The sequence below is a fragment of the Myzus persicae genome, unplaced genomic scaffold, assembly GCF_001856785.1.
Source record: "Myzus persicae strain clone G006 unplaced genomic scaffold, MPER_G0061.0, whole genome shotgun sequence".
In the NCBI taxonomy this organism is placed as follows: Eukaryota; Metazoa; Arthropoda; class Insecta; order Hemiptera; family Aphididae; genus Myzus; species Myzus persicae.
The window spans coordinates 1-114,406 of NW_019102023.1; the positions used below are offsets into that span (position 1 = coordinate 1).

General features: G+C 27.8%; 2 protein-coding genes across 4 annotated transcripts; one reads left to right on the forward strand and one right to left on the reverse strand.

Annotated features, from left to right (window-relative positions):
• Positions 1-2,200: 2,200 nt before the first annotated feature.
• LOC111031020 lies at positions 2,201-75,993 on the reverse strand. Of its 2 annotated transcripts, XM_022310798.1 has the most exons (4): positions 75,871-75,993; positions 72,035-72,080; positions 6,994-7,161; positions 2,201-4,166 (listed from the first exon to the last, which is right to left on the reverse strand). In XM_022310798.1, exons 2-4 carry the CDS (start codon positions 72,054-72,056, stop codon positions 4,021-4,023), a joined length of 336 nt encoding a protein of 111 aa, XP_022166490.1. In that variant the 5' UTR covers positions 72,057-72,080; positions 75,871-75,993; the 3' UTR covers positions 2,201-4,020. The 2 variants fall into 2 exon arrangements, 1 of the variants encoding a protein (XP_022166490.1); XR_002604158.1 differs by lacking the exon at positions 72,035-72,080.
• Positions 75,994-85,954: 9,961 nt separating this feature from the next.
• LOC111031021 lies at positions 85,955-111,333 on the forward strand. Of its 2 annotated transcripts, none has more exons than XM_022310800.1 (5): positions 85,955-86,389; positions 92,991-93,301; positions 96,887-97,024; positions 101,781-102,282; positions 110,671-111,333. In XM_022310800.1, the coding sequence occupies exons 2-5, from the start codon at positions 93,001-93,003 to the stop codon at positions 110,900-110,902; spliced, it is 1,173 nt and encodes a 390-aa protein (XP_022166492.1). In that variant the 5' UTR covers positions 85,955-86,389; positions 92,991-93,000; the 3' UTR covers positions 110,903-111,333. The 2 variants fall into 2 exon arrangements, with proteins under 2 accessions (XP_022166492.1, XP_022166491.1); XM_022310799.1 differs by having other exon boundaries at positions 85,956-86,377.
• The last annotated feature ends 3,073 nt before the right edge of the window (positions 111,334-114,406 follow it).

The window sequence follows — 114,406 nt, forward strand, 5'->3', positions numbered from 1 at the left end:
AAAACTCTACACAGAATACAAAATATATCAAAATAGAATATTATTTTTAACACATGCCCGGTCGTTGGAAGTATTTCCATTGATTATGAAAGCTTGTATATTTATAACCAATGGTACCTACCTTATGTATTGTATGGGTAATTATAAAACCGTGGAATAATATAATATACATTAATTATTGTTATGCATGCATTTAATAATATAATAAATATACATATGATAAAAATGTTGCATTTTTTGAATAGTTAAAAGACTCAAAAGAAATTGTAAGTTTTAATTTACCTTATTGAACGAACAACTACCTATAATATAATAGTATTACTTTTTTTAGAGTTTCTAGATAAATATGTTGTTTAGTTTACGTTTTAAATATCATTTCCAGAGTGATTGCCAAGAATTTCCAATACTAATTTTTAATATTTAATATAACCTATGGCCGTATTCTGAGCGTTGCACTCGTCTGGTGCATTTTGAAAATCAAAATTTTTTTTCACAGTTAGTGAATTTGCACTTTCAAAGTCATAACTATAAATTGTTCTATAGCCTGGCACTATAATATTGAAAAAGCAGATAAGTGGATGTCTCTCTGCTGTGCACATTAATTGTCTAGGATTTCGCTGTAATAGATAGTATTACATTTTATTTCAATGATATTATATCATTGCATATGAAAAAGGATTCTGAGAGGAGACGTAATGTCAGTCTCGGATATTTTATTTTGATATTACTTTTTATTTATACTGTAGTTGGTATGTTGAATTAATATTTTTCATATTATTATTCTAAAATTATCCGTGATGCTGGAAAAATATTATATTCACTTACTTGAAACTGGTTTATCTTTTAACCGAATTACAACAAAGTTATTAGAATCTTTATTCTTTGTGTTAATTTGTAATTCCGTCTAAATTTGAACTTAAAATAACTATAAAATAAACATGTCTATGTATTTTTTTATATTTTCGAACCGATATTGTAACAATGTACCAGGAGCCTTGTATTTTTTATATTTTTTTTTTGCGATAGAGGTAGTTTCTTTAATCGAGGCCACGTAACACGACGTTTCGGAGTATGATTTTACCTCATCCGCCCGAGTAACCAATAGCAACCATTTATATATAACAAAATCGGATGGGTGGTCGGGTATTTTGTGACAAACCTTTTTCTTATAATATAAAGACACTTGTTTCTCAACCAACAGTAAGGTACGTAATGCACAAAAAGGTAGATTTTCAATGCCTTGTGCACTCTTAGAGAAGAAGTGTAGTTTAAATAGTATTGTAGTATAATAAAAATCTTAAATTTTGATCAATATGTATGTGCTTACCAGACAGATGTCACAATATTATTATATTGTGATAACCTTATAAAAGTCTGAGCATATGATTTTAACTAAAAATAATAATTAAAGCCTCTCTGAGTTCTGACCGTCTGAAATAGTCTACATTTAGAAATTCTGCTGTGAGAATAAATATATTAGTATAATATCGATATACAGCAGTAGCAGTATACGTAAATAGATTATATTTTTCATCGTTGTCGCTATTTGAATAATAAACATTGTTACCGATGAAAATGTCTCATGGTTTTGTCGTTGTTTGTCATTAATATTGTTTTTCCAGGCGCAATATTATTTGCGTCTTTCGAGTTTATACTGTGACAATATTATGTTAAACCAACCGTTTTGCTCCAAGTCAACTAGCGTTCAAAAATATTACATACCATCTCCTTGGTTGTCGTTGTGTGTAATAATACAATGAATCGTATACTTCACGCAGAACTCATTAAACAGTCACATTGACTGTAGCATTTTTTTGATTTAATATTTCTGATATAATTGGTACAGTAATTTTTTTTCGTATAGAATGGCGTCAGGGAAAACCTATTAGTTATCTAAGCTCCGTTGTTTGCTCACTTTGTGTTGAATAAATAAAAAACAGACTGCTACAGCTAGGTTCATTATAATATAATTTATTACAACAAAATATTATTATAGAAGACAATATTTTAATTTCCACTGTAAACTACTACAATATTTTGATATACTATAATAGTATATGTTTATGTCTATTACATACACTAATATAATATAGAATATATCGTTTCGCAGATTACACAATTAAATAATTTAAAAAATATGACTTTAATATTAATTGGTCTTAGTATATATATATGTCATAGTTACATAAACACATAATACATATTACATTCACATGTTGCTGTATAAAGTATATAAACTATTGCGTACCTACGATACATTTTATGCTTGGATGCGTTTTTCACTCTTATCATAATATACTAGTAAGTACATTGTATTTTATAAATTAAACTAATTTTTTTAAAGCATTTTTTTTATTTTTCAATTTTTTTAAAGAGATTTTGGAATTACCTATTGAAAGAAACTTCGAAGAAACTTTTAAAATATGCTTTGATTTTGCGATTTACAACTTACATTAAGATCTGGATAAACATAAAGTATTATCGGTGGATTGGTACATGTATATTGTACACATTTAATATAATTCACTTGCGTGGATATAAAATATGTAGCAAACAGGCAATAATTATAATATATAATAATTTAATTTAATATTATTATGATTTAGAATTTGATTACATGGAGATAATAGTATAACATTGATTCGCTTACATTTCTACGTCGATTGAATGACATGAATTTTTTTTGTTACCTAATGCTATTAATATACTATTGTAATACATTTATAAATCGTTTTTGGCGATGCGAAAACATATTATTATTATTGTTACATAAATATATTAAATACAATCACGTGGAGTAACGCCACAGGAGTTTCAGGATTTCAATAAGTAAAATATAATAATCGTTAATTGAATAATGTGAATTATTAGGCATAAATAAAAATGAAATCAATCATCACAGCAGTAATGGTGACAATTTTTTACAGTAAAATATTTTATTATTAATTGGTCTATTGTAATCGTCAAAACTTTCACGCAACGACGACGACGACCGTATCGTGGTAGTCTGAAATTATAATGATTTTTCGGCGACTCGATTTTCGTTTTCTGCATACATATTATTATAACATAATCCAAAAAGAAACTCATGACATACAATATTATTATAATAATCCCAGCCAGCGTCTTCACTCGTCGCAGTATGCAATTTACAACTATATGCCAATATTACATAGTAGGTACAATAGATATATTTCATTAATTAGGTTCTATGGAAAGAACGAAGATACATATAAAATCACTTTAACTGTCATTATATTAAATTTGTGTCTTATGATTCGTGTGACGTTTTCGGGTGAATATATAATAATATAATATGTAAAATAAATATCAGGTACTATATCGACGTGACAACGAGTACCAAATATATTATTATATTTCAGTGTTTTGTAAAATGTATACCTGTACATTATTATACGCACCAAATGACGAACGCATAATGGCGTGTCTGCCGTAGAACGTCTGAGGATCTCCGTGTGAACGAGGGGAGTAGGTGACGAGTTGAGACTTGTACTTGCATTTAAGACAGTTCTCTTGGGGTTAATCAGTCACCACGTATAACTATACGCATGACGTGATTTAATCTGACGTTATGACTGTGAGACGGAGTTGTTTTGGAATGGGGGGGGGGGGGAGAGAAATCGACGGTATAAGTTGAGTATGCCAATTTATGACATGAGGGCACTGGAGGGGGGACGTTCAGACACGTATCGGGTGATCGCCAGAAGTAAGGGACGACAAAAAATACAGTTGTTCCTACACGGACACACATTCAATACATGACTACGATATTAAAAATAAAATTAATAATAACAATATAGAAATAATTATAATATTGACAATAATAACATATACTACAACTTCTACTACTAATAATAATAAAGTTATGACAACGAGAGTGGGGTAGTTTAAATTACATAAACGTTGTGAACGCAGTCCGAGCAACGAACTCGTATTTAGGTGGTCGTTGTAGGTATGATTAGGTATGTGTATGATGAATGTGTTTTCACATTTTCCGTGTTAAGTGCGTACGCTTATCTCCTGTCTCTTCTTGCACCGTTGCCGAGCCAAATAGCACAGAGCTATCGTTATAAGTATGACGATGGCTATGCTCATGCCAATGCTGATCCATATGACTTCCTCGTTGAAACCACCGGACGCGTGCCCTGCAAAAAACACCGTCAAACATAATACCTCAATAATTATGTGGGTAAATTACATACGATACGGCGTACAGACTTCGAAAGGATCTGTCCCCCACCTCTGTTTTGGAACAGAAAATTAGGCTTTTATCTAATTCGCATCTGATAATACCAGCTATCCACGAATATACCCACCTAAAAGCTAAAACCGCATATTCTAAGACACCATAATTGGGATTTATAATTGTTTTTTTCGAGAACGAGTGTACTAAAGATTGGTTAAACTATATAACAGAAAGTAATAAAAAGTAAAGTTAACTCGTCAAAAATAATTATGTGAAAATAAAGATTTAACGACAAAAACGAACGATAAGATTTTTATGTAATTTAACATTATTATTCATTTATGTGGCGATACAGACTTCTTTTTTTCAATCGAAAATAACCCTGTTTTATCATAAATTGTTAAGGAGGTGATTTTTTATTGTTGAGAATTTTGGATTATATACGTAGGTATATTTAGTTTCTAAGTTATTAACGCCTTGATGGCAGTATATGCTATACCATTCATGACTTTTAAAGTTTTAAGTTCTGCCCGACTTCTATACCAATGGAATCCTAATCATTTCAACATTGGAACTTTCAAACTGTCCTAAAAGGGGCTGTTTAGTTGGCGATGCTATAGCCATGCCCATCAAATACATACAAGTTACAACTTACTTTAACTAGAGTTATTAATATACATTTCTTAAAATTGTCCTAGTATACAGAGTAGAGTTTTAATATTAAATGAAACATTTAATTTATGTAAAAAATAAATCTTAAATCAAAAAGAAAAATTAATATCTGGTTAAATTGGTGAGGACTTGGAGTGAGATATTTTTAAAAGTGTGTTTATTCGTTTATTGTATGAAACAAAGATAATCATCCACCATAGAATTTAAGCATATATTAAAAATCTGATTCAAAATTGGTAGTTAAAAGGATTGTTCTCATTTGAAAAATAAAGCATGTATCACCACGGTGTACTTAAATGGTAAAAGCAAATCTAAGTACAAGGTTATTGGAAAATAAAGTATTTAACTTTTAAAGTTTACATACAAATTTTAAAAATCAGAGTTCAAATAGATGCATTATTAAAGAATAAAGGGAGCTAGTGTGCTTGGTGTATCGCCTTGTGGCCTGCGTATACGTGATATTTGATTTTAATTCTTTATGATGGTGTTTGAACGAATAATAAAACATCTGTAACGAAGGATAGTTGAGAAAATTGCCTCGGGATTGTTAGCGTTTTTCATACACTCTTATTATATAATTCATAATGTTATACGTTGTGCGTAGGAGATAGATTTAACGAGTAGATTCAATCAAAAACTCCAAACGGAAGGCCAATACAGCAACTATAACCAACTGTTCATTTTCTTTTGTTTTAACAAAAATACATTTCTTAGTAGGTATCTCTTTTTCGGAAATTAAAACTTTTATTAACAATCAAGGCTATTGAAATAAAATTATATACAGAGTTTCATTCCACGTATAATTGTCCATCAATCATAATACATTTTTCCAATTGAGATGGTATAGTACAATTAATAAAAAATATATCAACTATCTACCCAAAACATATTTTTCAAGTGTACATCTACCTATTTCGACTATTCAAGCAAAATATGACAAAATATGTTTTAAATACGTCCTTGCAGCTCTCTCAGTTCAATATGTTTTTCAGAATATTCTATCAGTAGGCTAATATAAATAAATCATAAAAAAAAATTCCCATACAAATATAGTAATCACTTTATTACAAATTACAATATAATATAAAAAACAATCAATAAAATATAAAAAACATACGAACTAAACAGTCGTAAGTTGCATTGATGCCTATTGTTTTTATTGACTTCAGAATGTTGGTAACCTAGCCACTGCAATTGTATGAATATATTATTGTATTCAAATACCCATGACTCGATTTATATCCATAACCCAGTTTTTTGACATCGTCTTTAAATCCAAAAAATAATGCATACAAGATTATGAAGTATTTTAAATCTATTAACGAAATCAATTATTATTAGTTAGAGTTAAATCAAAATAATCAAATAATGACAAAAACAAAAAAACATTTAAAAAAAATCATTTATTCAACAATTCACAGTAAAATAGGTTGATTCCCTACATTTGAAAAAATAAATGTATATCGCCAGTCTACGGAATGAAAAGTAAAATAAGTATTCTAAACAATTTAATTAATTGAAAATAATATGTATCTTAAGTGTAATTAAAAGTTACAAAAATCTGAACTTGAATAGTAAATTTCATTATTTAAAAACTGGTACCATGCTTGGGGCTTGTTGCTTAATTTAATTAAATCCAAAATTATAGTTAAACATATTATAATACAATATAAATATAAATAGTTATAAATTTGTTAATAAAATAATTTTCGTAATATTTCATTCATACTCAAACATAATCCTAAAATGGTAATAAAATATTTCATAAAATCGAGAAAAATATTTGATATAATATATATGTGCCCCGTAATGTTGGTAATAAAATAATAACATTATAGTAACTAACGAACATGGGTTTCTACAACAATTTATTAAATAATTAAGGAACACGGTGTATGGATTTTGCTGCCTCGTAACTCATGAGGATATCACCAACAGCATAATATCACTGTACAATTAAAAAACAACAACCTGTGGCTCTATTTACTGCGAAAATTCCATAAACCAATACTTAAAGCTAATATTATTTTATAGTTGCCCAATAGTAATTAAATAATGTAACACAACGGCGAGCGGTATATTCACAGGGCATAATATATCAGTATAATATTTACCGTCGCTAGATCCACCCGAATTGTGTACGCCGACACCTTTGCCGGCCACTCTTCCTCCGACCGGCATTATCGATTGCCCGAGGACGACCGCTGGAGCGTAACTTTTGAAAATCCCTACTGCGACCTTCCCCAGCCGCCGCCGCCACCGCCGAATGATTAATCCGTTATCTGAGGAAGAAATTATAACGATAATGAATAATTATAATAATAATAATAATAACAATTATGATCGTGAATGTTAATAACATTAAAAAAATATGTATAATATAATATGAAAACGGTTTATAATTAATTATTTTGTATTTTAGTATAATATTATGTATATTCCAAGCACCGTCGATTCATTTTCCATAACCGGAAATGAATCTGTGCTAATATAATATACCGTATTCGACGTATTAATAATAATATAGTAATGATATAATGTGTACTATATTATTTTATGTTAGTATGTGCACGTCCCGGGTCACATCTTTTTCAAACTTTACTATAAGTAGTTATATTATATTCAATACGCTTTTGCTCACACGAGGTCATGGGGATTTTGTACTGTAATATCCAATCGACTTTTGACTTATATACTATAAGAAAATATTGAATCTTGGCTTTGAAAATGTGTCAGTATTATAATAATATCATGTATTCGTTTAATAATAAATTGTATTATATTTTTCAGATTATAATACTCCCCTTTAGCTACTACTCTACTTTTAGGATGTGACCTCTTTCAGTGATGTGCTCTAATACAGTTTAAGACATTAATACCACTGTGATATATTATAAGCACCGAAGTTAGGTCAATTTGTACTTAGTAGTGATTGGATCCGAGGAGTAAGAACTAGAAAACACCTTAAAAATCGAAGAGTAGTGATATTATATTATGATACAAATAGGCTGAAAAAAAAGTGAAAGTAGCAAACGTATTGCTTGAAGACCGGTGATGTAAAATAATCGATGATAAATTATATGATTTGTCTAAAGAATAGAGAATACAAAAATTAGAAGTAAAAATATAAAACAAAACCTATAAACTATTTTAAAAATGTTAAAAATTAATTTTTTGGTTATATTTTTACTATAACTGGTTGAGTTAGTTATAATAAATAATAAAACAATCATATTATAGTGTTTTTTTAATAGATTCAAAATAATAATTTTGTTTATCAAAGTAAATGGTAAATAGAAAAAAAAAATAAGTCATTATAATATGAAATTTTATATATCATTTTTAAGCCATCATAGCTAACACTAGAAAATAATAATAAAAAAAAATAAAAATGAAAATATAAATAATAGAACCCATGAATAAAAGAACATATTACCTATATTACCTTATAATTTAAACATTTGCCTAACTTAAGAAATAGTGATGCCAAACATTTACTAATAAACCATGTAAAAATATTGCTTTAATAATTTGCTCGTTGGAGTATGTTATACTTTAGTTTCAGAAAAAAAAATCCATAAAAATCTAATAATAGTTAAACAATAGTGAACATAAAAACGATGAATTTCAAACCCAATTAAAATTTAATTGTATTTCTATTTTAAGACTTCAAAACGTAATATGTGTTTTAAAAAGAAATTTAATAAACTATAAAACGAAAAAAAACTAAAGATTAATTCAATGAGAATACCTAAAATACTTATTAAAAGAAAATTATTAGTACATCGATTATTTTCTGGCATAATGAGATCAGTTTGGGTTTCGAAAAACATTTAATTTTATTTAAGCTATTTGAATTTATTATTATTTAGTCAATACATTTCGATATTTTCTGTGCATTTTATTTTGTAATTTACAATTTTTTTTTTCTAAATCTTGAAATATATTAATTGTTCTCATAGCTTGGAAAAAAATAATCAACTATAGTTGGTCATCATTAAATATTATTTTAGACAAATGTTTAAATAAATATAGGTAATACATGCCTTTTTTAATGCATTCAATTTTCAAATTAAAATTTCTTATTTTTTTGCACAACAATAATTTATGTTATTAACAAATTGTTGTTTATCCATTTCTTCTTAAACTGTTAATAAAATCAGTAATTGTATACTATTGTCTAATATACTATGCTTGTCGTGTACTTACTATACATTTATTTTAATATAATAAAGTAAACGCACTTCAATAATTGGTTCATGATAGTAACGAGTAGAAACGTACTAGTATAATAAATATAATTATTAATCTATGTAAGGACAATAACATTATTCGCATGCACCATAATGGCATGGCAATGGTAGTTATAATTGGGTTCACGATTATGAAAATATATTTTTTATTATTGCTTAATGCTTATGCACATTAGATAGACAGAAAGAGGACGTGTCGGTGGACTCTCATGGTATGATTATGGGCTGTTCTTGAAAAAATCTTTTAAATTTATTCTCTTGTCGTGTGTGGTAGTGCACTATCTGTAGGATGTTGCGTGAAGTATGTCCATCACTGGCAATTCGTGTATACCAACGACCAGAGAGCGCTTTTTACACTGTCATTTAGTGTTTTATTTTTATACCACATTTTTATTCCCCATTATTATTCTATACGAGGATAAAAATCTTAAAAATATTATACCGTATTATTAATATACTACTATTAAGTATTGGTATATTAATAATACATTTTCATCATTTCATCATGGGCACTTTTACTAGTTATACTCAATCACTACAATTTTGCAATAGCGTTCCCAGTGGACATCCCTTGGGGGTTTGAATACTAAATTTATTAAAGGAGGCAAAGTTGTATGCGTGTAATTTTTATAATTTGCTCATCGAGGTAAAAATTGTCTTGAGCCTTTGGAAAATCTATTATTGATACCCATCATCGCCAGTATTTAAATAAAAATGTTGCAATTTAGTTCGTTTTTTACAGAGAGCTTAAGTGCATATCGCACGTGGTAAGTTTCCGATTAATCACAATGAATGAGTTATCACACTGCAGCAACTATTTTTGTTTTAGTGTATACAAAGTGTGTAGTCCTAAATAATTAAAGGATTTGAGAAATCTCTATTTGGTTAATATTTATCATTATAATGATATGAACTAGTTTACCTGTAAATCACTCCACCTATCTGTATAGTACGATCTCGATGTACAAACTGTGTAGGTAGTTTTAGTTTTTATTAAAAAAATAAAATAAATAAACTGGGGCACTGCGCGGGTAATTAAATATTTGGATATTATAGATATCAGTAAAATATATTAAACAATAACCAAACACTCCCTACACCGATTACAAAATATATTCTAAGATTATTTTTAATACAAAACAGGTAGAAAATTACCTTTCTATGCGTTGTGTTGATAGTAAAATTGTAGACATTTCGTGTTTGAACGAAAACCGAAACTATATCTCAGTATCTCATATATACATATAGAAACACGTCTATAAGTCTATATTATATAATAATACATCAGTAATACTGATTCAGTATGGCTTATAATATATTCTCTACGTCACTAATTGTCTAACAGGGACTCTATTATACATATATATGCACAGTGCACACGTATAATATAATACCTATACAAACTACTGTTCACGATGTATAATTAATTCCTCGAGGCTTAAACTGAGCTAATGGATTTTCCGTTGGCTTTTTGTCATGTATACGTGAAATTGCATAAAACACCTTTGGCGCGTGGAGAATTTCAATTAACACTATTATTATATTATTATACCAAAATCATCACAGAAAGAAAAAATATCGGACAATCAATACATATTAGATGAAATAATATTGTTATTAGTTAACTTTAAAAACAATTTTTGAATACATAGAAACAAAATTATTATTCAGATCCAATACATAAATTGAAAACCATTTTGCTAAGACTGCATTTATTCAGATTTGATAGATCTATATTTGATATCTGATTTTTCTATATACCCTTCCAGAAACTAAAATAGCCTGTATGTGTCGGGTGCATGTATTTAAATTTTATTATTGATGAATCAAAATTATTGTGCTCGTAATATTTTTAAACTCTTATTTGTTAAACCTTTTTTCAAATCCCTATGTACACGCTAGACGGTTAAATGTATACATTAATACAATTATTTTTTAATTAATAGTTTATTTTAATAACACGTGATTTAGTTTGTTCGTATAAGTTTACCGTTGAGTTTTTGTAATTGTCCAACAAGTTATGAAAACATGCATTAAAATAGTAAATAGTTGTAGGAATGAACACTATTCCAATAACATTAATTAAAAACAATCAATGTATATTATAGTTGTATTCTGAAGACATTTTTTTTATTTTTCATTATTTTTGAAATGTATAAGTATATATTGCACTTTGTATTTTTCTCAGAAGCTTAATGCGCATTTCGTATTTTCAGTAGGTACCTACCCAAGTTTGACTTATTTTGTATTATGTATTTTGCCCATCCCCGAATAGTTGAATTATTTTGTCCTCGAGACGAAATTTTTACGTATGTATTATACGCACATAATACCCGACTATTGAATAGGTCCATCTCGTTAGGTTAGGTTAACCTAACCTAACCATCCCTGCAAAGGAGTTCGATATTATAAATATTATGTACCCTACGTCGTTTCACTTCAAGGCAATCCCGAGAAACATTATATACTTACTAGAAACTAAATAAATCTTGTAAATCTATACACACCCCACGTGACCGAGTTTCAAGTAGCATATAATGGAAGATATATGGGAATATCAGAATATGATCAATTCGCGGGCTGCGATATTATATTTAACCGACCGGAAGGCGACGGCCCAGAGAAAATGCCAAAAACACAAAATCACTTATATTCTCAAATGATCTATTTAGATTGAACGACCACTATTAAATTCACCCAGATGGTCAGTATATAGTATAATGTACATATTGGGTAAACAGTATCACGTTCCGACAACGTTCTCTCGTATCGAGTGGCTACATAAATATTGAATGTTCTGTAAGTCTTAAACGTCTCAATATAGCCTGCAAAGCTGGGTTCCGGTTACGTGTAGATTATCCACGGTACCAATAAAATATATACAGAGGACCACGACAACAATTATTTATAATCCTGTATTAGCATGATCACGGTATAATTTTATGTACCCAAGTTTGAGACACTCACAATATACAGTGGACTATAAATAGTGTCGAGCTCGGCTTTTATGAAATGATGCGTGGATAGGCATTTTTTTTTTTACTATTCTCAGACCGCGTTTATGCGTTACCTATGCAGAAGTAAAATTGCAATAACCTTACATTGCTTTATCGTAATATATTTTATATGACAAAAATAAGCCAAAGAGGGATATCGTTTCCTCGCGCAGAGCAAGCCCCTGAAACTAACCGTTGATCTGCAAGGTATAATAACATAGCAAGCAGGTCCTACCTATATGAAATAGTAGAGTGTTAAAAAAATATTCTATTTTGCGAAGCACACATTCCCAAGGGTTATAATATTGTAGTGGGTTTAAATACGTTGGCCCGATGAAACGAACCGTATAATATATTTTGTCGGTTGGACGGGTAGAGGACAGAGGAACCTGTGTGTACTTCGTCGAATACACATAATATGGCATGTACGATATGCACCTATATACAACCTAACCTAACCTATATACAATTATAACTGACGTATTTCACATTTTTCGTTTCAAGGGGAGCCCACGAGCAAACTGATGCTGCTGCAGGTGACTGCTGTATATAGTTGTTACACAAGCGTGGAACCGCCTGATCCTTTTATCCGTTTGTTTGTTTGTTTGGACGGTGTTTTTTTCGTAAGTTCAGCAGCTCATCCATCGTAAAAATCACGCTTAACACAGTGAGCGTTGTTCACAACACTTTTGAATATTATACGATATGAATATATAAACCCACGCATGTATACATAAATAATGTGTCGGGGTTCATAAAAACGACGGGATCGAGAAAATTGCAGAGCACCCATAGAAAATACTGTCTCTCAGTAAATAATATAATGATATATAAAGTAGAGGGACGTCCGGATAAACAACGAATTGCTGAAGGATTTATACCCTCACAACAAGTAGATGTGAAGTAGTACCTATCCAATTGAATTCGTTTCCCGGGGTAACTAAGAAAAAAATATATAAATACTAAATAGTCGAGTAGGTACCTATATATTTATACGTTATATATTATAATTTATTGCACAATTTTTCAACAAACCGACGGGGAGAATTATTTTCATCGCCTCGAATTTTGAGTAATAGCCGACAGGTATTGGGATTCCACTGTGGGTTGAGTAGTTATATACGTATATAATAAATATTTAAAAAAAAATACGTTCTATGGTCAATGGTGGAGTAGAAGATCCTGTATCGCGTCGGTGGTTTGAACTCCCTTTTAATATTATGCTGTTTCCGTGGAATGCAATATTTGTGAAAAATATGTTGTATCCGCACGTGATGCCATTTTTTTTTTATTATTCTCTCAATATAATACCAAATCTCCGGTCAGAACTGCTCTACCACTATAATGTTTGACTACACAATATTTTTTATAATTTAATCCCTTCGGCTAAGCTTCAGTGGTAATCCAGTAGTGTAATGCACCGTTTGTAGCCAGTTTATAGGTACCACAATAATTGGGAGGGTTGTAAGATGTCTTGCAATTTAAATTAAAAAGAACTGATGGGCTATGGCCGTACGCTGGATTAACTACGTTTTTGTTAAAGTGTCAATGACATATTATTATGCTTGGTACTGTGGATAAGATATAGTCTAATATCTTTGATGAAAAAATCGATGGCGACGGTTGAGATATGAGTGTAATATTCTTGTGTCTTGTGAGATATTTTGGAATTATTGTCCATGCAAACAGTCAACCATATTTAAAAAAGAAAAAACACACAATACTCAATACTTGTGAATGGTGTAAAAATAATGTATTCTTACTATGTGACCACTTTGGCTATACATACGGCGATAATGTTTTATGTACCTACATTATTTATATATATAAAAACACATGTAGTACACAGAAGGGTTCGTTTATATAATACAGAGAACCGATAAATTAACAATGTAACTTATTGTCAACGACGGGGTTCTAATATATATATATATATATATATTAGTATTATAGGTAGGTATAGCCGGTATAGGTATACATAACGAATTATTGATTTCTCGGTCTCGTTATTTATCGCTTTCCGCAGTTTTTGTCACTATTTAAGTTTTTGTCCGTCACCCACACACCCCTGTGAGCTGTGACCCTGTCCATCGCCCACTTTTACGGTTAAATAATCGCACCGGAAAAAAGGTTCTCCGCCTTAAATTCGTCGTGGTACGCCGGATATCGATGTCTGACAGAATTTCTATTGTATTTTCATTCAGACGACTTGCTTTTTTTCCATCTCGGTAGTCGTTATATCATAAAAAAGGCATCGGATCTTATTACCACACAATATTTATTCGTCCAGCAACCATGAAACCATCCTAACTATAATATATATTCTGACCACGTCGAGGTAAATGTGTGGCAATTCAAGCGCAGTTATTTTATACGTGTAAAATACAACCTTACATAATATTAATTAACTAGAATTTTACCGAGACATCAAAAAACAATTTTTGAAAATCGTTTTTCAACACATAATGATATTTTGTATTGGTAATGCAATTTTTTCAAACGAAGGATTTTTCTACATTTAAAAGTTATTAAATAAAAAAAAAAATAATAATAAAAGTAATAAGTAATAATAATAATAAATTTATTTTGAATTCGTTAAAAATGGTGTAGGTACGATATTAACTGTGTTTACATGTACATAAAACACAATTATTTTATTCAATTTTTAAATTTGCGTCAATACATTTCAAAAAACATATTATACCATATCTAGTAGGTATATTTTCCAAAAGTGAGGGATGATAGGTACTTACAATTTAATTATACGGAGAACATTCAAATATTTGTAAAATCAACAAATGGTGATAAATAAGCTCATGATATGGTTTTATTTTTTAATCGTTAACGGGTAGTACAATATTGTTCTATTATTGCAATACGGTTAACCATTTTTGAAATGATCGTTGTCTCTTTTCTCATTTTTTATGACGTAGTTTTATCTCAAGTTTAAGTATTCAGCTGCGGTATGGCCGTATGTATCAGTTTAGTGTGTGTGTGTGTGTGTGTGTGTGTGTGTGTGTGTGTGTGTGTATGTGTTGTAAATTAGGATGTCTGGTTATGACCGTAGCGATCTAGAAGCTATTATGATACAACATCTCTAACTTTGTAAAACTTATAATTTAATTATTGTTGGTCGAAAATATAGTGTGACGTGTATATAAACGCTGTAACTTACCACTTGAACAAATGAATTATTAAGTTTATAGGTGCATCAAATACGTACATTTTCCATTTTATGTTTATGACGATCGTCATAATAATAATATACTATAATTTGTTCTATGACATTTTAAATTAAATTTACTAGGACGCTATATTAAATTCTTAGAATGCCAAAATCACATACAATACAATTCAATGCTATAATAAATTTATAATGATGAACGATGAACATATGTATATATATTCTCAAAATATACACTAATGTCTAATAGTGAAGAACTGAAATGTGCACAGTACCTATATAAAATATCATCTTGATAAATATTAGACATGTAAGTATTAATAACCCAGTATGGAGACATATAAGTACCTATAATAATAGTGTGGTTTATATAAGGTGGTAACCATATTTTCTTCATGGATTACCAATGTCGTGGTATTTACGGCACTGATATCAAATACAATGAATGTAAATTAATTAGAGTATTTTTATGCAATTTAATATTAAAAGTTATAATATGTCAAATGCTGTGGTTCTGATGGTTGCTAAAAAAAACCTGTTACGTTTAATTTATTTTACAAAACACTATAATTTATGACTGTTATATATATACGACATACGTATAATAATACATGAATAAATACAAAAAAGTGTTACATTTTTATGATTAGCTAAAAGACCCAAAAGCAATTAAATGTTTTAATTTTTCGTATTTGATTATAACACAAGTAGGGCTTGATGGAAAATTCTAATTTTGTTCAGTACACATTTTAAAAACCATATGCAAGTTGATATCTAAGAATTCCCAATAAGAATATTTAATGCATAATAATATAGCCTATGGCATTATTATGCATCATTTCTAGGTAAATTAATGAAAATCACAATAGACTCGTAGTTTGTCACTGATTGATTATTGAGTTCATTGGTATACGTGAAAACACGAAAGGCTTTTAAAGTTTTAAAGTATTTTGTTGGAACAATGACAATAATAGCACCTATAATAAATTATATAGTCAATCTGATGTTTACAATCATTATATCCTAATCAATGTACTGGTATAATAGTACAATACTGATATGTTTGTAGTAAAATAAATTCAATATCTTTCTATTATGTTAAGTTAAAAGAGTCTACCAAAGAAAAATACTCGAATAGCACCTAAGAGGCCTTATCTGATTGTATCTATAAAATAATAAAACATAAATTGAAAAATTGAAAAATTAGGGTAACATATTTGAAATAATTGAATAAAAAATATCACACATAGAATTGAATTTCTATCAATAGTTTGTAACTTATAAAGTACTTCTTAGTTCTTCTATAAGTTGTTGCGAAGAAAATTTTCATAGAATAAGATAAAAATACAAAACAAATAATTGTATACTTTACTTTGAGTTAAAGTATAAAATGTATAAAGTTTGTAACAATTTTCTATTTGAAAACAATTGTTGGTGTAGATAATAACAAAATGCCAATAAACCTATAAATGAGTCATCAATCAACTCAATAAATTATTTAGGTTATAATATTGTTGTTATCAAAGGGCAAGAAATATTAAATTGAATTACAATAATTCATTAGTATTAAGTATTTTGTTCATACTAATAATTTTTTGTCGATTTATGTTTCAATATGAAATATACAAATAGTATAAACTTTGTTGTTTATTTTACCAAAATTCTTCTTATTGTGTGACTTGAACAATAATTCTTTAATATTTATTTATTTATTTCAGCCAAATCGATTACAATTAAATAATTACAATAAATTACAATATTCATAAAGCTGACACATATGCCAACTGAGCAATAAGCTCGTGTATGGTGATATGGAGTTCATGAAAATTATAATTCGTTTTATAGTATAACACTTATACTTATTTAATTAAAACTACGGTTTAATTAATTAAATATAAAATAGTTAATACATATTTTAGGAACAAAATTTATATCAGCGTCACATTATGGATACGATACAATGCTAAGACATATTGACTATCTATAATTTTATTAATATACACACTCTTCAAGTTCACCAACTATTTTATTGATTGCCTTTTTTATTTGATTTTTATTAATTAAATCATTGGCATTATTGGATTGACTTTCACATAAACTGTTTATAGGTCACTTTACTTCGTTATTTAAATTGTTGAATATAGTTTTCCTTATGTAATTGGGAGAGTTTCTTGAACTTGTTAATAATGTATATGAAGATCTAATGTATTTTCAATTTATAAACAGATAATGTATGTAAATATAATATACTTATACAATAATAAATACAATAATGTTACAATAACGTTCGATTAAATAAACAAATTTATCAATACCTAGCCGTATGATGTTACGACACATTTAAATCACAGCTCAGCCATTAGACGACAGTGATATCGTATTTTGTTTGTAATTGTTTGCTCTTTGAATCATTGCAGCGTTACATTAGAGAGAAGCAAATATTGAAATATGTCGAACGACGCTCACAAACCGTTGGATTTATTTCATAATTCATAGTAATTCTCCAGAGACAGAAGGGACAAAAAAAGTTTTTTTTATAAAGTTCTAACATTTTGCTTGAAGATGCCCATGATACCAACATTCATAACAGTAATAAACGATATTTGCATTCGTGTTTTTGTTTTTAAAATCCCAACTGCCATATATTCCAAAGAACACCATTTGTCACTTTGTAGTTTATGCGTAACGTGTAGACAATACTTTGCATTTTTATATTTACTTTGCATGATTTGTGTAGTTGAACTTACACAACCAATACATCTTTCCAAATCTACTCTAACAAACAATAGTGATTGTCAGCGTATCGAGATGTTTATGTCTATATGCAATTTATTGAAATATTTCTACGATTTCCGAAGTACCTTCACAGGTTGATTCTTCCCTCAAGTCACCCAAGCCACTGCATTTCATTTAAAAAAAACATACATTATGCTGATTGTACTATTTTTTTAGTATAGATTATATAACTTATAGATTCAAAATAATATATTTTTACGATTCAAGTGTTGTAATCTAAGATATTTTATTTTGAAAAGTATTATGTATAGCTAATCTCGACTGATCATTACTCCTCTGTGTTTCAGATTCTCGTGCGAATAAAGGAATGCTTAATTATTTAAATATTTGGTGTTTGAGGGTAATTTGATCTCCCGAATATATTTAATTTTTCATGATTGTAACATCATCAAAATATCAATAGTTCATACAGGTGTAGTATGAATTATGAAATTATAATATTATGCTCAAGAGCAGTAAAATGCGAGTATAAATACATAATATTATTTAGACTTGGTATAAACATACTATATGTTAATGTTTGTAATAACTACACGCAGGTGCAGCCTTCTCGAAATCGGGTGAATAATATTACTGACCTACTTTGATATTTATAAGTCTCATCATTATCACATAAATGACATAATTATTAATTGTTAAATTATTGACATTCTTTATTCGCCCAACTACATTACGTTGTTGATTTGTTGTTAATTAATATTCTCATGTTACTTTTTTTTCTTTTGAAATTCGACAACCTACATCGAACCGTTTCACTAATTAATATCCTCCGTATTGTGATATTTAATACCTATAGCATTTTATTTTAACAATATGCTCATGTTTCTTTTGTCTTTCAATCTTTTTGTTAATTATTTAAATATTTTAAAAATAAATTTACATTTTATACATACCTGATTTGCATATTAAAAAAATGAAAATAAATTATATCTTGAACTTTAAAATAACAATTATATGTTTGTTTATAGTGTAATAATATGGTTGACAGACGCATTAGGTCAAATTGCATAATTATAATATATTATAAATTGGAAACCGTCTCAGCCTACCAAGACAGCCGTTTATATGACAAATAGTGAAAATATAAAATTATAAAAAAATATTACTAAAAAATATTTGAGTACAAATTAGATGTAGGTACTTTAAAATACTTATTCTTTCTAACATCAAATTTATTTTTAAACTTTAAACCATCTGAACGGAGTTTTTTGAAATGTTCTTGTTGTGCATTAGGTGATTGCATATATCGTTTTACACTGAGTAATATGGTTCATCTACAAAACTTACAAAGAAGTTCAGTTGAGTATAAGTCACATGAAATAGATATTATTTTGATTCTGAGAAAGGACATTAGAAATGTTTATTACCTATAAAGGTATTTTCAATTTTTCTATAGATGAAATAGTTATTTTAAAATAAGTATTTTATTTTAATAAATAGATCTACTATTTACTATTTACTTCGAAAAAGTATTTTAAATATTACGTCCAAGTATATTGTTCAATTATATTTTGAATACTTTTATTCATATATCCACTTTAGAAGCTGGATATGGTACAATATCAACATTACATATTATTGGTACCTGGTGAAATATTTAGGTTGGGGAGTCCCCAAAACTAAAAAAAAAAAAATAGGTAGCAACATAATTTTTTCAACATCATTTAATATCATATTTTTATAAATTAATTATTGTAATTTATATAAAGGGAAGTTACTCATTGAAAATTAAAATCTATTACCTTATATTAGTTTATAAAAAATATATACATATAAATTATAATTATGCAGCACTATTTGTATAGTGTATTTATGTTTTCAATATTGTTTGGACAAACCCTCAATAAAATCTCAAATACGCTTCTGTTTATAGGCACAACAAAATAAGAGTATAAAACGTTATTGCATGTTGGTTTTTATTGTTGGAGTAGTTGCTGTAGACGTTTTACTGTTTGAAACTGAAATAAAAAAAGATTTGAACATTTAATCTAATAATAAACATTTTGTCTATATTTGTGCAACCATTTGATTTTTTTCTCGATCAATAATATTATGACGTTTTGGCAACTGCATTGAATAATACAAACTTAGTCAATTTAAATTTCATATTTAATGTTTTTATAAATAATTTAAAATAATTGTTTTAAATTTATTTTTGGAAATAGCGAGTATTATTGCTGGCTTCTTTTAAGAAGTAATTCTACCGTCTAATTGATACATATTATTCTAAAATTGTATCTCTGTGGAATAGATTCTATACTTCTATAAAAAAAAAACTATTTTAAGAAAGATTTTTGATTAGTATAAACTCGATGCACTTATACGTATTATATACTATACATGAATATGAAAATATTAAAATAACTTCAAATAATATTTATTGATTATTCCAAATGTATTACTTTAATAATATTATAATTAAGAACAATAATAACCATCTTAAAACTCTTATATGAAACTAGTAACTACCATCAGTCCTAGCTGTTAATAATAATATAATAGAGTACTGAGTAGGGCATATTTAGTGAAGGGAAGAACTGTATTGAAAATATACATATATTCCACAACTGTATATGATTTACTTAGTATTATTGTATTTGTTTATACATATTGTGCTCTATTATATTACAATCTTATTTTTCATAAAAAAACCGATTTTACACAATGAGTTCATTAAATCCAATACCCCATGCAACCTAACCTAACCCCATGCTTTGATACTACGGTAACATAATCAGATTGAAAAAATGATATTTATTGAGGTATTTAAAAAATTAAAATACTAAACAAATTAATTCAACTAAAAATAAAAATTAACTTATAGAAGAAGGTGTTTGAAAAATATATAGTTGACTCAAAAGGTATAGAATCTAAAACGTAGTACTATACGATGACAACACCCGAGCACATAATAGCTAACTAAATTTTATTTTATTTTTCATAAATAAATAATTTTCAACAAATTATAACAATACAATTTTGTTATATCATACTTACGATTAGCTGAATAGGTGCCTACCTAATTTTTGAAGTTTAAAATAATATGCATAAAGAAATTATAACAAAAATGAATTAGAAATAATTATTTTTCTCATTTTGTTTCCGACCACTCAAATCTCGACTTATATGATTTTATAATATTGTGTTATATTATTTTCTATCGACCTCTATACTGCTCATTTTTATATAGCGCCGTATATTTTGTATACTTTAATTTAATATGTAAATGTGCGATCCAGACAATAAATCGTAGTCCTTTAACTATTTTAACTTTAAGTAACACAAGCTATGTACCAATGGACCGTTACTCGTTACACATACAGTGTTTACTAATACTATTATGATTGTTTTTGATAAGATATGACATTTATTTTGTCATCAGATATTTATCAATTTAAATAATTGCATCAAAAAATGCTAATGTTTAAATTTTTGGGGTGGTTTAATTTAACTTGTTCGATTTATTCAAATGTTCAAAAAATGATATAACATATTTTACTATCGTTTAAATTTTTATAGTGCACACATAATATAGTCAATTGTCATTACATTTTACATCTGTCATATTTTACACGAATGCTATTCACACTCAATATTCAGTATTTTTTCTTTTTTCTTCAGCACTCACGTTATATATAGATATCATCGTGTTATATTACACAACCTACCCATGATTGATTATTATTTTTTACTGCGATACGTAACGCGTTTGGGGACTCGTCATTTCCTACCTATACCTATACGTAAACAGGACACGTTTGTTTTCTTTAATAAATTCAGTTTGAAGAGAAAAAAACCTTTTGTAAAATATATAAAATTTTCACACCTAGGGATTTAACAGTATCCAATCTGCCGATCCTATATCACATCCAGAGCGATTCGTTGCTGTACACGTCTTCAACATTATATTATAATAACATTATGACAGTCCTCGACGTATCGGCTCAACAATATGTATGATAGGAACAATCTCTGATAGGTAACGAACATATTTTATTTTATTATATATTCAATTTTGAATAATTTCTCAAACATAGATTTCTAACTAATTAGAATAAAAAAAAATATTAAAGGGGAGGAGGGGAAGAGAAAAACAAAAGAAAAAAGAAAAAAAGGAGAAAAAAAGAAAAGAAAGAAAAAAGAAAGAAAATTCTCAATTAATAAAAAAAATAATACTTATAAAAAGCTTAAATTAGTAATAAATCTAAAATTAATTAAGGATATTCTTAATTAAATAAAATGCCTAAAATATTAAAAAATATAATACTAATAAAAAACTAGTTTATATAAAAATCTAAATTGAATAAAAAATATTCATAATTGGATTAAATGTCTAAATTAATAAAAAACGTGTATTAATAAATTAACTGAAATTAATAAAATATGTAATAATAAAAATTCATAATTCATAAAAATATAAATTAATAAAAAAAATCTAAAATGAATAATAAATATTCTTAATTTAAAATTTTAGTTGAATATAAATGTTTGATACCTGGTTTGAATGCGTAGGTGAATAAAGATGGACCATGAAAATTCTTAGTTCCTGAGTTTAAGTGGGGGGCTGAGGTGGAGTTGGCCCCCCAGGGAAAAAATTTGTTTTCTGGGGAAACCAAAACCATGCAAATTCTAAAAACTCCATATCAAATTCTAGCAAATAAATAGCAATTTTTCTAAAGTGGTTTGAAGTTCCTGGGGTTCCTGGGTTAAAGTGGGGGAGGGGGGGCAACTTCACGCACATAAATAATTATGGAAAAATGTTTCTATATTTTGAGATAACAATCCAATTTTGTGATGATGTAATCATATGCTTATAAACTTAAATATTATAAACAAGAAAATTCATGATTTTTGAGAATATGGTTTTGTTGTAATTTAAATTTTTTTATACATACTGACACTTGTGTATAATCAAACATTGTACTGTACTTATATAAATATAAAATATTGTATTTTTATTAAAGTAATAAAAAGTAGTACAAATTTTGAAGGATACCAAACTTTAAATAATTTTTATAAAAAGTAATAACTTAGTGTTAACAATAAGATCTCTTTGGAATGAGCAAGCTTTTAAATAACATAATGTTTAATATAATATTGTGCAGAAAATAAGGATTGCCATCAAAAAAATAATAGTTGAAAACTAAAATTTGATATCTAGGATTATTGGCGTCGAACGTTTTTCAAAACATATTAGGAAATAAAAACAATAGGGAAAAATTCAAAAATTGAGCAAAAAAAGCCAATCATAATATCATACAAAATTATGGTAATACAACGGTATCATAAAGCTGAAAATCAGGCATGGGGGTTTTAGTTTTCTTTGCGAGGATAATAACAGTTCCTGGACACGTATAGTAAAGGCACCGAACCGGGAAATGGAACATTCGTATGCGATAATAATATTGTCTCCGTCACAAACTGCACTTTGACAGGTCTGCCATATAACATACAAATATAATATGCAACTACTACATTATACATATATAGGTAAGTGCATATCATTATTGTGGTAAATTTATTGTTACAGTCTTCTATATATAGTTTTGATATCGTGCGAACTGCATCCGTTATTTGCTTTTCTCGAACGAATAGCATAATATAGATATTATCGGGGTTGGTGTTGCCCTGTTTGGAGACAGTTATTTTCTGACATTTTTCACCGATTTCGATTTTTTGCGACATGTTTGTTTCTATAGACCCAAATAGAAAACGATAAAAGAATACATTATCACGAGATGTGCATGATTTCGGTTTAATCGAACGCGACGACGACGCATCGTCTTCATAACAACACAGAGATTATTTTGTAAATGAAGTTTTTTCCGTCATTAAATAAATAATAAAAAAAAACACACACAACGCGATGTTTGATGAAAATGTCAACGACAATTTAATAAATTTCATACTACATGTACATGTATATACATAATATTTATGAAGTATTACATAAAAATGTGTATGTGCAATATCCGACAATTTTGTTTTTGTGTCTTTAAATTTGAAAGGCAAATAAAATAAAATTGCATTCTTGATTCTTACACTATACATAGTCGTGGTTGAACTCAAAAAAGTTTTGATTTTGCCGAAAAATAATTGGTACACATGTTTTATTTTTCTGTAAATTTTTTTTTGTAAACTATTAGGACAGTTGAGAAATTGATTTGATTTAACATGTACATGCAACCATAAAAATAAAGATAAAGGTTTGATTTGCTGAAACGTTTTATTATACACTAAAAAGTACATTTTATCAATATGCAATAAACATAAAAACGATCTTCTAAAAAATTGGTATTTGTTGTCTTATCGAAAGATAAAAATCCATTTCATACTTTTATAGAGTGGAATTTAATTTCATCTATATTATTTTCACTATAAAACATTATTTACCATACTTCCATCTTAACGCGGATTCACTCGATTTCATTTTAAATAATTTGATTTCAGAATCGATTGGATAATTGATTATAAGCAGAAATGTCGTCTGAGGGTCATTTCTAAGAATACTTTATATTATTTATTTATATTAGCTACTATAAGTAATTTATTTTTCTATTATAATATTACATTTTGTTGAAATATTTTATAAATGTTCAAGTCCCTAAGGTCAACTTTTTTTAAATTTAAACTTATACATTTTATAAAAATAATTGAGATTACCACTGTATTTTTGATATATTTTAATTGCAATACAAATAAAGTAAGAGGAACCTTGTGTTCATTTTTCAAGATTGTTTGCAAAGAAAAAAATTATTAACATAAACCGAAATAAAATAGTCAATCAAAAATAAAGCCAAAAATGTAAAAAAAAAATATTTAATATTTTTAAAGAAGAAAAAATAATGTCACGTTTAGAAAATGCTAACATAAATATTTTGTAAAAATTTCAAGTACTTATTTTTAAGCTACAAAATCGATTTTGGCTCAAACACGCATTGCTTAAATTTTCCTGTTATCAGTATTTTATATTTATTATTTTAAAAACCACTGCGCCAAAAGGTTATAATCGACACAAGAAAACACAGCACTGTTATATTAATACATTCATCGTAAAGTTATCTAAAATAGGTGCTTTACTGTTTTTATTTTAGTCGATGGTGTTCTTTTTATAAGAATATGTCCTTTGAGTTAAAAATGTATCATGGATTAGAATAACTCACGCATATCTACAAATGCGCTGCCAAAGCGACCTTTATTGTTTAATTAATACGTTTTATGATTTGTATTATAGGTTCTTACAAATTAAAGGGTTCATCGGGGGAGGACTGACACCGATATAATTTTGAAAATCGATTAGTTCAAATGAATTTTCATAATTAGCTGCAAATGTGGTTCTATTTTAACATATTTTGAAGTGTACACCATTAAAATGTTTATTATTGCTAGCTATACAAAAAACTTCAATCGTCACTAGCCTCAACATCGCGTATTGTTATTTCGAGGCGATACAATCTCTCTAGGGAAATACTCGACGTGTTGACTTTTGCTTTTGAAAATGGATCGTTTGTCACAGCCCACAGGGCTTTTTCCGCCGGGACACTCGAAACGAATAATTACATTTTTATCGACTCGTCCAAAACAGGAACGGTTACGGATGTTTTTACGAGGAAGCACAATAGCAGTTCTTCTTACTTTAATTGTCCAACGGCTTTTGCACATCTGACCTAGATGTGAAACATACATAAGACCGGCGGCGCGTTTGGGGGTGATTAATGGCTATGTACATAAGAGAGAAAAAACAACATTTGACATGTTTATATCGTCAAGTGCTTTTATAGAAATTGTGAGAAAAAAAATAAATGTTGAATAAAATGTTGATATATACATTGGTTACACTCATAAATACCGTCAATCAAAGAAATTATATTTAATGCTTGAAAACACATAATACCAGCGTTTTATAAAATACAGGTTCTCTAATACATTTATATTCTGAGTGGATTTTAATTATTTTTTTCTGACACTTTTTCTAGTAGAAAAATTGAATAGGTTTTCAATTTTGAGTGTGGTTTTTGATAAAATATTTCATACAATTGGTATTTTTTTCTGGGGGTGGTCAGAATTGAGGTCGAAAGTTAAAAAGTATTTTTTTTTTAATTATTGGGCAAAACAAAAAGAAATTAGTAAAAAATGGTAATTTTTTACTCGATCGATTTCGTTTTTTTTTTTTGGTGCTACTAAAAATCAAATAACCTTAAGGTATAGATAGGTATTAGATATTTTTGATTTTTTGACATTTGACATTTTGATTGTTTTTTACTTTTCTATACGTAAATGTTGATAAAAAGGTTTCCTAGATACTTAAAAAACTGTAACACTAGAGTCTATCATAAGTTCTATAATAATATTTAAAAAATATTAAGTTTACTTCACTAATTTGTCATCATTAAAATTATCAAATAAATTTGCAGTTAAAAATTCACGAAATACTTCATTATTTAAGTGAGGCTTAGCAATGTAATACAAAGTAGTAATTAATAGGTACTGAATCCAAAACGGTTTCAGCTATTTTATTGTAATTTAAAAGTATTATTCGTAGGTAGGTACTTGAAACTTTTAGCGTATTTAATCATGGTTTATACACACAATGGAATTTTCAAATGGAATGTCTTAGGCAAAAATTAATTCAACCTACAGTATTGCAAGAGAAATAAATTACTATAGTAGAAATTTAAATCAAAAACTAGTACTGCTATCACTGGGTGGCTTATTTTCTCACGTTTTTCATGTAAATAACTCATATCGCATGTTCTTATTTTGCCCCAGGGGCCAGTGAACAGACTGAATATTTATTTTAAAAAAAACCTATGACAGGTAGTAATATAAATATATAATAAAATATACTTAGTAATATAAGCTGACAGACTGCTATAAATCTGAAGCTTTTATTTTTGTACGAATTAATTTATTACTGGATTCGAATTTTACAAAATCATTACTGCGTGATTTACTCAATGACGAGGCACACTCGATACCTCATTTACACCAGAGCTGTTATCTAACCTACACTAACTCTTTTTTATTTTACGTTTAGGATATTATATATGTAATTGCTAATGCGTACAAATCAATATTAGCTGAAATAATTGTTACTGTATAATGTATATTGTATATAAAAGGCACGACTGCACGAGCATATATTTTTAAGTAGCTAATAGCATTTAATAACTGCATTTCCAAATATTTTAATTCTTATTTTTACAACGATATCTATTTCTTGTACACAACTTATAAAATACATTCAGTGTTAAATGTTAATGCCCTATGAAATAGTATTACAGTTTATTTGTGTGTACAATTAAATTTTATAAAACCTATGTACATTGTACACTTTATTAAGTGTACTTGAGATTGGTTAAACAAAATCTAATAATTGTAATTACGGAATACCGGTTATTTGTTCATTATTGTTTTATTCGGGCTTTTGCTTATAAATAATACATGTATATTATATATATATATAGGTTCGTATTGCGTAATATGAGAAATGCAAACTACCTAATGGCAATTACACCAAAGAAACTTTGAAGGAATAAATTCATAATCAACGAAGTGTAAAAAAAAACAACTGCAAACAAAATGAATTCTCGTATGTGGGATAAACGCTGTAGGTAGGTAGGCATACAGTGCATTTGTAGAGACTTGACGAACTGAAAAAACAAAATGAGTAAACATAAACGAATTTAAAAGTAAAATTTGTTGTAATAGCCGTTATAGAGAAGCAAACCATAAATCGTGAACTCAACTAACCGAAAAAAAAAATATTGTGTATTCTATAATAATTTGAATTTTAAACTACATAGGTACCTACGTCACAGCTAAATGGAGGTTAAAATATTATACCGTATAATAAAACACAACAAATATGACTTAATATAATATTATTATAATATCTATGTTAAAAATGTACGAATTCAAAGACTATTATGTTACTTCTAATATATTATTATAGTATATTATTTTACATTTTTGCTCATTATTAATGATTAGGGTTCAGATTTGAAAGAAATATAACCAATAAAAAAGCATTTAAAATGTGAAAAATGGCAAATAAAGGTATTTTCAATTTTTGCAAGTGCATTTTTGTGTTTATCTCTTCCCATATGTTGCTGTATATGGAATTTGTTTTCACTTGACAGTTTGACGTCACAAATTGTACAGTATAAAATTAATCCATCGGTTAAAAAAATATTTTCACCTAATTCTGTGACATACTTTTTCAACTCTGGATTGCCATTTTGTTTAACTTTTGGTATATTAAAAAAAAACTGAATAAAATAAACATAAAATTATTAAACGGCAATTGCGGTTGATGAATACGGACTGACGAACAAGCTTGAATATACGCATTATGAACGTATTTCAATCTCTACATAGATTTATATGGGCACTTTTATAAATGTCAAATTAAATATCCATACCGTATACTCAATAGGGCGATAGCGGATAGAGCATTTAACGATATCGATAAATATTGAGAAGAATAAATACCCTTTCAAAATAATTTTAATCATAACATCGACAATGCACCGTCTTCTCAAGCTCCCATCGATTTGTTATGATAATACGTAAGCTGTAGATACAACTATTAGATGAATTGAAAATTAAACACAAACAGGCATTTATAAGTAAAAAGAGCAAAAAAAGAAAAATACATCCATGGTCTTAGATTTTAAATGAAACACATTTTTATATAAAAATTATTTTTCTATTATTGTTATTAAAAAAAAAGCTTTTGCTTTCACATCCGAACCCTATTAACAATAAACACAATCAGTAGCTAATTCAGTTAAATTTTGAAATAATTATCTGAATTGTATCATATAAAATGTATAGTTTAAAAATAATCGAAAAAAAAATTATGTTTTATCAGATACTGGGATATTTAACAAAACCACAAACATTCGAATAAGACGACCATCGACCAGTCTCAAAATTGGCACTAAAAATCTGTATATTTCTGATTTCATAATATTTGTGATAGTAGAATTAAAATAATGTTTTCAACTATAATTGTATAAAGTAAAATAAATGTAGTTATATGTATAAACATATATATATATATTAATATTGTACAGCTATAATTTTGTAATGTTTTCAATGTTCTTTAATAGTAATATTGACAAATTTTTTGGGGTTTTTGATGTTGAAGGTAGAGTCGTTTCATCATGAAAAAGAAGATATTGATTTTATCACCAATTATAATCGTTACTGACAAGTGTTATTACAAACATTTTTGGTATTTTATACATTTTTGTGGAAGGTAAATACTAAAGTCATGTATAAGACGAAAAAGATCAGTCATTTTTATTTTTAGTTGTTAATTATGTGAAATATATAATTTTAAGAGGCCTTTACGCGGGGTTTAAAGTGGGAAAAAATTCCAGAGGGGACTAATGTCTACATAAAGTTCTAAGGGTTCCATATATAATTTTGTGTATAATGTCTAATGTATAAAATCCTAATTTGTTAAAGGGGACGCTTTTTAACCGCCATCAGAGGTAGCGGGACTGAGTTCTCCTGCGTCCCCCCACTTTAACCCCTGCCTTTACGTGACCTGTTGTTTTGCTCACAAACATGGATTTCAGGAAAAACTCGCACGCTTTGTAGAGTGATTCGATTTCGATAACTTTTTGTTTTTGGAAAAAGAAAATATAGAATACGATATTTCACTCAAACTAATCGTCATTGACAACCAACACAAAATATACCACGAGCGGTAGCCATGAAGTGCCATATGCATATTTCCTAAATATTGCCCCTTAATACCAGCAGGCCCCTTAAGGTTGTTACAAAAAAGGGAATTAATAATAACACATATTATAAGATATTGTTATTAGTGCATATTTTTGAAGAAAGAAACGTACATAATGTTATTTATTTATTGCTAACTGTTAAGATGTTGTTTTACAAAACAATTATGATTGTAAGGTCAATAATAAATTAAGGCCTTAAGTTATAAATTACAATAGTAAAATATATTTTAATTCGAAATTCATTAAAACATGTATAACTATTTTAGGATACGCGTCTGTTCATAATTCTGTAAATTTGCCAAATATATATCCTCCTATAATACGATGATTGTATAATGTTTTCATAATAACGTGAGTTAGATTGATCTATCAGATTCCATTGATCGGTAGGTACCATATATTTTATGAATCCTACTGCCATATGAGAATATTGAATCTCTAAAAATGTTGTTAACGCCATTGATATAAATTATTCTCATCGTTGATAACCTACATAAAGCTTTTTATTGTAGCATTGGCATTTGGCTGTACCTATACGGTATATATATATATATGAAACGACAATAATATTTACACGATCTGTACTCTATCATATCACGCATTGGCACCTATTATAATACCTCAGCATCGTCGTCGAGATCGAAACACGAAAATGTCGTATTCAAAAGCACGGCAATTTACATAGCTTGTCAAATCAGGTTGACATTATATTATTATTATTATTATTATTATTATTATTATTATTATTACGTTGCTGCACAGGTACACTCGACGCTCCGCCGTTAGTTTCTGACGGTCGTGATTACAACTGCCTCACACCCTCGTACTTAACGTCTTACAGCATACAATATAGCTGGAGGGTAATAGTTTGAATTTCAAATGTCACCATGGTTATTATAATTAAATGGAAATACGAGTGATATTGTATATGAATATAGGCATTCATTATTCGTATTTCGTATAAGAACGGCGGCTGCGGTAATAATAATATTATTATTCCTCAGACTGCGGTTAATGTAATACAGTTTATTATCAATTACTTTCTTTATGGTCTCTACGTCGTCCTACCCGGAATCATTGTCTTCATCTTCGTATTTTACTTATAATGTCGTTTTTACTTGCACTTAATGGTTCAGTTAATAAATTATTCGATTTTCATTACGACTAAAACCGTAAAACAATTGGATTATGTGCAACAGAGAATGTCATAGGGCGACAACGATGATAAAAATAATATATAATGTGAATTTAATATTTTATTATGTATTTGAAAAAGATGAGGATAAGATATTAAGCGTAGTATTTACAACTTAGGCATTTTGAAATGTATGTCTAGGAATAGGCTATTTGTATAAAATCCACATTATCTAGACCACTAGACTGTGGACATACCAAATAAATATTGTTTATTATAGAAGGCACGGATCCAGGGAGGGGGGTGGCGGAGCGCATGCCCCTCTAATCCCTGAAAAAAGGTTTGTATACAATACGCTATCTATATTGGATCCAATTTTTTCTTTTATATATTCCTGGAGGCCAAGTTGCCAATACACTTTTTGTTGCTTTTACGTTTTATGCTACAATTTACCTAGGCAGCTTAGTCGTAAGACCACCCCCCCCCCCCCGTGAAAAATTTCTGGATATTCCCCAGTATTATAGTAGTATGAAAGTAATATTTGCTATATAGTGATCACAATGACAGTACACCTTATCAATATAATATGAATAAATATTTTTATATTTAAAAATTAAAATTGTTGGCTACAATTCAAATTTTTTATCAGGCCCTAGATTTAAATGAAATGGCCTTTCTGACTTGTATTACAATATTTAAAACCATAATTCATTATAATATATGGTCGTTTGATTTGTTTTAGACCAAAAATATTGTATATTATTTATACTCACCTTGATTTTCCTACAGTCATAAGTCATAACTTTAATAATATGGTTTATGCTCACTGTAATGACAACTAACAACGTTAGACGCATAACTACCCTCTATGGTTTTATGGTGTCATTAATGTATTGTTAAGCTCAAATAGTATGGACTTTAATTTTAAAGCAATTGTTTTAGGCACATTAATTCAAATACAATTTGTACAAAATTGTTAATTATAACTAAAAATATTTTCAGATCTTATACACTGAACAATATAATAATGTTGTCGTTCAAAATATAATTAGGTACCATGCAATCGAAAACGATCCATTTTGTATAAAAATCATATATTTTCAGTTGCACGTGGAGTAGGACGATGTCGTTTTTTAATAAAATAACTATAAGTGAATAATAAAATAATATATGAAACTACACCTTCCTACGTTTTATTTGAATTGGCTTGGAAAAACGTTTGCTGTCTAAATGTGTTTAATATAATTCGGTGAAGTTGAATTAATCGACCTTTATGGTATCCTGCGAAGTACCAATATTGGAGGCAATTTACGAGAATATGGTGCAACTGAGAAAAACATCTATAAAAAAATGTTTTTCGTGTAAGCTTATCTTATAACTTTAATGGAAAATGGTTTACAACTCCTTTATACAATCAGGTTTTCCGGAAACGGGTAAATCGAAATACTGCGATCGTCGGAGTTGGCACGCGAGACGGTCGAGATCGCAAAAGAATTCATTCGAAAACTACTTATTTATACGTCTTTACGTATTCCCATAGAAAACACTCACTTCGGGTGGATATTACGTCTTATAGGTACAAAATATAATGTGTAATATGTATTTTGCCGAGGCGAGAACAGATTTTCGTCGATCTGTTAAAATAACGACATCGACAGAATAACAGTCTTCCGCCTCGAGTGTGGAAGCGTGTTCGGCGGCGATCATCACAATGTACAATAATGTTATGTAATATATTATATATACACCGAAATCCCGAGTAAATGAACCGTGTCCCGCTGCGCACATACGTGAGTATATACAAGTATATGATTTATAATATATATATATATATATAGTCACGTGGTAGGTATTGGTATACCATAAAATATGGCCGACGGTTATTTATTTTTCCTTTCAGATTTCAGCGCTGCAGAACGGCGTGCCGCGGGCGTTCAGACGTTTCACGAGATTATATCCGCCAACAGCGGGGAGGACTATATATACAGCCACACGAAAACCCCAAAGGCCGGCCACCGCCTTTATTGCTGCGGTCTATATATTGTACTTTATCGGTACCGCTTTGTTTTGGCCAAGGCAGAGTTAGTACTATAGTATTATTGTGTAACGGTCGTACAAATCCGTTTCAATCAATTTGGGCGGTCACGTCACAGCGTACTTGCGGCCGGAGACTTCATAAAATAAAATGGCATTTCAAAATGTAGAGCCGAAAAGTTCACGAGCCATACTTAAAAAGGATGTACTGTTCTGCGGCCGTCGGCTGAATGGATTACTCTCGGGTGTGCGTTAATGTCAGCTGTGATAATGAGAATATTACGGACATCATTATTACTATGATACTATACAGCTATAGAGTAAGCAAAATTAAAAAAAATAAAACTTTTGTCCAAGTATAGCCAGTCAAAATACTCATTTGTGAATAATGTGCCTATTAGAAGCTTGTGGTTAGTGACTTGGTGTGATGCACGTTCATTCACTTGAGTACTTGACTAAAATATCAACGAATAATAGTGTTTTGATAGTGACGGTGTAATAGTAATAATTTGCATAATGTTTACTATACATATTTGTAGGTATTGACAATTTGAGTAAGTGTTTAAAAAATAAGTGCAAATGTTAGCTATCATTTTTATTTGTAGAAAATAAAAAAATCACTTATACAGTTTCAGTTGATAAGTCACTGGAAAAAATTTAAAATGTTGAATCTGCGGGATTAGGTATACTGCTATAACGATATGAGGTTCAATTTGAATAAGCAAATCACAAGTGGATAGTGTCCCAAAAACGACACACGTGTATAAATGAAATAAAAAAAGAACAAACAGGAATTGATTATAAATTTTTACAAAAAAACACCTGTTACACTTGTTGGTTCAAAACATAGAGAAGAATATATTGTGTGTATATTCTTATTCTATGGGTTTGACATTTCCTTTAAAATATAGTCTGGCACTCTAGTGCGAGTATCAATAAAGGCTATAAATATTATGTTGTAGCTTACTTTAAAACTTTAAAAATAACTATTGCAAGTTAAACTGAGCTGCAGTCCTTTTTTGTATAGGTAGAGGTATTGAATACTAATATACAGTACTTTACGGCATATATATACCGTGTAAGCTGAGTATAAAATGTAAGCAACCATCAAAAATATGTGTCGACATTTCGCAAAAAGTGATTATAATTTTACCACCTCCCTTCACACAAGTCACAATAGTTTGACAAGTATATACAAAAAATAATATGCGGATTAAATTGCATTTTCAAATAGGTTGCTATTGCGTGAAGTAATTAAATTGATGTTGTATCAGGTCCGAAACTTCTTTTTCGACAATCTATTGACATATTAATATCAATAGATTATTTTTATAATGTTTTGTTGGTACAAAAGTAACGAATATTGAAGTTAAATACTTTGGTTCTCTTGATGGTGATTGTGTTGAATCAGAATATATTTTGTTGTGAAATAACAATAGATTTCATACAAAAAAAATGCAAATGGGAACTATTATAATACAGTGGGATTCACCAAGCATGCTCGCTTCCATGTTATACTTTAATAATGAATTTATTAAAACTCTGATTATCGGTATACTCAAATAAGACCATATTTTTAAATTTTTGAATTATTTTATACTACTTTTGGAATGTCATGCACTCCTGTGGTGATACTACCTTCTGTTTTTCAAGTAGGAACCCCACTTTTTTACTGTAAATCATTTAATGATAGCTTTTTTTTAAATGTTTCAAAATTCAAATGACTCGTTTCTTAGATATTAAAATGATTGTACTAAGGATAATAATAATTGAAAATGGTTGTACAAAAAAATAAGACGGACGTAAAATTGGATCTAGTATTAATTATACTTTTGCAATTTTTACTAATAATTATAATATTGATGGACTAAATAAAATAAATAAAATGATTAAATCACCATGAATCTCATATCTTATAAACCAATTACTAGGTATAGACTTTGTATCATTAGAACAAAAAGTTAAATAACTCAAAAACACTAAACTCGTACGAATTTTGATTCTGATACTTCAAAATGTTCAGACAAATTATCCACTGTAGAATTTACAGTTTAAAAAATAAGGCTGGTGTTCTCATTTGGAAAAGAACAGTTTGTAAGTCTACAGGACACTCTTTAAGTAGTACAAGGAATCTCTAGAACATGAAAATAATATAGTCTTTTAATTATTTCAAAATTTCAAAAATCCGATTTTGAATGACTGCATTATTGAAGAAAGACGAAGTGAGCGTGCTAGATGAGTCACTGTGTATTATAGCCACGGCAGGGTAAATAAAATCCGTAGAAACTAATTTTATTTTATTTACGATTTTTCTTGAAATATGTCGAAGTCAGGTTCTAGAAAACTTTGTATAATATGTTACAGTAGCGCGTAAAGCGAAACATAATATATATCTCATATATTATAACATTGGCGGAGACAATATTATTTCTTATGTGAAACTTTTGACTTGGGTCGTACAAGAGACGTTATTCATCATTAAATATTGTTGACGTCAATGGCAAGATATGAACGTAAGACATTCTAAAAAAATCAATAACAATTATTGTGGTAATTTTTTTCAATAATGTTAATATATTTTTCAGCATAAAATATTGGCTATATAGTAAACTGATGGGGGATGAGGTGACCGAGTGGTCTGACGCGTCCGCTGCGACGCAGCCAGTCGCGGTTCGATCCTCGGCTACCGGGCGGCATTTTTCTCCAGACAAGTCGCGGTGACCGGAGAACAAGTGCTGCCATCCCCCACCCCCGGGGCATGGCAGAAACCTACGGGTGCCCCATTCGAAATTCTGCCAAAAACAAACACACACGTGTTCCCCCCTATCGTCCCAAAATATACAATACAAACCTACAATACAAATCCTACTACAGCTAATGGCCTCAGTTGCCGAAGCTTAAGATCAATAAAAAAAAAAAAAAAAAGTAAACTGATTTAAATTATCATGATTCAATTCAACTTATTAAAATAAGAATATTATTTAGAGCTGTAATTTATATTGTATATACTTAATAGAAATTTTTTTTTTAATAGATACCTATAAAATAAAAATACCTCTTTTTTGACAGCTTCAATCGTTTTTTTGTGACATTAAAACAAGGAAAAAATCTTTTGAATTAACAATATTTAATAGGATTTTAAATTGAATTTTTAAAAGAAAATTTCAACGTCAGCTTTGAGGATAACGAACTTTTTGAGAGATGAAATATTATGATTTTTGAAATGAATAATACGTATAATAGTACTATAATTGAATATTTCACTGTTGTGCTGTACAAAGAGCTTTTAATTAAGTATATAATTCGCAAACAGAGTGAAGACAAATTCGTTAGAGTAAAATTTCATTACAATAAAATGATTAATTGTGTTTACGAATACTTTGTTCTTGGAAATGCAAATGTTTAGTATTCGTTTTATATTATGATCAAACTGTATTCGTAAGCATTGTGTTTTCATGAGTTTACAAAAATAAGTTAATTAACGAAAAACAATGTCTCATTTTTTAACCATTTACCACACACACTCGTGGGTACTAAATACTAATATAGGTATATAGGTACTAAGGTTTGTTGATTTTATCCCTCCTTTGAAAAAATAATTAATTCGACTGTGTAGTGGTTGAGCACACTGCAAAACAAACTATTCATATAATTGTGTAGTGTTTACTGGGAGAAATCCTGATACGTGCGTACTAAAGCAGTTGATGCCTATAACTTTTAACCATCGAGTAAAAATAAGAACACTATCAAATCTTTCAGTGTTGTTAGATCCTTTGTTGAGGTCACGAACAGACAAAATGAATCTGATTCACATTTTCCACAAATTTATAAATAACGTTATTTTAGATTCCGAGCTGATGGAACAACGATGTGTGTGTGTGTGTGTGTGTGTGTGTTTTAAGTACCTGACACCACCTTTTGAAGCGATAAAAATGCTCTAAACATCAAATCTGATAGTGATTTCTAGTAGTAAATCGGATAGGGTTAGTACATTTTTGGGAGAAAAAACGTGAATGTTAAGCAAAATCAGACAAAATTGAATTTGAATTTTTTTTTGTATTTAAAAATGAACAGGGATTTTTACTAAATATTTATATTAGCGTTATACATGATATCAATGTTATAATAGGTATATTTTCGATCTTTAAACTAATTGTTCTATTTATAAACATTTTAAATGTTTAAATATTTATGAATGATACAATTTTGTTAGTAAAAAGTGTTAACATTTAATATGAGGTACATCATAAATTATTCTTAAAGCAATTAAAAAATATCGAAAAACAAGCACTTATAGTTAACATTTTTTTGTTTTTGTATATTGTTCATTTTTGTACATTTTTCAAAATCAAGAAAATATATTATGTAAATTATTTTGGGATTAAATATTCATAAAATGTTTAATTTTTTTATTTATGGTTTGAACATTTAATACAAGACTCTTAGTAAGTTTTTTAACTGGAATTCAAAATAAAAATTTAGAGTATAGCCACATATTATATATTTTATGAGTGATAAAAGTTATAAGTATAATTAATAGTTAACACATTTTTATACTATTGCAATTACGTAAATTTTTGAATACATTTCTATATAGTGAAACGTCTGTAATTTAATTATTACCTAAATGTAAAACATTAAACTGTCTAGTAGTTTTATCATGACATTTATTGGTCTAACCATTCAAAAAAATTACCTCGATACGTTCTTCCATCAAATGCATTGTATTATTCATTTAAAAAAACAATTCATACAAACAATTTTCTATTGAAATAAATTCTGAACACTTATGAGGAGCACAATTTAATTAAAACTTTAAACCTATTTATACAATTTTTAGAAGTAAAAAAGAGTTGGATAACAAGAGTTTTTTAATAATCATGATTTAAGATAAGCCATTTGTATGATATTTACAGGAATAGTCAATATCAAAATAACTGGCTACTTACCTCAGTTAGGTATCTCTAATCTGAGTTAATTACAGATGTTCAATGTTATTAATTATTATAATAACAATCGATGACAATAACCAACTTACCCAACTATACCTATAAGTATAAATAGTATTAATATTAAAGTTATTATAAGTGAAGTAACACAAAAAAACAATGTAATGTAAATAATTAATCCAATTTAAGTGTATAAAAATATATAAAATCGCATTAATAGATAGTTATTAAAAGAATATTGTAACTCGTAAATTTAATTTAAACTAATTATTTTAATTAAAACTATTAATTAATTAAATAAACTTTAAAAAACCATAGTGTTTAAATTAGTGAATCAAAATTATTGATAATTTGTCCATTTAAATGTTCAACAAAATTAGCTCGATACAACGATATGTCATGCAACCGCATAGGATACACCCTAAAATTGATATAATCTAATCAAATATCCTTTGGGATATGTGCTGTCAGACTGTTACCACTCAAAATTGTTTTTCACGTATACAATGATTTATCATTGAATTCAAATTTTACAAATCCATTACTGCGACCTACTTTATGACTAAATACACTTTATATAGGTTCCTATTAAACAGCATAGTAACTTCCCTGGTTTTTACTATTAAATTAATGTGAGGACACATTCGAATGATTTAGTTTTTTTTACGAGTCTCTGTTAAATATCGGGTTGACAAAATAATTGAAAAATAAAATGTACGTTTTAACTTCCGTATTGAATGGATATACGCATTTACTTTAATTAAAGGAAATTCGCTGTAGCTGCTATGAGAAAGGGACCATTTTTATTTTTCAAAAAAAGAGCAATTGTTTGGATCTAATAAGTTCTTTTCACGCAATTATGGTAAATTATATTTTCTAGAACCATTTCAATAAACAAACAGTATTATTTATTCATTTTGTTTGGGGGTTATTAAGTTTAACGGATAACGTAATGTAGTATAGTTATTCAAACGAGGCATATTTGTTGTCGCACGTTGTCCCGGGAAATTTTTACGACGACAGATTTGAATTAAACTTTTAAACCCAAAACTGTTCAGTGTTTATTTTAAGGCGTTTAAGAATAATGTTGCTTCGCCACATGAATATTTATAAATTACTGGAAATTGATGTAGTCTCCGTTATCCTTATCGTCGTCGAATAGGTATTACGATATTTAGCTATGCATTTATTAACCTATAATATAATATACGCTATACTTCGACGGTTGATGACCGTCGCTGCCTGTCATGACCGTCTTAAGGTCAAGTCTTGTGTTTAATATATACATGGTCACAGTCATTATTAGAGTATAGAACTTAAAGTGCCATTACGTTTTATGTGAGTTCGATACTCCCTTATCATTTGAACTTAGATTTGAATACATATTATTTTTAATGATACTTGATAAATCATAAAATATACTTCTGTCTTCTATAGGCTATAGTATATATTATACGTATCCCGGTATACCTCATTTTACATATTTCGTAGGTAGTATATTTTTACATATTTTGTTATATTTATTTAAATATTTGATATATTTCACAATGTTTCCACCAAATATTTAGATACTCATGTACCTATGTGAGTATGTGTTTGTAAATGTATTATTAGATAACAATTATAATTAGCTGCACTTTTGGAAGTATTATTTATATTTACTGGTAAGTCATATTTCTAATGATGATATCCGTAAAGCTAACATAATATTATGACGAGTCGCATAAAGCAAGTGGTATGTGATTAGATATGCCTAAACAGTATTATATTTTAATTTTATAATAATATTGTCCCAACTTCTTATCTCTATTAAGTCTTCGTCATCTCGAAAGTTTGAATTTTTATCTAATATAAGTAATATATTTTATAGTAACAATATATAAAATAACATATTATTTTGACATTTTTATCACATAATATTTTATATTTATGTACATAGTTTGAAGTAATAAGTGCATATTTGGTTTAAATAAATAGGTACATTAAATTCCAAGCCCCGTGGCATGGTACTACAAATAGTGTTGTACAAGTTACACAGTGTATGGCTGACTGTAGGTAACACACACACACACACGCACAAAGCGGAAAGTAAATATAATAAAAGGATGAAACGAGTACTAGCCGGTTAAGCGTTTCGTTTCGTCAAACCTTTTGTCATTAAAATATATCGCTCACGCGCGCGCGCGCGCGTGTGTGTGTGTGTGTGTGTGTGTGTGTGTGTATCGTACGACTTACGCATAAAATATAGGTATACTTAAACAATAATAACAATAAAGTAGAAAAAAAACTTTTTTCAGAAGACTGTCTGGTATGTGTAAACATACCTAAGACGGTCGACTGAACATTATGGTGTACTAGCTAGTACGTATATTTTCGGAGAAGTGATTTTGGAGGAATAAAACGATCCTGGTGTCTCGAGTGGGTAACTTAAAAACAAAAGACTCGTAAACATGTTTTAAGTTCGGAATATTACTCTCTCTAATGACGTGATTTATATTTTAAACTAAACCTGTTAAAAGTATACCACACGGGACACGCCTGTGCCCTTTGTTATTCGCGTGATAGGTATAATGATATCCAAACGACGGTGTATAATAATATTGAAAAGTACACGTGCCACTTGCTATCGCTGCGAGTCAAAGTGGAAAAAAAATAATTAATGAATTCGGTGCACCCATAGGCTCAATATTATAATAATTATGTGTATAAATTACAATAGTTTTCCGATAAGCTTTATTTCCGAATTTAATATTGTAGGTCGTACGTGAAGTGCATAATCGTTGTAAATGGAATATCCTTCCACGAGTGTCACACATATTCCAGTCTACTTAGCAATTACTGCGGTGATAAATCTATCAGAATCCAAATATACATATTACAGATACATATATTATATAGAGCGATTCGCCGACCATGCTCATCTCCCTTTTTTTTGTCAATAATGTAGTTATTCAAAATCTGATTTTTGAAATATTGAAATACACTTTAAGCAATATTTTCAATTTCTTGAGATTTTCTGGTCTCAGTACTTAAGGAGTGCCTTGTGCAGATACAAACTCCTCTTTTCCAAATGAGAATACCGTTTTTCAACTACAAATTGTATAGTTTATATTTTTTTCTGAAAATGTTGACTATCAAAATCAAAATTCGTACGAGTAGTTTTTGAGTTGTTTAACTTTGTGTTAATCATAAAACGTTCACGATAATGGGTTTATAAAATACAGGGGCTATGCTGGTTTGACCGTTTTAATCATTAATACTAATCTATCAATATTGATGAATCGTAAAAATTACCCTAGTATAGTATAATTAATGCTAGATTCAATTTTACATCTATATTTTATATTTTTGTAAAACCATTTTTAAGAACTACCAATTATTCTTAGTACTAACATTTAAATACCTAAAGAACTTCTCATTCGAATTTTGAAACATTTAAGCAAATTTATTCACTAAATGATTGACAATAAAATAGGGGCGTCGTCATTTGAAAAACTGAAGATTGCATTTTCAAATGACAATTCTTCAGTAGTAAAAAAAATTCAAAAACTTGAAAATAATATGGTCTTTGAGAATGTTTAAAAATTTCAACAATTATAATTTTAAGTAATTCATTAGTTAAGGAAAACGTGGGAGTGAGCATGCTTGGTGAATCATCCTGTGTGTATAAATATTATACGTAATTATGAGTATACAATATTCCATAGGTACTTCAAGTTTATTGGTAAATAATATTATAATGTTTCTGTACATTGCGAGCTGAATTAAAACTGGTTAATGCATTCGAAGTAAGAGCTTTCGTTAAAATGAATTCCAACAGCTCATTTTACTATTGAAAACAATTTTTAAAGTTACCTAAAAACATCGTTGTTCCATACGAGTTAGTATTGTTGAATATGTCAGTCTATTCTCTATAATTGTATAGATAGGTCGTGATAATATTATGGTCTAACAAATGTATAGGTACGCGAGAATACGGTCGACGAGTCTAAAATAACTATAATTTAGTGTGATTATTATATTATACGTCCTATATCCGTTAAATTGTTTTGTTTCATTTTTCCGGATGGCAAATTATGATCACGTATATGTGTACCCATGTAATTTTCGAAGGCTGAGTATGAATATGAAAACGGACCTCGCCTGTGCAAAATTTGTGTGACCGAAGATGATCTATATAATATTGTAGATAGGTACCTATACTTTTATAAAAATGATAATATCCCATTAATCTATACATGGGTACGACGTCGGTACATCACTTCGTATAATATAATAATTTGCCTCGTTCGTCAAACGAGTGAAAATGAATAATTTCGGAGCATTTTTTTTTTAAGTCTCTGTAGGCATGCCATTAATAACATCATTATCACCGCTAACGCATCTATAAATCTAAAGGCGAAAAAATAATAAATCAATATCACTTCGAAAGTTTTTGATCAAATTATGACAGTGATATAATAATGTAGTAAATACGAATTAATAATAAAATTAATAATTAATAAAAAAAGATTAAATAAGTTATACGAACAGCAATGATAGAGGATGAGAGAGTTTGATCGTTTTAGATAAATCGAGGTGATTTACAAAATATATATTAGCATTGTTGTTTGCCCGTCGTTTTACGCATTACATCGTATAAATTATACTGCAAATTACGACTGCTGCCGTTATGCACAAAAAAAAGACGAATTTATATTCCACGTAAACGAGTGCTTGCCATTGTTACTGCCATTTTGAAGATGTGCCCACCCATCTTGGTACCTACGCGTGAAAACGATAACGGACCCATCTTTTGAAGAACGCCAGCGACAAAACAATAACGTCCACGAGTTTTACATTAATTATAAAAGGAACAATCGTTGAAAACAACGTCTAATAGTTTCCAAAATTCAGAGACCACATAACTTTATGCTTAACTACCTACGTCTTGTTCCTGTGGTCGGTTATTGAAATAGTATGGGAAAACATAATATGTATTATAATGAAACATAATAATTTTATAATGTATAATATATTATATCGTACATGTTAAGTCGGATTAAAGTGCATAGTTGGATAAGTTTTCATAAGATGATAATAATAATAATAATAATAATATGATACACCCACGAGGTTGTTATAATGTAGACAAATTGATAATCAATTATTGATTAATCTCAGTGATTTCTGTAAAAGCCTTTCATTCGAAATAAAACATGATTCACACTAACTAAATTTAGTATAAATTGTATTAGTATTTAAATTTAATGTAGCTCTAGGTTAGATATTCTAAGAAAATTGTTTAAAAAAATATAATTCAGTGTTTTATAATATTACAGTAATCGCACTCAAAATGTATTTAAATAATTATTTGTAAATGTTCTATTGTACTTATTTGGTACATTTGACAATTTTGTTCTTACTGACTGAATTTCAGTATCCTAGATATATTATAACCTGAAAAATTGGGAAAATCTAGGAGTATTGCCAAGAGTATATTGAGCAAGGTCCGATACCCCCTGTCTGTATAATTTATGGGTGTCAGTTAAAACTCCAAAATATAAACAGCGAAAATAAATATCTCAAATATTATCGCGAAAAGTAAAAAATACTATTTGATGTACTTTTTCTAAATCGTATAAAGGTAAATTATCATCACAGTATCATAAAATTAAATTCAAATTTGACATGAAAAATTTAATATAAAAACATTATCATGAGAATATTTACATTTAAATTAGGCATGTACCTATAATTTTAGTATACAATTTACATATTTTAGTCGAATGACATGTTTTGGATTTTTATTTGGATGATTTACTTTTATATTATTGTGTTTATTAGTTTTACACTAAACTAAGTATTTCTATACTAATATTAATGGAACATGCAAATTAATCAAAGTTAAGAATTTAAAAAACTCTCCAAATAAAAGTTCATTAATTGTTTATTTTTCAATAAAAATAAAAATAAATATCAAACTCTGCATTGTTCTCAACTTATTTTGACCCCAGTAAAAAGTATAATAAGTATACCTTAGCTAACACTCATATAGAATTGGCAAAGATATTTTTACAAAAAAACAGAAGTATAAAATCTATAGTATGGATATTTTGTATTTATACAATTGTATCAATATTATCATGTAAAATGTTAAGAACCCTGTGAATCTGTGTGAGTTCAGAGGCTTATAAATTTCAATTTGAACAAAGGCTGTTCTCGTTAATATAACCGTATCACGTTTCGATAATATTAATTGCATACAAACCGAGTCTGAACAAAGACACAAAACAAAAACATAACTTGTACCACAGAAACACACTCAAACAAAGAATTGAAACTTTCATCGTCCACGCATTCGTATACTTAATAATTAATTTTCTCGAGGTAGGTATTAAAAAATAACTATCTTTTTATTAACACTTTTAGATTCTTTCCAAGTATGTATTAAACACATTCTTACATCAGTTGTGTCTTCATTAATGATACTAAAAACCTGTACCTGTATAACAATTTCCACTATCATATACCTTACATCTATTATATATATAATATATTTAGCAAACATTGTTCACAATTAAAATATGTTGTCTAAAATTTATAGTTGTTTCAATATAAGTGTAGATTTTCTGAAACTGCTTAAATTATTTGATATTTATTGTATAGCTTGTATTGGACCAGAGCGACAACTAGCCATTTTATTCAATTTATTCTTATTATAATATGCACGCGGTATCGTGAAAATTCGACGCAATTAATCTATCGCGTCCATTGGTTTGACAACCACTGTTATAAGCCTTTGTTTTTTTCTTCTCGTAATAGATACAAGCAAGATATATAAAACTCATCAATACCATTATTTAACAATCATTAATTTATTGACGTTTATCAATACTGCCATTATTATAATATTATTAAATTTATCATTATTATACGTCAATATTGGCAGCAATCTAAAATACCTATGGCGTCTAACTTATCCGGGATTATAATTGAGATTTTTGGAATTTATGCTGAAATGCCACTTGAGATTCTCGGATAAAGTTCTTAGCGTATAACATTCGCATTATTTACATCGAATGAAGTGTTCAAATTAATCGACCTCTTAATATTCTAAAATTGAAAGGTTTTCTTTTTAAATTGATTTAATAGCTAATTTAATTTTCATTACTTTATTTAGATCGTTTTATAATATACACTTAATTGATAATTAAATACTGACATAATAACATTTGATTTAAACGTGTATATTTCATATTTGGTTATATGCCTATAATATTCTAATACTTGGAAATCCATGTAAAATGCAATTTTATATCACATTATAAACTATAATTTATAAATAGTTTTTACATTTTATTTTTTGGTTTTTAAAGTGCTTTTCATTCAGTTATTTTTCATTCATGGTTTCTTCAGGTATAATATTATATTTTTTAGTTGGTAGGTATTGAAGTTTTTTACTTACTATAAATTGTATTAATTTCTCGAAAATATAGTGGGTACCTTTCAATTATTTTAATCTTCAACCCAATATTCTTGGTAATTGAGTCCGATTCGATAGTTCAAAGTTATTGTTCGATAACAACGATTTCTCACTTATATAATAATAACAATGAACTGGGATAAAAAAAAATATGCATTATAACACAATATATTATATGGTAACCCATACATTTTTTTAAGCCGTTCATCATCTAATCAAATCACAAGTAGAAATGGATCATCAGATAAAAGAACATACTTTGTATCTTTATTTTGTTCTCCTAGAAAAATAAAAAATACTATGTAGGTATGTATCTATTTCATTTTTAAGATTTATAAATAGGATGTGACCGGGTGCGTTTTTTATGAATTTAAATTACCTAATTATTTTTACACATTTAAAACAGTATGGTTTTTTTCATATTTTTTGTAAACAATTAGTTACTTTCACTAAACTACACGTGTTTTAGAAATTATTGTAATTAACACGTATTTAGAAAGTAAGTTTAAGTGTTTTAGTCTCATTACAATATAAATAACATGGGTAATGAATATGTGTGAAGCTGTGGTCATATAGGACACAGGCACGTCATGTTTTACTATTTCTTGGTTATTATATAAATATAATATCGCACTGTCGTATATTATTGTTATTAGTATCTCTATTTTTTTTTTATGTACTCAAAAAACCATAAATAAACGAGATTACTTACTGTAAAAATTATGTTCTTGACTATTATATACAGTATACACTTGTGTAATATATTACTAATTTTGAATACCTACTAATGTAAAATATGATATATTAAATATAGTAAGATTGCATGTAAAATTATTTTATGTTATAATTATTTTATCATTGAGCAAAATAGTTTTTTGTGTTCTGAGTTAGCAGTACTTACTGTATTATACTATATTGTAAAATATTGACACGTGTGATTTATGACATATTTTATACTGATATTCCTAAGCTTAGTATAATTTCACTATTTTAACAGACAATCTCAAATACTTCAATATAAAACGTTATTAAGGGTAATGGATATTTAAAACAGTTTTGTCATTTGCAGGATATAGTGAAGTCGATAGGTAGGTGTGGGAAAAATAAATGTTTGGGTGATTTAACTGCCAGGATTATATTCAAGCTTGTGATGAATTGTCTTTGTCATTCGTCACAATATTATATTATGTATGTAAATTTTCTCACGATTACTAGTTGCAGCACATTTGATTATTATCCGCATTTAATTTATGTATTATAATAATAGCATAATCTATAACGAATAACAACAAGTCGTGTATATTCGTGCTTCTATAATGCTTCTATTTAACATGTGATTGTATGTACAGTATTATACAATATGCATAAATGTAAGATTAAACTACAAAATAACAAACGTAGATTTAATTATATCTAGATCGTAACTAACTAGCCTTCATATATTGGCACTGTACCGAGATTGACAGTCAAGACATAATTTATTATTTTCGACGACAAAAATTGAATCTATGAAGATATCTAGAAAATAATAAGATGTAATAATAATGTCTATTCAGGGGATTTAGTATTTACTGACGACTTACTGTGGGTCACGAAAATGAATTATTTACAACGACAGCGACAGACCATAATCCATATTACTTATGACAAGTGAAGTACAATAATCATTTAACTTAGTTATAGAGGACAGTACTAAATGTGTTTTGTTCAGTAGGGATAAAGTTTTTGTATTATTGTGTCTATCAGGGGGTTTTTGAGATCATTAGATTTACGGAAAGAGTAACAAGGACATAAAATTATATTTTTTTTTATTATTAAATTTATCACAATAATTCAATTTTATAAAGAATAAAGTTTTATTATAAAAAGGGCTTTATTCAAAGAATATTTTATTTAGTTAAGAATACATTGTAAATAATTATTGCTCCCCGTCTCTTTGTATTTTAATCAGAAATTTTGATTTACAATTGGATAGAATAAATAAAATCAGGAATTTCCGATACAGCTTACGATATGATATTAAAATTAAATATACAATTTATATTATAATAAAAACACGAATAAATTAAACAACATCTCTTTTTTAAATATTTGTGCAGCATATTATTGTGGACATTGTGATATAACTAATTAGGATTTATTCTAATTAAATTAATCGAATTTATGGTTTATTAGGTGATTATTATAATCTCGTCTTGACTAATATATTATATTTAGATATTTTTGGAATTTATAATAAATTTAACATGTTAATAATTAGATAGTAAAGAGTATAGTAAGAATAGATATTCTAATAAACCATCCTTTTACGTATCAATGATAGTTTTAACTTATCTTCAGATGTATCGATTAATTAACAGGTTGTCTCATGAAAATTACTAATTTAAAGTAGTCGGATAATGAAGGTTTCAGTACTTCATCATGCATTATAAATTACCTATACAGTGTAAATATACACTAGACTTGCAGCTGAAAGGGTAATATGATTAATTTATCGAAGGCTGAGAGTTAGTTAATATAATATTATATAAGATCGTCAGCCATACATCCGTTTTAGATATAATAAACCTTCTATCTGTCTTAAGGTTCAACAGTTTTCGATTTTATACCGAATTTTATCTTATAGACTATTATAGTATGCACATGTTCACAATGTATCTTAATTCTTAATTCTAGATATTAAAACAGTAATATCATCGTTCACTCCCTCAAAGTATAATAATTAATAACATGCTAAAATATATTTTAAGATGATTAACTATAATATTAATATTATATTGAAGTTTCCTACACATATACATGCTTTCTTGCAAGATACCTATTATAGCGTTTTATTGGTTTATTTTCTTCTCTATGTAATTCGATGGACAACAAAATAATACTTTAGGGATATTAAGGGAATGGTTTAGGTGTTCTATTGATTTTCCGCTATAATAAAGGTGTACAATATAAAATGTATATCTTCTTATGAACCTAATGCTATATTCGCCATACCGCGTGTTTTATTGCTCGCGCTTCTACCACGATATAAAATATTTATTAATTCTATTTATGTACACTTATTGTGCTTACTATCACAATGGTTATAGTACTAAAAATCAAGCGATTAATTTTTCTCGTATTTTATTTGATATGTATAGGCAATAACATTTTTAATGTGTAAAATCACTAAAATGTTTACTTTTGTTTATAACGTAAAAACAGGTCAGTGTAATGGAACATATTGTTACGATAATGAATACCTAGCTAGTATCTATATATTCTTAAGATTTTATATCTTGATGATATTAAGAGCAAATATATAAGACGTATCTATTAAACTGAAATTGTGAGTAAATATATTTTAACATATTTTATTTATATTAGTTTTGGTAGTAATATGGACAAACTATGTGAAAATGAATGAATTCATTTTTAACTCAACTTTAAAAAAAATCGTAATTTATTTGTTTACTGTTGCTTTTTTATTTTCTCGGTTGACTGCTAATATTTTTTAAGTTGCAATGTACACGATTTTTAATCCATATATTGCAGTTCGTTTATTAAAAAAAATCTTTATCTGAAGATGTTTAACTTACCAAAAGTATACATATACCTACCTACGTCGTATAAAAATAACAATTATGTAAACCCCAATAAATGACTTACTAACTGTTCTCGAATTATTATTACCATTATTGCCAAAGCTCAAAATTAAACCCGGTCTCGAACATTGAAATAAATCAGGTAGATATATTATTATGTTGTAAAAAAGTTTTTAATTATAATTTAAATTTGACAATCTGTACTGTGGACATTCTTGTTGGTGATTAATATTTTATACGTTTTATTTATTTTCCATGATTAATACTTATCATTAATTACATTTTGTTGATTTTGTATAAAAGTATGAACATTGAAGTCCACTGAAATATAGAAGGATCCACGAATTACGGAGATAGATACAAAACAAAAAAATAACAAATTAAATAAAAACCCTTTTAACGTACAATACGCGCATGAAACAATATTATAATTAATGGAACATTTTCATTTGAAATTTAATCAAAGTATTGATCAATTTTAGTTTTTTACTACAAGCATAATATTATTATTTATTCCAGTTTCAATTTCGATGATTTAATTAATACAAATCGGTATACATAATGGTATTTTATTTATATAACTATATTTAGAGATCGTCCAGTAGACGATGGACCTGGACACCTATGATTTTAATTCCTACGTGACTATGCAAAAAGATAATATTATTATTGTGGTAGTCTATAATTTTAAGGTATAGTTCTTTGATTTATCACTACAGTAAAACTGTAAAAGTAATAATTGAAAGTTTATTTTTTTAGATTCCCAGTGGAGTAGAAGTAAAATGGGAAACAAAAAAAAAAATTTTCACCAATTATTTATTTTAGTATTTTGAATCCAAGATTATATATAATTCTAAAAATATTTTGGCTTTTTTGTTCTATTTATATAACATATTTAAAATGTTTTTTCATGATAAAATATTTGTTTGATAATTTAAAACAAGGATATAAAGTGTTATTACTGGAATTGAAAATGTCGAAATATAGTCACCATTTTTTATAGGTTTTTAAACTCAACATAATTACGAAATTTGTCAAATCAAACGAAAATCTGTAAATACAGTATTTGTAAAAATCAAGAAAATACAAAAATTATTTTGTTAAATATCCATACTATTTAATGCAAAGTTTTTCCTAAGATGTGCTTACATGAACCTCCAAATCATGTATGTAAACATTTTTTTAAAGATGTTATAAACTATTTAGCTTAATTCAATAAATATTATTCTTACTTACTTGTTTTTTTTTGTTTCAATTCCATTTTTAGAATATTTAGATACAAATTTATACCATGAACCTGTATTTATACCGTCCTACAGTACCTACGCTAGATTTAACTTTTATGTTACGTGATAACAAATTGCAATATTATAAAAAATAATATTTTTGTCACGCATGGACGAAAGTTTAGTTTTTGATGCCAGTTGAAGCGTTGGAAAATGACATTTTTCCGTCCAGTGGACAGTAATAAGAGCTTTTTTCGCCCAGCGGGTGGAAAATAGCAACCCCCGCTACGGATTGGTCAAAAAAGTCACCGTCCAAAACGGATTCATATGATATTATAATATGAACGTTTTGTTGAATATATTATCAAATATTTGCTAGTAGATGGGTTACTTCCGAAGTGCTGTGCTGTTCTATTAAACTAGTCATCTAGATATTGAGAACGAAAAAAACAGTTAGTTATGGATAACCGTAACATCGATAGAGATGAGACAAAAAATAGTATATGCGACTCGTGTGGAAAGGTAATTTCGCAGTCTTGGACGAATTCTTGACCTCGCCTGTGGCTCGTACTATATAAAATCACCCACGACTGAAATGGCACACAATATACTAGCTTTATATTATAAAAATATAAATATAGTAATTACTGTATAATAATATACGCCATTGTTGTTGGTGAAAATCTGTTCAACAAACTGTTTTTAAAGAATGATAAATCACTAATAAAAATATAAATAATACACAATGAAATATATAATATATGTTGACATACGGCTTAGTCTCTTATCAGAATTGATTTTTTGTTATCCAATAGTGATTTATTATTGAATTCAGATGGCACTCATCAATAACAGAGATTTACTCAATAACGAATTAACAACACTCACACCTACCAACAATCACTTTCCTGGTTCTTAATTTTATTAATAAGCCTTAATGGCATAAAGTAGGATATAACTTTGAATTTGAAATAAAACATTCAGATTGAATATTTTAACTTCAATTGTGATAGGTTTAGGCTATTTTATTATTTATTATTTTTTTTTTTGTACAAAATCAAGTTTCATTATAAAAATTTAAATATTTAAATTCAATAAGGTTTGCAAGTATTTTTATCCTACGAATTATAAGCCGAGGATGCCGCTTACAGATTACCCAAGCACCTGATGAACGTGAGTAATGCTGTGTCCATACTTGGACTTAGTGTAAGAGGGCCCAAAAGAAAACCAATATTTAAAGAAGGGCTGAAGATAAAGCCGGTGTACTAGTGGAATGACGACATCGTAGAGAAACGTATGGACAGAATGGTGACGCTCCGGATGTATAGCCGGACGTTCTGTTAGAGTGACCGAGTGAAACGAGACCTGTGTGGCATATGCCCACATGGAGTTGAAGTTAGTAATAAGAACAAAAAAGGTATACTGAAAGGACACATCTGAGATGGTTGATAGCGACCTGCAGTGAGGCTAATCATACTGCGTGGTCATAAAAAGGCTGCTGCGGCAATTAGGTGGACTTGTGGCTCGTCGCAGAGCAGTGATTTTTACTCACCATCTGTTGCCGGTAAATCAAACGATGATATGATCCCACCCTTCGAGAGCCAAAGTAGAGTTCTGATCCAATGGCTAACACTTGACGAGCTGGATGACTTGAGCTTCAGATTGGCAAGGGACAAAACTCCCTGGTTGGATGGCGCGTGGACTGCCAAATTAGGTATTCGTAAGGTCCGATATCTTGACATCAGGCGGCGCATTTATCAATTTAAGACCGGCACTATGAAGCAGTTAAGTTGCAAATACAGACCTGGGAAAGCCTAGAAAATCCACTGAGGGTACCTGGTCTAGACCTGGCTGACGACCTGACTCTGGTAAGGCGTTATCTAGAAGAAGAACTGCAAGTAAGGACGGAGTTCTACACGATTATGTTGTTCATCCGGTTGGCAAAGGGTGTTGGAGAAAGTGTAAGGAAGTGAAAAGTAGAACCACTTCACAAATGCAATGCCCATTAAGGAATATACCTATGCATTATAACTTATATTATTGTAAGCATTAATAATGCATAGATAATAATGTAAGTGTGGAACACTAAGTCAGAGGATTTTACTGTCTTACCAAAACTTGTGTTGTATTTCTAAATAAATGACGATGAAGTTTGCGGAAACTCTTCCTACGATGTCGTCAATTTGAAAGAAAAAAAAATAGTATTTTTCATCTTACACGAGTATTTCCTCATTAATAAACTAGAAATTAAAGACTCGATAATTATAGGGGGTTATGAAGAAGTTCGATCATGAACAATTTCATTTTTACGCAAAAGAGAAATTTATAAAATGTACTGGTAATGAAGTAAGTACAGTAGTTTATTACTATTTGCTATTATATATTAAAACATGAAACACTAAAAATAACTTTTAAACTATTGTCATAATGTGACTATGTGAGTTCAATAACAGTTCATAGTCGCGTTGTAGTTATTGTATTTTAACGTAATAGTAGGTCTTAAATTGTTTTGGTCATTAATTTTTTTTTTTTTTTTGAGTGAATAAGGGAGATCAATAAAGAAAGAAAAATGACGAGGAATTGTAAGAATAATTTAAAGGATAGTTGACATTATTACACCTACCATAGCTACCATACTAAAGATAAACAATCGTGGGCCATTGGGTTTTATTGTCAGTCAGTTACAATGGGCATTGGGCGTAACACGTTTGGAACAAACCACTATATTACTACAATATTGCAGCGCGTCCAGAACAGTTATTTTACATAGCCACAATAATTTCCAATTATTTACCCCATGTGGTGGGTAAATCTGGTTTAAAACTTAAGCTATCCGAGCGAGTAACCGTTATCAGACCTTGTATAATCGAAAAATGGTCTTCATCTTATTTTCAGTCTTATGTTTTCTAAACACCCTACCAGACGCAGTCTTAAAGCTACAAAAATGGGAGATACAATAACATTATTGCCAGTCCAAATTGGTTGCATTTAAGATAAAATGGAACAAAACATAAAATGGGTCTGTTTCAATGCTAACGAGCATTTTGCATGCCACTGTCATTCCTTTATTTTGTCCAGTGATCTAATGACATCATAAAATAGAAAAAGTATTAAAGCGATAAAAGAAAAAATTCTACCACGAATTAATACAATAATTTATGGCTGTGCTTTATTGTCTTTCCGTTTTGATGCAAACGAATCAATATAGGGCCTTACAGGTTTATTCAATTTGGAATTATACTATCTCTTAGGATCTTAAATTTGAAAATGATTTATAGTACGTACAGGAAGTTTCTGACATCTTAGTATCAAGTCATAATTGTACATAATATTATGTAGGAAGTATAATATACATCTATATATTATCATTACATTGTTCCGGGAAAAGTATATTAATTGTCGACTATGTGTCCATGTCATTAAATAAAATGCTTAGAAATTGATAATACTAACTAGCTATATAATAGTACAAATTGTATTACCCTATTCTATAATATAGCGAAATATGATTAGGTGTAGTAAGTACATGATACAATTATGTAAAATATCGAATTCTGTTAATAGTTTACTAATAACCAATAAGTTTTACAAATACCTAACCTATTTGCATTATTCTATGACATACCTACACTATTAAATTTTGGTTTTTTTAATGGAACATAGTATTTTTTTTCACTAGATTTGTCTTATTAAAAGTGTTCAGACTAAAAGTTATCGTTTCATAGAAGATGTTAAATTTTGATCTTGGACAAAAAAAAAAATGCTTTTAAAAACGTTTAAGAGCAGCATGGATTTAATGTAAATGTAGCTATTATGATATAATAGTGAGATACAACAAGTTATAATAATATTTTGCAAACTGTCATTATGAGTTGATTATATTTTTAGTTTTTTAAAGTATTAATAAATTTGTTTGAAGTATTTGATAAATTTGAAAATATTAACGAATATAACCATTTATAATGGGGTTTCAAGCGTCCCGCCAGGTTAAAAATCAACTTCATATTATTGGAAATGGCTGTTGTGAGGTTAAGTTAGGTGAAAAATATGAAACATGAAGTATACAAGTAAACCAACATAATGTTATAGCATATAAATGAAAAATATAAACTATAGTTATTCGAAAATTTCTTACTGTGTGGTTCTTAAATTTTTATATTAGAAAATGTGAATATACATTGTTGCATTTGTTGTATGTAAGCATTGTTAACGTTGTTTGAGCTTTATTGCATCACTTTGAAATTTGAATAGATTTATCACTATAAGAGATTCTATACGAGAAACGTCATAGTGATTGAGAGATAAACGCTAGAAAATGTTGTCTGCATCTTTTAAAAAGTGATTGTGTATTTAATACTGTGCGTCTGTGCTATTTATCTTAAAATATTCAAAGGTTTATAGACTGAAGAATTAATAACGGATATGCATAAACACGTATATTATATGAGTACTTCCAAAATGTGTAAGTATACATAGGTACGATTATGACTCGAATGAATTGAAAACGATGGATGTTAACAATTACACATAATTTTGTATTCGTAACACAGGGGAAACTAGATAGTATTACTAAAAGCGGATATTACTCATTAAAATAGTTTCCTAGGAAGCTATTGTGTTATAATCGTAGATATTCTGTCATCCATTGTGGCAGCAACGATCTCGGTGTTAACGCCTTGCGTTACTCTCAGATTTCAGTTTCTTTGACCCAGAAATAGTAGAGGCACTGGTATTAAGCTGCATCCAAATCCATTGTTTCGTTTCATTGTTGTCAAGTCAATTATGACAATTTCAAATCGTTGAACTCGTTTTACGAATGTCATGGACGTCTTGACGACTGTATCAGCGGCGAGCCTCGATCTCATTGCTGAATATAATTACAATAATATGTGCCACGGTATCAACAATAATCGTATCCAAATACGTAGGTATAAAAAGTAATGTGAATATGTCTGAGCGCATAGAGGTGATTCAATACGAGTCTCGCCCAAACATTTAATTCACTTATTTCTGGTCGGTTTACTATAGGTATATTGAATCTCGGTCATTGTTCCGTCTACATTAATATTCTAGAGATCGCGGTTTTGTTTGTGGGTACTCCCTATTTACAAATTAAACGTACTATAAAATATACATTTATATATTTAATATTATATTTTCGCTAAAGTCGTAGTCCACGGACATGGCTCTATATAGCTATAGCAAGGTACGCGATTAAACTTTATCAGGCACTCAATTAACGTCCCGCTGTTAAAGTGAAATACCAAAATAGCGTTTAATAAAAGTAAAGTAGGTACAGACACGGTTTTATAGTTCAAATAATAAGTTTTTTTATTGCTTTGAAAAACATGGTTTTAGATTTTTAATAACAATTTAAAACGGCCTAGTGCTTTTACCGAGTTGTAATACACTTTAAGAATTTGAGATTTCACCCTTTATACAGTTTTATATCCCCAATAACACCAAATATATGTACAGTACTACAAAATATCCCAAATAAACACTATGAACACATGATATTTTCGTACTATTTGTTGACAATGTCTCAATAAACCCGCTTGAAGAAACTACACTCGTCAGTCACAATTTATTTAAAATGTTCGATTAGAATAATTTCCAACGATGTATTATTAAAGTATATGCCATTACGACGTTTTGTGGGTGTACTAAATAGGCACACTATTCAAGCACACAAAAAGGTCTCACTGAGGGGTCGTAGAAATATCCCTCCCCGCTCTGCTTCTTTTTCGTTAATCGCTTTAAAACACTATGTAATTTGTTTAAAACGACCTCATCCTCATTCCAAACACGTTTCAGATACTACCCTAAAATATCGCTAGGTATCGAGTTCCAAAATGTTGATGTTCAAAACTTCAAGACATGAAATTGTTTGTGTGCGTGTTTTAACTACGTCCGACAAATAACTCGATTGACCGACAACTAAAATAAACGCGAAACCGTTGGCCGTAATTATATAGGGTACCTACTATTATTTACAGTTTTCATTAAATTAAATTAAAATTCGGGATCCTTAATTATTTAAGTATAAGAGCTTCAGAATAATACTATTTTTGATTAAATAGTTAGGTCAGATTCAATTGTTCCAACATCGGTGGGTCGGCGTATCATCTGTGTGTAAAACATGTGTCTAAAATATTATAGTCTGTGTGTTTGTTTAGTATCATATTATATTCCTACACGAAGTTAAATATTGCTTATTCATTCTATAATTATTATTCGCTACCTATAACTGTCGTTATACTTCGAACAATAGTTTAGTATACCAGTATGCACTCATTGACGGTCATAATATGTATTAATTATCAGAATAATGGGTTTAAATAATTATATCAAGTTTTTATGACATTCTATAGTCGACGTTGCAGTTTTCACATCTTCAAGTTCAAACACGTTAATGTTAACAGTGCAGAAGATGAATAAATTTATCATAAGAGTGTATTTTTGTTAATACGCATATTTAATGATTTAAATTATATTAATTCATACGGTTACATTGGTGGTATTTGGTACTTGGTGTATTATATTTTATTTTGTAAATAATCACATTTTTATTGGTTTATAAATACAAAAGAATTGGGACTCTACAATCGTAATCGTCCACATACACATGTCAGGTGCTAACCAGGCCTTTTGCGTTTAATTTAAAACGACGTCATAAGCCATGACATGTTAATATTTTATGGCTCAATCTCCGTGTTTATATTTTATTAGTAAGTACATAGTATATACGAGCTACCTTTATTTTTGAGGTACAAGAATTAATAAATAATATATTTATTTGTGTATTGTTATTTGCATTGTATTTATATAATATTTTACGTTAAACATGTTTATTCACATTAACTAACTAAAACACTCATTTTTTTTTACGTATTTGAAGTTGTGGGATTTGGATTGTAAAATGTGCAGGAGCGCTGCAAAAATAAAAAACTCAATAAAAAATAAATACACAATATTTTGTTCGAAAAAGTACTTATTATGTAAAACAGTTTTATATTTTGTTGTGAATGAAGAACATACATTTTAAATTTATAACTGTACATATTTTCTGTATCTTTTTTTCCGGGAGAATATTATGCAGCATTAAAAATTGAGTATAACTACATATAATGGTAGGTATAAACAATATTCGTATTTGGTTATTCAGTAAATTGATATTATGCAATAAAATACATATACACGTATACCTTTTCTTAATTAATAATATATTTGTTATTTTGTATTGGTTTTACATACAAGATTTATTTAATTAGTGAATACGCTTATTTTATGAATAATTGAAAACAATTAGTCTGCATATTTAGCACCGACTCAATATCTAATGCATAAGCAAGTTTTAAACCAACAATGTAATTTTATATTATTTCAAAGTTTAGTCTTTTAATAATAACAGAAAACAAAATAAAACAATAAACGTTATTGTTAATCGTGTTTATTGGAAATAAGAGTTAATATTATATTTCGGGAAGGAGTCCAAAACGTTGAAAAAAATTGAAGCTCTAGCTGAGCCAAAACATTAAAAGTTAACTAGATATGTGAATATGAAACTTTTTATCATACCTAACTAAAAAAAAAACTAATTAAATTAATTAACAATTTACTATTAAACATTAATAATTCAATTAGTTCTCGTTAAGATAATTATACATTATACGTCAATTGAAAACGAATGTTAATTTATATTTTTGAAATAACATGAAGACAATTAGTATATTTATTTTGTACATACGTTTATGCAATGTTTTTTTTTTTTACAACCATAATATATTAATTGTTTCATGTGTGTTATCAAAATAAAATTCTAATTTTGTCAATGATTGGTATTAGCAATAAATGGTTTTAATAAAAACTAGTACTATATACGTAAGTAAAACTTAATTTAAAACTAATTGTTTAAATAAATCTTAAGTTTAAAGTACTAAAAATATATTAGAAATACAAAAAGTGCCACATTTTTAGATAATTATCTAAAATTTGAGTACCTATATCATGGCTATCTATAAAAATACATATTTTCATGAATATTAATATGATAAGTATTCAAATAGATGGTTGTTATTATTTTAATTCCTCTCTTGTTTTTTGTTTGCACTTCAAAAAGATGAACAATTTTTATTTGTAAAAACAAAATACTATTTTAATGTAATATTTTTAGTACATTTCCATTGCAATTCGTTGAAATATTTTCCATCTTGACGATATTTCACTATTTTTATTTTTTTTTAATAAAATGGTAAGCTTTTTTTATTTTTCCATGTCGATACCTACTCAAATTCTACAAAAGACGAATTATTTAAGTTTTAGTAAAGTAAAAAATGTAGTTCAACCACAATGTCGTAAAACCGTTTTATCAATAATTATAATGTGCAAATCCAATGGCTTTCCGTGGGATAAGTGGCACGAAAATTCATCAGAACATTTTAATCTAGGTTATATTATATTTGTATATATTATTTAGCATCATTACTAAATACCAGAAATAATTTCACTCTTAAAATTAGATGGAAAATACAGTCAAAACTCTTTATAACGAAACTCTTTACAACGAAAAACTCTATATAACGTAAACATTACATAATAATGGTTGGTTTGCTATATAACCCATTAGACAATTCATTCTCTATAACGTATTAGTCACTCTCAATAACGAAACAATATTTTATGTTTCATAATACAATTTACGTGTTATCGTATCTATTACATATATAAACTATAAAAATAATCGGCAATAATGCCGAATAAAAAAGTCCAAACTAAGATGACAGACAATTTTAAATAAGGTATAAATATGTATAGTATAAAAATTAAATTATATTTAATAAGTATGTATAATAATAATAATAATTAAATATAATACGTAAATATATATAAAATAATGTAAAAATAATGATGTGTTTGATATATAATATTACATAGGTACATACCTTTATACATAAATAATTAAAATTTTGTTTTTTTTTTAACCCTCTCTATTACGAAAACTCTCTATAACGAAATAAATCTCTTGGTCACTTCAGATTCGTTATAAAGAGTTTTGACTGTACTCCAAAATGTTCGACTCAATATATATTATTGTAGTACCGGTAATGTTATTTTAATACCAGCCATACTAAACATTTTTTTCGCTTGGGCTACATACATAATATTTTTGTTACATTACCTAACCCAATATATAAATTGCGTACCATATTTTTAATTTTTTGTGTACATTTCGGCCCGTGTATATTTTATGCATAATAAAATATTAAAATGTAAATTTCGGCTGGCCACCTATATTTTATGTACTAGTAAATTGCGTCTAGGAATATAATTTTCGAAAAATCAACATTTTCATTCCCATTCTTCAGAGATAGACCCGCAAACTAACTGTATTAATATTGGTAGGTATGGTTAAAAATGAGTAATTAAATAACTGATAACACTGTATATGATAATTTATTCCCGCAAAAAATATTCTAAACGAGTCATTCTTTTTAGTTCGCAATTTAGACATTTTTACTTGTAACTATACATGTTTTTATTTCCATTTCCATCATAGATTTTTACTGATATTTCAATTGTTTTATGGCTAGAATTAATAGAATAACTCAGAGCGTTTCAAGCTTCAAACATACCCTGAACGCAATATTTACGTAGTATATGACTGTGACCTTTTTTGGGAGAGGCAATTTACCTAATTTAACATGGTAATTAGGGTACTAAGTAAGGGCTATGTGAATTTAAAAAGATTAAAAATAAATGTATGATTTATTGTATAGTTAAAAATTATAAATACATAATTTTTTTCGAGCTGCATTAAGCGTCTGGCTAGCCACAATGCCACATGTGGCTAGGTCTCAGGTCGAGTATGACTAGTCTTTACAATAATGGTTTTATAATATTAAAAACATTAGTGCACATAAACAAGTTCAGTAGAACATAACAACGTACTTTGTTTAGTGGATTACTTAAAACTAATAACGTGTATTATTATATTTTAAACGTACCTACAATGACATATTCAAATGCTATATTTTTGGCAAAAAATAAGTCAATCTACTAGTAGTAAAATAAGTTGCTTTAAAAACACTAACATTATAAATATGCCACCTTCGTTTAGAAACGTTTTTCGATTTATCATTGAGTTTAAATGAATGACAAAAGTACATATATTAAAGTTACTGATTTCTCAACGGTGAGGTCATTCGAACCAACTATACAGCAGAGTGGTTACCTGCTAGGTACTTTTTTTGTTATCTGAGTTTAAGTATTTTTATTTTTCAACATATTATTATATAAATAATAAAAAAATCATTTGTATGAAAATATGCAGTTTACGTACTGACTGAAATTACTTTGGAAACACCTATAATTTATACATTCGTGGAAACAAAATAAAATTATATAGTTTGATCAATTTTTTTGTGAATCGGATACCAGAACTTTTAATGAATAAAATTATACATTATACGACGTAATATTATAATACCAAGCTTTTCGTTATAACTGCTATAAGAAACAGCTCGTATTTTAATGATCTCATTTTTTTTTAATATGTATTTTATTATTGTATTTGACTGAATATATTAATTTGAATAAAACCGTTGGTTTATTTGTCACAATATGAAGATTTTGTTTAAAAGCGCTTATTTAAAAAGAAAAACTTAATTCTAATGCATACAACTAATAAATAATGGCCCTTGTCACCGAAGCTTAATAATAGCATAATTAAAAATTATAATTATAAATCATTTTAATAATAATATAAATTCAATAATAATTTAAAAAACACAATTCAATTATTCGTCAAAGACGATGATTGGTTTATTTTTTAAATATTTCATTTATCAATTTAAATTTTACTCGTTTAATTTTATGCGATTATTTTGATTATTTTTATTTCATGAACATTTTTTGTTCGCACATTACAGTTCAAAAGCCATAAATTAATATATAAACAAAGTTATTTCATGTGAGCGTGTTAATCAATTTACGGTAAGAACTTTTGAAGCTTTTAGAACTATCCATAAAATTATCTTTTAACATATGATTTTATTTTTAATTCAAAGTAAAAGTTATTTAGTGGCAACGTTATTTCTAATCATAAATCTTCATTAGTAAATTGTAACTGTAAACCGAATTATTTTCTTTGCCAAATGGCTGCTCAGGTTTTTGAAGATTTAATAATTTTTATTACTTAAGGCTTTTATCAAGTATTAGTTTTAACGATAATAATGGAAAGACACATGAAATAAACTATATATGTGTTATTTATATTATATACCTACATATTATATTGTATATTGAAGTTATTATTAAAATCAAATAATCTACTAGTTAAGTATAACTAATATTTGTACTTCTATATTTATTGGTTAAGCTATCTTCGATACGTCTTGTTAGTATAACCAAAGTAAATATAGAATTTCTAATACTCTATCGAACCTTGAAACAACAATGATGTTAGTCAATTTAAAGAAAATAATCATTAAATTAAATTATACTTCTTAAAAATAGTTTAAGAAAATCATAATAATAACACTATATCTTTAAAAAGTATTATCTAAACATGCGAAATAATCTTCTTTTTTTATGTTTGATATTTAAAATGTATTAAATAAAATGATTTAATTTTAGTTTCTGGATGTAGACGAAAGTTAAAGTGTTGTGACTGTGAGTAATGCGTATAGTAATGTGATCTCATGTATAAATATTTTATTTTGAAAACTAATCTACTGGGCCTTTAACATGTATATTATTATGTAGATAATACTCAAAAATAATTTTCTTTAATATTATTATTATTTGTTTTTTCAATTTTAGTCAATATGTAATACATTCATATCTACTAATATTCATTAAAATTCAAGAAAAATATGATAGCATATTTTTTTCTTAGTGGGTTTAAGATTTAACATCTGAAATCATTAGCCTGAACTCTGAAGTAGAATAATTAGTCAGTTTTTAGCGTAAGGGAGGGCACGGTTGGTTTGAAACACGTGTATATGTGGCGAAGATTCGTCACTTGAAATCCGGGTGATCACACATCCGTTTGCTTTTGCTAATGCTTGACCTCAGAACAGTGACTGCGGCCAACCACCGTAACACACCAGTCTCTTGTATGTTTTAATTATGTTGTAACAAACTAGAAACAGTGTTATTAACTTAATTACAAATTCAGAAATATTATTGTTATAATTTGTTTTTCTTATTGGCGCATTCAAGAAATTACCAATATTTATATATTAGTATACTTTTTTGTGTGATAATATACAAATCTGAAACATTTTAAAAATAATTTTTTTTTAAATATTTTAAGAACAATAGTTCTAATTTTTTGTTTTAAAAATAGTATTATTTTAAGAATTGTATATACGACAACGTCAATGTACTCAAATTAAACTATTCCATAACTTAAGCCAAAACGTTCTCTTTTTAAGATAATCTTGAAAATTGATGAAATGTAGTAATAACAATTACGTCATTAAGTAAAATGTTGCTTTAAACTGGTCGTTTTTCAAATCAATAAACTTACTTTAAAATTTAACTTCGTTGAAATCATCAATAATTCCTAATGCAATATATTTAGACACTCTTATCTTGAAAAAAAGTCACTTTTTATTTATTTTTGTCATTAAGTGACCTTATGCGATTTCCTAAATTGTATTATTTGTTTATTCTAATAAAATCACTACTTTGTAATCTTTGATTTAGTTAGAAAATATGATACTGAAGAAACGCAGTTTATAATACAAGCAAAAATAATATAGTAGTGACTTGAAGTGGCGTAGCGTGGTTGCTGCAATCGGTCACGCAACGTTATTGAGAGTACACACCATCCACTGCCACTAGCTCCCGGATGGGTGACCACAACAGTGGTAAAAACATTGACACACATGCACGAGTTGCCTTACCAACAGTACCAACCACACAAAAATCCATAATCCCAGCAATAGCTTATGTCCATAATTGTCGGTTTCAGACCAATAAAAGAGGTATTTATCTACTACTAATAGTTATTATAATAGGTACTCGTTTATAAAGGTAATGCTATTTTATAATGAGAAATAAGCCTAACTATAAATTAAACTTAAAAAAAAGTTTTGAAATTTAAATAAGTACACCTGATTTTATTTATTTTTTTATTTTAACTAAAAATTTTTCTTTTTGTTATGTTTTTCAATATTTAAGTACCTACCGCCAAATTAATTTTGTTAACTGTTAAAAATTTAATTTTTATTTTATTCACCCCGAGTTACGGATTGTTGAAGATAAAACGCTTGTTAACAATAATTTTTTTTTTAGAACTAATTAAATATTTTTTTGAGCTCGTGTTTTATTTTACAATAAAATAAAATAGTTTTCGAGATAAAAGCAGATATTCTGAACAATGGCAATATTATTAATGCCTTCCTCGAAACAGTAGATGTTTCTTTTTAGATGAATTTTATTTAAGTTTTAATAGCTTTTGAAGTATGATAACAACTTTATGATATTTATATAATATACATACATATATATGTATATATAATATATATATATAATATATATATATAATATATATATATAATATATATATATATAAAATCATAATATTTTATTTGTTTCACACTCCAAAACATTTTTTGTGTTGAATTTTCGTGATACATTTTCACTCCATTTTACTATTTAGTGGTTGCAGTTACATAGTTACAAACACCAACCAATTCATCGTGTAATAAATAAGTCTCTTAACCTTTTATATATTTTTAAATCATAGAAAAAAATTACAAAGTGATTTTCTCAATGAAAAATTATTCATAATTACATAAATATGTGTTTATTGCTAACAAAATGTATGTTATGAATTCTCAATTTTCCGTACAAAAGTTTTGTGTATTTTTTGCTCAGTTGATATTGCAGAACTTTTTCTCTCTTCTCCCTTACACAATATTTATGATGTGGTGTGTATTACAAATCATGCCAAAATACAAAGAAAAAATATATTTTTAAAATGCAAAGCTCAAGTCAAAATTTAGTTTTCAAAGATTAATTTTAAAATCAAAATTGTAAAATTTTAAATCTTAAAATTGATAAGTATGAAGTTGAGAGACATCACAATTTAATGAGAACTTCATATAAATAGTACCTAGGTATATTATAATACACCAATTTCATATTTCATTAATATTGAAACCATCAATATTTGCATATTTTTCATTAAAAATGAATTTGATTAAATTTATTTTGTTTTTAAAAAAGAAATAATAATATAATAATTTCACTCAAAATTCAAAACTACATATTGACCAAATAACCAGTTTTTGACTATTTTTTTTTTTTTAATGTACCTATATTTATTATTTTTCACTCATAAAATTATAACTATTATACACTGTTCTTCTTTGTTACTTGAATTAGTTTAGTTTAAAATGTTTAAATATAATTGTAAATTTTGAATAAAAAAAGTTGTTTGATTATTCAAAAACAATTGACATGGTAATTTAAAACCAATTGACATTTTAATGTTATTTTTATGGTAAAATGTTGTAACTAGCATTATCGACACATCTGCATATTATCTAGACTAAAACAAAAAATATGGTAAATATTCAGGTAATATTTATAATCATTAATCTATGTTTAGTATAAAACATTAAAAAGACAAGAAAGAAGTATATTTTACCCAGACATATTTATATGACTTTGTACATATCAAATTTGTACCAAAGTTGAATGAAATTAAATATTTTAAAGTATAATATATATGTATGCATTAATAATATATAAAATAGCACAAAAATATATTGTTTAAAACATCCTTGCATAATAATAATCACATATTTGATACTGTAATATAAACAGTAAAATAAAAAGTAAACTGCTAAAATATTTTCAAATAATTAAACTTTTGTAAAAAAAAAAAAAATTACCATACTGATTATGCTAACATATTAATAAAGAATTAATTAAATTTTTTTTGTGAATTATTAAAAGTTGAAAACAATTTTGAATCTATTTTAAATAGACAAAAATGAACAACGGTTAATTCCATATTTTTAGTAGTATGGGAGTATGTTAAAAGTTAAAAGTTAAAACCCTGTAATGTATAGAACCCATTACCTACTTACGTATTGAAATTCGAATACCCACGTATAAAATTGTTATACACGTATATAAATATTGAATGAATATTGTTTGAATTGCAGTAAATCCACCTGTTGTGTTACAATTTAAATTAAATTAAACAACAGTTAATAACTATTACTTTATTCATTGTGATTTAAAATTGATTTAAAATTGTCCTAGGTATATTTTAAGATCATATCAAAATATAATGTAGGTATATACACAACACACTCTCGACGACCAACAGAGCATAATACAATTAAATGTCTGCTATAAATCTGCAGGTATTATTATAACTTATACATAATTTTATTAACTATATATGATATGCCGAGAGAGTGATGGGTTTGTTTGCATAAAGAATAAAATTAATTTAATTTAAATAGTTTTATTTACCATTTTTAATTTTTATTTAACAATCATTTAAGTTAAGTGTTTCTACAGAGTTTTTGTCTTCATACTAAAACTTATCAACTAGCTCCTTGCCATCACAATATAATACCTATATACTTATTTGTACCTTAAGCAGAGTAACCAATCATCACACTTTTAACAAGTTGGACGTGTCATAAATTAGATTAATTCTATAACTACCTTTTTTTTATCAGTTGTATTGACTTAAAAAGTGTTGTATTGATTACCAACAAATTAAAAAATTTAGATAAATATATTTTTACATTCCTAAAATCAAATCATATAGGTTTTAATGATATTGTTAAAGTTAATTAATTAATTTAGATGCATAATATATCAGGGCTTGTATACAATATAAGACCTGTAATCTCTAATATAGTTTTCTTACTGTAAACGCATACAATATTGCAGGGAATCTTCAGGGTATGTGATAGCTTAATTTATAATATAACTTCTATATTCGTCATGTACATGGTGTCTTGGTTAGTTCATTCAAAGTGAAATCAGTTCGGTCACCTATTGAATAGAGATAACCAGGATGATCGGCTAGACATGTTGAGACTGTTCATGAAATGTATTAAATAACATAATATTGTTTTACATAATATTAGATTCCAGTCGTTGTTCACATTTTGTTGTATAAATGTCATATATTCTGAATCATAAACTCTATAAACGTAAATTATTTGACTGAAAGAATATTGATAATAGTTCTATACGAATATACCAATTGTGATTTTTAGGTTTTATGGTTAAACTGTGTTATTGTACCAATGGGCAAAATTGTATAATTATTATTTATTATCGTGAAAAAAAACGTTATTTAATCGAGTAAAATTAATAAATATAGATAAATAATAACCAGTGATATAAATTAATCATCTAACGTGAAGCAAAATAAACAAGATATTATGAAGTAATTAACTGGGGGCTCTTATTCGTATGTGGCTTATATTGTGGCAGAAAATCGCAAGTAAAACGTATACCTATTATTCTATATTATTTTAGGAATTGTAGAGATATTATGTAAGTTAATAGGATTAAGTTATTGTACTCCGAAAATTAAGATAATTTTGCATTTTAGCTAAATTAAACTATATTAGAAATTATTTAAACTCTAAATCCAACCTTAAGGCTTAACTCAGGAGTAATATCATTGAAAAATCGTTAATGGCACATCTATAATAGTAACGGTCTAAAATATTTCTCTTTCCTTCTCACAGTACAAATAATATCTAAAAACCTTTTCGACCTATTTAAACGCATTGAATGAACATCGACTTATCGGAATCAGTGGACCCAATCAATACAATTTTACACTCGGTATCCCTTAAATTGTATTAAAAGGATGAGTTTCGTAATATATCACGATGAATACATTACGTATGTCTGATGACTGATAGTGCGTTACACGAACACATTTTACCAATGTCATTTTAGGGTTAGGTAAATTACGATGAATGGCTTTAGAATCTCTAAGTCTGCCAGGTTTATCTGACTTATTTTACAACTCTGTGGTCATTTATCATCAGTATGACCTTTTGTAAATTTAATGTATGACCAACCCCGATCGAAATAAATTAGTAGAATCATAACGGGACCATCGATACTATATATACTAACTAAGAATAAACTATAATAGTAATAATGCTAATATAATATGTATGATTAAGCGTTTATCTTTAATATAAATATTATACACACAATATTATTATTAGTTACATACATACTTCTTTAATATTATTTTTATTTCAAACATTTTTTAATGTGCTTTTATACGTAAATGTATACTACATTAGATATGCTAAATCGTTAGTTTCTATATTATAGTATATATAGTAATATAGAATTCCTGAAAAAATGTCTTAGTAAGTTGTAAAAACATCAAAGTTGTTTACAAAGATCTATAGCCACATGTATTCACATAAAATATGACTTTTAAATTGTAACCATAATATCTTAAAAGTATAGTAGCACAAATATAGGAAACATATTAATATATTCCACATATAAATATTATGATAATAATTTAGCAATGTAATCTATAGTTATTTGTAAGATTAAAATTTAGGATAGTTTTTACAACGAATATTTATTCAAATTTGAAGTATTTATTTAAGAAAAATAAAAAAACAGTAATAATATATTAGGAGAATTTATAAAAATCATACCTAGAATTATTCAATTATTAAACATCATAATATTATGATCTGATATATTCGTACTTACGGAAAAAACCTCATAATATTATATTATTTTTGTTATGTTCGACATCGACTTGAATAATGCATAATTAATGTATTTGTTTTGTTTTGTTTACATTAAATAGTATGTTTTGAGAAATGAAAATATATTAATAAAAGCTATAAAACCGATAAAAAGTATGTCGTTTATGAGAGTTTTAGAATTGTTTTTCAGTAGTTATAACCTATATACATCAAGATGTGACCTTCAAATATTATATGAAATAATAAGTCAATTTTTAGTTGTAATGAATTAGTGATTTTTATTTCTTTTAACGATCCGCAAAAGTACATAAAAAATGTGATATTAAATAAAAATTAAACAAACTTTTATTTGTATTTGATTTTTTAGTCATGATTTATGAATTAGATTTGTATAACATTGAGTCGTAATACCATTAAACGTGACCTATCATTTTTTTATTAAATCCAATTAAATACAAGTATAAAAATAAATGTAATTGGACTATTTTGCAGCTCATAGAGTCATAATATGTACATCTGTATAACTTAATTAAGTGATTTAAATACAAATATAACATAACAATAAATCCGTAAATTCAAAACAAATTTTACTTCTTAAAATATTGTCATTTGTAATAAAATAATAGTACATAAATAATAATTTCGATGCCAATGCTTTGGTAAACATAATATTAATTTGTAACTTTAAAATAATAATAGTAAATCACCAAAAATGTAATCATCTAACCAAATGAATCCAGGTTGATTACAAGTAGATGGCACGGAAATAATTTTAAACGTATTGTAGATTTATAGGTATATAATATGGCCGAAACATTTAAGCAAATTCATTTTACATTGAACCCGACAGCGGTTTATAAGTTGAAATGGTCGTTCTGGGGGTGCGTAGCTGCAGATATAATTTATGGCAGAGAACCCAAATGCCAAAAGGTATTGTGGTTGTACAACATGCACAACTTACAAGTACGTTTAAAAAAAATCACTGACAACACAATAAACCTCGTTGGATGCGTATACAGATATGTTCATGCAAAACAAAGAAGAGGTATGTTGAGCGGCTTAGATTCTTTCAGAATAATAAGGTAATTCAAGAAATTACTTGGATTAAGATTATTCGATACCTAACTCATAACTGATATATTGTGATATATTGATACATCTATTTTTACTTTGATTGAAATCCAAGACTTGAGATGAATTACAATTTATTCAATTCATTTACTACGATTTGAGTGTTTATTAATAATGTTGACACCTAAGCCTTAAAAATTAATTGATTTCTAATACATTTTTTTGATGAAATTTAGACAAAAAGTTCAATATAATGTAACTGGCATTTTTTATGAGCGATCCAAGTTCGAATTTTGTATTAATTTGTACATTATAATATATTCAAACGTTTAGTTTAACGAATTTCTGTTATTTTGTAAGGGATCAGTGCTGCAACCAGACAAATCACAATATTTCAGAAAATTAATTTTACATGAAATCATTTTCATAGAAGTAATACCTTTGTAATGGCATACCATCCATACAATTCCGATTATTATCTTCATACATTAAAATATGTTGTCAAAATATGGACTTGTCTGGTTGTTGCAGGGAGCCCTTCATATTGTTATTCAGAAAATATTAAACGTTAAATAATCTGATACATTCCACTATTATTTAAATTATTATTTCAACACACAATACAATTTTTAAAATATATAGACTAATTGTCTCAAACTACCGTATTACCAATAGAAAAATAAATACTAAGAATACCAATTTTAAATATACAATAAAATATCCTTATTGACTGAATCTGCTTATTATATGATTTTCTTATAGGTACATAGCTAATACAACAATTGATCATTAAATTTACATTTAACACATCCATTACATTACTGTGATCTATTCAATAACGCAAGGTGTACTACTAACGTCAGGTGCACTTTCCCCGTTTTTTAATGTAAGTTATTCAAATGTGAATTAATAGTTCACTTTAGTTTTAATAATATATCGTAATATGGTAACAATAAAATATATGGTTACCAATATTTAATAAGCATTAATAATTGTAAGAGACAACAGTTAGTAATGCCATTAAAAATTTTAATAGTTAATATCTACTTAATACAAACATAAAACCATTAAAGTATAATGATACATAGAATAGTTTTTTTATTATATATAAAATCATGAAAACCTTAAAGCATTTTCTTGATTTGCAAACAAAAACTTATTATAAGATATTTCAGTACCTATACTTTTCGGGCGTTCTATAAGGGTAAAACAATTAAAAATGGTCAAATTAGTTTCGTTTCCCGGACTTCATGTGCTGAATTAATCGTTCAAAATTGCTTTCTACATCGTGATAATAATATTATCAAGTACAATTTTCTGTGATTGTAAATATTTTATTATTGTATACAATAAATTAAATATTATAATGATATTTACAAAATTGAAAATAATATTATAATATCATTTATAAATGATACAAAATAAAAATGTTAAAAAAAGTTTGTATTATTTATATTACGATTACGTTGTACGGTATTGTACATACTATAAGTATCTCGTTACTTATAGTTAAATTAATAAGAATTTGATGAACAGCTATAAATAATTCAAGAAATACATAGTTTTTTTCAGTTAGAAATCATTCAAGAAATACATAGTATATTTTTTCTCTGCGGTTTGAACATTTACTGACATACATTTAAGAGGTTGTGTTAATACAAACATACAAAGAATCACAGTACGATTGTTATAATGTAACATAACATGGTGCAAACTGAATTGGTTTTTTTTCAAAACAAATATGTTACCATTGTATCAAAAGGCAAATATCTTTAAATTCAAATTTAAAAAAAATAAATTTGAGCAGCGTGGTAAAAATATAATTTTGGAAAGTATTTATTTTAGTCTATTTTAATATTCAAATTTCCAACTTATCTGAATTAAGTGTAAAGAAAAAATATTTTAATTGTTACTCAAAATGTAGACAAAATGCATAATACATTTGGAATGATCAATCTAATTTACTCGCCGTTAAATTATGCATACAATGTATATTTTAAACCGTGAAATCACTATAAATAAATGACACATCATTCCATCTCTATGTTAGTTATAAACAGACATTTATGATTTACGAATTATTTGATCGGTATAATTCTAATTATCTACAGGCACGGTACAACAATATTCAATATCACAAAAGTAACATAAATAAATTTAAATCAATATTCAAATACCTGAAGGTTTGAGACTTTTGTATCTTTTTGTTATTGAAAATAGAAATATTTTACATTTGTATTTTATTTACAATAAGGAAAATATGAATTGTAAAAGAAAATATTAACAAGTCTGAGGTCATGGTTAAAGTGTTTTAGAAAAGAGTGACGCGTAACAACACTTCATGGAATAGAAACCTTACATTATAATTTTAAATTTAATAATAATTAAATGAGTGTTATTCATAATTATATAATGTTACCTGTTGCTAGACTATTGAACGGTCATTATAAAATGCTTTTTTATATTGTATATTATGTTCACCTATATATAAGTACTTGTACCTAGTTGGTACTGCGTAATACCTACTTTTGAATTTAATCAAAATGACATTTTAATATTTCAGTTTTTGAAATTTTATACACTATATAAATATATAATTTATATAATTCTAAATTGATTCTGAAGATAAGTACAATTCAAATGTATCTTAAAAATATTTAGAGTTCCACTTTTTAAATATGATTGAACTAGTGGTATTTAAATTTTACAAAGTCAATAATAAAATAATTTAGTGTATTAGTAATTACTAACACTTAGCACCAAAATAAGTTAGAACAGTTTTTTAAAATATGATTAAAATTGTATTTAAATATGTCTAAGTGTATGCTTTATAATATTAGTTATTACTGACTACAATACATCCCGAAAACAGAAAATTCGAAAAAATAAAATAATTTGAAAATGTATTTATTGCACACAGTATAGGATAACAAAAACTTAAAGTTCATCTTACTATTCAAATTAAACAGATTCATTCTACAGTTACAATTTGAAATTGTCTGAAACAAAAAAAAGCAAAACAAATATTTTAGAATTGTGTTACAGATTCAAAAATATTACCGGGAATAGGATTATATTATATTAGTACGTGCTACAAAAAAATATGCATCTCCTTAAGTATTTTAATTTTATCTACATATCGTTGTAGTTTTTCATATTGAATAGGGAAACCGCGGAAAAAATAAAAAATAAGCCATGGAAGTAATTCTGCTGTATATATTAGATGTCGGGTATAGTTCGTCATTGATTGGGCACTGTAAAATATGTGTTGAACTTGGATTCAATAATAAATCATTACTTAATAAAAAAAGGATTGTGTGTTGAAATGAACTGTTACTTGTTAACATATATATTCATATGGATATTTTTTTAGGTAACTACCATGTATATTTATATTAGTAATTTATTTTCATATAAGTAATACGGTAGGTTGAATTAAGTTTTTCCAATAACATATCCCATAATTTATCTTATAATAATTTGTATTATAATATTATTTCACATAGTACTACTACCAAGTGGCTAGTTGTTAATAACTCATTATTAAATACTGACGTGGGTATGACAAATAATTAGTGTGAATATATATCTTAAAGATAGTTTGAAATCAATCAAAATATTTTCTAATAAAATTACATTGTGAGTATAAAATAATGATATAAGGAGTAAAGGTAACATATTTAAATCCATATTTTTTTTTAAATAAAACAAAATAATTTAAATCTTTATTTTTTGTTCAATTATAGATTTTTTAAAAATATGAAAATTGAACAAAAAATATCTATAAATAATATTTATTTTTGATATTTTTAAATTTATTTAAAAACAACTTACAAGGAACACTGTATAATATTTTCAAACTTTTTGAATACCATGAATAAAATATATTATTTTAAAAAAAAATTTAGAAAAAAAAAAATTGTAAACAGAAGATATTAATTTAAGTAATAGGTGAATCTTTAAGTTTTTAATATTTTTGAATAATAACAGATAACAAAATTAATTAGAGGATAAAAATTTATAAGTTTGAATATTCAATATCATTAAAGTTTCAACTTAAGTCACTCATAAAAATGTAGGTAATTATCTTTACACTCATTTTTATTTTTTGAATTCCAGTTACAAAACTTATGAACAATATTGTATTCAATTTTTATGCTTTTTAACCCACAAAAAAATGTATCATACATTAACCTTAAAAATATAATCAACGCTAAAACACCTAAAATAATTAGAAATTACACTATTATGTATAGAAAATTAGAAAATGCTAATATAGATTTTTGGTGAAGAACCTGAGTTTCAAAATCCATTCAATTTTTAATTACAGCTAAATTAATTTGGTCAAAAACTGAGTTTAAGTAAACTGTTTCGTATACCTTTATTTTTTTGTTTTTTTTCCTTATTGATTTTAAATGTAGGTAAGTACTGTGAATTTAGTAATTAGTACTTAGTAGCACCGACTATTTGCTACTATAAATCACACTAATAGTTGAAAATTGAATTATTTATACTTCTCAAAAATGAGATGACAGACCCACAAAAAAAACTTGATACTTTCTTCGCTGCATGGAAAAACAATGAATCATAGATATTTTTTAGCGGGATATTGTAGTAATGATTTATTGTTTGACGTTCGTCTTTGACAAGTTTACTTTCACGATAGGCTCTTCGGCATTCAGAATTTGAAGTCATATTTACGAATATCAACCAATTTCATTTATAAAGATGAGTTTCAATAAGGCACAATCGAAAATTATAATAATTAAAATTGGATTATGAATTAAATTATATATAATTTAAGAAAAATGTATTAATGAGATTTATATAGTAATGTAATGATGTCATGTATAGATTACTAGAAGTATCCTAGGTGGTGATTTACTGTAACACGATATTAACTACTCAAAATTAGCAGAAAAATAAAAGTTGTGATTAGCCTAAACACATAACTTTGTTAAAGAACACACATATTATATCATTGTAAAATTAATACATTCATCGATTCACTTAGAATTTTAAATGCTTACTAGGCACGACTTCTCAAGCAATCAATATAACTATAGTCACTGAGATACTAGTACACTATTTACTAACCTAACCATAAAAGTGTTCACAGACAAATTTTGAAATTTAAAATACGGAACATAAACAATAAATTAAAAAATGTAATAGCTTACCATACAAAACATTAATTATAGTATACAATTTGAATTATTAATAAATAAAACGTATCAATATATTATCATATTTTTTAGGTTTTCCAATTATTCTAAAATCACTTGAGAGTTTAAGAAAGGCAAAGGTATGTTTATGATAAAAAAATTTAAATATGTAAATTGGTATATACATATGAGTGTACATAATGTAATGAATATTTTAAATTAATAACTAATAAACAATTTACTATTATTGTAACCAAAAATAAATTACATTTTTTAAATGTGTTCCTTTATAAAAAAAAGATGTCTGTTGGTAATAAATTGAATGAAAAATAAAAGAAAATGAACGTAGAAATCATTTCATCTACTCTATACATCGTGAACAATATAAAATTTTTTATTTTTATATTTTCTGCGGCGTTTTTCAAAAAATTCATCGTTATTTTTGTATTATATTATTTTAAAAGAAAAAAATATTTACATAATACTTGAAAATATTTATATACGAGGTTATATTGTACTAGGTTGGAGTAAACAATTGAATAGAAGAATACCTAAATATTGTTTCATTAATTATATAATAATTTTTTTTTTAGTTTTTTCTCTTATTATTCACTGATTTGTAATATATACATATTTGATATTGTAAATAGTAAATACTAGTGTATATTTTTTCATTAGCACAGTGTGTTATAATTGATATGTTATAACTTATAAGACGTTTATTCGCTATAAGTCATTATACATATTTTATAATACCAATATGAAAAAAACAATACGTATTTAGTTTAGGGTTTTTCAAACAAACAAACAAACAAATGTAATTTTTTATATCAGTAATGTATAAAACAATATAAAATGCAATGATAAAAATATCAAAGCACACTTAAACTGACCTCTTATTATTATAACTGGAATTTTTCTTAACATGTTTTTATATTAATCGAAAGTCAAACCAGACGAGTGAAATATTATAATAATAATCTAAGTATAATATATATTATATAATATATAATATATAAAAACATGTTAAGAAAAATTCCAGTATATATATTGCAATAAATTACATAATAATTGTTCGTGAGTACTCGACAAAAATTAATATAAAATGCTTCTACCGGAATTGTGTGCTTGATAGTAAAACATATTATTTTTCCTCGATGACTTTTAAACTACATATTAAAAACAGTTTAGCTAAAACAATATCACTTATTTTATGACATTCGTATTTGTAGAAACCTGAATTTCACACAATTATAATATTATATGCCAAACAATGGTTATAATTATAATAGTATTATACTATGATATTAATTTATTAAATAAAATGTTGTCCATATACATGGGTACTATAATTAAGTTTGGTAATCTTCTGCACAAATTCGTATGTAATACTACTGTTGATTTCGTAATCAAATTAAAATTTACCGGTTGTGTTGATTCTGAATGGTCTAAATAATATGACATTATATAATTATAATATAATATCATATTATTATGTAGAAAGAAATAACGATCAGAAACAGTCACATATTATTACGTATTATTACGACGAATAACGTTATCGTCCAATATGATATTTTGTGATCTAATAATAATTATTATTGACGAATAAATTAACATTTACCTGAACGCAGCGTAACGATACGGACGGTTAGCTAGGCCGTGTGTACCTCGGGACGGACGAACGTCGGAGCGAGACCACCACCGGAGGAGTGCGTTTGGGGGATGCTGCGAGACGACTGTCGCCCACGAGTGCATACCACCGTCATCCTGCCCACCCACCGAAGGGATCTCATTCCCGCACCAGGAGCAAAGGCACGCATGACCCGAAATACGCGCTATATAACAACAACAACAACAAAAATAATAATAATAATATATTATCATCCCTTAAACGTTACACTATGTTCCTCTACCGCAATTTACGTACTCTTGTAATATCACACTGCAGTTTCTACATTTGACACATATTATTATAAGATGGGGCTGTTACTATAGTAAGATGTCTCTGATTGTTTACTCGTGCATGGCCGTTTTACGCGTTATTTATTTATTGGTTTTTACGATTTTGACCGAAAAAACAACGACTTAATTCCGTCACGACGATTGACGGCCTCCGACCGTTTTTATCGTTGTCGCTCGTCGTTTGTCTAGCTTTCATCTCCGTCCATTATCGACTATCGTCCTCCACCCGAATAATCGTACAATACATCATGTTGCCAAAGCTTATCAAACAAAACAAATGTATACATTTATACGTATAATATTTGAGTCGTATTGCATGTGCGTATTGTAACGATCGATTCATATCATCGTACTAAATCGTCCAGAAGTCCAAAGAGAAACATCAAGATTTACCACCCATACATATAACGCTTCGAATCTTATTATTCAAGGGATAATACAGTAGCGGTGAAAACCATGGAATTCGCATCCACTCATCATCAAGGATTGGAAAAAATGTATACATTTTGATGATATGATCGTCTTTTATTATGCGTATCTGATTTACTGGGAAAATAGTATTCAAAACCTAAAATCATATACCACTACTCCGACCGTCACTCAAAATAATTTATCAAATTCAATGTTTTTCAACTTTTACAAATTTTTAGTAAATCATAACCACGCGATATGATAATCGATATTAGTGACTCTGTTGTTGATTACATAATATAATATGGAAACTAATAGATACATTTTTTTATGTTCTCCTAAATATTTTAAGATAAACAACTTTAACCACCCGTATTTATGAGTGATTATGAGGCTATTAATTTTATATGCGTACATCTATTATAAAAAAAAAATATCAACATTTCTCAATTTTACCTTTCAAGACTTTAGTTCTATGCGAATTTATTTATGTACCCAGGTGCACTGTATTTCAATTGGAATTATCGCCTGGTTTCATTTGTTGTTTGAAAACAACCGGGTTGAAAAAAAATATTTAAAATAAAATAATGTTTATAGGTTCAATTATTCATTTGTGATTGACGATTTTATATTACTAGAATTTTTTGTTATTAAATAAAATGAGAAAAATCAAATACATTTTAAATTAGGCAGGTATTTACAATATTGTTACGTTTTTCGCAGACGTGAATGTATCTAACATTTAAGCTGAAACTAATGTATTATACTATCATAGATATTTCCCAGAAAATATAACATGAAAATAATCATTACACTAGAAATATTGTATAACCGATTGCTACATTTAATAAGCAGCAATAATAATATTAATTATGTCAAGCACCTACTAATTATAGTTATGTTTAGGATTTTAGAACAATGGGTTTGACAACTGTTCGATATATTTAACAAAAACCATTGAAATGTTTTAATTTTGGCCAAGATGATTTTCAATCAGGCGTTAAATAATATGGTATTATAGTCATTCATATCATAAAAATAACCAGACCTAATCTAAAATTATACTGATTTGTTATGATGTGATTTTTACTAATTAAGAATTTAAAAATTAAACAGTTTTCTAACTAGATGTGAAATAGCATTTGATTTTTCTATAAGAAATAACATACTATAGAAACTATAAGCGAATAAACCATCATTATGATAGTAAATACCTTCTGTTAATTACTTATGTAACTACAGTTAATAGAAGGACTGCTAATATACGTATTAAATATTTTTTATTCCGATGTGAATAAATTATTATTTTGTTTATTAATTATGATCTAGCGTTAAGGATGAATCCATGCGTATGTTATTTATTAATGATAAAATACTGTTGTTTAAAAAAACAGTATTTTATTTCAATTTTAAAATTCCACAAACTCCATTAAGTGTTTTTTTTTTGCGTTCGGTTTCATAGTTTTCAAAGTTTATTCCATTATTTTGTGAATTATAAAATAGAGAATACTACATTTCTCATCATCGGCTGACACATATTATATATGCATCATTTTTATCAACAACTGTCGACCATCGGATATTAACAATGGGAATTTAAAGTTTATTGCAGTCATATTTTATTCGTGGCTTGTATTATTATTGACAGATTTTAATGCTATAATAATATGATTGTTTATATTATACCGATAAATCGATCGATATTGATATTGTACAAATAATATTTACAAGGTGTAGGTGCAAGTAAGTATTAAATATATAAAAAACATGAAACGATACACTTATTTTATCCTGTCTAAAAGTTATATCATCCATTATTTTGTATTTATTACATTAATTCCAGAGAGTATAACATAAACCAATATAAGTTCAGTATCAAATTATCTAGTACAATGTAAACAAAATCTTTAAGTAAAATATAAATTTTAATGTAATGTACCTACTTTTGGATACGTAAATATCAAAATAGCATGTACGATCACTTAAAAACGATTATTTTTTTTATTTCAGCTATACCTAGAGCTTAAATAATATTATAGCAAGGACATTTGTACAAATGTTTATGGTTATATCATAATAATTATAATGATACGGTAACTGTATTAAAAAAATAGGTTGATAATTGATATGTTTCTTTTTTTAATATTTAATTATAAAACGTTTTCCATTTTAATATTATAATATCTTACTTTATAAAAGTTCATTTTTCTGAACTCAACCTATATCAGACTAAATATACCCATAATTTATTCATGTGACGCCTTATAAATACCACTTTATAATTTAAAGACTATTTAATGATTTTTGAAGTGGTTTGTGCACAGCTGATTTTATACAAATTTATTTTTTGCATTTTTTTGCATTTTTAATATTAAATAAATTATTTTTATTTTTACACTTCAGTGATATGTTACTATATAAGATCTAAATATAATCAAATACAAACAGAAAAAAAAAATATTGATGCACCAAAAACTTTCTTTGGGCCTTATAATAATATTAGGTACCTAAGATATACTCGTATTAATATCAACAACGCGACTAGTCTATAAAAATATTATTACTGTTCAATCTTATATGTTATAGTTAGACAGTAGGTAGATACAAACTTTTAACATATAGCACTAATTCAGCATAATACTATAATAATTTTATTATTATTTTATTTTATTTTATTTTTATTAATAAATTTTAATGCATTCAGAAATCATATGATAATATATTAAATTTAAATACATAGATAATGAATATATAAATTAAATATATTCTATATTTTATAGTATATTATTTATTTAAGTTAGTCTGATACAAAAAAATTATGAAGAAACAATTTTCGTTCAATTACCTACGTGGTTACTTATATTATGCATTTCTATGCTATGTTGACATGTTGTGCTTGTGCACTTGTACTTACCGTAATTTGTTTTGAATTAATAATTGTGTGGTAAGTTTTCTGTTAGTGTGATTTAATATAAGTGTTCTATTAAATTAATGGGTTTTCGTGTATGAATAGTTTTCGGTGAAGGAGCTTTATATACAGCTTTATGGTGAATAGAATTATGCTTCTTAAAGGAATTGAATAGAACTCATAAGAACTCGAGTATATAAGTGGTTGTTTTGAACTTAATGAAACATTGAAGGAGATAAAATGTACTTTTCTTATTTTTTCTAAATAACCTCGTGCTGGACGTGCTTATAAGGTAAGAATATAGTATATTTGATATGATACTTCCTTACACTACTAAAAATAATTTTGTTTAATTAATTGAGAATATTAACTGAATAGGCACTTGATATTATATAAGTATATTACATTATTTGTTATTCGATATACCTACACGGAATGACATATTATTTAAACTTATTAAAAACTATACATATTTTTAATAATAATATAATGTTTGTAAAAAACAATTTCAAATTCTAAATGAGTGTCTTATATTTTCTGATGATTTATTAGCTCAAAATAATAATAATAATAAAAATGTAAACTTCAATTTTTTTTTTTAGTATCTATGCCACTCACAATTTTGAAAGCTCCATTACACAATAACACTTTATAGGCATTTTTTTTTTTTGTAGGGTATATTCGTGGCTAAGTGTCACCTAGCCCCCGTGTTGAAAATTAGCCTTTCAAATATTTGTCAAGAATAATTTTATTTTTATCTGATATTATACTTATAAGTTATAATCTATTCCATATAAATATTGCTTGTAAACAATGTGTTCAATGACTTTTAAATTTTAATATTAGATTCCATACTACGATGAGCCGAGGTGATATGTGGCTGGGGGGGGGGGGGGGGTGAAATCGTGAAATCGATTTCAAAAGTTATCTCATGCTTGGTCCAAGTTGCAGCATTACGGGGCGTGAAACATGAAAACCAGTACCACAATAGTAACAGGAGAAACAGCTATCTTTTGTCGATGGCTCGTACACCATGTAACTACCACGGTTAATGGTTTTAAATATAGGTCAAAGCGAGTAAGCGACCATACTGTCCATGTATTAATATGGTATACGTCACTCGCTAGCGGTTAACCGCGATGTATTCCGCGGATCAGTCTTAAAGGAAAACGGTGGTAGCCGCCGACCATATTTCTTCATATTTGCCTTGCCCTTCGATTCTTAACGATTCCTTTAAGAATGACCAAAGGTCAATGGTCTAGAGACACCTACTTAGAAGTATAAATATTTAAAGAAATGCCTAATGATATGTGAAAACGTATTAATATCATTCTGTATGCGCTTACTATACGTGACGGTCGTTTTGGTTGGCACTTTTTTGTATTCATAATATTTTTTGCCACAAATATTGTGATCTTGTTGGACATTTTTTTTTATTTTTTTCGTTATTTTGCAACGTCAAAAACATTATTTCTTAAGCATATTATACTTTGGTCATAATTCTATTGAGGGACGGAAAAAAAACAAAATAGCACCGGACGTGATAATTCTTAGTACCTACGTCTCTTTTTTGTTTGACAATTTTTTCAATAAATAAATACTTGAATATAATGATATTATTATAAAATTACCATCATTGATTATGTGGTTGTCAAATATAAACATATGTGGTATGAAATACAGAAACTGGTATCGAGAAATAGGTCTTATTAATTATTCGTTTTTCCTGACCTGGTGTGCCATCTCCACTGCATAGTTTAAAATCTCCTTTTAATATGAATCATTATGTCGTGTGCCTTTTTCAGGCTAACTTATATGTATTTGAAAATCATCGGGAGTTGTGACAAAGTTTATATTGAATTTATTATTAGTTAAACGTTGGTATTATATTAAAATGAAAAAAAAAAAAAAATATTGTATTTCAACTATATAACAAACCAAATAACATGAAATTAGTTTATAATTAAATGTGTGCAGACAATAGGATTGTACGATATTGCTCGAACCAATAAATTCTCATTAGACAATTAATGACTTGAAGTAATAACGTTCAAGAAACGCGGGTTCTGCAATTCTATGATGCTATCATAGTATTATATTATTATTAGTTTCAAGTTTAAATAGTTTATTATTTTATTTGGACAGTGTATTTAAACAACGGTTAACGATAATATTACAGACAAGTAGAAAACAATAATTACTACTTTACTAGTGTCTAGTACATTGTATAAATTTGTTCAGTTATATTACGTGTACGGTCATCAACTTACACTTATAGAAATCGATTTAAACTTTGAAGACTTGTGTAAACTATAACTAAAATAACTAGAAATAAAACTGAAGCACAATAGAGTACAAATACTAATTATGTACAATATTGAAACAATTGGATTATCTTTCACATACCGTTACACTACATTCACAACCTTTATTTTGGTTGGATTATTGGGTATGACCATGTGTTAGAATAAATCACCAAGCAGTAGGAATTGGTGCAATAAGGTAAATATTAGTTTTGAGTTAACTGGGAAATAAATCAAAAATCAAATGGTATAAGTTAGGTAAGTTAAACTTTGATTGGACTTTCCATAGAAAAAGGGCGATCAACAATATTATTGAAAATAACTTTGTTACGAATTGCATTGACATATTACATGGAAGTATAATATACTGCAACATAATATGTAGTACCTATACAGGGATAATAAGAAATGTATTTATTTATATTTTATTTAAGTTATAAATGTCCAAGGGCGTTGAGTACAGATACAAATTAAATTAAATAACTAAGTACGTAGATACAATTAATTTATAAATAAATATTAAGTAATACATATCGACATTTGGTGATTGATTATTATTATTTTTCAGATTCAATTGTAACCTAGTTGGGGATTAAAAAAAGTTCAAGTGTTTCCAGTTTATTTTCCAACATTGACATTCAGTTAACCCGTAGGTGCATATACTATCAAACAAATAATTTTATAGAACATTGAAATCACACATTAACATTTTATACAATGTGATTATAGGAACTTTTTCCAACTATTGAATATACAATTCAAATAAATAACATTATGTCTATCGACTCATATTGGTATATAACATATAAGTACACTACAATTATAGCTTATATATAGTTTAAAAACACTAAAAAATAAAATCAAAATCACTATTCAATAAAATATACTTTTGTTTCAATAAAACACAATATGATTCAATCAAAACGCAAAATATTGTATTCATTATAATCAAGTAGTATAATTAAGCCATTCAATAATTATAATCAAATCAAATTAATCACTCAGAATTAATGAAATAAATTTATTTTTTCTTGATAACTATAAATATGAATGCTGAGCAATTTTTTATATTTTATTGACCATAATACGCATTATATAATTATAGAGTGTCGTTTCAATTTCTACAATTATTTGATCATGCTAAGCTTCCAAAGGTACATTTCATGAAGAGAAATTCATTATTCTAAAAATGCATAATAGTGAAAACGATATTTCATAAACTATTAGTTCGTACAACAATAACAGCCTATCTACTATTATATTACATAAAGTCATTATACATTTTATTGTTAAAAAAAATAAGTCACAGTTTTTATTAACTTGTACCTACCTACTCATGTGTTGTTTGGTATGTATCATCAAAGTATTAGGCATATATTATAGTAAAAATATGTTAGTTAAGAGGACACTTCACGGACATTTATTGTCTCTGTCTTAAAAGTGCGTAACATAGCAAATTCAAGCTCAGCAAATCACGTTCAAGCTCCGTTAGTTTAAAAATTAGTGTGAATCGACCCATAATGAAATTAGACGCGGTAAGAACTTTATCGCTGTTGGTTTGTGGGATTTTTAGGATTTTGAAGCAAATTTTGCGTACATAATAAAGCGTCAATTAAAAATCGAATAACTCACTTAAAACTTAATTATCGTAAAAAATTAACTGAGCTAAACGTACTCTGTGGAGCGTAAATTTGCTATGTTACGCACTTGTAAGATAGAGACAACAAATGCCCGAGTGCAGCGTCCTCATAAATGTAAATATAATTATTGTATGGTTTAAACTTAACTAACTTATAAACTTTGATTCAGCAGGTACATTATATTAATTACTTTTTCTGTAATTTCTTGTAACTTCTTATGAAAAATGTATGACGCTTTTAAAAGTTAACTGATACTAAATTATACTCGTATATTGCAATTTGCAATCGAATCCTTACAGCCAGTATAATATATTTTGTTTGTCATGCAATAATTTATTTGTTTTAACTTACCATATATTCAAACGATAAAACCAGATGAATTTTGTTGATTATTATTTTTAAGTTTAATTGCCTATCGTATTTCGCAATCATTTTTTTTACTGTGAGGTTCAGTTTTTGTAAAAATAAATTGATTTTATTGCAACATGAGTTAGGTATTAAAAAATTCATTAGTCTGTATAAATAAAAAAAAAAATAATAACTCTATAACTAAGGTATGTAGGTACAGTTAAAAATATTATAGATTGAAAAGTTTAAAAAATAGTAAGTACTGTATATTAAGTATATTCTCAAAATGCCCTTAAATAATTAGGAAAATGGTTAAAATATTTTAATTTTTAATGACTCTTCAAAGAAAAATAGGTGTTTATTTTCTTATTTCTATAATATAGTGCAAACAATTTTGAACAATTCGACTGGTACCTATTTTTTTTTTTTTTTTTTTTTAGATAAGAAACCATATTATCATTCCCTGACTCCGCTCAGAATTCAAAAGACGCAACAAAAACGATTTCCATCCATCAAATATGAAATAAGTACCTAAACAGACGTATCGAAAGTAGTATAATACACGTACACATCATGCTAGCTGCATTTGTATAAATATGCAAATTGCATGTTATTATGTTATCTCGCATCCACATATTATTATTATAGTATGGCTGCAGATAACTACCTCAAAAGTTCGGCGCCATTACGGCTGGCGTTTATTTTTCGATATTCCAATTCAACCCTTCGTATAATACCCTCGTTTATACATACATATTAGACTAGCATGGTAGTATGGTAGGTAGTATAGTGAAACGCTGCAGCGTGTGACGTTCGACTTTCCGTTATGGTTTTTATGTCCTCCCAATAATCTGATTTAGCCTATTTAAACCTGCACCACCCTGGCACCCTCTCACGCTTTCATCGCTTGTACCGTGCACCAAATAAACCCGGGTGCATGCACACTTATGCACAAGGTAAATCAGCATTTGGTTGAATACGTATGTGAATTAATTATCTTGTTTATTCGTAAATATATTTCGCCTCACATCTACTTGTAGGTATACGTACATTTTTTCAGTTATTATTCAGTTATGAATGCATTCACTATATATAATTATTATTACACTATTAATGTACGAGTCTCGAGTGCGTGTTATATATTTTATAGTATTACAACCATTTATTTTGTAATCCGGACGTAATTCACTTATGAGTTATAATAGTCGGTAATTATATTTTTCTGGCGCGTTGCACGAGCGCGGCGGTATTCTGCGTATTTGGTTGAAATGTGTGAGCCGCGCGGCATTGACATCCGAGCGTGCGCAGGTGGATGATAATTATAATGATAAAAAAAAAACACTTTCCACCTTATTATACTATGGATATTCCGTCCGATAGGCGATTGAACTGACTGCTATACGAAACATTTCACAAACGTCTTACGCACTATACGGGTATATGCATACAATATTATACGAGCCCAGATAAAAGACCACGCGGCTATGCGTATATTATAATATCAGAACCGGAGATGGATGTTACATCGTTCACGGATGAGAGAAAAAAAAATTAAGGCGGGGTTGAAGACGCACGCAGAATCTAGGTTCGAATCTGAATAAGTGGCGGCCGTGTCGGTGGGTGAGACTGCGTGTGCTTGTGTGCAGATGAGTGTGCCTACCTCCTTCGTCAATGAAACGAATAGTTCAAAACATAAATGAAATGGAAAAAAAAAGGAAAATTACGACCGGGTACATATTATTCTAATGCGTACAAATTAACTGTAGGCAAAAATCACTGACGTACGAGTGCGAGCTTGTGTGTGTGTGTGTGTGTGTGTGTGTGTCCATTGATTGCCGGGACGCGTACATGTAGATACATGTATTATACCAGGTACGATATATTGTATTATACGATTCAACATATATTCGGCTCTCCCCCCGTGGTAGAAAGTGCGTCTGAGGCAATGTGTTTTATTATATTGTCGCCGCTACTTATACTATAACACGTGCACACACACACACACATCATCGGGTGTGGGGCAACAGCGCGGGGGCAAAGGCGTGTGGAATTTTAACAAGGAGGACGGCGGCTTGATTATTTCGTTTTGTTTTGTTTTCGAAAACCGCGGGGCGAGGCGGCTGATAAAAACAGCAGTGGACCGCACTCACAGCCGTTAGTGTGTTACCGCGAGCTTTACCGTCCGGTCACCACAGGACATACACATACCCATCATCAGAGTCAGGTCGTATCAGTAAATGGCTTCCGTCGCCGGCATCCGAGTCGTACAGCAACAGCATCCGCGTGAATTCGAACCACTACCACGATCATAGTTCGCCCCTGTGAGATATCGTAAACGCTCCACCGACCTTCTCGTCCGGGTTTCGTATTCTGACGGTATACAATTTTCCAGTTTTCGTTTTTTTTTATTTTGGAACCTTACATTTTAATCTCAAACACGGGACCGAAAAAAAACTGCACCGAGCATCGAGTGCAATAGCCGTGGCCAGTTGACTCCAATCGATCGACGAAATTTATCCTTTTCGAGGTGACTACTTTCAATAACATCGCAGTCAGGTAATTATAAAAGTACGCATTACTACGATTTAATGACTTTGGCTGAAGCGTATCTGGTATTGTGGTTAGATAAATTGATGCAATTAATTGCGTAGGTCCATGGCTAGTATTTCACGTACATTGTTAATTTCAGTTGGTCGAAAGAAATTTAAAAAAAAAATGCATTTTGTAACGATTCGAGTTTGTCGTACAACCACAGTAGGTAACCTGGCTTTACTACCTACAGCTAGTAAAAATCAATTGCTTTTACGTGGTAAACTCTGTTTAACGTTGATGAAAGTGTCATTAAACATTAACGTTTGGGCTTTTCACATTTGGTAGTAATATAGATAAACGTACATGGGTTCATTGTTTATGTTTACTGGAATATATTTATTCGCATACTAAACTAATGGTCTTGTGGTTTGGAATATCTTGCCCACGTTTGAGTTTGGGTTTTATAGTTTTAGCTAAGATAATGATTTAATTTCATATAATATTTACCAATGTTATTATCCTCGTTTGTTTTATAGAAAATTTAGTATCAAACCAATACGCAGAGTGATTCACCTTGAGTGCTCACTCTATTCTTATGAACAATTAATTTATACTAATTATAGTTGTAATTAGATATTTCAAATTAGAGTTTTTAAAAAATTACTTAAAACCATATTTACATATAATTAGATATTTTATACAGTTAAGATATTTTTTTTAAAACAATATCCACCCTCTTTCCTATAAATGTATAAGCAAATTATTATTTTTGAACATTTTGGTACATCTAAATCAAAATTTAGACTAATGACTTTTTAGTTATTGAACTTTATAGTACAAAATAAAAAATGTATATTAATAATAATCCTTATCAATTTCAATAGTTTTCAAATTACCATAGCCTTTTAACTTAATATTTTCATCGATTATCATTAATTTTTGATAGTACTTACATAAAGTTTTAAATTCCAAAAATTATTTGTATAAATATTGTTTTATATTCATCAACATTTAAAAAAAAATCATCAGCGAAGCAATTTATAGATGCAAAAAATGTATGTAAATTACAAATGTTTGTGTATAAAATATTTATTGATTACATTTTTAAATAAATAACAATAAAAAACCTAATTATTTAAAAAATAAAATACAACTTAAATCTTAGAAGTAATAATAAACCTAATGTAAATTTAACATTAAATCCGTTAATACAATTATATTTTAAATTATGAATGTTTAAAATGAACGTTTCTTCATCTACCCTTATTATTTTTTGTATATATATATAAGAAAAATGTCAAATTATATAAAAGCGAAAATTATGAATGACTTATAAGAAATAGTTTCAAAGTAATAATATTTAATCCCATTACAAGTCTTATTTAAAATATTTTAATTTAATTGAATTTAATACATATTGTATAATTCAAAATAAACACGATGCAAATAATTTTCAAAAAATGAAAAACGCGGAAAAAATAACTCAGATGACTTGTGTCTACCCTTAAAGTTAGGTATGTTATAATCTGTAACATAGAAGAGAATTTCACTAATGGTTGAGTTTTCTGTTTATTTTATAAACATCCATGCTTTGAATAGCACAAAGTTTTATTATTTCATAAAAATATATATTTGATTAAATCAAAAAAACCAATTAATAAGCGAAGGTTTTTCTTAATAATTTTTTTAATTGTTCCCATGCAACTAAAACTAAAAATACTTTTTAGCATTTTGATGCACTTGTATTTAAACACTTATTAAGTTATAATGAAGTTAAATATCAATGATTTATTTATGTGGTATTTATATTTATCTTATAACTATTTGAAAAAACAGTACAATATGTACATTAAAAAGTTTTTGCCAAGTTACTCAATTAATATTATATTTCAAGTAAAGTATTGTCTAATATCAATTTACCATGTATGAGTAAAAGTAGTAAAAATTATAATTTATTTGGAGGTGAAAATTTACTGTAAATTTAATTTTATTGTGCATAAATAATTGAAAAAGATATATAAAATGCATGTACACGATCACTTTTTTTATAATTGGGTCAGTATAATGGTCCCTAGTATATTAATAACAAATAAAACATTTTCTATAATTAAAATAATCATTTTTTTTCTGAAAGATTGTTATAAATTATAATATTATTTATTCAAGCAGAATAACGATCAATAATTTATCCCTCCTTTCGTAAGTCTGTAAGTTAAGCCATAAAGAGCGTTTTGTTCATCTTGACATTTATTCTGTTTATTTTATTTCCCATTTAAACATGGTTTTACTGCATAAATACGTCTACAACTAATGGAATTCTTCGAGTAAACAACTTAATTTTCACATTTACGCATATTTCTAAAAAAATAAATAGTATGGACAATTTTATAAAAAAAAAACCAATATATATATATATATAAAAATATATAATTATCAATATTTATTTGAAAAAATTATTTATTAATTTAAATGCATCAACTAGGCATATTTTTTAAATTTATTTTTTTGATACATTGAAAACAGAAGTTCATTATCTTAAGCAATCAAAAATTGTTGTAAAACGCAGTAGGTACGACATTTAAAGATAACTGATTCTTGATGTATTGAAGTAGTATAAAACATTAATATATTTTTTATATTATTATAATATAGTGAAAAGCTTCTTTTTTTCTGTTAAATATTTTTTTTAAGCTTTTTTAATTTATCGTTATACATTTCACATTATTTCAGAATGTATATGTTTTTCTTAGATGTTCAAATTGTATTGTGTTAAGCTGTATTTGTTTTACTAATATTATTTGTATTGAAATATAAGTAGTAAATATACATAAGGAGTGTGAAAGGGGGTGGGTGGGAGAAAAACCTACACATGTATGTGATGTGAGATCTTCGCAATTTGTGCACCCTCAAAAATATTTGTATGGGTATATAATACTAAAATATGCATTCGACCACAAACTAATATTACTTACGATGGAATTCACACTGTACATCAAAGTATATGTTTTGTATGAAATAAAAAGTTTATGCAATAAACAACTTTAACTCTACGATGCGTGAGCTAATATTAATATTTTATTAGTATATATTATAGTCTACAAAAAATATATTGTGTTCTACGTCCATTGATTCTGCCAGTTTTCGTTACAGCACAGTTACATTTTTTATTATACCTAATGATGTAGTTTTAGGCCGTCGCTTGCAACCTGTGTGATAATATCGAATTAACTTTGAAAACCTACCTAATTATTATGATTATTATTTTGAGTACGAAATTCGGAATGCGTTTTAATAAACAACTCATAACCGGCCACACGAGTGGTCCAAAATATGTTCTACCTATTTTTGAGTGTTGCGCTTAGATAATATTATTATTGTTTTTATTCAACGAACTCTATTCACAGCCATTTCGCGACCGCCAATTTATTATAACTGTTGACCACTTCACGTAATGTATAATACGTCAGTTACTCGGTTGTATGTGTGCAACTGTTTTGCGTTCGTGCACTATATACCATTGCCACAGTCTACTATAAATTATGGTTTAATACTACAACAGACTTGGTACTACTACTACTACTACTACTACTACTATTATTAATAATAATAAAATAATATTAATATTATAACAATATGTTCTAAAAGTGAGGATGTCGTCGACTGTCGAGTACGGAACACACTGCGGTGGCGAGCCCGAGACAATGCCGGAAACTTCTTCACTGGCGACGTTATTGTTCTATCCACTCGCACGTCCCAATATTTTAATAATAATATAATAAATTATCATATGCGCCGTCGCTCTGCCGCTGAGAGATTTTCGCCGGTCGAACGCTCGCCGTGTGTACAATATCGATGACAACAATGACAAATCAGCCTTTATTCATGTAGCGTCTTTCAATGGAGAAGAGACGCCCGGGCATTGACGATGCTCGGCAGATTTCAAATTTTTTTTTTGTTCTACCCATTCATGACGAACGATCCGTTTAGTGAAAACAACAGAAATCTTGGCCGAATGATGATGTGATCGGAACGTGCGCGCGTGTGTTCTACGTGCGTCCCGTGGATTCGGGTTTATTCATAATATGTACAGCCTTAAATAATTGAGTTCTTAACACACGGCGTGCGTTTAAATTGTGGGTGGGAGGGGTGGACGTATTTGCGATAACGGAAATAAACGAGTGTTGCAAATAATATAAATTATAATATGTCGATGACCATAAGAGGAAAATAGGTCTAGGTATATTTGAAAGTCCTCTTATTCGGCCAGGTCATTCGGGTGAATCCGCGTCGATGTTATAATAAATATTAGGCTGTAGTCCAAAGCCACTGTGACTTTGATCTCGTTTTTACTTTAAACTGTCTTCAACTAATATGGAGTCAACTATTTCAGGAGTTAGTTCTTTTATTCTATCAAATATCTTAATAATATTTAATATATTAAAATATACTATCACATTAAATAAACAATTGTGTATCAAAACATTTTTATTAATATTATTATTTAGGGTAAGCGTATCTGGCTGACAATTGCTTAAAATGTAATTGTATTTACTTTTTTTGATGCATATAATAACATTGGTGTTAAATAGGTACCTATATATATTATACAAGACATTACAATTCATTGTCTCATCTTGTTACATTGTCTGGTGGAGGAATTGGGAGGAGTATTCTTTTGTATAACACTTCAGTATCAAAACAATAATTTATGTCTCCGAAAAATGATTATAATTATTTTCTCTTAACATAATATGTAAGTATTTCTGAATTTCAGGAATAAAACAGCAAATAATTTGAAGGAAGCTTAAAACTAAATAATAAGTATAGAATATAGATATATGAACAAAAGTTATATTTAACTCATACAGCTAACACTTAAAGCAGTTTCAAATCGTGTGTATAGAGTAATGCAACCATTTGAATTTAAGTACAATTATATTTACAAGTATGATGAAATATTTGTAGTATTTGTGACTCAACTTAAGCAATGTAGTCATTGATGTGCTTGTAGAAATGTAAAACTGATGCGGTGCTTATAATAATAGTTCATCATCGTGATAATATTATAAAATATTAAAACCTACACACATTTTTCGGTCAGAGATTTTTGTCTGAAAAGCCAAAACAGACGTTTTAAGCGGATAGTATTTTGTTTATTTGTATTTTATTCCATACCATATAATAAATAGTTGCTCTACGAAAATGCGTATAATTTATTACCAACGGCGTATGTGCCTCTCGGCGATACGCTCGTAAAATGTTTGGCGTGCTTAATAATATGCTTTACCTTAATACTGTTGTAGTAGACGATAGGTAAAATGTGTTGATTGGGTCGATACGCGATGTAAATCGATTTAAAAAGTTCACACTTGCATCGGTGTTCTCTGTGGCGCAAGCTCGTCGGCCAATAGGCTTATAAAATTTTGCTACGTCATAATATAGCATCATACCCACGTTTATTGGAACACGTACGTTCGCCAAAACAACTGTCGTAACAAAGAACTCAACAATCTGTAATGACAGTTTTGAGTGAAATTTTGTCGAACCCCTCAAACGGGTACTCGGAACAATTAAAATGGAAACTATCCAACAATGTTTTACGGCAATAACAGCAATAATATTGGTATAATATACTTCACGGTGTAGTCGTTGTTAGCCCATAAATCGATTGAACCCAATTCAAATCAATGTCCACCTATAATTTACAATAATAATGGTTGAGTTTAAATTATTCTATTATGTAACGAATTATAAGACGTGCATACTTAATTGGTATCGATGTAAGACAGGCATGTACCGTTGCACATTATGCTTTACGAAAATGGTTGTGGCTTAAATATTTTTTAATTGTTTTTTACACTGTATCGCAGTAGGTATGTATAATGTATAATGTAAATACAATTATAATATACAAGTAGGTATATAACTGAGCAATTTACAAAATTCAAACTTTGAGTCAAATATAAAACCAAATGAAAACTCATATCATTTACTAGTTGAATGTACCTATCTGTTTTAGGATTAAAATGATTGTGTTATCTATACGACTACGTTATTAATTATTTACTTGATAAATTATTAACTTATCATCTTCGATGGTCCAAGTAAACGAACACGATCAAGTCGAAATGTTTATTTTTCAAATTGTATGCAATAAAAAAATAGAATACAATTTATTTTAATAGTTTGAATACATCGTACTAAGCAATTCAATTATACCGTTTCTTCGTTTCATATAGTATATACTCAACTCGTTATTTTTTTACCCTCGACGTGGAAATGGAAAATGGAAAATAATAAAAATTCAAGATTGTTTTATTTTTGGGGAAACGTGATCATTAAAATAATATATAAACAATAGTACAATTTCGAGAATATTATATTACTTTTGACGAAACAAAATAAATCTAAAATTAGAAATGTTATTATCATTATTATTAGAGTTATTATTATACTCGAAATATTGAAGTTTTATATTTACTATTATTCTCATTTAGGTTTTATATCTTATATTTGTATACTACATGGCAGATACCTAACATCTATAGGTATTAGAATTAAATGATAGCTTATTCAATAAATAACAATACTACCGTAATATAACATACATAGTTAACTTAAAAGTTTGAATTTGCAGGACTGTGTCGATGATGATCCAAGCGGCGACAGTGTTTGCGGCGTTATTGGCGGCCGCCAGTTGCCAGCAGCTTATGCAGCAGCAGTTCAGCGTAGTCGATCCGAACTCCGGTCAAACGGGATCTGTGGGTTTTATGCCGATGAAAGACGATCGTCGTGGGTCTGAGACGATTCCCGAACGTCGCACATCAGAACCGGCTCCCGAATCGTCGTCTCCGCAGAGCAGAGATTATTCGGGTGGCCCAGAATTTTACGGTTACAATAACTATCCAGCCAGTTACGGGCCACCAAGCTCCAGTTACGGATCGTCAGGTACGGCAAAAAAACGGCTGAACTTAAAACCCAAATGCGATAAATTGATGCATGCGTTAAAGCAGAATAAAAAATACTTCCGAGTCTATAACCAATAAGTCATAAATAACAAATAATAATAAATCGAAAAAATAAAATCATAGATGTAGTTTAGTAGTTTGTTAATTTCCTTAAAATAATATTTCATAAATATCAAAGACAAGAAGAAATTATTATTGGTATTTATATAAAATCACGTATTGGAATTCTATTTAAAACTTCAAAAGTAAATTGTAATGGCTAAAATTTTGAATCATCAATTTTCAGACTTGAAAAATATCCTAGAACACAATGTTAAGTTGTAGAGCAGTAAAACGCGAATAAATAGGTAGGTACACTATACATTATCTGATGTCCACTGCAGTAAACTCTCAGGCACCTGTCAGTTGTCAGTACAAGGGATTTTCTTTTGATATTCGAGTATAATAATAACAAACAATATAAAAATATATATCAGAAACGACCATTAATCGTGCTCATAAAATAATATAGGTGATTACATATAGTAATATAATATCACGTATATATATATATACATAGACCATACGCTGAAGTTATGAAAGCTTTTCTATTGTGTAATATTTCACTGAAATATTAATTATAAAATATAGTAATATCAATGTGTGTTAGCCTGTTATACATAATATATAATGTTATAGCTTAAAAGTTCAACGAATCTCTTTCCAACATATTTTCAAACAAAGAAAATCTAATCTTTATAATATTATTACACTGAGTGCATATGAATCCGTAACACATTATTTTAACTAAACTTTAAGAATTTCATTTTTTGATTGTCTTTAAACATGGAGATGATTTCAAAATAAAATACATAATATAAATTACCCATCTTCGATAAGTTACGCAGAAATGTTATGATTTCTCGATGAAGACGAATTATTGTGATAATCATGTGTCAATCACATACGAAAAACGAAGGTACTAAATATTAAATATGCATGAAAATATAATACTATCTTATGTGAATAAATTAAAATAAAGATATCATTTAAATGTGAAAATTATATTTACGATCACTTACCACAGTCATTATATTAAAGAGCACATACCGTAGTCATTGATAATACAATATATAGGTTAATACGAAGTCAAAAACATAACTGTAAACACACATTAAAAGACAAATATTTATGTATGAAAATAGAGTATAATACAGCAGTGAATATATTAACAAAAATAGGTACACAATTGAGTATGTCCTAGAAATATAAACTCTCCCCTAATGACGGTTGACAGTCTTTATGAAAGGTAATATTATATTGTTGCTATTATTATTAGTATTTTGTTTCTTCTTAAAGAATGTTGTGTTTCTGGGACGGACTAAGTACACAGAAATGTTGCAGAGGAGTAATTAGAGTGGTATTGTAAAACAAAATAGGATGCGTCATCGGAAAAAATAACAAAACCCACCTAGAACAAACGAGATAAACACAAATGATTTTGAGTGTATTGTCCACATTTATGTAAATACAACTTTTTTGTCGTAAATCAAAGACTTTCACTGGAATTGATAACAAAAAATATATAATTTAATTAATATATACGATCCATAGCAATTCACAGGAGGGAAAGTTGTAATTATTTGTTTTCGTATTGCTTAAAAATGTATTTTATTTCTCGGTTCAACTAACAATAGCTATTTAAAATCCAAACAAGCTTCTATTCAATCCGTCTGTTTGTACCTACGTGTAACCAAATAACAATGACTGAATGCCCTCGAAGAACAGCGTGCTATATACAGTGTATTAATCATTTGAAATACTACAGCTCTCAAAAAATCATTAAGTCCAAAAATTGGAAAACTGAGATTATAATTGAATCAATTTCTTTATAAAATCCGACATGTTTCAAAACCGTAGTAAGTGTGTCCATGCAATTTCAATAGATGAGACCACAGGGCTAATGGGCGCACTCTTCATATATTTTGTTCTCCACACCATAATTCTACTTTAAACATTTTCAAATGCAGTATATCGTTTCAGTTTCTAAACAGTAATCAATAATCATCCTAATGATACAACAACTTATGTGCAATAATTAAAATGAGAAAAATAAAATTTGTTTCAAATTACGGAGTTAGTTGACTAAAACCAATGACTAAAAATAATTTTTCCTTAAAACTATGACAAAATAATTTTATTTACAGAGACATAAATAAATCATTGTGATATAAAATATTTTCACTAAAAGTGTTTATTTGGAACTATGTATAAACAATTTCTATTTTTAAGAATAAATGTAAAAATATTACATATTAATAATTTCTGATAATGACTGAAAAATAACTTAATTTGGATAACTATCGTTTCTTATGTACAATTAAAGATTTCATGATTGATAGACGTACAAATAATCTGTGAGACTAATCTGTATCATCATCCGAATCATATAACTATGACAAATACTCGTGTCAATTTGTCCTAAATTAACTACCTCAATTAGGCTAAAAATGGATTTTTTCTCCATTTATTGTCCTATTTAAAAAAAGCTGGGGTTTTAATTTTTACAACTATTGTATAATTTCATTATATTTTTGGTAACTAGTAATTTGATATAAGAGTAATTATGCACATTCAAGAAAATATGATTTTTTATTCACCTGAAAAATGAATTGAACACTTGAATGGATAAATGGATTTAATCAAACAATTTTAGTTTTAAGTGTAATAATAATGAATATAATTATATTATTATGTTCGATGCATAGGCGACAGGCGGGGTTTTTTTAAGGTTTTAAAACTTGAATTTGGTGTGTGTTAACTTTATAGTTGACTTAACCCGGTCCACCCCCATTTTAGATTCTGATGGGATGTTTGTATTGATTTATTCAAAAATATTCGAGAAGACTTGATATTTTTAAGTATACACTTATATTTTACTATATGGGATGGAATTTTCAAAATATTTAAACCAACTTTGTGCTTTTTACCGTAGTAAAATAAATTACTATAATAGCAATGTATAGTTATTGATAATTTATAAGTAATAATATGGGCTGACTGACGATCTCTTTTTAGAATCCTCTTTCGTATGAAATGATTTATCATTGAATTCAAATTTAACACATCCATTATAGTGATCTATTCGATGATGATTTACTATCAACTCCTATAATACTGTACAAAAATATTATGATACATACCTACTTTCCTCTTTATTCTCATTAAAAAATGTATTTATTGAACCAAATTTTAGTAACAATACAAATATGAAATTCATAAGTAGAGACAGTAGAGCTTAAAACATTCATAGAATTTTACAAAATAATTCTTAATGCAAAGTACATAAGTTTTATTTTATTTATTATTTAATATAATTTGATATAAGGTAAGTACTTCGATAATATATTGTATAATATCTTAATTCAAGAAATCACAAAAATACTATTATTATCTATTTTATAATATTTCTAAATGCAATATCTCATAGGTACCTTTAGGCCATCAATATGATTTATTCTCAAAAATAAACTTTAAGTGTGAGACTATTAGTGTGAAATGTAACTACAACTTTAAAAAATTTCAGAAATAACTTTTGAACCATCTGCGCCAGCTGACAACCCGTCTTATTCCAGTCCCGGTGGTTACAGTCCATCATACTATCCTGGATATGGAGATGATACGAAAAAAAGGAAACCCAGTTATGCAACACCCTACTATCCACGTATGTAAATTAATTTAAGCAAATTCAAGTTAGGTATACATTGATAATATAATTGGTATATTAGTAATATAATATGTGTATACATATAACTGAGAAACCTTCTGTGAAAGTTCAATATACGAGTATATGATAAAAGACCTGTATGTAGATAATGAGGAATAAATAATAAACCATACATAATAATTTTGATTTTTATAATTCGTTTGAGCTTCAATCTAAAGTTAGATATAATAATGATTAGTGTATTAAATCTATCATTGGCTCATATTATTATACTCACAAATTAAATAACATTTATATATAAAGATGACGTTAAAGTCTTTAATGGATTACTCTTCAGGACCATAAATCATTGTCATTTGGGACGTCAAAAAAATTATGTGTGAGTACATATTATATTATATATAATACATAAATATTTATAACGTTATTATTATTATTTTTTTTTTTACATGAGACATTTTAGCATTAGACACAGTCTCTTTTTTATGAATGGTGTTGCTAGCAAATAATAATTTTTGTATAAAATGGCTCTGAAAATAATTTTGCTACATATTAGATAATTTTATAAAAATAAAAAGGACACTGTTCACAAATTTATCTTAAACTAGTAGGATAATAATTTATATTAAAAATATGTTAAATATAATACAATTGTATAGGTACACATTAAATTTTCGTCTATTATTTTGAAAACAAAATAACGATAAATAAAACGTTTGGTTGTTTAAGTATTTGTAACTTAACGTGTATTAGACAAGACGTTTTATTCTTAAAATAAATTTGAATTTAAAATAAATATCTTTAAAAAGCTTTCAAATAAAAAAATTAGTTGATGTAAGCACAAAGTTTTTTTATTGTCTTAGTTTTTTTTTTACAAAGCTATTTGTTATTCTTAATTAATGTGGTTGGGTGATTGGATTTATGTTAAGCAGAAAAAATAACATTTTTATGCATATCGTATTGTGTAAAAGCTCATAGTTGAATATAACTTTCATGAGTTTTGGCATGAGTTCCTTTTTATGAGCTGTTATTACAGTATAGTGAGTATAATGTATATGAAAATTATTCAAAACAAATTAATGATTAAATTATATTCAACTATGATGTTTATACGTAACAATATAAGGAAAATCTGAAACAGAATATTATAATATTATCAACTCACTTTAGAAATCAACTACTGAAAGCATATACCACGTAAAAGATATGGATGTAGTGTTTGTGTCTTATCTTTTGATGCTCCGATTGTTATAAATGTCTATACAGACGTGATCTCAACAAAGTGATCAAACATTTATATAGTATTCACAGGCTTAAATGCTTAATACATTATGATATTATGATAATTAATAAAATATATACATCATACTGAGTTTATTAGAGAGTGTATAATATAACATTATTACAATACAGACTATAATACAAGTATATAACCAATTGACGGTATTTATATGGCTTGTTTTTTACTCGCAGTAAAACATACATTACTAAGTATCACTGCACTTCACTTTAATAGTCTATAATGTTTATGTATTCATTTGACATTTCATGAAGCGCCGTTGATTGCATTATTGGTTCTCCACGAGCATTTATCGTGTTAGGAAACTGAAAAAATAAAAATATAAAAAACCGTGAGAGAGAAAATATGTGAAGTTCGTTTTACGTAGGAGTGTGGATGAAAAATACAATATTACACGCGTTAAACGCTTATTATTGAATAAACGTGCGCGCCGAACACCTGCGCAACCGATATAGGTAGTTACCATCAATTCGCAACGAATTTTCGGGCTAAAGGTGCGTGAAAAATTATATTTTTTTACGGCTGCATCGGTGTAGACGCATATAAATGGTGTACACATATAACTGCACTACGTATTATAATATTTTTATATTAAACCTGATTGAAAGTTCACGGTCGACTGATCGATTCCGACGTTCACGATGATTTACCGTGACTTATAGCGTGGGTGTGTGCGTGTCAATCGTGCGGCAAGGGTCGGATCGGAGGGTAGTACTCGTATTAATATTATATTAGTAGTACAATATTATGCGTGTATCGCCGTCATCGTAGGAAAGAGAAATCAGTGGTCCCCGCGCACCGCGAACCGTGCACCATCAATTTAATTAACTCCCATTGTATAATAATATGTCTGTAACGCCTATAGTTTGGCCGGTCCAATTATAACGTACCCTCGCGGGATCGAAATAACAATGTAAATATATTATTATTATTATTACATATAGTCACCTACATATTTGATACATATATATATATATCTCCATTTTCGATAAAAACGAAAATGAAAAACAAAAGCAATAGTAATAATTTGATTATCCGTTAGTGGCAAGGATAGGCTTAGCATCACACGCACACACTCGGGCCATGGGTACAATATACGTTCGTATACTCGGTCGTCTAATTTATGATGATGATAATAATAATATTAATATTAGTACAATGCACGTGCGCCAGTTATGATTTATATTATTATCTTAATACAACATTGGACGGACAGGCGGGAGAAATTTTATTCAGACGCTTACAATAATGAAATTGATTAAACATTGTTTAACGGCAAACCGGAACACCGACAGACGCGCCGTGGCTGTCGCCGCTTGATATAATAATATATCGTTTAAGACAATAATACAATTTTATAATATGATATTTTATTGTACGCTTTTATCGCACGTTCATATTATATTCGACGTCATATTTTGACGATATTAGTATTACTATATCCTGCGCATAAGGTGCAGGTGAAGGCGCGTGAACGTTATCAGTTTATATTAAGACACGTGCAAGCCAATGGGCTTTATTTTTGATCATGAATATTTTTTCAAACCAAAGACAAAGGACTGACGACAGTGAACGATTTTATATTATAATATAACAACATTATACAACGACCACGGAACGCCCGAATAATAATAGTTTTGTAAAGTCACTGCCTGAATAATTCAGGGGCGTAATCGCACCTGGCGATTAATTTCGTGGGCAAAAGTTCTGGTTCTTTCACTGACATTTCACTATTTAAACGTTGGCTACGTGGCAGATATTCACTTCAAGCCACCTCGGTATCTATTGTCCTATTATCCTATAACGCGTATACGCCACACTGGAATATAATAATACGATATAAATGTATTGCCTACTCCGGCCTCGTGGGCCTTGAAAGTTTCGAACTTATTTAAATGAATTCATCGTCAACTCTATAATTACAGTACATATTACGTATATAGGTGAGTTTATTAGGTTCCTCGTTTAGCTTATTTCACCGGCTCAATTCAAGATTATCGTCCATTTGCTCGCGTCCCAAAATTTCCCTGTAACTAATCCGACTTTGTATATTACTTGTAATTGAATTAAGTTTCACTTGGTTTCACCGTCCTACGCATTTACCAGTAGCTCAAAGCTGGTGCATCATAAATTAAAATAATTACAGTATCATAATATACAACTACATACTCAAAGCAAAATTATACGAATCGTCTAAACATAGGTAACCACAACTAATAAAATTGTACTTGTATTATTAGAGTAAATTATTAAATTCGATCGAAAAATCTACGTCAGGTTAGGTTACTAAACACTTTGTTATGAAATTCATTGAAATATAAGATCTATAAAAGTTTTTTTATTTCTAAAAATTTAAATATAAATAAAGTTGAATGTTTATTTTAAATTAAAATCGTGATTCGATCAAATCATACCTAGTTGCTAGTTTGTTTACCTATACATAAAAAAAACTGACTTAAAAAAATCTTATATCAACGTCGATTCTTTGTATCATGATTAAATTCACTGTTTAAAACGTATTTTTTTAAACTAAAAATAATATTATGTATAAGTAAGTACATAGTCATTTGGAATGCTCTGTAAATAAGCTAAGAACGTAGTTTCCATTTTGTAACAATACAAACTAAAGACATTCTGGCTATAATTTATTCAGTCTCAGTTATAAAATATAGTTTCAATTTACTTTAAAAAAAAATGCAATTCAATTGGTAATTTAATTTTTTAATTACTCAGTGTAGTTACAGTTCTGTGATTCAAAAGTTCTGTGTGAGATTAAATTAGTAAAAGTCTCCTTATTACCTAAAACCTTCTCGTGATACATTCAAAACTAATTTTTACTTATTAAATTAATAGTAACTCATCATGCCTTAAGATCAAAGTCCACTTAGTTAACTTATAAAAATAAAGTCGATGGTCTAAGTTTTATAGGCACATAATGTATTATGAAGATGTAGTTTAAACTACCTTATTCCAGTTTTAAGATAAGTTTTTAATGATGAAATACAGTATTGCGATGTTTTTTACATAATGTTTTCAATTCAACCTTCTATAATTATTTAATAAGATAAATGTATTAAAAAATTAAAAAATTATGTAGATAGGTACTTACATAAAAATCATCTATTAATAGAATCCAAAACATCACAATTTAATAGATGACGGCGAGATGGTCCAGGGTGTAAGTTTTAGAACTCTTTTAATGATTTCACTTTATAATTAATAAATTCCTACGCAACTTTCAATTTGTTATTAATAAATTATAAGATAAATAATTCTATCAAATTTGTTTGTGTTAATTTGCATCATTATTTATCTATACTGGTGCACAAAAATAGTATCGATGAGCTGCATATTATACATAATTTACCACAATAAAATCTCAAAAACAATATATATATATATATTTATAGTGGAAATAATTACAACAATGACCGTTTACGTTAACCATTGCAGCCACGTCGGTTTCTTGCCCATCACCATTCACCAACAACATACTGTCTGACCTGCTGAAGACAGGAAGCACCGCAAAGTTCGGTCTGGTCAAGTCCGTTGTGGCGGCTATAGCAACGCTGTTCCTGGCCAAGATACCCATACTGTTGGCCGTTAAGGCGCTCATGCTCAAGCTGTTCGTCGTGCCGCTGGCCGTGGTCGTCCTGTCGCTGCCAGTGCTCATTCCGGCCGCCCTCCTGTTGCAGCCGCTATGGAAGCGGTGGAAGGAGTTTGTTGGCCTTGACTCGTCATCAAAACAGCCGCAAATGGTGATGATGATGCCAGCCACGGATTCCACAAAACCCGCCAACGACACATCCGCGACGCCCGCTGCAACCAGGGCGCTGGAGAACAACCTGGAGAGTGTGCTCAGCAACCTGCTCGAGTCTGAGAGGTGCATGGAAAGGCTGGCTTGTCAGCTAGGAGTTAGAGACGCCAGATCCGAGTATAAACAACAGGTGTCCTGGTAAGTTAGACAATTATAATGTGTGTGTGTAATGCGTATGTATATATATTTTAAAGTTATCATAACCTGTAATCCGATTCCTAGTCTGCTCAATATCATAATACCGTACAGGCCAATTACCGGGGTTTGGATTCTTGGTATATTTATAGATTTGGGTTTGTAAAAACCCTAAGTGTTGGTTACAGTGCGATTTTGGTCTATATCAGTAATAACCATTAACGAGCCCCTGCATAAATTTTCAACACACAAAAAAAATATTTTAAATATTACTATAAAATAAATATAGAAATACTATGATATTTAAAAAAATCAAAACTAAGTAATCAGACAAAATACTATTTAAATATATATATTTTAATTGGTAATCAGTTACTTAGAAAGGACTGTCTAAGTTGTTAACTAAGATTAACAATAAATCCATAACAGTAAATTACTGGAGTATAAAAATAATCTCAGGTTAGGTTAGGTTAAAAGTCAAAACCTAAAAGACATTTATTTACATTATTCTAATAATATTTCAACTAAAGTTATTTATATTTTAATACTTATAATACGGTAAGATTAAAATATGTATTTACTATTCCGAGATTCTTATCAGGGTGTGTAATTATTTTAAATAGCCCACGACAACAACACTAAAACCAATGGACTGTAGTTTATGTTTTAGGACCTTAATTACATTATGCTTCATACTATAGACTATAGAAGTAGATTGTACATAATATGTTTTGACCTTAATTACATGTTGTTTAGCTGTTTTTTTGTATATACGGTACATGGTAAAATATAATATTTAATTGTTAAATTGTAAAACGTACTCCGTTTGAATACGAAACAGGCAACACAAATTACCCACTTCTCTAGTGATACTTTTTTCTCGTTTCCACTTTCTAAATTTTTGTATTTACGTTTAGAATTTTCAACTCAAAATAATATTCAATTTCAACACGATGTTTGATTATATTTAATGCAAATACTGTTGCAAAATAATATAAAAAAAGATTTATTTCAACAAAACCATAGTATTACAAATGTATAAAGTAATGTTTAAATATTTATTACAGTTTCTTTTTGATGTTTCAGAAATTATTTTAAATTATAAAAATGAAAAGGTGATTTGAATGTCAAAAAAAAAAAATAATATTATGATAAATAAAATATTATTTTAATAAACAGGCAAACTATAATGCACAGACACTTAATCGTCTAAATATGTCATTGTCACAGCTACTGCCTTCCCCCGATGGCTGAAATGTAATAGAGTTGATGAAGGCTTATAAGTCACTGAGTGGTTTAATTTAAACATGTGATGTACTAAACACATAAACACATATCATTGAAATTAATTATGCGAACCTAAATTATATTAAATGTAATAATAATTTAGTATTAAGTTCTTCAATATTTGTTCGATTTTTTTAATACTATTTTTCAATACGAACAAGAAATTCATTTTATATACGGTAGTACAGCAACTAAATAAATAAATTCATAGAGTTGTCATTTAAAATAGCTGTAGCAATATTTCAATCAATAAATTCAATATTATGTCAACTATTATCTATTGTAATTTACTTTGTAGTAATCAACTTAAAAATGTTGCAATTAACAATTAATTTAAAGAGGTCTATGAATAATAATATTATTTTATAAGTAGATTATAGTATTATACACTGATATTAATTGTGTTCGTAATCATGGTTGATGCAATTATACTTAAAATGTATACGATACGATAATTATAAGGATGGGTTATTAATATAATATTTAATTTAATTGGATTTGTAACAATTGAGTCATTATTTGCTATACTACTAATATATTAGCATCCTCCATAGGTCTAATTGTTTGGGAATAACTTATCTATTTAAATTTTTTTAATAAACAAAAAAAAATATCGAGCACACGGCGATTTATATATGCAATTTAGCTACACTACTGTCGTTTCTCCATTTGTTGGTACCACATACAAAATAACTTTTAGCCGTTTTCAAAGTCGATCTTAATAATCAGGACCATACTTGATAAATCGATGTAACTAAATTAGGTACATCTGAACTTATCGATAATTTATGAACTTGAAAATCCAAAATCAGTACTTATCTGTAGGCATAATTTTGTATAAAAAACAGCACACAGTGTCTTGCATCTTACCTCTGTCATAGGACAACCTCTGGTGTGGTGAAGTGTACACCGAGTGGTCGGTTTCACCCTCCATGGATATATTGGTTTTTGTTAACTTCGTTTCGGGTATAGGTACCATCGATTTGAAATAAATGGAAATATATGAATATTATAAAACTGAATATTTAACACATCATATTATACACACTTAAAATATTTAACTATATTGTTATATTTAAGTTGAATGTGATACCAAAATAATCATTCAAATTCAAATTGTATATTTATATTATTTCATAATATATGTATAATGGTAATACTTTAAAGTTTGTTTTATGTTAAAATAATGTGTAGGTATGTTATGACGTGGTTGTAAAGGTTTTTGAATGAAAGAATGGCTTAATACGTTTTGATGATTTTATAATAATGATAATAATATTGCATTTGAAAAAGAAACACTTTTAGTAGTAATTATTTAGAAATATAGGTATTAGTACACAACTATGCACACAAAACTGACTAAATATGTTATTAGTTTTGTTTTTAAACGTACTTCGTATTTCCTCGGAAAAAATAAAGATAATATGTAGGTACTAAAACAATTTTAATGAAACTTTCACTCTAGCGTCTAGACTAGGTAAAATTGTTAAATTTAATCATTAAATAAAGTATTATGAACTACTTTTCGTTTGAATTTTGTGATTTATAGCCGTGTATAATTCATGACTTTTTACTTTTTTTATTTTACTATATATTGAAAACAACGGTATATTATTATATAGGTACATTATATTATATTACTACGAGACGTATACGTATGTCTTATTTCATTACTTTATTTTTTTTTTATAAACAATATCAATCACTATTAGCACATTATAGACAAATATATTTTATTCCTGTATACATCTGTATATACAACTGAACCATTTCTAATTCGAAATAGTGGTGACGATAACGGCTGCATAGGAAATACTACCATTCTGATAATTAAATTCTACTGTCGATAACAAATCGTCTTTTATAATCGGAGGAAGAACCTCCCGACGAGTGCCACACAGCACGTTTTGCTGTCGAATTTTCACTTTTATAGTTATCCTATAACACGTCACTGTTTGGATTCGTTGGTGGCATTTTTACATTGTATTATTTTTTTTTCTAAGGAAGGTGTTGATGATTTTACTTTTATATTTAAAATCTTGACATTCAAATATAAGACCGATATTGAACGGCAACATTAAAATATGCACATGCATTAAAAAATTCCTCAATAATTTTACCATATCGGACACAGAAAAAAACATTTAATATACATAGGCGACGAGGTATGATCCTGTGCACATTTAAATCATTTGAAGCATTATTTCAAATAGGCACCGAGAATAATAATATTAAACATTCAACATTAATAATCATAGCACAAATTTATCACAATTGAACTACATTCATTTTCTAATCTTAAAAAATTCAAAGAAAAAATTCATTCGTTAGAAACCACTAAGTGACTCCACACATCATTCATAATTTATTATGATAGTGAAAATTATAAACAAGAGAGTTAGTTTGATTTTCATGAAATTACGTTAAAGTTTAATATTATAGATTACTCCTGTTTGACAATAATGACATCAATTATTTATAAAACATTATTTAGATTTAACTTTATATTTTAAATTTAAGCTATTAAAAAAAGTCCAATAGAAAATGTTTAAGTTATTCAAACTTCAATCTCCAACTTAAATAAATAACCGTTGTATAAAATAAGACACTTTCAGTGACGTAGAATAATGAAACAACATGTCAAGACGAAAATTTCAAGTGTATAATGTTTATAATAATATGTGTATAAGTCTTTGGTTCGATGTTTTTCATACAATAATTAAAATATATTATGGAGCTACGTCAAAATCTCTTGATCAGAATTAATTACATATGCAACCGCCAAAAAAGGCAGAATAATATTTGTCTTATAACATGTAAAATTGATTCTGAATAATATCTGCTAGTGACTATGTATTTATCTTATTTTTTCCTGAACAATAATATAGTAAACTATTTAATTTGCTAATAGGTGTGTTAACAACATAATCTTTAAAATACATTTCATGAAAGTATCTATTGCTATTTGCTTGTGTCCTTACTTATATTAATGTAGTTGTTAAAAGAGTTAATATTTGTATGGCATTATACATTACCGACACGTCTTCTATACATATGATCTATTATGTAGGTTATATTTTAATTACAAACCTATTATGTATGAGCATATTAGTCACTATATAACAAAATTAATTAAATGATAAAGAAAAATCAAATATGATAATATATTAACTTGACACATTTTCTTAAATATAAATAGGAAGAAGTTAATTAGGCTTAGGGTGAAGATAATTCAATCATAATGGACTTGTAAAAGAGAAATACTGAACATTTTTGTAATTTTAAAAGTGAATTTAAGGACATAATATATTGGGTACTTGATTGAAAGAGAAAAGTTATTATTTAATTATTTGTAAGCATGCTGAGTTGACAATATCCGAATGAATAGTAGATGCTTTTAAGGTATATATATATAATGGATATACAAAAGTGATTCAAACAAAGGATCTAACGTGGTGAATTATGGCTAATCTAGTAAATCTGCATGACAAGTGACGAGTTATTCTTGTGCATTTCTATGATCAATAACATGAGTGAAAGTCCGCAAAATGGTTACAAATTTCTTTTTAAAATTTAAAAAGTTTCTTCAAAATACCGTTCGAATGTATTAACTGTAATAACAGCAACTGTTATAATTTGTTTTGTTTTCAAACTAAATAATTTCTAAAAATTGTTTAACGATATATGATCGTTGATTAATCTACCTTATATAGTATTAAATGTTTATTATTGGAAATTAATTGGCATTAAATTTGAAGTCCTTAAATTGCTTCAATTTGCTTACCAAATGTCGAATAAACTAGTTTTGTATTATGTTTATACTTTCGTTGAACGATAAAAAAACATGCTCAAAAATTATTTTTTTTATAACTTAAACAAAGCGAACTAGATATTGAATACTATATAAATCAATATATTTCAAGAAATCGAATCTAAATATTTTGTAGGTACGCTATACAATTATAATGTTTTAAAGAACTCAAATTGTTGAAGAGGACATCGCACTGGTATGTGTTGTTTTCGCCTAACAATCGTACGACAAATCAAATTTTCGTTGACTAGTGTCAATAGTGTGCTGTTAGTTTTGATATTAGAGCAAATTGACAATTATAAAATTTAAAGACAATCTAGTATTTTATTGATATTATTATTTTAAAGTAAGTTGTGATCTTTCTGGAACTGTAATGTAGACGCGACACTACCACTTAGTAACTTAATTTGTACTATCACTTTGGGCTTTGACTGGTAGTTGATGTTTAATTTAGTCAAAACTCTCATACCTTATATATTTTATCGATCACCACACATAATATTGTATAAATTAATATTGCTTAATAGTGCTTTGGTAGAAAAAATAATTTTATTAACAAACCTCCATTGACTATATTGTGAATATAGTTATTAGATATAGATATTTATTTAATCGTGAAATGTGTCTAACAAGACGAATACTCGCACCATTCAATTACTACAATAGTTCCAGCTAATTGGATTTTCTAGTTATCTGAAAGCCTTTAATAGAAAAATGCAATGGAGCAGAACCCTTTAAATAGTTTAATTCTATAGTTGAAATACAATGGGGTTTTCTAGTCTGGCTTCGCTGTCTCGATGCAGACGAATCTTTTATATTTTGATATAAATGTTTTGACCTTCAATGTTTTCAATGTAAGTGTGTAACTGTAGACACACGTACAATAATGGCTTTTTAACAAAAATAAAAACTAAATTATGAATTAATAATATTTTGGTTGAAATTATTTTATACAACTTAATTTAATCAAAACTCCTGATTAAGTTGATTAAAATTAAATAAGTCGGGAGAAAAGTAAATTATTAGTGATAATAATAATATTAAAAACTATTGCATTACGCATAGCTTAATATCTATTGTTATGTTGTATTGAATGTGTTTGTTCTGTAATAAAAAAATTATAATAATATAATATACATTGTAAGTAATTAAAAAATTAATACGTTAAAAATGTCAGCATAATTAAAATTAAAAGAAAAATATAATGAACAACTTATTGAATTAAAATGAGAAAAAATATAAATGTGGTGATATTACATATTGATAGACTGATGAGTGACACATAAAAGTCAAAATAGCGGGGAAGACAAGAATGTGGAATATTGAATTGGTCACATATAGATTTAAACGATAGTAATATATTATTTACTTTAAATTATAAAATCTAGTAACTACACAAGCTCTTTTTTTAAAGTTCTGTATTTGAGTACCTTTGAATTGCGAAGTTGGGTGTTTCCTAAGCATTGTTCGTATACATTTATTATTATTATAATGAAACTATAGACGATTTCAATACTTTACCGACGTGAAGTATATATTTGTTTTGATATGATTATTGTAAAAGCTTTCTTTGTATAAACATAATTTCAAACCATTATACATTGCTAGTAGGTACATATAAATATAATATACCTCTAAATATAGTCAATATTATAATAATTAAATTGCATCGTAACCAAAACTAATAGATTTTTAGATTAAAATTGAATTATAATTAAAATACCTATTTGGATTATGTAGTGACTTCCAACATAGTAAAATAAATTTGAATTTTAAATTAGATGTCGAATACGGAGAATATTGAATCATTCAATCTAAATATTGATGGTTTTTTTAGGTAAAATAGTTATAATATACATTATGATAGTATGACTAAAATACTGTTACAATTTAAATGTTGAAGAAAGTAAATAAAATTAAAAAACTATGGTTCTCCTAATATATGTCTAGAGTTTATATAATAGTTTATTAAATATATTTTCACTTTTTAATAGTATATTCGAAATAAAAATTGAATTGTTTTTAAAGTCATACAAATTCAACGATTCAAAATATTTTATAAAATACACGAAAGTAATCAAAATTAAAATCTTAGTATGTATTTGTAAGAATATAAAAAATATAGGAACATATTATTATAGTTTGAAAATAAAATTGATATTCTTGATTGACAACAAATTTGATTACATGGTAATGGCTCAAAAGTTGTAAAATAATTCAAATTGTAACAGTTTTATAAGTAAGTTTAATGAAAAACAAAATGTACATTATGGATTGTTGAACAAAATTAGTTTTTCTTTATATCCACACAGCTGTTAACTTTATTATATTCATCAAATAAAGTTTTTTGTTTGAACGTTTTCCTGGGAAAAAAATTAGAGTTTGTAATATTTGAGTAGAAAGTTCAAATAATCTTAATACAAACTTTATTTACATAAATTAATGTTTTCAAAATTACTAACAAATTATATTTGGATGTATGTATCTTGGGAGGGTTTTTTTTATTTTTCTCACGAATAATGTAATATTGACAAGATAAAGACTGCAATACGAAACAGCGAAGAATAATATAACATAACAACGGAATAGAGGATAAAATATGGAACTAGATATAAAATCTAAAAATATATAATAATAGAATAAACAAAACTCAACGGTTTAAATTTGCGCAATAAAAGACGTTGCGTTTTGAAACAAAACACTAATAAATTAATCTAAAGATAAAATTGAACAACAATGGTTAAAAATATATTATAACCACTTAATGTGTTATCATCTGTACCGTCAGCGTTGTTAGTTGCTGTAAACAGTAAGTTAAAATAGTAATGCAGCCCTACCTATGATTTAAACAAATTTAAATAACTCAAACAATTTATTTTTTAATTAACAACTCTGGATCGTCAAATGAAAGTTTCCAATTATTTTTCTAACCCTCATAAGATAGTGAATTTTTGTTTATAAATTATAATAATATGGTTGTTGTCGGAGTTGTTGTTAAATACAAGTGTAATTAACGGTGATTAACATAATATTACGTAAATATGTGAATCAAAAGTTAGAAGTCAGAAAATAAAACATTTAAATAATCTATATAGGGGTGATACTAATATTATTGTTTTATAAAGGGCGGAACACAACTTTGAGCTGGGATAAGTTGAGTTTATATACAAGTAAAAAAAATAAAACCTCGATGACATATTTTTTTTTTAATAATATCTCACTTATACCTATGTGGGTGTGGCATGTGTGAGAATAACGCTTATTAATACACGGTTTTGTCTTGTTTTCCACAGGGTGTTGAAGTTCTTGCAGACTCTCCGTGTGGTCCAGAACAACGAACCGATCAGAGACAAGCTAAAGCAATACCGTGAGGCTTACAATTATGGTACCGAGACGGGACTGGGTACGGGCGAAGACGAAAACCTGGTGAACTCCGTCTGTTCTGAGGTGCGGTATCCCTGTCGAAGTACTCAAAAATCATTGCAGAGAAGCACGAGGGCGCTAGTGGACTTTGCCGGATTCTGATGGTGACATCAGACCAGTCTCACTTCTGATATTGTTGTACATAATGATATTACAATGAATTATTATTTATCAAAACAACCGTGATAGATCTACTCGATGAGAACCACGTGCACGGAAATATCATTCATTCATGTCCGAAGACAAACAAGAGTCACAACATTTATAGTGACCTCTCAAGACGACTTTCAAATCATATTGTTTTTACGATAAAAACGATATAATTTGTTCTTTCTGTTGTTTTTTCTAATTTATTTTATATCCATTAAATTTAGAATTAATTAGCGCGTTATCGCTTAGGTGTCATAAAAGTATAATATAATATATTGATTGAATAATGCTATACATATTTAACCATAAAGTTTGATAAGTTGTGTTAAAATTTGCAATCTGAAATTATGTTTAATGCTTTAATATAGGACGTATATCTACTATATATTATTATTTATTATTATTATTATTATTATAAAAGAAAAATATTTTAAATTACATGAATATTATTTTTTGTTAGTAATTATATATTTTATTTTAAGTACATATTGTCCTTACCAGTATCCTATTCTATATTTTTAAACAATTTTAACAAATCGTGCCAAAGGATTTGTGATAACCATTATTTTTTCTTACCATGATGAAAAAAAACTTGGGCGACCATAAAGAGTCTTTCCGGCTACTAGAAAGTGGCGTACGACTGATTAGGTTGAGGTGACAAATGGAGAGAAAACCCTAAAACCGACAATTCCTCACCCGCAGTTTCCGATGTGAATTTATCTCTTAAAACGCATTTTCCTACATTTTGACAATAATCTAGTGTAGTGAGCCCAATGTGCCATTACTCTCACACCAATAATTACTTGAATGAATTGTCGCGGTTTTTCTGTTGAATGCGTCCATGATGGACTTTAATAATAATATGTCTCCCTTCCATACCTCCAATATGCTATCCGAGAAAGCTACGGTTTACCACGTGTTCTATATAATATATTGGTCGACTCTCAATCGTTTATTTAAGGTTTAGATTGTATCATGAATATTATTCATATTCAAAAGAGTACAAATAAACAACTTTTTAATTTATTTTATATATTATTGTGTATTATTATACATATTAGTATTATAGTATACAAGCTGATTCCGTGCATTTTGTTGCCCGTTAAAAATCCCAACTCTGTATGAGACTCGATGGTGATAATGAGAGCAATATATTATGCCTACCTGCTGTGTATTCTTGAAATAATATGTTTTATATTTATTTTGATTGCGGACACTCCGATGAGCGGCTATAGGTGCAACTTGGTAAACACCTTGGTAGGCAATGTGCGAAAATTCAATTGTATTATGCATGCTTATACCTGATCTGCCCGATGAACCACTGCAGGCAACCAATAAACAAAAAAAAAATAACCATTTTTACTAAATATATATATATATTTCCTATAACCAATAGCAACCGTATATAAACAAATATTTTCTTTGTAAATCTTAAAATCTCTGTTTGAGCAACTCTCCGGGTTGGAAATATCGGGTCCATTTGTGAATCTAAACCATCCAGGATTGTGTTTTGTTAGATTAGTAAAATAAAATAAAATAAAATAAAATTGTACTGGAACAGTTTTTCTGCAGGTAACGCAAACAACGGAAAATGGAAAATGAAGTCGTAGTAATCGATTAATCATATTTCATAAAGGTAAAACCTAAATTTTATCTCTTCTATCGACTATTGCGTTCTATGTAAAGAGAATATTACGGCTATAAATAAAATCGAACGGAATAAAACGATACAAAAATTATCACTTTACAAAATGTAAACTTTAGTTTATATAGTGAAACATAATTACCTAATATTCAATACATGACATATTTCTCCATGTAAATCCATTTTTTTGGTGTTGGAAAGGGGCTCCATTTTAACGATTAATTATGTAATATGAACAATTGTATAAGCTAAAGCTTGCTGTAGCTTTTTCAATTCAATAAAACATTCGGAACTCAAAAAATAAATCATCAAAAAAATGTTTAAAAAAAGAGTTTTTCCAAAAAAATTTTCGTAAAACTTTCGCCTGGCGATAGCGAACAATTAAAAAAAAATTTGAGCTAAATCCAGCCGTCCTCAATGGATGAACTGTTTTAAATTTTTGGCTCTATTTTTATGTATATTGACAAATTTTTGGTATTTGTAGATGAACAAATAATAATCGGAATACATTAGAATACACTAGATACCTATCTCTTATCATATAACACTTTTGTTTGTACCTTAATAAATAGCTGGGTGCATTATTGATCATTGAAAACAAAATGTAATTTATTATATAATATTGTGTTGGTACATATTATATAATAAAAATATGTGAATGGTATTATAATATAATATAGACATGTAACTAATTATAATATTCTGCGAATTGTACATCATAATGATAACCGAATAATATTATACAATGTTGATCCATTACAATACCATTTTCTGAGAAATAAAAGCTTCCTTCCACTTCTACGTGGTTTTTCTCAAAGCTGATAAGAAATATAAATTTCATAAAGTTTCTTCAAGTTTTAATTTGTTTTGAATTTGGTTCTATTTTTGATTTTAGTATAACATATTTGAAAATGTGCCACTTTTCATTTTTATTTGATTAATTTAATACGAACTTATGGATATAATAATAATTGAATCAAAAGTTCAAAGCACTAAAGATAAACATCTAAACAATTAATAATTTAATCTATTATGGCATTAAAAAAAATAAAGTTTGTAATATTGGGATAGTTTAAAATTAAAACATCACACACCTACCTAAATTAATTCAAGATTCTGTGTGATTTATATTAAAAATAATATTCAATTAACAGCATACCTATTATAATTTATAATATTTCAATTTTTGATCAAATTACTATTTTAATTTATCTTGAATAATCGTAAAAATTATTTAAAAATTAAATTTATTATTATGAATCTAGTATAATATATAACATCTTAGATTTAGAAATGTAATAATATTATGTCGGCTGTAGACAAATAAAATAAAATAAAATAAAAGACATTTTTATTTTTTAAACATATTTTTACAATATATTTTCAAAATTATTCCAAACATATTTTTTTGTTTAATTAAAAACTTGAAATTTTTTAAGAAATCCATCATCTATCACTTTAATTTTCAACTTATTTCAATAACTTACCACATTCCTCTTCGAGACTCTGTATGCATTCCTTCTGTTTTCCAAACTTCCCTAAAACAAATATGGTTCTACATGTTTAACTATTATATTGCGAGCCAAATTTTTGTAAAGGCTAAATTTAAAATTAAAAAAAACTATTATATTAGGCATGTCTATTTTTAATCTAAAACCAGACGATTAATTGTATTGTTTCGCATCGAATCTAACACTGTGTATAAACTCAAATTACTTACCTATTTTCATTGTATTTTTTCAAGCAAAACCTGAATTTATTTGTATAAAAATAATATTGTGTCTCTAGCTCATCATAAGATAAATGTTTTC

Excerpts from the sequence above, each read along its gene's own strand:
- LOC111031020 (XM_022310798.1), bottom strand. The coding sequence starts at position 72,056 with ATGAATCTGTTTAATTTGAATA. Across the intron at positions 7,162-72,034 it reads GAATCTGTTTAATTTGAATA|ATAACGGATTAATCATTCGG; the intron begins GTAAGATGAACT and ends TTTCTTCCTCAG. Across the intron at positions 4,167-6,993 it reads TTCGGGTGGATCTAGCGACG|GGCACGCGTCCGGTGGTTTC; the intron begins GTAAATATTATA and ends TGTTTTTTGCAG.
- LOC111031021 (XM_022310800.1), top strand. The coding sequence starts at position 93,001 with ATGATGATCCAAGCGGCGACAGTGTTTGCGGCGTTATTGGCGGCCGCC. Across the intron at positions 97,025-101,780 it reads TGCAACACCCTACTATCCAC|CCACGTCGGTTTCTTGCCCA; the intron begins GTATGTAAATTA and ends TAACCATTGCAG. Across the intron at positions 102,283-110,670 it reads TATAAACAACAGGTGTCCTG|GGTGTTGAAGTTCTTGCAGA; the intron begins GTAAGTTAGACA and ends TGTTTTCCACAG.